We start from the raw sequence: 144,179 nt of genomic DNA, 5'->3' as shown, positions 1-144,179 counted from the left end.
AGATGTCATTTTCTGCTATCGTTATGTTCATTACAAGTTTTTTTTCTTAAATGTGATACGAGATTCACTAAATGTTCTATGTTGCTAATTTTGAGAATGAGTCACTATACTTCCTCCTTTATATAATGTTTTCTGTCTGACTTTGTTGTTTCTGTATAACATTCAAGAAACCATTGCAGCCTGGGTTTCCTTGCTGCCTATAGTGTACTGTGCCTGTCCTCTGCTGGTAGACATGAATTTTGCAGTTTGCTGGCAGCCAGATAATGACTTCAATAAGTAGTGTTTACATCTTTCAGGCCGATAGAGTAAAGTGCGCTCAGTTGAGCATGTCCAAACCGCCCCCACCCCCCCTCTCCAAAACTAATAGTGCTCATCACTCAAGGGCAGGCATTCATTTCTGAGCAACCTGAAAAAGTGTACAGAAAAGCGATATTAAGTCGAAGGAACCAAAAGGTTAAGAAAAAAATTTTTTTTTTAAATGTGCCAGCGGGTCAGGTTAGGAAAACAGATGTTCAGTTTTATGAGCGTCCACTTTCCTAACCTGTGGCTGTGCACAGGTTAGGAAAACGGACACTCGTAAAATTGAGCGTCCGTTTTCCAAACCCGCTGACAGCCACCTCTTCTGGGCTTCTGCTGCTAAGGAGGCATTAGGGGCGCGCTATTGCCCCTATCACCTCCTTTTCAGCTTGACCCCTCCTTTAAATATGGTATCTCACGCCCAAGAGAGGTGGTTGGGTGCATGTTAGGAAAACGGGTGCTCAGCGCTGGGTGCCTGTTTTCCCACGCACTTTACAGTATCGGCCTGTTTGGGTTTTTTTATGCTTCTAATTCTGCAAGATTTTACTACTGAAACATAACGTTTTATGTGTTCTGCAAGAAAATCTTGCAACATCATTTTCTTTTTCAAAACAGAAGACCAAATAACACTAAATGAGCAAGTTTACTATTATTTATTGTGTCCCTCATAGCAGAAAATATCTTCCTATAAATATGATAGAAATGTTCTGCATCCCTAATCAACACACACTCCCCTAAATTCAATTCTCACATCACAACACGCAAGGAATCTAGGAGTCATCATAGATGATCAACTCAACCACAAAAAATTCAATAACAACACCCTAAAGGAATGCTACTTCAAGCTGCAAACCTTAACAAAAACTCAAACCACTCTTACATTTTAATGATTTTCGGACAATATTACAATCTACAATATTCCCAAAATGGACTACTGCAACTCTCTACTCCTTGGCCTTCCAAAAAACACCATCTCCCCCCTCCAAATGCTACAGAACGCAGTTGCACGCATACTCACCAACACGAGCAAGAACGAACACATTACCCCAATCCTCAAAGAACTACACTGGCTACCTATTCAACAGCGCATACATTATAAAACCCTCACAATAATACACAAATCCCTACACAACCCAGATATGAAATGGCTGCATAAAGCCTTCACCTTTCGCAACAAAAACAGACCCACCCGATCATGCTACCTAGCAACCCTAAACATGCCCACATCCAAACTTACTCACTACAATGCCATCAAAGACTGCGCCCTATCCATAGCTGGCCCCGCACTCTGGAACTCTATGCCCACTGATATATGCCGAGAACACTGCCTACATAAATTTAAACAAAAACCAAAACGTGGCTCTTCACACAAGCATACTCATGAACTCAAGGACATTACACTGCATCCTATTCCACCCCAACCCCTCGCCCACACTATACCTTCCCCCTCACTAATCTTAACACCTCACCACGCAGTAACCCCACTTTACAGAGAGTACTAAACCTCCTGCAATTATGACCTTCTCTCCATACCAGTTTTCAACATACTGATAACGGCACAGTCCACACACCCATTTATATTATTATGACTTTAATTATATTAGTTAAATATATATACATGTACCTTGTTGCATATAAATCTGTTACATCTGCTCTGAACATCCATAACCGGCCCAATTGATCTGTTAAACTGTAATTATAGTTACTCTATATAAGCTGTTATATTGGTTCTGCTGGTAAAATGTTAAATTGTGATTATAATTACTCTGTTAAAGCTGTTATATTGGTTACACTGTAAAGCTTTGTTGCTGATTCCTTGTTGCCTGTAAACTAATATGATGTCCATCAACGAATGTCGATATAGAAAAACCTTAAATAAATAAATAAATAAATAAATAAACAAATAAATAAATACAATTTGCTTTTTAAATTCTAAATGATTATTTGTTTGGAACTTAATTGAAAGTAATAACTCTATAATCCATATCAAATCTTGAAAAGTCCCAGTCATTACGAGGAGAAATTTCAAAGGAATTTATGCAGATCAATTGTCTGATAGTTGCCCTCCCTCAGTGTGGCTAAAATACGTGAATTGTGGCACAGTACACATACTTTACATGCATGTAGAGAAAGTATTCCTGGGAGTATGCTTAAGTCAGTGGAAGAAAAGAACATGCAAGGATTGCATTTTCAACTCTGTGCTTGATATTTTCCATGAAAAAGTACCCATGCAAAAAAGAAGTGGAAATGTCTACTGCGGCAAATGTAAAGTAAATATATGTGCATATTTTGTCTCTGAAAACTGGTGCAAAGCCCACTTGCAAAAAAATACCCACGGTCTTTGTCCCAGTACAGACAGTTTGAAAATTGCCTGAGATTGAAAAGCTCTTGAATATGTGGTGGAAACTCCTTGTCACCCAATCACAGTGGGGACACAATGATGTAACAGCCATTGCCAAAGCTGGATTAAATCCCCTTCTTTAAAAAAAAGCTGTCCTTGATGTGTTTCATCTGTCCAAAGACTATGGGCCTCATTTTCTAATCAGATCGCACGCGATACCAAAATGGGGGCGGAGTCGGCCCCAGAAGAGGAGGAGTCGGGGCATCACTGGGGCTGACTCCGCGAAGGCGCTGCGGACGACGAAAAGGTAAGGCCCTTTTCACGTCCGAGTTTGCGCCCAATAGCTACACCTTCTATGGGGTGCGAAACCGGCAGATCCCAGTTACCTGTATCCCTTGTTCGATGTAATGCATTCGTTTTATGCTGTTTCTCGTTTCGCTGTAAACCGATCTGATATGTTCTTTTGCACATGAATGTCGGTATAAAAAAGTTCCAAATAAATAAATAAATAAAGGGGGAGCATCTATTGGATCAAGGGATTCTGATTGAATGGGGAGGGGTTTGAGCAGGGAGCGAGGCATTGTGCAGCAGATTGGATTTACTTATTTCGGAAATTTAGACTCCGTTGATCCTCCAGTCTCAGTAGATTACATCAAAAGATACCTATTCAACAAATAACACATCCAACTAAAAGCAAAAGACGACTATGTTTTCTTTATTTACTTCACACTTTATACAAGGACAGGCACCTGATGGGAAGGGATCCCAGCCCCAAAAGCCGAAGGGAAAAAAAATGGGATTTAAGGACCTTTCTGAAATAGAGCATGTCCATCTCACTTCTCAACAAGGATGTTAGTCCATAAAGCAGGGCCTGCTGTATGGAAAATACTTTTTCTAGATTCGGTCTATTTTTATACTTTTGGGGGGGCACATCAAATGGCAGCCTCAGGGTGGGTAGGTCGGGGGTCTAGTTAGACCCCTGGTGGTTTTTGGTCTTCTTTGGGTGGGGGGTCATGTTGGGCCCCATGGCTCTTTAAAGCGATGGTGGTTCCATGCGTTATGGGCCGCCATCGTGCTTTTTCAAGGCCCCTGCTGCATTTTTTTCTCTCGTGGAAGACTTCAGTTATTCAAAGTATCTTTGCTGATCCGTAATAATCATAATCCCAATATGGACCTTGTTTTGGCACTCTACTAGCGCCTGCCTCAGGAGGATCATTCCTCCAGAGAAGCATTATGTTTCTTTTTTTTTTTTCAGACTGCATTGTGTGAATTGTTTTGGACAAAACATGGCCTGTGTCGGGATTATAATTTCTATGGATCAGCAAAGATTCTTTGAATAACCAAATTCTTCCTGAGACTGTCTCAGATAAGTGTTGTACATTAAGGACAATATAACAACATTTGTGATTTAAATAAGAATGCTGACTATATCATTTGAAAACAATATTCACATTGGGATACACAGAGATCTTAAGCACTCTAGCAATATCCCAGAACTTTGTATTGGTTCTATAATAGTCTTGCTTTAAGCTCTAAATGTCACGAATAATTTGGGGCAGTGAAATGCAATTCATAAGCTCTCCGATAGTAAACCAGACTAAAGAAGTCATTGAAGTTGGTCAGGAGCACTGTAATGTATTCCTTCCAGTGTGCTAAAATGCTTTTCATTCCAAGTTCGATCTTAACTGGGAATAAAATATATAAGAATGATTATGAAGCTCATTTGATAATGTTCTTATTAACCAAAGGCTGTTAAGAAAAATTATTTTCAAAGGAAGAAACATGAAAGTCTTTTAAAAGATATGTTTGTAACAGGTGTTCTCAGAAGCGGAATACATTATACCCAGCCTATCCTAGATGGCTCAGATATTTATTTGGCTTTCTTGAAATCCGTGCTTCGCAATTCGCAACCTCATGACCATGGCGCTGTTGTCTGTCTTCATATTCTTAACAAATGCCTCAACACCTTCATTCTTCTAGTTGTTATGGCCTTATTTATATTCCTCTCAGGATTCAGATGATTTGTTCATTTGGAGCGTGCAGGAAGTGTTTCTTTTTCACCTGCAGTGCTCCTCATTCATTTGGTCCACCACAGAGAAGTCATATTTCAGGGCTCATTTAATTTGTTTCCCTCAAGCTGACACTTCTTCAGGAATCTTGGGTCTAACTGCTGCCTCCCACTTTAATATGAGCTAACATCAAAGCAGAGGGAAAAACATTAAGTACATGTTATTTCAATTCTTGGAGCCCCATTTTCACAAAGAGTTTTGCCATAGATTTGAAATGAAATATCCTTTTGAAATCTGTCACTAGAGCTCTGTGCTATGTTCAATGAGATATTAGGTATGAGCAACCGAGCCCTACCACTGAGGCCTCCTCCAATGACATCCTTCTGGCTGAGCCGCAAGTGCCTCCATAAATTAAACAGTGTTAGCTTCTGCTCTTTGTCCAAGGGAGAGACTGAGCCCATAAACAAAGAACCGCTCTCCTCCTTCCCCCACCCCAAGCTGGTAGCGCAGAAAGTAAGAAACAGTAGGGCAGAAAAAACCTCAAGCGTCCTTATGTTTTCAGACTTAGAATTTATTTTATTCGTAATTTTCAGATGTATCATCAGATATTGCCAAACTTCGTGAAAGAGATACATGATCCCCCATTTGGAAATATCTGATGATCTGAAAATTTCAACTAAAAGAAATTCTAAATCTGAAAACATATGGACGCTTGAGGTTTTCCTGCCCTACTGTCTCTTGTTTATAGATATTTTGTGATGAGGGCAATCAACTTTCTTCGATTCTGCAGTGCAGAAAGTAAACCATGGGCCAAGTGTTTCGATTCACAGAATTTCAGTGCCAGGTGCATTCTCTGCCTTCGGATTTAATTAATTATTTTTTTTAACTTAGCAGTTCCTTCCTGTCCCATGGACTTCCAGCTCAATCCGAACCAGGGCTGGGATCCAGTGCCAGAAACCTTCATTTGCAACTAGACACAAGCCTATATAACAAGAGTTTTCATGGGTTTGTGTCTTCTTTTAACTCAATCTACAGGAACACTATGATCATCCTCGGGTTTGCTTTTAGAGCTTCCCTTTTTTAAACATATTATACTTGATGAATCACGGGAACAGCTATTTATGGTACAGAGCCCCTTGCTTTGGAATATTCTATACATTGAGGCCAAAAAAGAGACTTCCTTGATGAAGTTTAGGAAGCTAGTTAAAACCTTTCTATTTAAAAAAAACGTACTGTTAGGTTCACTGCCCGCGGGAAGGTCCCAGAAGTGGCTTCACTCACCTCGATGCCACTACTACAGTCCTCGCAGCAAGAAATGCCACCAATGATCGGTTTTGCTGTTCCTGCCGGTGACTCTCTATGCAAGCACATCTGGGCTGCAATTAAAGGGCCAACAGCGGGAAAGCCTGCGGTGCCCTCAGCTGACATCCCCAGCTGCCCTATAGAAGGCTCTTCAGACCTCCCAAAAAGGTCTTCACAAAGTCGCCTGTTTCCTGTGGTCTTCATCTCGTTTCAGCGTTCTGGTCTTCAGCCTGTTCCAGTATCGTGGTCATTGCCTTGTTCCAGTGCCTGGTGTCTTCAGTCAGGTCCTGTGCTCTGGTGTCTTCAGCTTGTGCTAGTGCCCTGCCAGCATCCTGTGTCTTCAGTCCATCTCAGCACTTCAGTGTCTTCAGCCTTCAGCCAATGTCCTGTTCCATAGTCTTCTGAGTTCTTGAGTTCTGGTTCTGAGTTCCAAGTTCCTGTGCCTTCACTTCTGGAGCCTTGGTCCTGCCTTGGTCTGGTTGGTCCTTGTTCTTAGTGTTCACCTGGTTCCTTGTCTTGCTTGGACTCTATGGGGTAGATTTTCAAAGGGGTACGCGCGTACGATACGCGCGTACCCCCCGAAAACCTACCCCAAACCCCCCCTGCGCGCGCCGAGCCTATTTTGCATAGGCTCGGCGGCGCGTGCAAGCCCCGGGACGCGCGTAAGTCCCGGGGCTTGCATGGAGGGGCGTGTCGGGGGGCATGCCGTGAGTGACGTGGTGTTTCGGGGGCGTGCCGCGAGTGACGCGGCGTTTCGGGGGCGGGCCCAGGGGCGTGGCGCCGGCCCGGAGGCGTGGTCGAGGCCTCCGGACCAGCCCCCAGGTCGGGTGATGGCGTGCGGAAAGCAGGCGTAAATCTGCCAACAAAGGTAGGGGGGGGTTAGATAGGGCCGGGGGGGTGGTTTAGGTAGGGGAAGGGAGGGGAAGGTGAGGGGAGGCGGAAGGAAAGTTCCCTCCGAGGCCGCTCCGATTTCGGAGCGGCCTCGGAGGGAACAGGCAGCGCGTGCTGGGCTTGGCGTGCGCAGGTTGCACAAATGTGCACCCCCTTGTGCGCGCCGATCCCGGATTTTATAAGATACGCGTGGCTACGCGCGTATCTTATAAAATCCAGCGTACTTTTGTTTGCGCCTGGTGCACGAACAAAAGTACGCCCACGCGTACATTTATAAAATCTACCCCCATGTCTTCAGCTTCAACCTAACCTGTGCCTGGATGCGCTCACCTGCCAGCTGCATGGACCATTGCCAGCCCTGGGTGTTGTGTCGGTCGTGTCATGGCACAGGGGCTCTCAGAGTCTAGGTGTTATCGCTGAAAATACGTTGAAATTTTCTGCTCAATGTACAGTAGCAGCCAAGAAAGCAAATAGAATACATGGGATTATTAGAAAAGGAATGGAGAATAAAACAGAGAATTTCATATTGTCTCATTATTGCTCCATGGTACGACCTCTTCATGAGTATTGTGTGCAATTCTGGACATCACATTTCAAGAAAGAAATAGCAGAATCAGAAAAGGTACAAAGAAAGGCGACAAAGATGATAAAGGGGATGGAACAATTCCCCTATGAAGAAAGGCTAAAGAGGTTAGGACTGTTCAGCTTGGAGAAGAGACGGCTGAGGGGGGGGGATATGATAGAGATGTTTAAAATCATGAAAGGTCTAGAACGGGTAAATGTGAATCGGTTATTTATTCTTTCGGATAATAGAAGGACTAAGGGGCACTTCATGAAGTTAGCATGTGGCACATTTAAAACAAATCGGAGAGAAATTTGTATCGTTCAATTATACCAGAATATCACTTCTAATTTTCCTTATGCTTATAAATTCATGAAAGGAAGGTGAGATAATGTATTACCATATGAAATTGTTTTTTGAAGTTATTAGTAAAACTCAATCCTGATATTCTAATTAAAAAAAAAAAAAAACCTAATCGGAGAAAGTTCTTTTTCACTCAACGCACAATTAAACTCTGGAATTTCTTGTCAGGGGATATGATTAGTGCAGATAGTGTAGCTGGGTTTAAAAAAGGATTGGTCAAGTTCTTGGAGGAGAAGTCCATTAGCTGCTATTAATTAAGTTGTCTTAGAAAATAGCCACTGCTATTACTACATCAGTAGCATGGGATAGACTTAGTTTTTGTGTACTTGCCAGGTTCTTATGGCCTGGATTGGCCACTGTTGGAAACAGGATGCTGGGCTTGATGGACCCTTGGTCTGACCCAGTATGGCATGTTCTTAGTTTGGACTCTTCAGCTTGGAGAAGAGACGGCTGAGGGGAGATATGATAGAGGTCTATAAAATAATGAGTGGAATGGAATGAGTAAACCTTAAATCAGTTGTTTATTCTTTTGAAAAGTACAAAGACCAGGGGACCCACAATGAAGTTACTAGGTAATCCTGAGTGCTTCCGCTCCTGTGTTCCTTCCTCCCTCCTACCCTTCCCAAATGCCTTCCCTCCTCCGTCCTGAGTGTCTTGCCTCCTGTCCTATTCCCATAGCCACATCCCTGGTGTTCTTTTATTGATTGATTTGGATTTCTTACCCACCTTTTTGAATCAGAGGTTTACCCAAGGCAGGGTACAACATATTCAAAAGCTAACATACAGTCTAAAGGAGACTTATCAGTTCTAGTCTGAAGGAGATTTTAATAAGGACTAAACTTGATATCCATCAGTGACAGAACTAAACTAAGTAAAATGTAGAACAGGACTAAACTTGAAATAAACTGACAACAGGATTAAGAATACAAAACATCTCAGTAAAATCAACACAGGACTAATTAGATAAGAATACAAACATCTCAGCACAACAATTACAGCAGCACCCCATAAGGTGCCAAGCACAACAATTACAGCAGCACCCCATAAGGTGCCAAGCAGTTTAAAGCACACTCTCTTGCCACCCTCCCTTAAGGCCCTTTCCAAATACTTTCACTCCTGTGCTCTCCTTCTTGCCCGCAGGGCCGGTGGGAGCACTAGGCGAATTAGGCGATCGCCTAGGTCGCCGAGCATTAGGGGGCACCGAGCCGCCGATGGCCGCCGGTGGACCTCACCCCACTGGCGGCTGAGCGGTGAACTACTGCTGTGCTGTGTGCTGGATACACAGAGCAAGATCAGCAGGGCCATGGTGGAGCTCACGTCACCATGGCCCGAAGAAAAAGGTCGCGTCTAAACGTGCAGGTGCTCCTCCTCCTTCCTGCCTGCGCAACCCTGGAAGAAAAATGTTGCGGAGCTGCACGAGCAGGAAGGAGGAGGAGCACCAGCCACTGCAGGTGCTCCTCCTCCTTCCTGCCCACATGGCCCCAGAAGGAGGAGGAGCATCAGCCACTGCAGGTGGCTGATGCTCCTCCTCCCGCGCAGGCAGGAAGGAGGAGCATCAGCTGCATGCAGAAGATGAGCAGCGCGGCCCGAGAAGACCAGGGCCGCTGCAGAGCCCATCCTGTGGCGACCGGGAAAGAGGAGGCCCAGAGGTGAGAGAGAGGCTGAGGGCCTGTAAAGTGTGTCAGTGTGCGTGTATGAGATGAGTTGAGAGATTGTGTGTGAGAGTGAGTTGAGAGCCTGTGTGTGGGAGGAAAGACCTGAATGTTTGCAGAGACAGCATGTGAGAGCCTCTGTGTGTGTGAGAGAGACAGCATGTGACAGTGAGGGCCTATGCTTGAGCAAGACAGCATGTGGGAGTGAGAGAGAGCCTGTGTGTGTGAGAGTCAGACAGCATGTGCCGGTGAGAGACTGTGTGTATGAATGATTGTATGAGAGAGAGCCTGTGTGTGTGAGAGTCAGACAGTATGTGCCAGTGAGAGACTATGTGTATGAATGATTGTATGAGAGAGAGCATGTGAGAGTGAGAGCCTGTGTGTGTGTGTGTGTGTGTGAGAGAGAGAGAGAGAAAGAAAGCATGTGAGAATGAGAACCTGACTGTGTGTTTGAGGGAAGAAGACGGAGAGAAAAGATATAGAAAAAAAGACAATATAAAAGGAATTGGCAAAAAAATAAGAAAGGGAAGGTGGAAAAAAAAAAGCCTGTGACCAATTGATTAGAAAACTAAGATCAGACAGCAAATGTAAAAAAATAATAAATTACTTTTTACTGATTGGCACGCGGATCTCACAATGTACGAGATCAGCATGGAGGAACTGGAAGCCCACGGGGCCTGCACAGAGGAGGCAGCAGAATGGGCTTCAGTGCCAGTAGCAGCAATCAGCACCTCCCCATTAGCCATGCGGCAGCAGTGACAGTGGCAGCAGAGGAATGAGAGAGGCTCTGAGGTTGCTGGCAAAAGAAAGAGAGGGGGTCTCTGCCTTTAGTGTGTGCATGTGTATGAATGGGAATCTGCCTGGGGGTGTATGTGTGTGTGAATGCATGGGTGTCTGCCTGAGGGTGTGTCTGTGTATGAGAATGAATGGGTGTCTTCCTGGGGTTTGTATGTGTGAGAATAGGTGCCTGCCTGTGTGTGGTGTATGTGTGTGTGTGAGAATAAATTGGTGCCTGCCTAGGGGTCTGTGTGTGTGAGAATGAATGTGTGCATGCCTGGGGGATAGGAAGGGAATGGTGTGAAAATGAATGGGAGCCTGCCTGGGGTTCAGTGTGAGAATGACTGGGAGCTTGCCTGTGTGTGTGTGTGTGAGAATGATTGGGAGCTTGCCTGGGTTTGTGTGTTTGTGTGTATGTGAGGGAACCAGTGAGAGTGAGAGCATGAGTGTGTATGAGAAAATCCAGGGGAGTAAGAGTGTGTGTGTGTGTGGGGGGGGGGATGGGGTGGAGGGGGAGAGAGTGTCTTACAGCCTGAGAGTGTGTCAGTGTCTGTTAGAGCGAGAGGTTATGGTGGGTATAAGAGCATGAATGTGTATGTATGTGACAGTGTATGTGTGAGAGAGAATGGACATGTGAGTATGTGTGAGAGAGAGAGGTGTATGAATAGCCAGCACAAAACTACACCTAGTGGATTGATAGCCAGCACACGTGACAACAGCACTGTGAAGAACTATGAAAATGAAACTTACTTGGACCCATTTCCTGGAAATGAGTGCAGAGGCTTCTGTCCATAGTAACCAGGCACGTACATACATACCCAAATTTAATGATTGGTCATAAGGTAAGAGGCGAGTAAATGCAGACATCTGTTGATTGGCTAAAGGTAACCCTTTATAATCCTGTGCACCAGCAGTGTAATTCTGAGCAGGTTTGAGCTATGCACCACTTGCTTTGTATTGCTAGCTGCTCCAAAGAAAAGACGCATTTCTTTTAATAAACTTCGCACTATTTAGACTCTTAATGCTGGTCTTTACTGGTCTCATTAATCTGAGGTTTTAAACAGAGGATAACCTCCTAATCCTCGACAATATCAGGGTGACTGGAAATCACGAGCTCCCATGTATGGACAGCAGGGGCTTTTTAAAATCCTTATTAGTTTAGTTATTGTGGTTTTTTTTGATATATGTGCTGTTTTGAAATATTTTATTGGTGTTTGGGAAATTGTAAAAAATGTTTATGATTTTAATTAATAGAAATTCTATTTATCAGTAGTTTTAAAATATTCTTTTATTAGTATGGTTTTACTATTATAACTGATGCTTTATGTTTCTTGATTTTATTGTTTTATGAGGAATGGTGATTCTGTTTTTCCATTGTTAATACATAGAGTCTGGCTTCTTGGGGTTTCCATTTCAGTTTTTGTCTAATTTGTGCTCCTTTATTTTGTATTCTGTATTTGGTGAGAGTCTGTCTCTGCTCTGTGTGTGTGACCATGATGAGAGATTCTGCTAGCATGTAGCAATCGGGTTTGTTTTGTTTCCTCAGTAGGTGGTGTATTGTTATCCTAGGACCCAGTGTAATATTTACCCTTGCTTATTCACAGGTAGGGTTATGGTTGTTTGAGTCCTTGGTGTTATTAGTGTTATGTTATGATGGGATTGTAGTACAGATTTTGAGTGTCTTTTTTGTGGGGTTTTGTGTTAGTTCACAATGTTTCTGGCAGTGGAAGATGTTTGTGCTGCTGTTACTGTGAGGTGACACCAGAATTTGAAAATATCTTTTAGTATGATGTGCTGTAAGGAAAACATCCAAGCTCCATTGTTTGGGGGAATTTCAGTGGATGCACAGAGTTAGAGAACTGGAGGTGCAGGATTTATATTGACATTCTGTCCCTTCCTATATATTCAAGACTGCACTCTCATAGCCATATAGAATTAGTTGAATGAGGCTATCAAATAATTTTATAGTGTGAAACTGGCCAGCTTTTTAAAATTACACAGAAGACACTTTGGACTTTTTTATTAATACTTTTTTTTTATAACCAATTTTAAAGCAGGATCCATGCTCTAGAGGTGGGTGTGGTGAAGAAATGTCATTTTAGATTTTAGCTCTCCCCCCCAAAAAAAATTCTTCTGTCTAGAGACACCACTGATTTTCTGTGACCTTAAGCATTAGTACAAGAAGGATTAAGGGGGGATGCTGAAGAGGCACACAAATGCATTGGCCCCTGGGTGCTGGAGACCCTTGGTGCGCCACTGGGTGCGAGTCATATGGGGCTGCAAGTGGTGCAAGTGGTGGCAAAGAGGAGTGGAGATTTGGCAGGCCGCAAGCAGTGCCCAACCTGCTCGCGACCCAGAAAACCACACAGTCAGTGGGTGTGATAGAGAATGAGGTAGGAGTCGGGGCTGAGACCAGGGAGTGGCGGTGCAACCGGGGGGGGGGGGGGGGGGGGGGGGGGTGCAAGGGAGAAGGCTCACCTAGGGCTCCAAATCCCCTTGCACCGGCCCTGCTTCCCTGTGACTTCTTTTTAACCCCTTTCTGAGAGCTGATCCCAATATGGTCCCTTCCCTCTTGTTCTTCTTCCCTCCAATGCCCACCATGGCCGTACTGCACTCTCAAGATGTTTTTTTTCCCGTCACTTCCAGGCCAGCAAAGCAGCCAGAAATGCTTGCTGCTGCCTCTGGTTGTGTGGAGCAGCGGCTCTTGAAGGCGCTGGTGGCAGCACCCTTCCCCTTCTCCTCTTTGTGCAGCTTCGTACTCCTTGTGGTAGCAATTAGCTGCACTCTTCCCTGCCTCTTCTACTTGCCAGTTTGGGTCTCTTGAGGCTGCGATCTTCCTCTCCTTGGCATGGGATCAGGCAGGGAGATTAGACATTAGAAGCCTTAGAGAAGAGATCCTCAGAGGTGGTTAGCCTGCTATATTTCTCAGAAGTTGCACTTTGCTTCCCTTCTGGTGGATCCCCTGTGATGGTCTCATGGACTCCAGCTTGGGAACCACTGTTGTAAAGCATTGTAAATAAAAGTGCACAAAGCAGTGCATTGGTTGCTACTAGATGCCAATGTACTAAGTTGTGTTGTGAAATGTGTCAACAGGTAAAAAAAAATGCAAAATGAAATTTTGCATATGATATGTGCTGTTTTCATGTGTATTTTATCTTTTGTGAGACACAAGTTCTGTGCAAATTAAGTAATGAGCTGCATAGTTATGCAAAGCAGCTCATTACCAAAGTTCACATAGCTAAATTTTACAAGTAAATTTTTGCAAAACTGAATTTTTTTTTAAACTAAACTACTCCTTGAAGAGGTGTAATTAAGACATTTTACAGTTAATTCTTTGATTTTGTGTTAACTTTATTGCTAAAAATTCACTGCGAACAAGATATTCACATTATTTAAATGGGCCAGTAATGAGCCAGGCATTATCAGTGCATTCCTGCTGAAACCTCTGCAGCTTAGTATATTGCCCCCTACTTTTTAATTTATGGAAAAATCTTTGTATTATCATTATTATTATCATTGGTGGAGGTACTAATATTGCACACAAAACTGCTCAACATAAGAGCTAAAGAATTACAAATAGTATCAAACTAGAACAATTGAAATATATGCTAATACAATCTCCATCCTATAGTCCAGAAACTCCTCCTATTCCACTAGCTCCCCACCCAAATCCCCCCAACTATCCAAAAATACTACCAGTTACACAGACATTGATTTTAGAATATCACTTTTAAGTCATGGTGACAGGGTGTCCAAGAATATTTCCCATGTCTGAAGACACATTTTCCTTTGGGCCATAGACGACCACTGTGCTGATATTTTCTCCATAATCAGGAGGGCATGCATCAGGTTTTTCCACATTGTCAGGCAGGGTGATTCAGATTTCTACCATTGAACAAGAATACATTTCTTAACAACAATATAGAATTTCTGTAAAAACAATAAAAAATACCCATTGGACACAAACATTTTTTCAGTGCTTCAAAGTGGATTACATTGAGGTACTTTAGGTATTTCTCTATCCCCAGAGGGCTTACAATCTAAGGCCTGGATTTATCAAAATATGATAAGTATCGCATGCGATAGCAAAAGGGGCATCTTTTATGCTAATAGACAGTTTATTGCAATAATAGTGCAAATTGCCATGAGAGAGAGAGAGAAAGAGAGAGAGAGAGAGAACCTAGTCATAATGCCCTCTCCCTAGATAGGTATTTATATCCCTATGGGAGGCCCACCTAGTAACTCGAGGTGACGTTTAGGTATTAGTGTAGGGGGTTAGGGGCCACTTTGACATTCAAAGTGAGATGTACGAACAGAACAGTGGTCTCTTGTGAAGATTTGATGACCTTTAGAGTGGGGAAACTGACTCAAAGATGAGATTTGTGCAATGTTCTCTCCACCAAGCTTGATGTTACCCAGGTAGAGAGTCCATCAAGCTAGGTGGAGAGAACATTGCACAAATCTCATCTTTGAGTGAGTTTCCTCACTCCGAAGGTCATCAAATCTTCACAAGAGACCACTGTTCTGTTCGGATGTCTCACTTTGAATGCCAAAGTGGCCTCTAACCCCCTACACTAATACCTAAACCTCACCTCAAGTTACTAGGTGGGCCTCCCATAGGGATATAAATACCTATCTAGGGAGCGGGCATTACGGCTAGTCTCTCTCTCTCTTATATGGCTAGGCTGGTGCTCTAGGAGCTTCAACCCTACTAAACCACCCCGTAAGGTGTTTTTGCATGCGTTAAGGGCTTATCGCATGTGTTAACAGGGCTTTTCACATGCGATAAGCTCTTAACACATGCAAAAACACCTTAGCACATTTTGATAAATGAGGGGGTAAGTTTGTATCTGAGGCAAAGGAGGGTAAAGTGACTTGCCCAAGGTCATTAGGAACAACAGCAGGACTCAAACCCTGGTCCCCTGGTTTGTAGCCCACTGTTCTAACCACTAGGCTACTCCTCTCTGCCCAATACAAGTAGAGATGCATGCAAAAACAGATTCCCAAAATGCAGTAATCAGAGAACAGTTCCAAAAGCAATGTACAATCACATTTAGAACATTTCCCAGATAGTAATATACATGCTTTCTGCCAGATGTTGATTGGGACATCCCAAATGCAGTGTCTTCTAGAAGAAGGGAGAACTGTTCCGACAACTAGTAACAGACCTAAACAGGAGAGGGAAATACTAGACCTGGTGCTTACCAATGGGGTCAATGTTTCTGATTGTAGTGGGAGATCATCAGAGGTGCAAACAAGACAACAGCAGAAACTCTGAGCAAATATGTAACAAAAATTAAAAGTGAAAAACTGTTGTGTATATTAGTAAAAGTATACTGTGTAGCAGCAGGCAAAAATAGACTACTCCTACTGTGAACATTTTTTTTAACTTTCAGTAGGAATAATTGTAGGGAAAAAAAGCATGGGCTGTCATGTATGTGGATGTCCATGATTTAATGGTTTCACACTATATGTTAATAAAATCCTACTATGATATGCAGAAAATTATTTTTTCTTACTTGTGCATGCTTCCAGAAAAAAAGAATTTACAACAGCAGTTCGTATTTCCCCACGTTCTTTACATTTAATCCCTGTTTCTTGTCTGTTACAAACATATTATCCAATTCCTTCTTAGGTCCCACAGGTATCATTGCTTGTAAGAACACTGTCCAATATGTTTCTGTTTTGCAATAGGTTATGAACATGGTCTCCCATTGTAGGATGTCTTGGGATCAATGCATATAAATCTTAAACTATGAAATCCCCTGAGTGGGCTGTTTTGTAATTGCCTGCTACGTAATATTGCAAATTCTCTCATGCAGTTGAATGGATATATCTGCTCATCCTTTTCTTGCAAAATAATCAAAATGTTTTTCTTTTCCCGTTGATAGCAGGGCTGAATTAGCCATGCTGTCATGGGAACTGTCATTCAGGTCCGGGAGGCGGAGCTTTACCAAGCAGAGGCCAGAGAGCTGCCGCAGAGAGCTGCCGCAGAGAGCTGCCACACACACAGCTCTCTGCGGCTGCGTGTGTGTTCCCGCGCAGGAAAGTAACAGATTCTCCTCAGTCTGTTCTTTCCGGCGCGGGATCGCACGCAGAGCTGGTTTTCTCCTCAGCATTTTTGTTTTTTCTCTTCAAAATGTCTAAGAAATCCGGTTTCAAACCCTGCAGATGCGGGAAGGTAATGTCAGTCACGGATGGCCATGACCGATGTTACCGATGCCTCGGGCCAAATCACAGTCAAAGAGACTGTGAATTTTGTGTCCAAATGTCACCTAGGGCCCCAAAACAGCGGGCCTACAGGATGAGAGAGCTCTTAAATTTGTCGGAGCCTTCCAAGGCTCACTCTTCACCAGGGCCCTCGACAAAACTGGCCCCATCACTAAAAAGAGCAGTGTCGAGGGACCCTAGACCCTTCAGGCCTGGAGGTAAGGACTTGTCACGACGCCCTAGGCTATCGGATCAGGGACCTGATCCGAGGGACCAGGACAGGGATTCGGCCTCGCTATTAAAGATGGCGCCATCCTCAAAACACCGTGCGCACAAGACGCTGGGAGCGGCACAAGTGGCGCAGGCGGCACCGACAATGGCACAGGGGGCGCCAACAGCGGCACCAATGACATCGGCACACATGGCGCTGAAGACATCTGCGCATATGGCGCCGAAGCATGCCATGAAGCAACCGATGCACACTGCGTCGAGGAGCCCGGCGCCACAGGAACACACTATGGCGCCGACGGCGCAGAAAGATATGGCGCCACAAGATACGGTGCATGCGGCGCAAGGAACGGCGCCAACAACACAAAAGTTGGCGCACACGGCGCAAAAGGCAACAAATAAGCAAAACAATCATCTCATCATGTACAACATAATTTAAAAAGACGGCATGAGTCTCCAGGGGTATCCTATTCAACATCTAAAGATTCAACACCAAACCGCTCTTTTAGTTCATGGTCCTCAAAATCCACTTCTAAAGGATACAGACCAAAACATAGAAGACAGTCACTGTCAGGAAGGAGAACCCGCACAGAAACCTCGTCGGGCCATCACCATAGGCATTCACATCACTCACACCATAAAAAGGCTTCACCAACAATTAGAGGTTGGGAAGTAAGCCCTTCTACTTCTATTTCTTCTCATACACAAGGTTCGAAACCTTTACACAGATCAAACAAGGACGTAATACAAGTTCCTTCCTCCAATGCCTCTACTGGAGGATAGCAAATGTAACCCCAATATTTAAAAAGGGCTCCAGGGGCGATCCGGGAAACTACAGACCGGTTAGCCTGACTTCAGTGCCAGGAAAATAGTGGAAAGTGTTCTAAACATCAAAATCACAGAACATATAGAAAGACATGGTTTAATGGAACAAAGTCAGCATGGCTTTACCCAGGGCAAGTCTTGCCTCACAAATCTGCTTCACTTTTTTGAAGGAGTTAATAAACATGTGGATAAAGGTGAACCGGTAGATATAGTATACTTGGATTTTCAGAAGGCGTTTGACAAAGTTCCTCATGAGAGGCTTTTAGGAAAAGTAAAAAGTCATGGGATAGGTGGCGATGTCCTTTCGTGGATTGCAAACTGGCTAAAAGACAGGAAACAGAGAGTAGGATTGAATGGGCAATTTTCTCAGTGGAAGGGACTGGACAGTGGAGTGCCTCAGGGATCTGTATTGGGACCCTTACTGTTCAATATATTTATAAATGATCTGGAAAGAAATACGACGAGTGAGATAATCAAATTTGCAGATGACACAAAATTGTTCAGAGTAGTTAAATCACAAGCAGATTGTGATAAATTGCAGGAAGACCTTGTGAGAGTGGAAAATTGGGCATCCAAATGGCAGATGAAATTTAATGTGGATAAGTGCAAGGTGATGCATATAGGGAAAAATAACCCATGCTATAATTACACAATGTTGGGTTCCATATTAGGTGCTACAACCCAAGAAAGAGATCTAGGTGTCATAGTGGATAACACATTGAAATCGTCGGTGCAGTGTGCTGCGGCAGTCAAAAAAGCAAACAGAATGTTGGGAATTATTAGAAAAGGAATGATGAATAAAACGGAAAATGTCATAATGCCTCTGTATCGCTCCATGGTGAGACCGCACCTTGAATACTGTGTACAATTCTGGTCGCCGCATCAAAAAGATATAATTGCGATGGAGAAGGTACAGAGAAGGGCTACCAAAATGATAAGGGGAATGGAACAACTCCCCTATGAGGAAAGACTAAAGAGGTTAGGACTTTTCAGCTTGGAGAAGAGACGACTGAGGGGGGATATGATAGAGGTGTTTAAAATCATGAGAGGTCTAGAACGGGTAGATGTGAATCGGTTATTTACTCTTTCGGATAGTAGAAAGACTAGGGGGCACTCCATGAAGTTAGCATGGGGCACATTTAAAACTAATCGGAGAAAGTTCTTTTTTACTCAACGCACAATTAAACTCTGGAATTTGTTGCCAGAGAATGTGGTTCGTGCAGTTAGTATAGCTGTGTTTAAAAAAGGATTGGATAAGTTCTTGGAGGAGAAGTCCATTACCTGCTATTAAGTTCACTTAGAGAATAGCCACTGCCATTAGCAATGGTTACATGGAATAGACTTAGTTTTTGGGTACTTGCCAGGTTCTTATGGCCTGGATTGGCCACTGTTGGAAACAGGATGCTGGACTTGATGGACCCTTGGTCTGACCCAGTATGGCATTTTCTTATGTTCTTATGTTCTTATGTTCTCACATAATAGTCCTCACCTTGGTCTGACCATTATCTGATCACATCTGAACTCTATATCCCGGCCAACTCAACCCCCCCACCACCCAAAACTACTATCCATTTCAGAAAATCCTGCTCATCGGAAGACCTCAGTTCCTCTCTCAGCACTGAACTTGTGAACATAGACCTGACCGACGCAAACTCAGCCATCACCACCTGGTTTAGCATTACCAACAAGGTGGCAGATCAGCTATGCCCGCAGAAGGAAAAAGAGTTAAATTTCTCCCTCAAGAACAAAAAACCCTGGTTCACCCCAGAACTAAGGAACCTTAAACTAGAACTACGACATAAAGAACATCAATGGCGCAAGAATCCTAACACAGCCACCTTATCAGCCTAGAAATCAGCTATGCACAACTACAGAAATACAATCCTTCATACAAAGAAAGACTTCTATGCTCGCAAAATCCACCATTTCTTCTTCGACACCAAGGCCCTGTTCTCTTATGTCAAAGATCTTACTCAGCCAGCCTCCCTCACCATCCCAGATGACCAAGCCCAATCCAAATCCTCAGAACTGGCTATCTTCTTTCAGAATAAAATCTTAAACCTCCTAGCCCCACTCGCCGCCTCAAAGACACAACTACCCCCTCCTCATTCCTCCACCTTCACCCAGAAAGCAAATTTCAATTCATTCGAATACACTTCCTCCCTCGAAATAGAAAATATTCTAAAAAAGATGAAACCTGCCTACCATCCAACTGACTCCATCCCTTCTAAATTACTGCTCAACATTCCTAATACAATTGCTAAGCCTCTCGCCGAAATTATCAACTGCTCTCTATCTCATGGCTCAGTTCCAGATTCTCTCAAACTTGCCTCCATTAAACCCCTGCTAAAGATACCTAACCTAAATCCAACCGACCCGGCAAACTTTCGACCAATTGCCAACCTCCCATTCATCGCCAAACTCTTGGAGAAAATTGTCAATAAACAGCTTTCTGAATACCTGGAGGAACACAAAATCCTCACCCCTGCTCAGTTTGGTTTCCGCAAAGCAAGGAACACGGAATCCCTTCTAATCTCCCTTACTGATAACATACTCCTAGGCCTCGATAAAAAAACAACATACCTCTTGGCCCTACTCGATATCTCAGCGGCATTCGACACCGTGAATCACTCCATCTTAATAAAAAGTCTCTCCAACATCGGCATAGCAGGAACTGTCCTCAGCTGGTTTAAATCCTTCCTCTACAACAGGAAATTCAAGGTCAGAATAAATAACAAGGAATCTCAACCTATGAATTCAACACTTGGAGTTCCACAAGGGTCATCGCTTTCCCCTACACTGTTCAATATCTATCTTCTCCCCCTCTGCCAGCTTCTCTCAAATCTAAAACTTACTCACTTTATCTAAGCGGATGATGTCCAGATTCTTATTCCAGTCACCGAATCTCTGACAAAAACCCTCGACTTCTGGAACAGTTGCCTACACTCCATCAACCTCCTATTATCCAGCCTAAACTTAGTTCTTAATACTTCTAAAACTGAACTCTTACTCATCTCGCAGAATGATAACAATTTGGCCCTCAGCAACCTACTGGCTCCTAACTTGACTTCCACCACACATGTAAGGGACCTCGGAGTCAAACTCGACAACAGGCTGAACCTCAAAACATTTATCAATAATACAACTAAGGAAGGTTTCTACAAACTGCAAATTCTAAAAAAGCTTAAACCCCTCCTGCACACCCACGACTTCCGCTCGGTACTTCAAGCTATCATATTCTCTAAAATTGACTACTGCAACTCTCTCCTATTCGGCCTTCCTGCTTCCACTACAAAACCCTTACAGATGCTACAGAACTCTACTGCAAGGATTCTGACGAATACCAAAAGAAATGAACATATTTTTCCGGTTCTAAAGAGCTTACACTGGCTCCCCGTCAAATTCAGAATCATTCACAAAGTTCTAATGCTGATCCACAAATCTATCCACATGCAGACCCCACTGGATCTAATCTTCCCGCTTCGACTACACACGTCAGCCAGACCTATAAGAGCAGCACACAAAGGCATACTCCATGCTCATCCCTCCAAGACCGCTCTCAGAAAACGGGCCCTCTCCACAGCAGGGCCCACACAATGGAATTCTCTACCACCTGACCTGCGCCTAGAAACCTGCCAAAGACATTAAAAAAAAAGCTTAAGACCTGGCTCTTCAGCCAAGCGTTTCCCTGAAGAACTGAAGCATGCCATAAGACTCTTTATACCTCACCGCATTACTTAACACAGATATCATTATTGTTACTTTAATCTTAATGTTATTAACGCTATTACTCATCCTCCACCTCTATTCTTGTTTGTGACTCTCCCCAGAGTTGTTTCTCCAGGTTTAACTCCCCTGTTTATTGTAATTCCAACTAAAGTTATATGTAAACCGACGCGATATGATTTTCATGAGCATCGGTATATAAAACATCTTAAATAAATAAATAAACAAATAAATAAATAAATAAATAATTCCATTAAGACAACAGAAGACAATAGAGGGAAGAAGCATGATGTCCCACATACTCTACCTCAACCATATCCGGAGCCTAATGCATGTAAAGTACTTAAACAAACCAGTCGTTCAGCAATGGCTCCTCAAACAAAAGAGGCATTTTTTCAGTTATCCCAGTCATTAGCAGGATTTTTTGATACCCTTGAATCATCCTTTAAGATGTCTAATGACCCCTCTGAAAGTTCCCCGGAACCGAGTATACATATTTCCGCCATCTCCAATAAGATGTCGCACAACTTCACCCAGACACGCCAATGGACTCCATGTCTCCACAAATGTCACCATCCTCGTCTATCGGGTACCCATCTGACACACCAGAACAACCGCAGGAACCGTATTCCCCTCCAGAGGACCTCACTTACTCGAAAGTTTTAGAAAAACTGGGTATGATATTACACCTAGAGGTCCAAAAGGAGACGGATCCTAGAATGGAAACCATGGGTCTCCTGAAGATTTTTGATGCCCCAGGAGAACCCACGTCTTTTCCACCGCAAGACGTCTTACATAGCGTCTTACAGAAATCCTGGGAAACACCATACTCTCTGTCAGCGGTTTCAAGGAAGACAGATATAAAATTCCACATGCGAAAAACATCACCCTACACTATGCCACAATTACCGCACGCATCAATTGTGGTCAAGTCTGTGATGCAAAGATTTAAGAAAGCAAAGACACATACCTCCTATCCACCAGGCAAAGACAACCGATGTCTAGATGAGTTTGGAAGAAAGATGTACCAGAATGCAATGTTAAACGCCCGCATTATGCACCATCAGTTCTATATAGTACAATATCTATATGAGTGCATACAAGCCACAAAAAGTATGCTTACCTTGACTGGAGACCAGGTACCACCACCTCTCCATGATATGGAAGAGTGTTCTAGACACCTTTTGAGGGTGATATATGAAGGATTTGAGACATCTTCCAGGGCGTCTGCAACAGCCATTGCAGCCCGCAGAATGGCATGGCTGCGTTCCAGTACCATACGGGAAGATCTGCATGAAAAACTAGCTAACCTTCCATGTACAGGAGAGAATTTATTTGGAGAACACTTTCAGGAAACAGTAGGCAAATTAAAAGATGAAGCTCTAGTGGTTCAGTCCTTGACATCGCAGCCTCAATACTTATCTACACGTTGATACTACGGCTCTAATTGTCGACAGTCGTATGCCCGTAGACCCTACAGGTCTTACCAGTCATTTCGTACACCGTCTTACCCATCTTACCAGCGTCCTCAAATGCAACAACAGACCCCAAATCAATGGAGGGGTAAGTCACGAAACCAGAGGCAACTGACCCAACAACCAGCAATCCCCGGTAAAATCGACACCATCTTTTTAATACCTCAGCCACCACCACAGCATCAAGCTCCACCCGGCAGAATCCATTCTCACCTAGCAGCCTGGGAGAGGATAACATCCAATCAATGGGTTTTAGAGATCGTACAACACGGTTACCAACTTCAATTTACCACAAAACCCACATTACCTCACCTTTCAATTCAAAGGCCTCAAAGGTCCCAAACACAACTCGGGGAGGAGATTGCTTTACTTCATAAACAACAAGCCATACAACTGATTTCTCCGAAAGCCCGAAACTTAGGGTTTTATTCCCCATATTTCCTTATTCCCAAGAAGTCAGGTGGCCTTCGTCCCATACTGGATCTTCGAGAGTTGAACAAGTTCATGACCAAAGAAAAATTCAAGATGGTATCGTTGAAATCGATGCTACCTCTGATTCAACCCAACAATTGGATGTGTTCCATTGATTTGAAGGATGCTTACACACACATTCCAATCCATCCATCCTCTTGGCATTACCTATGCTTTCGCTACAGGCATTAACATTACCAGTACAAGGTTCTCCCCTTTGGACTATTGGCTGCACCCAGGGTTTTCACCAAATGCATGGTAGTGGTTGTGGCTCATCTCAGACAACAGGGTATGACCATCTTTCCATATCTGGACGATTGGTTGATTATAGCCTCGACTCCAAACGTTTTGATCGATCATCTCCGACGGGTAATAGAGTGCTTACAGGAATTGGGGCTGGTGATCAATTTTCAGAAATCACATCTACAGCCAACACAAAAGCTACAATTCATAGGAGCATGTTTGGACACCACTCGCAACCAGGCATACTTGCCAAAAGACAGGGCAACACAAATACGTCAACTCCTCCATTTGTTGAACCAAACTCAAAGACCTTTGGCGAGACAAGTTTTAATAGCCCTAGATCACATTGCAGCAGCTATTTTCACGGTCCCAAACACCAGGCTACACATGCGACGCCTGCAATGGGGCTTAAAACGTCAATGGAAACAACACTCACAACCATTGACACACAGACTATCACTAACATCCGAGATGAGAAAGGACATAGCATGGTGGCTCCTGGACTCCACCCTTTCCAAGGGAGCATTATTCAGCCCCCCTCCTCACAATGCAGTCTTAACCACAGATGCGTCTCGCAAGGGATGGGGAGCACATCTCGAGATTTACGAAACACAAGGTTTATGGACAATGCCCGAGAAGACCTTTCAAATAAATTTATTGGAACTCAGAGTGATTCGAAATGCACTACAAGTGTTTCAAGACCACCTGAAGGGCCGCAGGGTCATGAACTACATGGACAATCAAGTGGCGATGTTTTACATCAACAAACAAGGAGGGTCCGGTTCATGGTCCCTATGCAAGGAGACCCTGATAATCTTCGAACATGCTCACTGACATTGCATACATCTGCAAGCAACTTACCTACCAGGAGTAGCAAATACGAGAGCGGACAGCCTAAGTCGCATCTTTCATCCTCACAAATGAGCACTCAATTCAGAGATAGCCCATGACATCTTCAAACAATGGGGGACACCCTCGATAGATCTCTTTGCAATGGAAAAAAAACGCTCAAGTTATCAACTTCTGCTCAATAAGACTGTTACAGTTTTGGCTGCAGTGCAACCGCCTCACCACCAGGGGTCCCTCTAGTGCTGGCTCTCCTGACAGGCCCAGGCCATCTCCCCTGTCCACTCTATGTTCTGGGTTGGCCCTTATATCCCTGCTGACAGTTCCCTCGGGGCTTCGGCATCGAGCTCACCTGGGCTCCCTGCTCTAGCCTTGCGCGGCCTTCGGGCCTTTCCTTGCCTTGCCCGGCCTTCGGGCCTTTCCTTGCCTTGCCCTGCGCGGCCTTCGGGCCTTTCCTTGACTTGCCTTGCGCGGCCTTCGGGCCTTCTTCCTCGCTTTTCTTACCTGGCCTACGGGCCTTCTGACCTGCCTGCTCTGCTTACGGTGTGTGGCCTACGGGCCTTCTGTGTATGTGTGGCCTACGGGCCTTCTGACCTGCCTGCTCTGCTTACGGTGTGTGGCCTACGGGCCTTCCGTGTGTGTGTGTGTGGCCTACGGGCCTTCTGACCTGCCTTGCCCTGACTACGGTGTGTGGCCTATGGGCCTTCCGTGTGTATGTGTGGCCTACGGGCCTTCTGACCTGCCTGCTCTGCTTTCGGTGTGTGGCCTACGGGCCCTCTGTGTGTGTGTGTGGCCTACAGGCCTTCTGTGTATGTGTGGCCTACGGGCCTTCTGACCTGCCTGCTCTGCTTACGGTGTGTGGCCTACGGGCCTTCCGTGTGTGTGTGTGTGGCCTACGGGCCTTCTGACCTGCCTTGCCCTGACTACGGTGTGTGGCCTACGGGCCTTCCGTGTGTATGTGTGGCCTACGGGCCTTCTGACCTGCCTGCTCTGCTTTCGGTGTGTGGCCTACGGGCCCTCTGTGTGTGTGTGTGTGGCCTACGGGCCTTCTGACCTGCCTTGCCCTGCTTACAGTGTGTGGCCTACGGGCCTTCTGTGTGTGTGTGGCCTACGGGCCTTCTCTGCCTTGCCTTGCTTACTGTGTGTGGCCTACGGGCCTTCTGTGTGTGTGTGGCCTACGGGCCTTCTGACCTGCCTTGCCCTGACCCAGCCTGAACCCAGACTCTGCTGCTTGCCGCCTGCCCTGACCCAGCCTAGACCCAGACACTGCTACTTGCCGCCTGCCCTGACCCAGCCTAGACCCAGACACTGCTACTTGCCGCCTGCCCTGACCCAGCCTGAACCGAGACACTGCTACTTGCTGCCTGCCCTGACCCAGCCTGGAACCAGACACTGTTTCTAGCCATTTCTGTCTCTCTCCACCTGGAGCCACCCTGCTGGGTGGTGTTCACGACTCCTGACCGGAGCCCAAGCGTAACAGTATGCCGAAGCCACCAAATTTCCAGGTGAAGAGATAGGTCTCGGTACTACTGGTGAGCCAATTTTTTCTTTTTCCTTCTACTCACATTATGCCTCAGCCTCCAAGTTTTTATGTCTGTGCTTGTTGCCAGACTTTGAATTATCCCAGTTACAAGAACTGTCTTGCCTGTCAACTCTCAGACCAAGAACACTGGGTATGCAGTGGTTGTCATAAGAGGAACGTCTCAGTCTATCAGGAATGTTTAAATTGTTTAAATCCTAAACCAGGGTGGTGGAAATGCTCCTGTCTTCCGTGTCTGTTACCACCAGGCAAACCCTGCCCCCGTTGTTCTGCTTTAGGATCAGCTGTTCCATTAGAAAAAAACAATCAGCTCTCCTAACCGGTATTCTGCTTCTGGCTCCACTAAAACAGACATTTTAGCTGGCAGTTTGTGGATAGAAAAACCCAGGACTTACCTGGCCAAGAAGGCTTCTGTGACACCAGTGCTAGAGCCTCAGGAACAGGTTTCTCTCAAACGGAGAGAGTTGATTAACTCTAGCAGGGCTCTGCTTCCCACAGCTGCTGTTGAGACACTAACGAGCACATTCCCTAGACGTCCTAGAACTGCCTGTGCCTTCTCTAAACTGCTCCTCCAGAAACAAAATAAGGAGCCTCAGAGTTTGGCTCGAGGTATCAAGCCCACAGCAGTGCAACCTGTGTCTTCTATGTGCACTGCTTCTAACCTTGCTGCTCTGCCATCTGAGCCTGTTTCATCACCCCAAGAGGGGGCCGAGCCTGCTACATCACCCCAAGAGGGGGCCAAGCCTGCTGCATCACCCCAAGAGGGGGCCAAGCCTGCTGCATCGCCCCGAGGAGGATCCAAGCCTGCTGCATCGCCCCAAGAGGGGGCCGAGCCTGCTGCATCGCCCCAAGAGGGATCCAAGCTTGCTGCATCGCCCCAAGAGGGGGCCAAGCCTGCTGCATCACCCCAAGAGGGGGCCGAGCCTGCTGCATCACCCCAAGAGGGGGCCAAGCCTGCTGCATCGCCCCGAGGAGGATCCAAGCCTGCTGCATCACCCCAAGAGGGGGCCAAGCCTGCTGCATCGCCCCAAGAGGGGGCCGAGCCTGCTGCATTGCCCCAAGAGGGATCCAAGCCTGCTGCATCGCCCCAAGAGGGGGCCAAGCCTGCTGCATCGCCCCAAGAGGGATCCAAGCCTGCTGCATCACCCCAAGAGGGGGCCAAGCCTGTTTCATCGCCCCGAGAGGGGTCCGAACCTGCTACAACGCCCGGAGAGGTGTTCGAGCCTGCTTCATCGCCCCGAGAGGGGTCCGAGCCTGCTTCATCGCCCCGAGAAGGGTCCGAGCCTGCTTCATCGCCCCGAGAGGGGTCCGAACCTGCTACAACGCCCGGAGAGGTGTTCGAACCTGCTACAACGCCCGGAGAGGTGTTCGAGCCTGCTTCATCGCCCCGAGAGGGGTCCGAACCTGCTACAACGCCTGGAGAGGTGTTCGAGCCTGCTTCATCGCCCCGAGAGGGGTCCGAACCCGCTACAACGCCCGGAGAGGTGTTCGAGCCTGCTTCATCGCCCCGAGAGGGGTCCGAACCTGCTACAACGCCCGGAGAGGGGTCCGAGCCTGCTTCATCGCCCCGAGAGGGGTCCGAGCCTGCTTCATCGCCCCGAGAGGGGTCCGAACCTGCTACAACGCCCGGAGAGGTGTTCCAGCCTGCTGTTTCATCCCGAGAGGGGCCCGAGCCTGCTGCACTACCCCGAGACGAGCCTGCTAAACCGGTCCTGCTGCCACCCCCGGAGGGGCTCAAACCGGTACCACTAACAGACTTTCTGACTCAGCCATCTGAGCCTGTTGAATTGCTCCAGCTGTTGCTGCCCTCGGAGGGGTCTGATTTCATTTTTGAGTACCCCCTGCTAAGATGGGACCCAGGAGGAGGGGGAGGCCTTGCGGAGGGGGTACTGTTACAGTTTTGGCTGCAGTGCAACCGCCTCACCACCAGGGGTCCCTCTAGTGCTGGCTCTCCTGAAGGCCCAGGCCATCTCCCCTGTCCACTCTATGTTCTGGGTTGGCCCTTATAACCCTGCTGACAGTTCCCTCGGGGCTTCGGCATCGAGCTCACCTGGGCTCCCTGCTCTAGCCTTGCGCGGCCTTCAGGCCTTTCCTTGCCTTGCCCTGCGCGGCCTTCGGGCCTTTCCTTGACTTGCCTTGCGCGGCCTTCGGGCCTTCTTCCTCGCTTTTCTTACCTGGCCTACGGGCCTTCTGACCTGCCTGCTCTGCTTACGGTGTGTGGCCTACGGGCCTTCTGTGTATGTGTGGCCTATGGGCCTTCTGACCTGCCTGCTCTGCTTACGGTGTGTGGCCTACGGGCCTTCCGTGTGTGTGTGTGTGGCCTACGGGCCTTCTGACCTGCCTTGCCCTGACTACGGTGTGTGGCCTACGGGCCTTCCGTGTGTATGTGTGGCCTACGGGCCTTCTGACCTGCCTGCTCTGCTTTCGGTGTGTGGCCTACGGGCCCTCTTTGTGTGTGTGTGTGTGGCCTACAGGCCTTCTGTGTATGTGTGGCCTACGGGCCTTCTGACCTGCCTGCTCTGCTTACGGTGTGTGGCCTACGGGCCTTCCGTGTGTGTGTGTGTGGCCTACGGGCCTTCTGACCTGCCTTGCCCTGACTACGGTGTGTGGCCTACGGGCCTTCCGTGTATGTGTGGCCTACGGGCCTTCTGACCTGCCTGCTCTGCTTTCGGTGTGTGGCCTACGGGCCCTCTGTGTGTGTGTGTGTGTGTGGCCTATGGGCCTTCTGACCTGCCTTGCCCTGCTTACGGTGTGTGGCCTACGGGCCTTCTGTGTGTGTGTGGCCTACGGGCCTTCTCTGCCTTGCCTTGCTTACTGTGTGTGGCCTACGGGCCTTCTGTGTGTGTGTGGCCTACGGGCCTTCTGACCTGCCTTGCCCTGACCCAGCCTGAACCCAGACTCTGCTACTTGCCGCCTGCCCTGACCAAGCCTAGACCCAGACACTGCTACTTGCCGCCTGCCCTGACCCAGCCTAGACCCAGACACTGCTACTTGCCGCCTGCCCTGACCCAGCCTGAACCGAGACACTGCTACTTGCTGCCTGCCCTGACCCAGCCTGGAACCAGACACTGTTTCTAGCCATTTCTGTCTCTCTCCACCTGGAGCCACCCTGCTGGGTGGTGTTCACGACTCCTGACCGGAGCCCAAGCGTAACAAAGACCCAGTCCGCTCAGAATTGCTCAGGATGCCTTCCTCATCCCGTGGACAAAGGACTTCCTGTATGCCTTTCCTCCCATACCACTCATTACCAGAACAATTCAAAAGTGCATAGCCGACAAGGCTCAACTGATACTCGTAGCCCCAGCCTGGCCCAGACAGCCGTGGTACAGTTTCCTTCTATGATTATCCATCAAAGACCCAATTCGACTACTGAATCGCCCAGATCTACTGTTCCAAGAACAGGGGACACTCCTGCACCCGCTACACTTATCTCTCCATTTGACAGCATGGAGATTGAATGGCTCCTTCTAACAGAACAGGGAGTTTCCACTTCAATGCAGTTCATCTTGTTAGAATCCAGGAAACTCTCAACTAGGAAAAATTATAGCTATAAATGGAAGCGCTACTCTACCTGGTGCACTTCCAAGGGCATAACACCATTGGACTGCTCACCCAAGCTACTCATGGATTATCTTCATACACTATACACAGCTGGTCTAGCAACATCATCCATTAGGGTTCATCTTAGTGCCATAGGAGCATATCATAGACCAGTTAACAATATTCCTATCTCCAATCACCCCTTACTCTTTCGTTTCATTAAAGGGTTAACTCACCTTCATCCTTCGATCTCTAAGCCTCCAGTTCCATGGAACCTCAACATAGTTCTTGAACAGCTCATGCTTTCCCCGTTTGAATCCATGGACTCGGCACACATGAAATACCTTACATGGAAGGTAGTATTCCTGGTGACGGTAACATCAGCACGCCGAGTCAGTGAATTACAAGCCTTAGTCCACTATGCTCCATATTTACAGTTTTATCACCAAAAGGTAGTTCTCTGGACTCACCTATCCTTCCTGCCAAAAGTGGTTTCTCAATTCCATCTCAATCAAACCATAGAACTACCCATCTTTTTCCCTAAACCTCACTCTAATGATAGGGAAAAGCTACTGCACTACTGCATACACTGGACTGCAAAAGAGCATTAGCATACTACAAAGAAAGAACACACTCGGACTCCCATGTTTCTCAACTATTTGTCTCTTTCGACCCGAAAGCACCTGGACTACCAGTGGCTAAACGCACCATCTCTAGCTGGATAACACAGTGCATCAAATTCTGCTACGACAAACAGCAATTACATCTACATTCTGTTCCCAAAGTTCACCAAGTCAGAGCAGTGGTGGCCTCCTTAGCACACCTTAAAAATGTACAGCTTATAGACATTTGTAAGGAGGCTACATGGTCATTACTCCATACCTTCACATCCCACTACTGCCTTGACCAACAAGCAGCCACTGATGTAAAGATAGGGCAAGCAATCCTGTAATCTCTATCCTCCTGTCCACGGTGACTGCCACACTAATATGGATCACGTACACCTCTACACATCACAAACAACGTGATCGGGAGCTTGGGACTCCCATGACAGTATGGCTAATTCAGCCCTGCTATCAACGGGAAAAAGCAAATTTGCTTCCGTAAACGGTGTTTCCTTAGATAGCAGGATGAATTAGCCATGCTGACCCTCCCTCCTCCCTGGCAGTCGCCGTCTCTTCGACTCCATTACAGCTTAATCACAGACTGAGGAGAATCTGTTACTTTCCTGCGCCGGAACACACCCGCAGCCGCAGAGAGCAAAACTCTGGCCTCTGCTTGGTAAAGCTCCGCCTCCCGGACCTGAATGACAGTTCCCATGACAGTATGGCTAATTCATCCTGCTATCTACGGAAACACCGTTTAGGGTAAGCAAACTTGCTTTTCTTGGCTGGAGGGTCAATGCGGTATTTAGAGTTGCTCCTCCTTTCCTGTATCTGTTGATACAACAGTTGTATATGCATTAACTTGAGTTTCACAAACCAACAGGCCGATACAGTAAAGTGCGGCCACAGTTACCCTGCTTCTAACCCGCTTTCTACTCACAATTTGGCCGCGTTAGCCCAACCCGCGATTCACTATCCCTTTTAACCCATCCTTACCGCTTCTTTAAATCAACGGGTACCCCTTTCGGCCCGCGGCATGTATATGAGATGTATAAGATCGGATTAGCTATTCCCCCCCATTCAGTAACGCGCGCCCCGACTATCGCCTTTTTAACCTGCAGTTTAGCCACGCGTTTAACCTGCTAATTTACCGCCTACCCCTACCCCTGCATTAGAGGCAAGGGTAAGGGTAGACGGCAAACTTTCCCCCAAAAGAAAACCTAAAAACCTAAAATCCCCTCCTCCCAAAGCGACTGGACATGTAAAATATGTAAAACCTAAAATCCCCTCCTCCCAAAGCGACTGGACATGTAAAATATGTAAAACCTAAAAACCTAAAATCCCCTCCTCCCGAAGCGACTCGACATGTAAATATGTAAAACCTAAAATCCCCTCCTCCTGAAGCGACTCGACATGTAAAATATGTGAATAAGTGTAACCAACTTACTTTTTGTTTCTTTTTCAGCCCTTTCAGCCTTCTTTGCCGTCCTCCGGAGGGGGCAGCCGGCGGCGAAAGCGGCGAAAGCGGCCCCTGCCAGCGAAGACGGACGAACGCACGCCCGTAGTGCACGGGCGCTCAAGCCAGCGAAAGCACATGGACGGGCGTGCGTAACGTCATGTGCTTCGCTGGCTTGAGCGCTCTAGCCAGCGAAGCGTACTCCGTGACGTCATGTGCTTCGCTGGCTAGAGCGCCCAAATTGACGAGCGCTCAAGCCAATGAAAGCACATGAACGTGCGTGCGTGACGTCACAGCGTACGTCACGCACGCCCGTCCATGTGCTTTCGCTGGCTTGAGCGCCCGTGCACTACAGGCGTGCGTTCGTCCGTCTTCGCCGGCAGGGGTCGCTGGAAGCCACTTTCTCCGCCGGCTGCCCCGCCGGCTGCCCCCTCCGGAGGACGGCAGAGAAGGCTGAAAGGGCTGAAAAAGAAACAAAAAGTAAGTTGGTTGCACTTATTCACATATTTTACATGTCGAGTCGCTTCGGGAGGAGGGGATTTTAGGTTTTTAGGTTTTACATATTTTACATGTCGAGTTGCTTTGGGAGGAGGGGATTTTAGGTTTTTAGGTTTTACATATTTTACATGTCGAGTCGCTTCGGGAGGAGGGGATTTTAGGTTTTTAGGTTTTCTTTGGTTAAAGTTGGGATCCACTTCCTGGTGCCTGTCATTTCAAATGTCATTTGAAATGACAGGTACCAGCGCACCCAGGATACTGTATAGGCGCTGTATAAAGCGCCTATACAGTATCCTGGGCTTATTCCAGTAACAAACTTATTACAATATCACTACTTTGTATTTCAGTATTAATAATATAGTACAGGGGTGGCCAAGTTTTCAGGATATCTACAATGAAAATGCTTGAGATAGATTTGCATACAATGGAGGGAGTGCATGCAAACCTATCATATTCATTGTGGAGATCCTGAAAACCAGGCTTGTTTGTGACTCTAGAGGACCAGAGTTAGCCATCCCTGATATAGTAGCTGATCTAGTTTTGTGCTGTGTTTGGGTGATGGTGGTGATGCCAGGGTATGCAGTTTTTAATAAATGCATGGTTCTACTTTCATAAAAAGTAAAAACCATGTTGTATCATCGTGCGTTAGGGAAACTAAATGAGAGATGCGCTTTAAATGGTAGTGTTTTTGCAAAACTAGTTTTCTTCTGGGAGCACAGAACACGTTTAGTCACAATCTTCCCTTAGGTGTACTGTTTGTGTGTTTGATCGCCCCTAACTCTCCTGATTCTTTTGTTATCCATGTATGATATCTTATTACGAGACTTCACCTTGGAAAAATGTATTGTTGTTTAAAGACTCTCCAAATTTTATTTTCACAACACCAGGGGTGGTTCTATAATGAGGCAAGGTGAGGTGTCTGCTTCAAGTGGCAAGATTTTGAGGTGGCAAAATTACCCCTGAAACCTTTCTGCCACAGCTGCCTCATCCTGACTTTATTATGCTTTTTTTTTTTTTTTTACTTCCAGCTGAAAAGAAGAAGAGGGACTGCTGGCACTGTGGCCCAAATAGAAACCTGCAGGGCCGCAGCAGAGCCATCCTGTCACAGCCATAAGAAAGCTGTGCTGGGCCGCAGCAGAGACCAACCTGGCCAGCAGTGGCTGAAGAATGAAAGAGGGGCTGCTTGGGCTCTGGTGGTGGCTGAAGAAATGGCAGATGGGGCTGTGAGGCACCGTCAGAGCCCAATTTGGTGGCAAGTGAAGAAATGGAAGAGGCCACTGTTGGAGCCTTAGCCAGTGGGCGGCTCAAGAAATGGAAGAAGGGCCGCCGCCAGAGCCCAAGCTGGCAGCAACTGAAGACAGAGCCGTAGCATGCCTATGGCCACCATGGCCACAGCCATAGGTGCCGCTACGAAAAGGTGCCAATGAGAGCAGTATGGCCGGCCGCTGGCAGGTCTTCTGCAAAAGAAAAGTAGCGCTGCTCCGTCGAAAGTAATGGCATGGGCAGCGTGGCCTTAGTAAGTGGAAAAGCAACGCAGCCATGCTGGCAACTCTGCTGATTCTGGTGGGGCCCTGCTGCTTTTCCATTTACTAAGGCCGCGCTGACCATGCCGACAATTTCGGCAGGTTGCACTGCTTCAGAGAAGGAGAGTGCCCCTGCCAGAAGTAGTCCAATGCTGGAGCGGCCCCGTGGCCGATAATGAGGTGACCAGGGTGCACCCACTGTGGCTGCAGATTCCCTTTCCCCATACGGCGTGGTGCTGCTGTATCACTCCCCGGGTTGGGGGGTGGAGGGCATCACATATCTGCAGCCTGATGGTGGAGGACTCCAAGGCCTTGCTTGAGATGTGGGTAGCGGCGGTGGGAGGGGAAGTCGGGGTGATGGCACCACATGACATTGTGGATCCCCCTTCTCAGCCTGGAATCATGGGACCTCGCAGCAGCATGCGCTACCACATGATATCGGCACTGAATGAGGAAGCCGGGGATTGTTCGGTGGTCAGTGCCAGGGGACAGATCTACAAGGGTTTTTAAATTCTGGCAGTGCTGGGGACGATGACAGTCCTGGTTGCCTTTGTTATTACATTTTTCTAAACTTCTGCTTTTGCAATTTCCTTAGTTCTACTTGTTTTTTGAGTTGCCGCAGAAACCCCTCAACACCACATTTCAGTGCTACCTAAAAAAAATACATATATCGAGATGTCTAGTTCCAAAAAGGCCCAATGGCTTTTCTTTTACACAGATCACAAATTAATACTTGATATTTGCACAAACTAAGATCAAAACTTCTTCTTCCCATCAAAAGACAATTTTCCATCAAAAGACAATTTCTCCAAAATAATCAACTGCTCTCTAACACAAGGAAGCGTCCCCCCCATTCTAAAACAGACAGTCATCAAACAGATTCTCAAGAAACCCAACCTTGATCTCACAGACCTCTCCAACTTTAGACCCATCTCTAATCTGCCCTTTCTAGCTAAAGTCACTGAAAAAATAGTCAACCTCCGTCTCTCTGAATACCTCGACCATCACAAGATTCTCTCCACATCCCAATTTGGCTTTTGTAAACACCTCAGTACAGAAACGCTCCTAATATCCTTATCTGATAACACATTCAAAGGAATGGATAGCGGTAACTCCTATCTCCTGGCTATGCTCGACATTTCAGTGGCATTCGATACTATCAGTAGGGATGTGAATCGTTTTAGGACGATTAAAATTATCGTCCGATAATTTTAATATCGTCTTAAACCGTTATGGAACACAATACAATACAGATTCTAACGATTTATCGTTATAAATCGTTAGAATCGTGAGCCGGCACACTAAAACCCCCTAAAACCCACCCCCGACCCTTTAAATTAAATCCCCCACCCTCCCGAACCCCCCCCAAATAACTTAAATAACCTGCGGGTCCAGCGGCGGTCCGGAACGGCAGCGGTCCGGAACGGGCTCCTGCTCCTGCATCTTGTCGTCTTCGGCCGGCGCCATTTTCCAAAATGGCGCCGAAAAATGGCGGCGGCCATAGACGAAAAAGATTGGACGGCAGGAGGTCCTTCCGGACCCCCGCTGGACTTTTGGCAAGTCTCGTGGGGGTCAGGAGGCCCCCCACAAGCTGGCCAAAAGTTCCTGGAGGTCCAGCGGGGGTCAGGGAGCGATTTTCCGCCGCGAATCGTTTTCGTACGGAAAATGGCGCCGGCAGGAGATCGACTGCAGGAGGTCGTTCAGCGAGGGTTCCGGCGCCTCGCTGAACGACCTCCTGCAGTCGATCTCCTGCCGGCGCCATTTTCCGTACGAAAACGATTCGCGGCGGGAAATCGCTCCCTGACCCCCGCTGGACCTCCAGGAACTTTTGGCCAGCTTGTGGGGGGCCTCCTGACCCCCACGAGACTTGCCAAAAGTCCAGCGGGGGTCCGGAAGGACCTCCTGCCGTCCAATCTTTTTCGTCTATGGCCGCCGCCATTTTTCGGCGCCATTTTGGAAAATGGCGCCGGCCGAAGACGACAAGATGCAGGAGCAGGAGCCCGTTCCGGACCCCTGCCGTTCCGGACCGCCGCTGGACCCGCAGGTTATTTAAGTTATTTGGGGGTGGGGGATTTAATTTAAAGGGTCGGGGGTGGGTTTTAGGGGGTTTTAATGTGCCGGTTTTTCGATTTTTCGATTTTTCGATTTTTTAACGATTTTTCACGATTTTTCACGATATTTTACCCCCCCAAACGGCAACAATACGATTCCCTCCCCCTCCCAGCCGAAATCGATCGTTAAGACGATCGAGGACACGATTCACATCCCTAACTATCAGCCACAACATTCTCCTAAGTCTTCTCTCGGATATTGGCATTACAGGAACAGCACTACTTTGGCTAAAATCTTACCTGAAAAACAGACACTATAAGGTCATTCTAGGTAACCATGAATCTGATTCCATTAACCTTAACCGTGGCGTTCCCCAAGGCTCCTCATTATCCTCTCACTCTTCAATATCTATATGTTCCCTCTTTCCAAACTCCTCTCAAATATAGGCATCACCCACTACATATACACAGACAATGTCCAAATCCTTATCCCATTCATGGACTCATTACATAAAGCCCTACAGACGTGGGACAACTGCCTCACCACCATCAACCAACTCCTCACAAAGATGAACTTAGCGCTTAACCCACACAAAACTGAACTATTTGTCATTTCCCCCAACCCCCACATTTACTCAAACCTCCCCGAGCTCCCCAAATCTATTTCCCTACACACACAAAACCTAGGTATCACTATCGACAACCAACTATCCTTAGAACCATTTATCAAAGCCACCCTAAAAGATTACTACTTCAAGCTACATGTTTTGAAGAAATTAAGACCCCTCTTATATTTCACTGATTTCCTCACTGTGCTCCAGACCATCATCTTCTCCAAAATTGATTATTGTAACTCCCTCCTCCTAGGCCTCCCTGCCTCCACCATCAAACCCCTACAACTGTTACAGAACTACACAGCCCGAGTCCTAACTAACACGCACAAGAATGACCACATGACTCCCATACTTAAAGATCTCCATTGGCTACCTATCACCTCAAGAATACTATACAAAAGTTTATCCCTTATACCTAAGTCCCTAGTTAACGAAAGCATGCAATGACTACACGAATCACTCCAATTTCATTCCTCCAGCAGACCTATGCGAACTGCATACCAAGGAACCCTCCACATACCCTCCCCTAAGCTCACTCAACTCGCCTCCACAAAGAAGAGAGCATTCTCAATAGCAGGTCCCACAATTTGGAATGCCATGTCCCCTGAACTCCGCATAGAATAATGCACAACGAAATAAAAAAACAAAACTAAAAACATGGCTGTTCCAACAGACCTTCTTCTAACCCACCCGCACCCTATCTCCACATGAATCATATCTAATTTCCCATAAACACTACCATCCAACCTGTACATAGTTTGTTAGCTTCTCCTTTTATCCCCCCTCTGCTAACATACTTAATACCAGTTCCAGTTATTTATTTGTTCCCCTCCTTTGTTGCCATTCGTTCCATGTAATTGTTATGCCATGTTTATAGGCACTTTGTTTTTTGTTTCCTGTAAACCGATACGGTGTGAAAACGGCTATCGGTATATAAAAGCCATTAAATAAATAAATAAATAAATAAATAAATACATTGTAAGGGTATGATTCAGTAATTTGAAAGCAACAGAGTGTGTGGATTTGTAAAATTCAGCTAATTATGTATCGAGATCCATTGGTTCACTCCAGCTAATATACTAAGGAAATGGTTGTTGAAGGCTATGAGAGGTCAAATTTCAAAGCCATGTAGACGTGTAAATAACAATTTAAGACCTAGATTCATCATTTTGCTGGAATAGTGCTCGCAATAAAAAAAAAAAGGGGTGTGGTTAGGGTAATTTTCCAGATACCATATTGCATAGGTATTTTAGCGCAACTGCAATATTTTCACATCATGAGCTGAGAAGTGTGCAAATCCCATTTCGGGCATAATGCACAGCATAATGCCAGGAAAAAAGGTGTAGTTATTTCCAGCGTTTAATTGTGTGATAGCGAGCATTACGCTATTGTACTCAACGTTAAGCATACCTCATTTTCATAAACTCTGCCCAAACTCCTCCCTTTTGACTACATTTTGAAAATTTGTATACATATCTCGCGATGCAATATGCTTTATAGCATTATCATGGGTATTAGGATCCTAACGCCTGCAATAAAGCCCTAACCCGATTTGATGAATGACCTTGTATATTGGCTATCTGAAAACCATCCTCCCTCAATGCGACTAAAAGCATTCATTGTGTCTCTCAATGCATGTATATTTAGCCACATGTAGATGAGGTGTTCTCAGGGGCATGGTTAGATATAGGGAGGGGTGGGGAGAGGAGAAAAATTGCATGTGTTGCATTTTCAAATATAACATGTTATTTTCCATTAAAATATACCCACAGAAAAAACCAGGTTAGTTTCAAAGCAAAAGTGCATGTCTACTTTTGCTCTGAGAATTTCTGCAAAGTCTGGGGGTTAAAAATACCAGTGGCTGTTGTCTTAATGTGGACAGTTTGAAAATTGCTCCCAGGCAAATAAATCTTGCTGTTTTCTTAGTGATGAAACCAAATACTGAAGAATCAAAAAGGCAGTGCTTGAAGATCCTTTTTGTAAGTATTACAACAGTTTAGTCTAAAAATGGCGTGAGGCTACAAAGATCTAGTCAATATTTAAAACATTTAAAAGCAAGAAAGAAAACATTTTCAGAGGAGTGTAATTCTGGACAAGTAACAGATGAAAGCATAGATTCGGCTCATGATGGGTACTAAGAGCTGATTAAGAAAGAGAATCAATATTGAAAACATCTTTGTTTTCCAAGAACCGATAGTGTCTATTCATGGCATGAATTAAGTCATTAACAGAATGGCAAGCATTAATAGTGGAAAGTAGTAATGAGTGAATTGATTATTTCCCAGATTCTAATTCAGGTCCTAAATTTGGATCCCCTGAGTAAGGTCACACAAGTCTTATAATTTGGAAAATAAATCTGTTTTAAGGTTGTTTTGTTCAGGTTATAGCTTCTTAAACTTTGTGTCGGGTGAACAAGGAATAAATGTGAGCATTTAACTCAGAATAATGATTGATGTTTGCAACTACAAAGCAATAGACAATAATTGTGTTGGGGCAGGGGTGTTGGTGAGATTAAATCTGTATCTGATCCACAAAGAGCTTAGATTTTCTCTATTGAATGAATCATTCTGATTAGGGAAAGAGACCAAAAAAAGGAGAGAGTCCTCTAAGCAGAAAATGCTCTTAAGTATTGGCTACTTCTGAAAATTAGGCAGGAAAGCATGCTTTTTGAAACAAGAGTGTGCTTGTCCATACACATAGGGCTGGATTTTCAAAAGGTTTCATGTGTAAATCCGAGGGATTTACACGCGTAACTGGCCTTACGCGCACCAGGCCTATTTTAAAAGGCCTGGCGGCATTATGATATTTGCCGCTGTGCTGGGGATCGCGTGCCGGCAGTCGGCCGGCTCGCACAACTTGCACCTGCCCAGAGGCAGGCGCAAAAGGTAAAACAAAAGTTTTGGGGGCGGTTAGAGTAGGGCTGGGGGGGGGGGAAAGGATAGGGGGAATGGGGGAAGGCTGCGTGGCTCAGCGCACGCAAGGTGCACAATTGTGCACCCCCTTGCGAGCACCGACTCCTGATTTTAGAACTTGTGCGCACCTGCGCATGCAAGTTATAAAATTGGGTGCACATGTGCGCGCACCGGGTAGCGTGCACACATATATGCTTGCATGAAACCTTTTAAAATCTACCCCATATAGAGAGGTCCATAGTGAAAGGCATTTAGCGGGATAACTCAGAAGTTAGCCGATTAAATGAATATTTGGTCATTTATCCAGCTAAATTATAGCTGGATAACTTTTTTTATCCAGTTAAAATTTGGCCAGGTAAGATACGGGTATTCTGGGGGTGTAACTGGAAGGAGATGAGTTAGGTGGATAAGTTATTTGGCCAACTCTGATATTCAGAGTTAGCCGGATAACTCCGATATTCAGTTAGCCAGATAATTGCTTCACAAGAGTGGATAACTTATCCGGCTAACTCTGGTTGTATTAAATAGACCTGTCAAAGTTAACTGGATAAACTTAAGCGGTTAACTTTAGGATAGCTGGATATATTCAGTTGGTGCAGCCGCACTGCTGAATATATAGATGAAGTTAACCATATAAGTTTATCCAGCTAATTTGCTAAGCCACACAGTGGCTGAATATGGACCTCATAGGTGATGTAGTATTAATGAAATGCAGCTATGTAGAGAAGGAACAGAACTAGCAGCAGTTATCTGCATACGACATTTATGCACACCAGTCTTTCTCTCTACAAGATTATACATACCTGGGAACTTTCAATTTATAGATCACTGTAAGATTTTCCTTCATTAGTGTGTGTGTGTGTGTGGGGGGGGGGGGCACCATGAGGGGGCAAGTCAGCATTATTTGCACAAGCTTTCTCCTCTTTCGTCTACACACACTTACATTTTCACTCTTGTGCCCCTACATGCTTATATTTACACACATGCTTGCTCACATTACTCTCAGGAAGGGGCTCACCTGAGCACCAGTGATCATCAGATGGTGTGGTTCAATTTTGCAACTAGCACTCAAAGAAGTCACATGAAGACCCGAGTTTTGAATTTCAAAAATATGGACTTTGTCAAAAAGGAGGCGTACCTGGAGGAAGAATTGGAAGTCTGGGAGAAAATAGGTGAAGTGGAACAATAGTGGGCCAAGTTAAAAGGAACGATTACAAAGGCAACAAATCTTAGAAAAGTAAACAAGAGAAAGTGGAAAATGAAACCAATCTGGTTCTCTAAGAAGGTGTCTGAAAAATTAAAGGCAAAAAGAATAGCGTTCAAGAAGTATAAAGGATCCCCAAAGAAAAGGAACATAGGGAAGAGTATCTTTTAAAACTGAGGGAAATGAAGAAAGAAATCAGGAAAGCAAAAGGCAGGGGGAAGACAGGATGGCCAAAGAAGTAAAGTGAGGAGACAAACATTTTTCAGATATATCAGTGAAAGAAGGGAGGTCAGAAGTGGTAGAGTGAAATTGAAAGATGATAAGGAGCAATGTGTAGAGAGTGACAAAGAAATGGCAGAAATATTAAACAAAACTTCAGTTCGCTATTCACTAAAGAAGACCCTGGAGAAGGTCGTTGCCGGTTAATAAGACCATAAATGGGCATGGGGTAGACAAAACTCTATTTAAAGAAGAGAATGTATGAGAGGAGCTAGACAAACTGAAAGTGAACAAGGCTGTGGGGCTGGATGACAGACACCCCAGGATACTGAGAGTGATATGCCGGTGGATCCACTGAAAGACCTATTCAAAAGATCCCTGGAAACAGGAGTGGTGTGTGGGATTGGAGAAGAGCGGTGGTGATCCTACTTCACAAAAATGGTAGCAGATAGGAGGCCAGAAACTACAGACCATTTAGCCTCATCTCGGTGGTGGGAAAATTAAGGAAAGGATAGTGAACAATCTAATATCTGGTGGATTGCTGGACCTGAGGTAGCATGGATTCACCAGGGGAAGATCTTGTCAGACAAATCTGATTGATTTTTTGATTGGGTGACTAGAGAATTGGATCAAGGAAGAGCGCTTGATGTGTTCTTCTTGGTTTTCAGCAAAGCTTTTGTTACAGTTCCACCCACAAAGGAAGCTTGTGAATAAAATGAGAAGCTTGAGAATGAGTGCAAAGGTGGTGGCATGGATTACAAACTGATTGACTAATAGGAGACAATGTGTAATGGTAAAAGGAATCTACTCTGAAGATAAAACTGTATTAACTGGAGTGCCACAGGGTTCGGTTTTGGGACTGGTTCTATTCAATATCTTTGTGAGCGACATTGCAGAAGGGTTAGAAGGTAAAATTTGTCTATTTGCAGATGATACTAAGATCTTCAATAGAGTGGGCATGCCTGAAGGAGTAGAGAGAATGAAAAGAGATTTAAGAAAGCTGGAAGAGTCATCGAAGATTTGGCAGCTGGGATTCAATGGCAAAAAATGCAAAGTCGGGGAGAGGCAAGATGGCGGCATAGTAAGTGGCATGAAACACCCGAGCTGAATCCTTCGCAACTATTACCTGGAAATACTGCGATATGCCTGCTAAGAGGAAAGGTAAAGTAAGGATTTACCCCTCCGAGTCCTTACCACCATTGACTCAGCTCGATATTGATCATTTTCTGTCCGCTCCAGAAGTTCGGGGAACTGATGAGCCTGCTGGGAATCCCTGTGAAAGAGAGCGGGGAGTTCCCTTGGAGGAAGCTTCCCTGAGCCCCGACCAGCGCCAGCCCCCAGCTCAGTGTGAGCCCGGAGGTGAACCAACTCAGACGCCCACCGATGACGTGGTGGAGGTGACAGAGCAGGAGCGGGGAGTCACCACGGAGGTATTGAACATGGAGAACTCTCTGAACACCGTGGAAGAAGTTGGTCCCGGCGATAGAGGAGAGGAGATGGGGCTGCTGGAGAGCCCCGGAGGAAATGTGAGAGAAGGGGTGTCTACAGAAGAATATCGTGCCCAGATGACATCGAATGCTGGGGGTGAGTTAACGGTCATACCACCTAGACCAGAGACTATAACTCTGGAGACTATTTGGGAGTTAATGGTGGGACTCGGAGCATCACTGAATAGATTGGAAAGGAAAATGGACTCAGTTGCCCACAATTCTCAACAGAGAACAGATGAAATTCAGGAACAAGTACAACAAATTTCGAATAAGGTCGGCGTGGCAGAGAACAAGATAAAAGCAATACAGGACTTAAATGGGACAATTCTCAGAGATTAGATATCCTGTTTAAGATGTCTGGAAGCTATTGAAAATAGTTCAAACTATCTCAATATAAGGATTTTAAATTTTCCTAAAATTGCTGGTGAAATTCCTTTTAGTACTTTAAAAAGATTTCTCATGGAAGCTCTCTCTTTTTTGCCTGAGAATATTCCCTCTATTAACAGTTGTTACTTTATGAATAAGAGAGCTTCGTCAAGAGAAACAAATTATGTAAATGTACCAGCAAACTTGACTAGTTTTTTGGAAAACTCTAATATGGATGTTATAGAGAGGAGTACTCTCTTGGCATCATTTATTTACAAGCAGGATGTGAATTACATTATGAAATCTTATTTTAGGAAGTTTCCTTTGATGTTCCTTGGCCAGCCGGTGAAGTTATTTCCTGATTTGGCTCAGGCCACTCAAATCAGGAGAAAATAATTCCTTACTTTTCGTCAGAAAGTCATTGATTTAGGATTTTCTTTTGTGTTACGTTATCCATGTAAATGCATCCTAAAAAGAGGCACTGAAGAACTTATATTTTTTCAGTTTGATCAGTTAAAAAAATTTGTGGAAGCCAGACAACCTACCATTTCTTCCCCAATAACTCCTAATGAGTAGAGGGTTTAATTTAGGAATGCTGGAGTACAATCTATGTTAATGCCCTATTTGAATGCTAAGTTTTTTTTTTCTTTAAGAATTCTCTTCTTAGATTTTCATTGGCCTCCTACCCTTTGGGGCGGATTTTCATACTCCGCGAATAGGCCTACTTTTGTTTGCGCTCCAGGCGCAAACAAAAGTACGCTGGATTTTAGTAGATACGCGCGGAGCCGCGCATATCTGCTATAAACCTGGATCGGCGCGCGCAAGGCTATCGATTTTGTATAGCCGGCGCGCGCCGAGCCACGCAGCCTACCCCCGTTCCCTCCGAGGCCGCTCCGAAATCGGAGCGGCCTCGGAGGGAACTTCCTTTTGCCCTCCCCTCACCTTCCCCTCCCTTCCCCTACCTAACCCACCCACCCGGCCCTGTCTAAGCCCCCACCTTACCTTTGTCGGGGGATTTACGCCTCCCAGAGGGAGGCGTAAATCCCCGCGCGCCAGCGGGCCTCTTGCGCGCCGGGCCGCGACCTGGGGGCGGGTAGGGAGGGCGCGGCCACGCCCCCGGACCGCCCCGGGCCGTAGCCACGCCCTCGTAGCCGCCCCCAAAACGCTGCCGACACGCCCCGAAAACGCCGCGACGACCGGGACCGCCCCCGACACGCCCCCCTCGGAGAACCCCGGGACTTACGCAAGTCCCGGGGCTCTGCGCGCGCCGGTAGGCCTATGTAAAATAGGCGCACCGGCGCACAGGGCCCTGCTCGCGTAAATCCGCCCGGATTTACGCGAGCAGGGCTCTTAAAATCCGCCCCTTTGTTTCTTTATAAAATGCTTTTGTTAAAAGATTAATCAAATAATCTATAACATGATGGTGATGACTAGGTTGGATGTATATAGTTAAATTATCATGGTATATTTGTGTAATTGCACCAAATGTTAACAATATAAGTTCTTCTTGATTTGTAAATGAAAAATCTAATAAATAAAGAATTAAAAAAAAATGCAATGTCATGCATTTGGGATGTGGTAAAAAAACTGGGATGGGGTGAAAAATTGATGTGCATGGACCAAGAGAGAGATCGTGGGGTAATAGTGTCTGGAGATCTGATGTTGGCGAAGCAATGTGACAAGGCGATAGCTAAAGCCAGAAGAATGCTGGGCTGCATAGAAAAAGGAATAACCAGTAAGAAAAAGGAGGTGATAATGCCCTTGTACAGGTCCATTGGTGAGGCCTCACTTGGAATACTGTGTTCAGTTCTGGAATCCATATCTCAAGAGGGACAAAGACATGATGGAGGTGATCCACAGATGTCCAAAATGGTGTGGGGTCTGCATGAGAAGAGCTATGAGGAGAGGCTAAAGGATCTGAATACGTATACCGTGGAAGAGAGGAGATGCAGGGGAGATATGATGCATACTTTCAGATACCTGAAAAGTTTTAGTGATGCACATTCGACAAACCTTTTCCGTTGGAAAGAAATCAGTAGAACTGGGAATCACGAAATGAAACTCCAGGGATGACGACTCAGAAGCAATGTCAGGAAATATTTCTTCACAGAGAGGGTGGTTGATGCCTGGAATGCCCTTCCAGAATAGGAGGTGAAGATGAAAACTGTGAAAGAATTCAAAGGGGATTTGTGAAAGAATTCAAAGGGGATTTGTGAAAATCTACTCTTCTTTCACCTTTCATCACTCCAAATCACATTAAATCTACACTGATGGTAACTGTGCTGTTCGTATGTATGACTGTGCATGTTAAACTGCCCCCTAAACCCCAACTCACCCCACAAACCTCACCCCGAGTTCATAATGCCCCCTCTTACAGTGGTATAAAGAGTTCAAAAATCAGGGACCTCTTTGCTCCCAGGGCCTATGCCAGCCATAGTGCATGTCTGATTCCTCAAAGCCACATTTTCTTCTTTTTTTATTGTTCTCGTTGCTATGCTGTGCTTTCATTGCAATGTTTATAGTCTCAGAAGTTATGTTGCGAGTGGACTGCCTGGACATACCCCAATGGGAGGAGGAGGAGGCTGGGGTCTCTGGTCTCTTGGAGTGAAGGTGGGAGAATGTATGAGTCTGAGAGTAGTATGCTTGTATATGTTTATGGGTATGTGTGAACTCGGGGGAATTTAAGTGACCGTTGCAGCTATCTTGAGTTGGTATTTCATGCATTTTATAAGAACAACTGGTGGATTGATTCTAACTATGGGGGCCTAGAGGTCGTGGTTGGGAAGTGTTCAGGCAACCCTATTAGGGTATACAAGTTTGACATTTCTCTTCTTTTAACTGATGCTGAATAGTCATCGTGAGCATTAATTTGACCATCTTAAATTTTGATGGGATCCATTTGCCACTAAAACATAAAAAAAATTGCTGAATATGTTTAAAAGAAACAAATCTCATAGGGGTAGATTTTAAAAGGTGCATGCACCGATTTTATAACATGCGCCAGTAATCGTTTTGCCTTCCTTCCACCTTTCTTAATGCATGTAATACATCTAGTCAGTGCTTCTAGGATGGTATTTTGTAACAATGTCCACACCCGTTGCACAATTCTTACCTTTGTAGCTGCACCTTTCAGTTTTTTTCTATTTTTCTCATTTTATCAAAGTTTCCCTTTTGAAAGTTTAGCACTTGAGCCATGGATTTACTTACCGTTCCTCTCCAGGTCATTAATTCAAATTTGATCATATTATGATCACTATTGCCAAGCGGCCCCACCACCGTTACTCCTCTCACCAAATCCTGCACTCCACTGAGAATTAGATCTAAAATTGCTCCCTCTCTCGTTGGGTCCTGAACCAATTGCTCCATAAAACTGTCTTTTATTCCATCTCTAGCATGCCCTGATGTTTCATTTACCCAGTCAATATTGGGGTAATTGAAATCTCCCATTATTACTGCACTACCAGTTTGGTTAGCTTCCCTAATTTCACACCAATTAGGCATGTTACCAGGCGATTCTCATGCCCACCAGCCATCCAGCTGACTACATTCCTAATAATCAAATCACCAACTATGACGGCCAACCTAAACCTTCTCTCCTTGGCAATAGCCCTGGGAAGCACTTCCTCGGTGTGAGAGGACAATGCACCACCTGGAGAGCAGATCCTTGCTACAGGATCATTTCCTTCTGCACCAGGTTGATGCTCTCCCATCATGAGACCTTCCTCCTCCAAGGCAGCACCAGGGATGCCAGACTGGAGTTGGGACTTGGCTACTATGTCCCTGAAGGTCTCATCTATATACCTCTCTGTCTGCCTCAGCTCCTCCAGGTCTGCCACTCTAGCCTCCAGAGATCGGACTCGTTCTCTGAGAGTCAGGAGCTCTTTGTATCAGATGCACACGTACAATTTCTCACTGGCGGGTAAAAAATCATACATGTGGCACTTGATGCAAAAGACTGGGAGGCCCCCCCCCCCCCCCTTGCTACTGGACTGCTGTCTTTATCTTAAATTTGTTCAGTTCCTAGTTAAGTTTTAGTTAAGTTTTAGGTTGCTATGGGTGTAGAATTGCATACAATTAGGGTTCTTTAAATGTATTAGTGTATTCACTATATATATCTGGTAGTGACTTACAAGGGAACGATTAAACTCTTGATAAGGTGTGGGAAATTTCTGAGTTTAAGTTTTTTAAGCGTGAAAGTGAGACCTGCCTGTAAATTAAAAGATGAGCTAGGGGTAGGTGGGAGGGGTGGGAAATACAAACACACAAACTTCTGTTTGTTTCCTGACTTTCTGACTACCTATTTAAAATAAAACACACAAACACACTAAATAATATACCCCAATAGTTTAATTCTCCCCAATACTTTTAAGTTTTAAAAATTTCTCCAAGCAGTACTTACTGATTCTTTCCAGCCACCAGCAAGGTGATCCTCTCCTCTCAGTGCTCCCACACTCTGGGGTACTGTCTCTGAAAGGGTTTGTTTTGTGTATACCATGACAGCAAAGAATCTAACTTGAAAGACAGGCTATATTGAATATGATCTCATTCTCTTAAAAATAAAGCTAGCACTCCTCTTAATTCTTGCATTGTGCTAGAGAACTTCCTTCTGGACTCATAAAGGTGAATTTTAAAACAGCCATTTTATAACATACGCGTACACATACACACATGTTATAAAATAGGCTGTTCATGCATACACGCCAAGTTTTAAGTGAGTGCATGCCTGTACACACAAATGCTGCTTCTACCATGTAAATGGGGGGATTTTAAAAGTGGCACGCAACGCCATTGCCACTAAAACTAGTTCATTCCCAGTTTGCCCAGTTAAGAGAGAGGTCTTCTAAACCCCCTATTTAATAGCCATCCTTCCCACCCTGTTAGCCCTGACCCTTAAAACCCTGCTGATCTGCCTAGTTTTCTTTATTTTATCACTTACATATTCAGCCATAGCAGAAGTAAAGTTAAGTAGCAGGGGACCTTGGTGCGCGCCAGTGCCCATAAGTATGCACACATCTCAGGTACATTCCTTGCCCGGACCATGCCTATGCCCCGGCCCTTTTTGAAAACTTCCCGAGATGTGTGCGCTCAGAGATATGCGCGTTTCCCCGTGGCTTGTAAAATCCGCTTGGCCCGCATGAGCCTGACATATTCACATATCCCTTAATTGATGTGTGTGCAGAGCTTTTAAAATTCACTTTATAAGGTGTAATATATAAAGGCAATATATCAGGGTGTTCTTAGAAATGCTTTCAAATCAGGCTGGTATAGCTCAATACAATTGGGATGACATGTTCTTGGTCTCTGCATCTCATGGTACTTCTTGGTCTTCTATTTCTCCATAGGTGGTAGAGAATAGTCACTTGGTGCTGATACTTCTCTTAACAATATTGTTCCTCGCTTTTTGACCTTCACCACTTTGACTGCTTTTCTAGCATCAAGCTTTTCATCAGCTGACAGAAGAAGGTCTGGTGTGATCATAGTTTCTTCATTCTGCAATTCTGTCAGGGTTGTAAGCCCAGTGTTTGGTTCTATGATGTTATAACATTTACTCTATTTCCAATGGATTAAACCATGCTACTATACACGTGAATTTTCAAAGGCGTTACAATGTAGTTATAACATTCTATCACAGCAAATTTCAAAAGCCATTTATCTGTGTTAAGTGCACTTATGCAGGTAAAACCTACCGACAATTCAAAGGCATATATTGTAGAAATTTTCAAAAACCTACATACTCAGGGAAAGTGCATTTACATGTGTAAAATCCAGTTTTAAGTGTTTAAATGCTTTTGAAAATCAGGGGCACTTATTGTGCCTTTCTGTATGTGGGCTTTCTGACATCAGCATGTTTAGCATATGCTGTGCTATTGGTTTAATTTTTATGCTTATAATGTTGTAAACCGCCTTGAACCATGTCTAGGTGGTCTCTACATTTTTTAAAGAAATAAATAAAGAAGATGGGAAACTGTCTCCAGTTCTGTGCTGGGGAATCTGAAGCTGTCTATTTTTCCATTGTAGTCTCTGCTTTCTGTGAATCATCCTGTGTGTAGCCAACGCTCCTGTGCTGCAATTATCAGTGTCATTTCTCAGTTCCTGTGTCAGGTTTTGGTTTACTTTTGGTTGTTGAAGCAATTCTTTATATTTCCCACTAAATTTGTGCATTGCTTTTCCTTGTTTGTTGGTCTAACTCTTTAAAGAGTTTTTCTTTTGTTTTGCTTTGTCCACTGTACCACTTCAAGGTTACCAAAATACCCAGTCCCCCTCTCAATTTCTTCTAACTCCTGCAATCCAGAATATTATCAAATTGTTTCTACTCCCTCTACTTACATCTTTCTTTTCTTTCCTCATCTACTTATTTATTTTACAAAAATTTGTATTTCGAATATTCCTTTGTCCATAGCAAAAAAAAAAAAAGCTTGGGTAAGTTCCTGTCACACAAGGTTATATCCCCTTTTAGTAGGGTGTAACTTGTGCAGGATAGCTTACAGACATACTCTTGAAAATAAAAATATATGAGGTAGATCTTAAAAACATACATGTGCGTGTACTTTTGTTCGCGCCATTGGCGCGAACAAAAGTTCACCAGATTTTATAAGATACGCGTGTAGCCGCGAGTATCTTATAAAATCCGGGGTCGGCGTGCACAAGGCTGCGCAAAATCGGCAGCCTGCGCACGCCGAGCCGCACAGCCTGCCTCTGTTCCCTCCGAGGCCGCTCCAAAATCGGAGTGGCCTCGAAGGGAACTTTCCTTCCGCGTCCCCCGACCTTCCCCGACCTTCCCCTCCCTTCCCCTCCCTTCCCTTCCCTTCCCCTAACTACCCCACCCCCCAGCCCTACCTAAATCCCCCCCCTACCTTTGTTGGGCAAGTTATGCCTGCTTGAAGCAGGCGTAACTTGCGCGCGCCGCCTCGGCATCCCCCGGCACAGGCCGCAGTGCCGGGGGACTCGGGACCGCCCTCCTGGCCCGCCCCTGAACCGTCGCCACGCCCCCGGACCCATCCTGGACCGCCCCCTGACCCCCGGACACGCCCCCTCCCACCCCTTTTATGAAGCCCCGGGACTTACGTGCGTCCCGGGGCTTTGCGTGCACCAGCGGCCTATGCAAAATAGGCGCGCCGGCGCATGAGTGCCCTGCGTGCGTAAATCCGGCAGGATTTACGCGTGCAGGGCTTTTAAAATCTAGCCCTATGTGCATAAATCCTGATTCCACCCCAGCTCCACCCCCAGAATGCGTGCGTAAATCCGGCAGGATTTACGCGTGCAGGGCTTTTAAAATCTAGCCCTATGTGCATAAATCCTGATTCCACCCCAGCTCCACCCCCAGAATGCGTGTTGCCTGTGTGCATAAAAGTATGTGCAAAATTGGGTAACATATATACTTTTAGGTATATAACATCATGTTTATGCGTGTAAATGGCTTTGAAAATTCTTACCCAAGTATCTATTTCTATCAGACCCATTCCTCCTTCTGCTTTTGGAATGTACATACTTGGCATATAGTTATTTTTATAGATTAACTGGTGGGCATGGAAGAGTTTTCTTGTTCTTACAGCCAACTGGTGGAGTACTTTCAAGGGTCTTATATGACTCCAAAACTGTATGAAAGTCCTGGAATGGCAATTTGATCGTATCTTATTTTGTGTTGTTAAAATGCTTTTCAATATTCGTTTCAGTCTTCGATAGTACTCTCTGCTGCTTCTTACTCTGTTATATGTTGGATTGTTGCACCTTCATGACTTGTGTGATGCGTCAGCGTTGTCATCAGGTTTGGAAAAGCTGGACCAGATCAACAGGGGTAGAGTTAGAAACAAACCCAGAGGTCTAAGGGCCTATTTCAAGACATTGGTTCCAATGTCTGTGGGGGAATGTAGAGACTTCTATTAGAGGTCTAAGGGCAGGGAGAGGCAGGACAGAAACTACATTTCCCAACCTCTTGGAGCTGACTAAGAGCCGATGGGAACTAGAGGAAGAGTTTGTTACACACACCTGAGGCTTCAGGCAGGGAGAGGGAACCACACTCAGAGCAGCCACACCCAGCAGGAGAGGAGGTTAAACTGCAAACATAGAAGCAGAGGAGGAGGACATGGAAGTAGATTGCACTGAGCCAGAAACCCTTATGGATATGAAACTGGACTAAGGCCTTTGATCCTAGCTCCATTAGTACTGACACTTCCCTAAGCCTAGATGGCTGCTTAGAGATAGAGGGAAGGGATCTGTCTGCAAGAGAGAGGATAGTGAAGACTGTTGCCAGAAAGCACAATAGTGAGGAGTTGTGCTATGGCCCAAAGATAATGAAACACAGAAGATTTGTTTTGCTAAAAGCCATGTGAAAGTGAACCTTTTTTTCCTTATTATTTCTTTGTGGGTTTTTTGGGGTTTTTTTTGCATATTGGAAAAGCAGGCCATGGTAATAGCCTCAAGACTTTATGTGGGACTGCCACCCTATGGCCAAGGGTGCTCCAGCCACTGGGTTATACTACCTGCATAGGGGAGAGGCCCCTTTTTCCTATTAGACAATTGACAAAAGGAGACAATACAATGATAAGGCTTTTTATTATTGTTGTTTGACTCACGGGAGCCTGGGAAGGCTGGCAGTACCCTCCAGATAGTTCAGTTCCTACCACTGAAGCAAAAGACACTTCATTTAGTTCTTCTACCTGCAAGCCATACAGAGTAGAACTGCCAGCGGAAGTCTAGTCTGCTATTGGATATGGCCGTGCTCTGCTGCTGGGTCACTCTCTTGACTGCATTTTAGTGCTCAATTTATGTTATACTTTGTGAAGCAAAGCATAAGAAAATGTTCAAATTACCCATGAAACCTGAAGCAGAAGGTAAAGATTTTTATTTTTATACGTTTTAGTTTGTAATATTTCCATATTAAAAATCAGCCTGACTTCTAAGAACCCAAAAACATGTTTTCCACAGAAAATCATGGTCCTATATGCTTCTTCCACCATTATGACTTGTTAAATGTTTTGCCTCAGTCCAAGGGTACTCTATAACTCACATCCCCTCAAGGAAACCTCTTGTTATGTGGTTTTTTTGTGCGGTTGCTGGCCTGAGGCAGCCTCTTGTTTTGGCTGCCCCTTCCGGTCAGCTGCCGTGTTTTATTCTTTAATTCTTTTTTAATCAATTTTCTATTATTGCTCTGTTCCTATTGTGTCAATGCTCTTTTTAAAAAAACTATTGCTCCGTACTCCCGTCGTGCGGTCCGACCCATTTTTTAAATTAATCAGCGTTATCAAAAGACTTCACTTATCTTTTCATGTTCTTTTAAATTTTCGTTGTTTTACGGGTCTGTCTCTGCCTGCCCGACATGGGCCATGTTTCGGCAGATCACTGCCTGCTTCAGGGGCCGCGGGAAAGAGCTTGTATGAGGATCCGAATCACGGATTTTCTGTCAAACAACGCTTAAACCCTGCTAAAACATATGAACAAATCAATAAATCTTATGTGTATTGCATCGATTTAATTCTATCCCACAACTCAAGTTTAAAGTACTCACTGTCGCTGCGTTTTTAGTCCATTATGGTGAGCGGCGCCTTCACATTGAAATCCTTTTTTAAACACAGCTATACTAACTGCACTAACCACATCCTCTGGCAACAAATTCGAGAGTTTAATTGTGCGTTGAGTAAAAAAGAACTTTCTCCGATTAGTTTTAAATGTGCCCCATGCTAACTTCATGGAGTGCCCCCTAGTCTTTCTATTATCCGAAAGAGTAAATAACCGATTCACATCTACCCGTTCTAGACCTCTCATGATTTTAAACACTTCTATCATATCCCCCCTCAGCCGTCTCTTCTCCAAGCTGAAAAGTCCTAGCCTCTTTAGTCTTTCCTCATAGGGGAGCTGTTCCATTCCCCTTATCATTTTGGTAGCCCTTCTCTGTACCTTCTCCATCGCAATTATATCTTTTTTGAGATGCGGCGACCAGAATTGTACACAGTATTCAAGGTGCGGTCTCACCATGGAGCGATACAGAGGCATTATAAGAACATAAGAACATAAGAAAATGCCATACTGGGTCAGACCAAGGGTCCATCAAGCCCAGCATCCTGTTTCCAACAGTGGCCAATCCAGGCCATAAGAACCTGGCAAGTACCCAAAAACTAAGTCTATTCCATGTAACCATTGCTAATGGCAGTGGCTATTCTCTAAGTGAACTTAATAGCAGGTAATGGACTTCTCCTCCAAGAACTTATCCAATCCTTTTTTATGATATTTTCCGTTTTATTCACCATTCCCTTTCTAATAATTCCCAACATTCTGTTTGCTTTTTTGACTGCTGCAGCACACTGAACCGACGATTTCAATGTATTATCCACTATGACGCCTAGATCTCTTTCTTGGGTGGTAGCACCTAATATGGAACCCAACATTGTGTAATTATAGCATGGGTTATTTTTCCCTATATGCATCACCTTGCACTTATCCACATTAAATTTCATCTGCCATTTGGATGCCCAATTTTCCAGTCTCACAAGGTCTTCCTGCAATTTATCACAATCTGCTTGTGATTTAACTACTCTGAACAATTTTGTGTCATCTGCAGATTTGATTATCTCACTCGTCGTATTTCTTTCCAGATCATTTATAAATATATTGAAAGTAAGGGTCCCAATACAGATCCCTGAAGCACTCCACTGTCTACTGCATATAGAAAGACATGGTTTAATGTAACACAGTCAACATGGATTTACCCAAGGGAAGTCTTTCCTCACAAATCTGCTTCATTTTTTGAAGGGATTAATAAACATAGATGTAGTCTATTTGGATTTTCAGGAGGTGTTTGACAAAGTCCCTCATGAGAGGTTTCTAAAAAAACTAAAAAGTCTTGGGATAGGAGGCGATGTCCTTTCATTTATTGCAAACTGGTTAAAATACAGGAAACAGAGAGCAGGATTAAATGGTCAATTTTCTCAGTAGAAAAGGGTAAACAGTGGAGTGCCTCAGGGATCTGTACTTGGACCTGTGTTTTTCAATATATTTATAAATAATCTGGAAAAGAATCTGTGAGGTAATCATATTTGCAGATGATACAAAATTATTCAACGTATTTAAATCACAAGCGGATTGTGATAAATTGCAGGAGGACCTTGCGAGATTGGAAGATTGGGCATCCAAATAGCAGATAAAATTTAATGTGGACAAGTGCAAGGTGTTGCATATAGAGAAAAATAACCCATGCTGTAGTTAAACAATGTTAGGTTCCATACCTAGGTTACCACCCAGGAAAAAGATCTAGGCATCATAGTGGATAATACTTTAAAATCGTCAGCTCAGTGTGCTGCAGCAGTCAAAAAAGCAAATAGAATGTTAGGAATTATTAGGAAGGGAATGGTGAATAAAACGGAAAATGTCATAATGCCTCTCTATCGCTCCATGGTTAGACCGCATCTTGAGTACTGTGTACAATTCTGGTCACCGCATCTCAAAAAAGATATAGTTGTACTGGAGAAGGTACAGATAAGGGCGACCAAAATGATAAAGGGGATGGAACAGCTCCCCTATGAGGAAAGGCTAAAGAAGTTAGGGCTGTTCAGCTTGGAGAAGAGACAGCGAGGGGGGATATATTAGAGGTGTTTAAAATCATGAGAGGTCTAGAATGTGTAAATAGGAATTGGTTATTTACTCTTTCAGATAATAGAACGACTAGAGGGCACTCCATGAAGTTATCAAGTAGCACATTTAAAACAAATCCGAGAAAATTCTTTTTCACTCAACACACAATTAAGCTCTGGAATTTGTTGCCAGGGGATGTGGTTAGTGCAGTTAGTGTAGCTGGGTTTAAAAAAGGTTTGGATAAGTTCTTGAAGGAGACGCCCATTCACTGCTATTAATCAAGTTCACTTAGGGAATAGCCACTGCTATTAATTGCATCAGTGGCATTGGATCTTCTTAGTGTTTGGGTAATTGCCAGGTTCTTGTGGCCTGGTTTGGCCTCTGTTGGAAACGGGATGCTGGGCTTGATGGACCCTGTATGGCAATTTCTTATGTTCTCATGTTCTTATGTTCTTACCATTGCTTTCATTTTACACATACTCCACTGATATTATACAAACTTTGTATTCTGTTATTGGCAGTAATTATATTGAGCTCTGTATAAAACCATTTTCTGGGAAGAATTAGGCTAGAAGGGTGCCATGTTTAATTTTCCTGCCAGCAGAGCACTACAACTTTGCACTTGGGTAAATGATTCCAAGAGGCCTTGGGGGGGCTCTTTTTATGTTTTGCAAGTCAGGTGGTGAGGTGGAAGGTCCTTTAATCTGGAGGAAATTTTGGAGGTCATAGTTGGGGGGGGGGGGGGGGTAGGGACTTGGGGCTAGCAGTCTCTTTAAAGATTGTGGTCCAAAGGGGCCGGAACACATGGACATTACCAATATGAGTAACATCTGCCTGACTCTAGCTACACGGGAATGCAGGATTTTCTAAGCTATGGTACACACCACAGTTTAATAAATCCTGTGGAAAATAAGTGCTGTTAAAATGGCACGTTAATGCAATGCAATGTTTTAATGCAGTTTGGTAAATAGGCTCCTTGTGGCCTTTCTCAAAAATGACTTTTACCCATTCTATGCCTATGACAAAAATCTTTATTAAAAAGGCCTGTAGGCCAGATATACTAAAGGGTTTTTCCCATTTTGTGTCAGTGGCAAAAAAGCTTTGCAAATCTGGCCCTGAGAAACACCCACATTTGACAGAAATAGATCACTCATCTGTAGTATTCCGAAGTAAAATTATCCCGTAAGTTGTAGATCAATAAGTTGTAGAGCTATTTGAAATGTTCTTATCATCTTTTGCATTGTTATGGAACAGTTTTAATAGGACCCGGTATCCTTGCAATTCACACTTACCATATTCATTCCATCATTTTAGAGCTCCTTTATTGGCAATAGTAAGCATAGTGGCCTGTGTGTATTTGGATTTCTTGCTTTGTGCCCATTAGATACTTACTTTGCTAGAAATGCAACAGTGCTGAAAAATCTCCAAAGAATGCTGTGGAATAAATTGTTAGCAGTAATAAAACAGATGAGAATAAATAATTCCTGTAGAGGAGAACTATTCAGAGCAAAACAATTATCTGCAGTTATAGAATATTCTGTCGTCCGGAACAAAGAGTGTCTTTTCTTAAACTAATATTTTCAGAAGCATCCATCTTTGAGTCGTCTCAGAAGGAAGCAATATGCTGACAGATTAGGGATTTGCATGTGATTGTACTAAAATGACATCAGTTATTCAAGTGATATTTGTTTAGCCAGTGAGCAATAAAATAAGAAAGAAACTGTAGAAAATATTTCTGAATGAAGTATATAGTGGTCAAATCTGTTTACAGTATGTAAATTTCAACTTGTCCCCAAAAATGCTTTTCGTACCTTGTTGGTTAAAGAAGTCAAACTCTACTATATACTGCCTTAATAGCAAAAGAATTGATTGGCTCCCAGCCTAGTTATTAGAGAGGGATCACTTGTTCCTCATTTGATGTGGTCTTTTTGAAGAATTGTTGACAAAGAAGATGAATGCAAGTTTCTTGATGTTCTCAAAAATCCTTTAATACTTTATTTTTAACATCCCCTTATAAGAATTCATTAGGAAAGTTAATGCTTACTACTACCTTGTACTTGGAACTGGAGAAACAAAAGAAGGCAAGAAATATCTAAATTTAAAGTGCTGGAAAATCCAACATTTTATTTACTACATTTCTGTGACTACATAAACGCTGAAACATTTTAACACCAAAAAGCATGATGACATCATCACTTGCTCTTTTTTTTTTCTTTTTTTTTTTTTTTTCTTTTTTTGCTTAGCAAACACAGCAGATGATATTGCACGGCATAAAGTGAGAACAGTAGCAAAGCTTAAAAGGAAAGAGAAATAAATAAATCTTAACGCAGTACAGGAGATACCCATAAACAAACCAAAATAATGCCTATTGCATTACACTTTTAGGTACGCACAAAAGTACATAAGAAGCGCTTGACTAAGAGAGAGATTGCGAGAGAAAGAGAGATCGACAAAATATTAGCAATAAACTGTAATTAGGTACAATAATCATTTAGATTGAAATGCAGATGCAATGCATAAATTACTACTACTGCTGTCTAATTTGCGAAAAATATCAGCAAAGTTGTAATTTTTTTTTTTTAAAGCAAAATCTTCTAAGTCCCTCTTTCTTTTCACTGCTGCGAAAAAACTCCCTCTCGCCCTTGGAAGATTTTCCTTTGTCTAGGGATCTTTTCACCTGATGATTGTCTTAGGCGCGCTTTTCCATTCGAAATAACTAAGCTAACTTGAACATTGGAAACTGGCTTTCTTTGTAAACAATAGGCAAAGTCAAAAGGTGGACATCCAGATTTTAAAAGGATAAGAGAAAAAGGTTAGGCAAGCAAATGCAGTCATTTCCTGGTCCAGATCAGGTCCTGGAATAGTGAATACATGAGATGGGGAGGTCATGAGGACAACTATTGAAGCAAGCAAAAGACAGTGCTTTAAAATGAATTCTTTTAATACTGGTTTTTGGTTCATACTGCAAAACTAAAATGATCCCACAATGATTATGCAATAAATGCAGAACATACCAGCACAAATAAAAATTCTAAAACAGAAACAACGAACAGTTACCTAAACACATTTCTGTTAGTAGTTGATTTATCAAACAGACTAGAAATGTTTCTGTTTTATTTTTCACTTTAAACATGTCATGGGTTTATTTTATGCATTAAAAGCAGACAATTAGCCGATGCCGAATGATCCTGCATTTCAAAGCACGTTTATTGTTCCATATCAATACTTGACGTATAAAAATGTATCAAAGAATGTTTTACCCTTTGACCAAAAGCGCAAACCCTCCCTTTCTGTCCCCTCTAGTCTTCCAAAGTATTCCCCCCCAAAACAAAATGTGTACACCTTGACCTTAACTACTGTGCATAAAGAAACTATATTTACATCTACTGTACCACCAGAGGGCATTGATTTATGGCGGAAAAAAATTCTGTTTGCATAATACTAGATTTCTAAAACTATATCTGTGATCACCAATATCTTTTTTTTAATGTATTGGAACTCTACAGCACAGCTAATGTGCAAATTTATAGAAAGAAAAAGTGATGTAGATATACAGCAAATAAAATAATAGAAACCGAAATAGTACAGACAATACTATTTCTGTTAAGAATAGACTTGGTTAAAAGAAAGCCAACAAAATAATTGGGTAGAATTGATACTTTTATAATGCTAGCAAAAGTTAAAAGTTGCAAGCTTTTATGACTACTGTTGACCCTTCCTTACGCAATATAAAAATACATGTGACATGCATGCGCAATTCCAGTAAAAAATTTCAGATTAGAAAAATGCATACTTTTTTTTAACTCCATAAGCCAGTGTCCTTGCATATCACAAGTCCTACTGGTACATGGGATATAGCTGAAACTGAGGCAATGACTTGGATGAGATCAAGATAAAACAAAACAGGGCATAATCCTCCCTGTCCCCAGTGTCCCCAGATGCACTGTGCACTTTGGCAAAGTCATCCCTAGCTATGGTTTGCCACAGCTGGATAAAGTGGTTCCAATTGATATAACATAATATACTATGTTTCTAGTTCTGCAAAATAAAAAAAAAAAAAAAAAGAATAAGCAAGAAGACTAATGACTTGATTTTGCTGTCCTACCTTTGTTTTCAGAGATGGTAGCCAGAATTTTCACTGCCAGCATACATGGCACAAAAACAAAAGAGGCACTCATAAAAGTCTGAAGAAATCTAAGAGCTGTTTGATGAAACTGAAACATGCGCTGGTTCAGTCTACTCAGTAAGCATTCATTACGGGTTCATGATCTGGCAGCCCAGCTGCATCTAACAGTGGCCTCTTACTATGTGCATGAGGCAACTAAAGTATTGGTCCATTAAAAAAAAAATCCAATCACCTCCCCCTCCCCCCTCCCACTCAGCTTCCTCCTCTTAATTTTGGAATTAAAAAGGACTGATGAAAAGTAGAATGTGTGGTACACAGAAATTCCAAATTCAAGTTAGCTTGGCTCTCTAAGTACTACGCCCTACACTTTCTATACCCGTTCGTATGGCAAATTATATATATATATATTTATTTAAATCAACAAATTCTCTCACAAATGCCAGTGCTTTAACATTAAACAATGTTTAGATTCTTTGGATGTGTAGGTTTCACCCACAAAGTAACCCTTCCAAAAATGGCCAATAAATTAAAGAGAGTGAGAAAAACAGATACACCTAACAATAATGCCTTTCTGTTCCAGGAATCTAAAACCTTGAGCCCTCCTTTTGGTATGTTCAAGGTTTGGGGGATCTGGCAGTGTTTAAAACACACATTAAAGAAGTGCCTGCTAAGATAATGGAGGTACATCCTGTAGTCAGACAAGAGAAGCAATCTCCTTAAATCTCAGCAGATGAACAAAAGATTGTAACATAAAGCTTTGGCTGTTTTCAAAATCTACTATTTACAAAGTTGGTTTTCTATACTACATAGTTATAAATTAAATCAATGATTAAATAAGCTTACAAAATACAATTAAATAAAAAGAAATCACAGCACATTAGAAAAAACATAAATGTATGAACACACTTATTACAGCAGAGAGAGTTTTCTTTTTTACCCTGTGAAAAGAACATCCAACACACAGCTTCAGCATTAAAGAAAAGCAAACAAAATGAAAATAAAGCCATATTTTTTACTTTCGTGCATTAAATCTTTGCAGCCCAACTTTTAATACAACCCCTAATCATCTTTAAAAAACACCCTCTTCTTCCTTGAGCATGACAGAGTAGTTCTGCCCAAACCAAAAGTACAAAATAAATAAGAATTATAAAGCTTTTGAAGTAACGTTTAACAATTATCAAACTAATAAGTTCTGCCTTATCACATAGACTCTCTATACAACGTAACCCTAAAGATTTCTTATACTATGAGGTATTTGGAACAATTGGTAAAAGCACTGCACGGCCTGCATCTGGGCGCCAGGGACTCGGGCCAACTGCACACACGGGGACGTGGAGAAGAGCTTTGGTTTGTCAGCAAGAAAAAAGTGGAAAGAAAATTCCTTTGGTATCAAAGAAAGGTTCATTGCATGGTTGCACGGCAAAAGCACCACGGTGAAGAATTATTCCTTTTTAAAAATTTTTTTTATTTTATTTCCTTTTTAGCATTTGTGGCCTTTCTAAGAGGCTGAGGTATTCAAAGAGTATAAGGTGAGAGAGAAGAGGTCAACGGCGGTTTAACACTTTGGTTCAAGCAAGGCACTCGTCCTATGAGTTTACAAAGTTTTGCAACATGTTTGCCTAAAGCTTCATTATCAATATTATTAATATTATTATTAGTAATAGTAATAAAATGAAGAAAACGTGTACGCTGAGTGGAGGTGGCGGATAGGAGGAAGGATGCCGAGTGCCCTCTGCAGACGAAGGCCGTGCAAGAAAAAATCTTTGGTATTCTTTGGTATCATCAATGTGATTAAAATCACGAATGGAAATCGAGTGAGGTAGCGTCTTTGGTTCACACTATAAATAGTAGATCTTTACACATTTTTTTTTTACATGTGGAAGCAGCTTTTTCTTACCTTTGCTTCTTTGTCTTAGCATTAGGAAATAGTTACCAAATGTATTGTAAAGCTAACCACACCACAATAAACCAGAAGGCAGCCCAAAAATCAAACCGACCTTCTAGGATTTGAATGCACCATAAACACCTATTACAAAAGGAGTAAGTGCTTTCTCTTTGTTTGCTAAATGCATAGTTTCTTCATCAGTATGGAGAAAGAAGGAGCTTTCTAGGAAACTGCCTTTCCAACTAATGTGAGGAGTAATGTCCTAAGACTCTTTGGTATAGCTAGGTCTGCAGTATTCTTTACCTGTAAGGTCTGGTGGTCTTCCTTGAACAAAAGGTAATATCCCACCTTCCTATGGAGAACATTGGGGCAGCTCTAAGAAAGCAGAGTGCTTTTATGAATACCATATAAATGCACTAATGGACCCTGTGCTGTGGAAAAATGAAAACGCTGAACTTCTCCCACCCCACCCCTGGTCTTTGGTAGCTTATGATGGAGAATGGTCATTTGTGGGATAGGCATACTGACTCCAGGAATCAATGAAGTGCAAATTCCATGGCGCCTCAGTTTCTTTGGAATGTGAACTGCAACCCAATTGCTTGATGTTTTCAAACTTGTCTCCACTTTTCTCCCTTTCAAAACACTTTTGATTCCTTTCTAGTCTCCTGTAGGTCCTACATTGACAGCTCAGAGTGAGTTGTGAGCCCATATTATCTAGGCTTGTAATCTTGGTGTAACTGCACATAAAAGAAATGAAAGAAAATGTAGGATTCATTATTAAGTGGATAGTAGAAATAAATGCTAGAATTTAAACTTCGTGCTGGAAGCATCATTCAGTCAATGTAGTAGCATTTACTGGTATCATATAGATGTAATGCTGTGAACATGGTTTCCTATGTCTTTATGTATATCGTGTAAGTGTGGTTTGCATATTGCTTATGAGTTTGTTGAGTTCATTAAGGGCTTCTAACATAAAACACAGTATTACACATATTAAACAGTCTTGTAAAGTTCAGCTAGGCAAATTAACTATTATGCATTGATCCATGCTGGAAAATATTGTACATGTCTTAAGATTGCATGGCCAATGCATGTTCAGTGCTGATTGAAAAGTTCTCTTTGGTTTCAGCAAATATTTCATGTTCTAGAATTTCAAAAGGTGTAAAAACAAAAATGCCAAAAATGTGGTCATGTACATAGACATTCTCTACATTTGTAAATTACAAATTTAAAGTAAAACAAAGCTTTCTGTCTACCTATATAAAAAAGTTTTAATACCGTATTTTTCTCTTGAAGAATGCAAACATTTTTGCCCAAAAGCATCAGATTTGCCTTTGTTAATGTTATAACACTGAGGTGGTAATTATTGCAATCTTACATTGTACATATCTTTTATTATGAACTGTTATCTAGTTTTAAATATATGTACTTGTAAATAGTTATTTTTAGGTATAATTTCAGATAAAGTGTACATTATCATTTAAAGGTCAAAGTTAAAAAGGTAATTCCATTTTAAATTAATACAATGGAATGTCACTCTATCATTTCATATTTGGTTCCAGTATGCTAATATTTTCAGGAAGGACAAATCTCAGTTATATTTCTTCAAATCAATTAAATGTATTTATATTAGGATTGAAAGAAATATGTTGGCCACAGAATCAAAGAAAATCTTTTCTGCATAGAGTAGGTCCATAAAGTGGCAGCTTTACACTTATAAAAGTTGTAGCGCTTTAAAATTCCTTCATTTTTGGGTTCGTGCTCATTAGGAAGTCAATTGGATGGTCAAACAGAGTGGACCAACTGGTCCTTATCTTCTGAGGTTTTCTGTGTTTGAATTTACCTGACTATACATCTTTATTTTATTTGTAAGAAAAGGGCCGAGGTGTCCTATTTGGGAATTTTACTTGCCCTCATTGTTGTAAAGTCAGTTACCTGCAGAGGTCACACCAATTTTCAAAGTGAACCTACACAAAATTACCGCAGGAAACCTACTAATTTGGATCAGTTGTGTGTGTTGCTTTTTTTTTTAATAAGCACAATAGTTTTGAAAATTCAACCCCTTCCCCAACCCTGCCCTTGGCAATTCAGTTGCTCACGACAGGTAAACATATGCACTGACAGGCCTTACATGTGCATGTTTATCTGCACAAAGGCCATTTCTGCTGGTAGAGCACTGTTTTACCCACGGGGATGCAGCTGAGAAAACCATGTGACTCAGCCCCCAGAAAGATTTCTCCCATTAATATGCTTATCCTGTAATGGGAAAGGAAAAAAGCCCAGCATCTCCAAAAATAATTTCAAACAGCTCAATTAAACACCCCTTACATGCAAAACCAAAATTTCACATCCCTGTTGTGGTTATCATTAAGCTAAGCAAAACAATTTAAATGAAAGTGTGGACTGCCTGGCATTATTTTATATTTAGAGTCAGATTTCAGTTTTGGGCAGTATTAGAGCCAAAAAAAAGTGCCAAAAGCCAGCATTTCAAAAATGCATGCACAATTTTGAAATGGTGTATCTTTTGCCAAAGGATTTCAACTCCTGCAGTGTCAGAAAGGGAAACTTTTTCACAGTCCACAAAGACTTCTGCAGACAGCAGGGTGAGACATTTTAGGGATCCATGGCGCTTTTTGCATGTATGGGATATTTTGTTTTCTTTTCACTTTTGGCTTTATAATACTCATGAAACAAAGCTCTTTGGCTTCAGTTCTGCAAAATTTCTGAGCTATGTAAATAATTGAATATTTGCAGATATTCTGCCGTCGGCAGTTTTTGCTTATACTGCCAAAAACATATTTGGGATAGACTGGATGATATCCAGCTTTGTCTCATATATGTTAAATAATATGTTTACTCTTGTACATAATTGTTTGCACCTTTCTGAGTTCGGATAATAGATTTTATATTAGTTTGCTGTATTTCAATACATTATTGGTTGCTTATCCGGAATTTACTTTATTGCTATATTACCTTAAACTGAAGGTAGCAACATATTTTTATATTAAAGAGCAATTCAAATGATTTCTTCCTGAATATGCTAAATATGTGTTCATGAGAGAATTTGCTGGAGTAATTTCCAATAAAGTCAGAGAGCAAGCTAATACACCTGTGCTATTTTTCCTTTGTTTGATATAGCATAATGTGTAAATGTTGTATTCCTTTCTTTTTTAGATTTCAGTTACAACAGGCAGGAATAATTTAATTTGCTCTTGAAGTTTTGCCAGTATTAATAGTACATTTCAAAGCTCTGAGCCTCATTCAAAACTAAGGATTTTTCTCATAGGTCCTTTGTGAAATAGACCCTTCGCTATAGGGTGCATTTCAAATTAGTGGGATCTATTTTATGCACCATTTTTGTTAATAGGACATGCAAGAAAGAATATATTGAAACAAAAATGCTATTAAGGAAAAAATGTTTAACTCTACAAAATGCAAAAGGAACATTGATTCCTGTCCCAGTTGCATTATTCCTAAGCATTTTATTTATCTGCCTTTATGTTTACAAAATGTATAGAAAAAATACTTAGGATTACTGAATATAGGTTATAGAGTTGGAGATTTACAAAGTGACATTTTGCATCCTTCAAATAAGATGAACTTTAAAGACACACTGACCAGGAAGTTTATTAAAAGAATGTATATAGAATATGTATGAAATTATGGTCATATTAAAGAATGCCTAGCTATGGTGGATATCACATAATTTCATATTAATAGACTTCTTTGCTAAAATATTGTGATTTAGATTTATTCTTCTGATTCTACATTCTTTCTTGCCAGTCAGAGAAATAAGAAATAGTTTAAAATGCTGCAAATAACAGTCCTACTTACATGTTCTGATTGTTGTACGTTAGAGTAGTTTATAGCTTTCACCCTGTGTAGAACGTTAAGTAAAAATATCTTTGGATTATTAAAGTCATTGCAATAAAATACCTGCAGTATAACATGTTATCTGGTAACTACTTGATTTTTTTATGGGCGGAACTGTTTTTTTCTGAATTTCCCTTAACAAACAAAGAGAATGCACTGGTGTAGGTGACACTCAAAATTTCTTTGCCTACAGTTTGAACTTTGTGTCCAGGTCTTGGAACTACTAAGTTCAAACAACACAAGAGCAATCACACCACCGTTCACATGAACTCAGACGACGCCACACGGCTTTGGTCATGCTACATAACAACCCTTCCTTGAGATCATCCCTGACCAAGTCTGTCACCACTGGTATGTACACAGTACTGATACACCCTACACCTTCATGGAATTTTGTGAAAATGAAGAAGTCCCATTCATGAGAAGAAATCACTGGGCTCCAAACATGAACACCGAGGAAGGTGTAGGACCAGTGGGGGATTATTTTTTTCATTCATTTTTTTGTCTTTTTTGCAAGTCCTCCTCCTAAAGTGTGTGTCTCAGAACAAAGTCAAAATGCAGGTGAAATAAGTCTTTGGTTTCTTTGGACTTATAAATAACATTTTTTTTCAAATAGTTTTAAGTATAAACCTGCTATCTTGAGGTCCTGGTCTTTGTTTTTAAAGCTTTTCCACCGAGGTTTAGTTTGTGGTTATTCCTTCATGCTTTGGTACAAGTGCTTGATGAAGATGATGAGTTGCCTGAATTGGAGCTGCCCTCGTCCTGCCACTTATCCAGACTTCTCCTCCGTGCATTCATGAAGAAGTTGCTGACTGTACTCAGCTCCAGCCCTAGCTGCTGGGAAATGGTGATTTGCAATTCTTTGGATGGGCGCTTATTTTCCTTGAATATTGCATGTAGAGTTCGACGCTGGACATCTGTGAAGACCAACCTAGGCTTTTTGGGTGTATTCCCTCTATCCTTCCCATGTTCTTGTTCTTTCCTTTTGCATGCTGCAAAAAACAAAACAAAACAAAATAAACCATTTTATATTAGTGCATTATTATCAGAGAAGGTACCTTGTTACATTAATGATGCAAACAAGAAGCTGAGAAGTGAAACATTTGTTTCCTAGCAAGTCTTTTCTTTGTTAAAGCAGCTGCACTGTCTTTGGACCTTAAAATTATCAATTTGTCTATTTCTTGATTATTTTTCCTTTGTTGGTTATATTCCTAGGTCTCTTCCTCTTATTCTCCAGCAATACAATATGTTACATGTTTTTAATTTTTGTTTGGAATAAAAGGTAGATAAGCACAAAGGATCCCTAGCTGTGACGGAGTGAGGGGCAAAGCCTGGGATAAGCACAGAGGATCCTTAACAGTGAGGGGCAAAGCCTGGCATAATGTCTGAAATAAGCACAGAGGATCCTTGCCTATAGGAGCTTGAGGAGTAAAGCCTGGGATAAACAGAGCTGGAATTAAGATTTTTGCACCCACAGGTAGAGTGCCATAGTGGCACCACTTTGAAGTTGTACCAGCACATGGCTCTAAAGCAAGCAGAAACAGGCTCCTCCTTGCCCTGGGAATTCAGTGCCTTTAGAAGTTGGCACCCTAGGCCATTGCCTATGCCTAAATACACCTGTGCTTATGTCACTGATTTGTAACTATATTGGAAGAGGCTGTTTATAATGTGATAATAAATAAATAAATCTGGCCCTGGTATGTATATTTTCTTTTAACATGCTTCTATTTTTAAAAAGTCTTCACTAAGGTTATTCTTCAGCATCTTTTTTATGTTTACATTTTATATACTGTGTGCTAAGTTAGTGCTCACTTAAGCTTTTTGAGACACAGCAAAAGGCCTGATCCATAATGAACAGAGTGTTTAATAAGTTGGAAGATCTTTCAAAAACTTAAAACTGACAGCTGAATTATTAATAAATGGTTTTATAGATGCATTCTTTCTTTTATTTTATTGCAACTCTCATGAATAGTCATCCTTAATTAAGGGCATAACTATAAATGGCTCACCATGATTAGTTGACCAGGGTGCCACTTTCAGTTTATTAGACCAATATGCACTTTTGGTATTCTCTCTCTATTGGAAAAATTGTATTAATTTGAGTGCAGCTGTTGGTGCAAGAAGCTAACATAAAGGCAACAGCTGTGGCCTTTGTACTGAAAAATGCATGGTTTGCTATTGCTAATACCTAGAGTCAATGTAATGTTGTCTGAATTGGTAATTTATGATTTTGCAGTAACAGAATAATTGTTTATTATGTTCTCTTAGTTCCCACTTCAAGATCTCCCTTGATCATGTTCATGTTTTTGATATTTTTAGCTAGGAGTTCATGGTTTGACTTGAAAATCATCTCGAGCTAGAAGGTTCTGTTCAGTTTTTGCTTCCACTTAACAGATTGCTTGCTAGTTGTATCCACAGTGAATCTCAACAATGGATATTGAGAAATCTGCAGCAGGTCATTAGGATGACCTTTAACCGTTGACCTGACATATGTACAATGCTAGGTCAATGGCTACTGAAAAGACTATAATGCCTTCAATTGCAAAGTTTGTGACACAGCAATAGTCTTGTCTTTGCCATGTGTTTTCTTGAACAAAGAAGAAGTTGAATAAAAGAACAATTAAATCTCTTTTGTGCAGAGGATGATGTAAAGGTTCCTGGAATCACAATATTTAATTCATGATAAAACCATAAAACATTTTTGCAGTACATGGTCATATAATAGGCATGCTGCAAGAATTGTATCTTGTGAGGTTTCACAGCGGATGGGTAGTCCTTTTTTAAAGTGTGATTCATGGGGCTTTATTCCTTATTGAAGTAGAAAACGTCCCTTGCCTTGTGTCCCTCTGTAGTAAATTATATGTAAATGTTTTGCTACTTGGCATATTACAAAACAGAAACTTTGGTATAATATTGACTCTTCTGTTGATGTTAAAGCTGAATCTGTGTCTAAAATTGACAATCATGAAAATTGTCTACTTGTGCACTTAAACATTTTGTTTGAATGGGTACATATATAATAATTAATAATACGTTAGTTAAATATAAACAATCTCCTAAAGGAGACCATTTTTATTTGAAGAATAAGTTCTAAGAAGCTTCCTCTGCATTCTGTAGAAGCCAGAGTAACTAACTAAGGGGGTTATTTTCTAAACCCTAACGCACGCGATATGATGCAAATTAGGGGGAGGGGAGGAGTCGGGGGAGGGGAGGGGCAGAGTTAGCAGTGTTTTCACTGCCGGTGATAATGTTACTAACATTATCATTGGCAGTAGCATGCCGAATAACTACACCTTTTATGGTATCGCTATTCGGTGCAAAAGCCGGCAGCCGGTGCACTGCAGTGGTGCGAAGGCTGCGGACTTTTGCAGGCCCGCCCCCCTTCTCCCCCCGTCCCCTGTTTTCGCAGGATTCACCATTCTGCAAAAGAATGGTGAATCCAGGCCTAAAGCTTTCTGGTTTATTAACATAATAACATGAGATATGCCAAGTTGAGCTAGACCAAAGGTCCATTGAGCCTAGCATCTTATCTCCAACAGTGGCTAATCTGCATGACTAGATAGTACCCATTTGCATGTGTAAATAGGATAGCTGTAGTTTGATAGCTATTTCTACAAAAAAGTCCTATTTGATGTAGTCTTCATTTATTTATTCACTTTTTATATACCGATATTCGTGAGAGCTTCATATCGGTTTACATCACATGTCAATGTATAAATCCAGCAATGCATAACATTAAAATAATCAATAAATAAACTAAGCTAAAACAATCTTAAAAAACATTTAAAACATTTTAAAACATAATTGCTATAAATCCTTAAAAATAAATTTAGATTCCAACATCAGTAGTTCTATTTGAAGAATTAAATTTGAATTTCTATTATTAATACAATTCAAATTAAGAACAATATTATGGAGAAGCCTTTAAGCTTCTGTAAAAAAGACTCCAGGGGGCGATCCGGGTAACTGTAGACCAGTGAGCCTGACTTCAGTGCCGGGAAAAATAGTGGAAATTATTCTCAAGATCAAAATCGTAGAGCACATAGAAAGACATGATTTAATGGGACACAGTCAACATGGATTTACCTAAGGGAAGTTTTGCCTAACAAATCTGCTTAATTTTTTTGAAGGGGTTAATAAACATGTGGATAAAGGTGAACCGGTAGATGTAGTGTATTTGGATTTTCAGAAGGCATTTGACAAAGTCCCTCATGAGAGGCTTCTACGAAAACTAAAAAGTCATGGGATAGGAGGCGATGTCCTTTCGTGAATTACAAAGTGGTTAAAAGACAGGAAACAGAGAGTAGGATTAAATGGTCACATTTCTCAGTGGAAAAGGGTAAACAGTGGAGTGCCTCAGGGATCTGTACTTGGACCGGTGCTTTTCAATATATATATAAATTATCTGGAAAGGAATACGACGAGTGAGGTTATCAAATTTGCGGATGATACAAAATTATTCAGAGTAGTTAAATCACAAGCAGACTGTGATACATTACAGGAGGACCTTGCAAGACTGGAAGATTGGGCATCCAAATGGCAGATGAAATTTAATGTGGACAAGTGCAAGGTGTTGCATATAAGGAAAAATAACCCTTGCTGTAGTTACACGATGTTAGGTTCCATATTAGGAGCTACCACCCAGGAAAAAGATCTAGGCATCATAGTGGATAATACTTTAAAATCGTCGGCTCAGTGTGCTGCAGCAGTCAAAAAAGCAAATAGAATGTTAGGAATTATTAGGAAGGGAATGGTTAATAGAATGGAAAATGTCATAATGCCTCTATATCGCTCCATGGTGAGACCGCACCTTGAATACTGTGTACAATTCTGGTCGCCGCATCTCAAAAAAGATATAGTTGCGATGGAGACGGTACAGAGAAGGGCAACCAAAATGATAAAGGGGATGGAACAGCTCTCCTATGAGGAAAGGCTGAAGAGGTTAGGGCTGTTCAGCTTGGAGAAGAGATGGCTGAGGGGGGATATGATAGAGGTCTTTAAGCTCATGAGAGGTCTTGAATGAGTAGATGTGACTCGGTTATTTACACTTTCGAATAATAGAAGGACTAGGGGGCATTCCATGAAGTTAGCAAGTAACACATTTAAGACTAATCGGAGAAAATTCTTTTTCACTCAATGCACAATAAAGCTCTGGAATTTGTTGCCAGAGGAGGTGGTTAGTGCAGTTAGTGTAGCTGGGTTCAAAAAAGGTTTGGATAAGTTCTTGGAGGAGAAGTCCATTAATGGCTATTAATCAATTATACTTAGGGAATAGCCACTGCTATTAATTGCATCAGTAGCATGGGTTCTTCTTAGTGTTTGGGTAATTGCCAGGTTCTTGTGGCCTGGTTTTGGCCTCTGTTGGAAACAGGGTGCTGGGCTTGATGGACCCTTGGTCTGACCCAGCATGGCAATTTCTTATGTTCTTATGTTCTTAAAAGTCATTAGATTGACTGTTTTGTTTGTATTCAATGAGAATTAAATATACTGATGTTTGAAGCAAATTTTGTAAATATATATTGTTGCGCATTAACAGGTGGATTTTAAAAGTCTGATGCGTGCTGAAATTAGGGGATGCACGAATATGTCAAGCCCATAGACGCTGAGCAGATTTTAAAAGCCGCCTGTTTATGCACATAAATGCCATTGTGCACGTATGGAAAATTCTCAAAAAGGGGTGAGGCGTGAGTGTGATCTGGGTGGCACATGGGCATTCCAGGATTTTAACCACAAACATATGTGTAAATATTTATGCGATCTAGCACTAACTGGTGTCCCCTGCTGCATAACATTACTTCTACTATGGGTGGTGTATAAGTTAGAAAACAAAAAAATCTAGGCAGATCAGCAGAGTTTTAAGTATCAGAGCTAACAGGTTATTTTATAACATGCTCGTGCACACACGATTATGTTATAAAATAGCTGTGTCCCTGGGCGCAGGCTGATGAACGCATGCACATGTGCACCCTTGCACCACTATGAAAGTTACCATTCCTGTGAGCAATTTTCAAAGGATCTAGCTGGCTAAAAGGGTTTGAAAGTTGCCCAACATAGAGTGGCTAAATATAGTCATCTAGGGGCCTAGATATTAAGCATTTTTCCCATAAATATAAAAAGACTGCACATTGTCTATCACGAACCCTGCATTATAAATCCAGTGAACTAATGGCTATTAAACCCCCAGGGTTTTGTGCAAGTAATGCTCACATTGCTACTGTTGGTCATACATGGGCATTATCAGTGGCGGCAACATCTGGCACAATGTGGTTTCTAGTCCGCCTCCCAGCAACAATCAATAGCCCTTTCCAGCCTCTCCACTCTTTATCAAGAATTAGAGACATCTTCCAGTCCTCCCGCTAAAGCAAGGATCAGGGTTCCCATGCTTGGCCTTCCCATCTGAAGTCATACTATGGTGGAATGAAGGCAGAGGGAGTTGTGAACCTTCTTGTCCCTCCAGTGCCTAAATCCAAAAGTCTTCATAAAGTTAGCCAGTACAATTTTGGATGTTCATACCGGAAGGGCAAGAGGATGGATGATTCCGTTCCTCTGGATGTTAGACTGGAAGTGAATTACCTGTCATTCAGAAAAATTGAAAACATGGCTATGTCCTCCTGGTTAGTATATTTAGAAGGGTGTGTGGAAATTTCCTAGGGGGAAGCTGGAGGGTAAAAATATATTATGCCCAGATTAGTAACTGAGTCAGGCTATCAGCTAGGGAGTTATTGAAGAGGGAGATGGTAGAGGAAGGGGAACTAGGCTTTTTTTATGTCTTTGATTTTGTTATGTGAATTTTATTTGATTATTTAAAGTTTTGTGCACCACCTTGGGCAGGCTTGTCGTGGGATAAAAATAATAAACAAAATAGATGACTCCTTCCTACTCCCATACATTGTGGTGTGACATCAAATGGGGTAGGCTGGGAAGTGATCTGACAGGAGATGGAAGGCCTCTTATTCTTATTGGGAATGGGGCAGGAAGGGTACTCTGATTCTTTCTAGGAGAGGGAGGTAAGGGGGAATATAATAGCCCATGCTGGGTTTTGTGCTGGGGAGGTTAATGCAAAAATTTATCAGCGGGGAGATGTAGTTGCTTTTGCATGATGGGTGGCTTAACACAAATTATGTTGGCTAATGCAATTTGCATGAACCCATTTTAAATGTTAATGAGCTGCATTGCATGTATTATCATGTGACATAATGTATTGATATTTTTATCAGGTTAGCCATAAGAACATAAGAAGTACCATGCTGGACTAAGGTCCATCGAGCCCAACATTCTATCTCCCACATATCTGCTGCACACAAGATTTTATTTTTTAAATTCAAAATTAATGAGCTGTTGTGATGCAATATCATGCAAAGCAGCTCATTAATTTTGAGTTTGTAGGAAATTGGCACATAAAAAAGACTTTGTGGGCCAGTTTTTGCCAAAAAGATAACTACACCTTATTGAAGTATAGTGTCTTGTTTTGGCTGGGATGGTAGCAAAATCTTGCATGAAAGTTTGTTATGGAACTCATTTGCATCCATAGCAAACTTTCACATGACCAGGCCAGTAACCCATGGGTCATATTAAATATGTATTATGCTGTTGCTTCTCCATATTGAAAAGGAAATGAAGAGCTGGCAAGAGGATATATTTTGTTTCAGTGTTGTAAGTTGGATAATTATGACTCTTGAACAAAATATGTTACCCTTTAAAATCTGAGAAAGGAGAACTGATCCACTGGTTCAGAGGCAGTACTGGGTTCAATTCCTGGGTCTGGCTTCACCTGAGGCTGAGGATATCTGGAGGGGCAGCATTGACCGCCCTGATAGGGAAAGTTCAAGTCGTCACTCATTGGTGACACCTAGTGGCTGGAGCCAAGGCTCATGATTACATGACTCCAGAAAGTGCTCTGGTATATGGCCCCTGGCTGAGGACTGACACTACAATGACTAGGTGGTGGTGGTGGTGGTGGGAGGGGGGGGGGGGGGGTGTGTCTGAATTTTCAAAACGTTACACACATAAAAATATTATATATGTTTGTAAGTAACCTCTACTTGTGTATTCTGTATTTTATAAAAGTTGAAAATCCATGCATATTTTCACTTCTGTGCACACAAAAAGGTCCATAAAAAAGGGGTGGTTTAGGGTCATTCTGGAGTGAAGCCAACACTTATGTGCATAGGTTGCTATTTTAAAAGATGCATGTAGATTTGCCAAATTACTTGCATAATTTTACACCTCCTAATTTATTTATTTTAAAATACTTCTATGCCACGTGCCATAGAGAAATTGCAGTGGTTTACAAAATAATATACATAATAAAAGTAAGTTTCAAAGAAACTCTTATCTAGCATAAATGATATTAAATAGGTTTATTGTATTGTACTGAATGAGTGGGAGATCTGGGGGGAATTCAGTGGAAAAACCAGAAGGGTCTTGATGTCCTAAAAAAAGAAAGGGCAAACTGGTGGACTAATTAGTAAAATTGGTTATGTCCTTGACATGCACCTGTTTTAAAATAAACTGAATTTTTATGCATATAAATTCTGATTTACATTAGTTGGTCCTATTTTATTTTAATGTGTAAAATATATACATGTATATTTATAAAATAGGTGGGGAAAGTACATGCGTTCAATGCATTATATATTCTTGAAACACATTGCATGTATTCGTGCATAAGCCTACTTATGCACATATGTTGTAGTGTAGAGAGAGATGTATTTTATATAACATGCATATATCTTATGCATAGATCTGCTTGTGCCTATATATGTGAGTATATGCTGCTGCATTCATTTGTTTGAAAGTTATCCTCACAGTGAATTAGAAGGAGGAGGTAGGGTTGCCAACTGGTTCCAGATTTTCAGGACAGGTTGATCCAGTCCTGGTTTACCCCATGGCATGCTGGGACTTATTCTGATTTCCCTATTGCATTCCCTAAGAAAATCAAGACTATAAGCACCTGCATGCAGGGGAGTAAAAGCAGGGCTAGATCAATCTGTCCAAAAATCTGGAGCCAGTTGGCAACCCTAGGAGGAGGTGAAATAGGGGAAATCTCATGCTGCTGTAGCCCAATGGAAGTGGTTCAGAGTAAGCAGGAAGCTCAAAGGAGCAGGAGGGAACTGCTAAGCCCAAAAAACTGGAACGGTGATTATATGACAACAACTTAAATGTCCTCTCTGTGAAATGTTCCCGATTTTCCTTCTGCATCCCCCATTCTGCCAGTTATCACCATTCTTGCTGCTGCTGCTCCTGCTGCCAGTATGAAGGCCCTGCATTGCGGGCTTCTCCCTGAGCATGAGGACTTGCACATTTTTCAAGTAGTCACATCTCTGACTGCTGCGCGACCCATTGCTGTAATGTACTGAAACTTAGAAGTCACTGTGGTCACAGTTTTTCTCAACTCTCTCTAAGCTGGTAAAATCTGTAGTAAGTCTGTTTTTTGCCATTTCTCTGGTTGCCAGACCAATTTGGAATCCTTTGTAAAGTTGCTTGCTGAAGGCTTAACTATTAAAATATCCCACCTGGTACTGATTTCTGTCTCATTTTACTTTGGTTATACCCTGCACATACCATGCTTCTTGTTACCATGCCTTTTTTTTTTAATTGACTCCATACCCCTGAAATCTCCTTCCTCTCAGACTTACAGTCAATTTCCACCCTCTGATGTCTCCAACCCCAACTAAAATCTGTGGTTCAGTGAGGCATTCTCTGACTTTATTTCTTATAGTTTTCCTTCAGCTTCTTTCAGTTATCTCCACTTTGCAATCTAAATTACTTTTAATTTGTATTGTTACCCTTGTAACTTGATGTATAGACCCTAGATTGAAGCACCAGATAGTGCTAATGCCAGTAATAATCACTTCCAATAATAAAGGAGAATTTTCTACTTAAGCTGTAATCATATATAGTAATTAAAGATGATGGTTAAATGGTTACTGCATGATCAATGCACTGCTTTAGGAGTAGGGCTGACAGATTCCCACTAGCAAATGGGATCACAGGATATTAATACTGGATTGTTAATAACAGACCCTGGAAGCTGTAAACCTCCTTCCATCTATAACTGTTTGTTGTCTGTTGTAATCTGAGTGAAGCTGTGCATGCTAAATCACAATTCCTGTCCAGTGTTGAATCGCAAAAATGTATTTTATCTATGCCCTTATCCTGACTGCCAGCTCCCAGTGCTGTGCTTTCCACCTTGCTGTACCATGTGCCTGGAATAGACTTCCATACTCTGCTTCCCAATCCAACCCCTTCTGTCAGTCCTCCCCCACCCAAGGTGCTGTCTGGGTCAGATGTTGGTTAACAGAGCATTCCAGATGGTAACAAACCAGATAATGGAGTGTTTATATATTGTCTAGCAATGACATTATCTTAAGCTCACTGAAACAGCAGCATTTTACTATTTTCTTGTCTGTTGTTTGGAGCTGCAAATATACACAAATACTTTAAGTGAACACAATTTTGCTATTTCATTGAACTTAAATTATGTCATCCATGTTGACAAAATGACTCCATATCGTTTGGGTTGTATAGGGAAACTTAACATTTTAACATCTGGAAAATATTTTGGATTTGATTGCTGGTTCCTCTTACAATGCATATGGTCACTGACTGAACAGAAGGCAGTTTTGATTTTAGAACTATGAGGAAATATCAGAGTGCACATTACTCATTTACTATGGCTATATTTTGGTACTGCATTTTTATGCTGTATAACTTTTAGGAGCTTGCACAAAAAATTACTTTTGTTGTTTCACTTTGGATTTTTATTCAGATTTCGGTTCATTTAATGTTTGTTTTGTTTGCTTAACTAAAATAAACATTAAATAAAATAATAAAAAAAAATGTTCCCCCCAAAACATGCTTAATCCTTCAGGGGTCTCCAATGCTAAAAGGAGCAGGAGCAATACTTAATCGCTCCTGCTATGCTGGCATCCGGTTACAAAATGGCACCTGCTGGCCCTAAAGCTAGCACCATTGTCAGCAAACAGCTGTTCAAGAAAATGATCGCTGAGGCCAATGTCATTTTCTTTTAAGGCCTTATACATATGACTGTAAAGCAAAATGGTGTCGGCCTCAGTCCAGGTGTCATTTTCCAACTGGGAGCCAGTAGAGCAGGAATGATTAGGGACCACTCCTCCTTTTTGTATTAGATTCCCTGCAAAAGGGGTAAGCATGGTCTGGAGGGGGAGTAGGGTATTTCATTCTACTAGGTTTTTCTCTCATTGATTTTATCAAACAAAAGTAAGCACTTTTTTTATTTGTTTTGAAATAAAAAAGACATTTGAGTGTTTCATTGTGTGGTTTTATTGAAAAATGAAAGCACTCCCCCAATCATTTTATGATAGCACTTTGAAAGAGATTATATCTGCAATACTGGGTATAATTTGGAATTTCTTAGATTTTGTAGTAATTGACTCATTACTATAAATTTTAGTTCTAAATTTTTAAAAAATGTTTGGCTGTCCAGTGTGAATTTTAAGACCTTTTCATAATTGTTTTACTAAATTTACAGGTCTGTGTATACAAAACATTTTTCTCTATATAAAATATATGTTGTTGATGAAGATTAATACAAATACCTTATTCTCAACTGGGTCAGAACCACAGAGAGATAAATGCCTAACAACAACATGAAAATCAGTGATTGAGGTGAGTCTTGAACTCATGACCTCTCCTATTGTATAGTCCAATGCCCTAATGATGAGACCAGAGATGCTCAAACCGGGCCTATGGGACCCCCCCAGTCAGTTGGGTTTTCAGGATATCCCTAAGGAATATGCATGAGATTTATTTGCATGCACTACCTCCTGTGTATACAAATACATCTCATGCATATTCATTAGGGATATCCTGAAAATCCGACTGTCTGGGGGGCCCATAGGACCAGTTTGAGCAGCTCTGGATTAGACTACTCTTCCTCCCTAAAAACAGTTTGCTTGAGGAAAGAACCCCCTTAACTATCTGAAAAGCTTGTATCTTAAAACAGTTGTCATTTTATTAAAGGTATTATCGCTATTCAACTATTGTGTTGAATTTCTTTTAATAAATTTTATTTTTGATGGTGTAACACACCCTTCATAAGGTGAAGATTGAATCAGTTCACTTTACGCAGTGTAAATGCTACTACTGCTGTTCTGCTAAGAAGTCTTTTCAGCAAGATCTAGGATCTGTGACTCCATTCACAAAAGGGTGGCTGTAAATCTTGGGCTTTAATGTCCATCAACATATGACACTAATTAAGATCGGGAGTGGACCAGTCACATTAGGCATAATTGTATGAACCATCATCACAAAGGAATGCTGTGTGGTCACTCAACAGGATCTACAGGCTTAGAGGTGAATTTTAAAAGCCCGACGCACACATTAATTAAGGGATGCACAAAGACAGGCTTCTGCGCGCCAAGTGGATTTTAAAAGCTTCTGAGATACATGCCTATCTCCTGCAACACACACATCTTGAATGTTTTCAAAAAGGAGCAGGGCATGGGCATTCATGGCGTGAACCTAAAATAGTCATGTAAATACTGACGTGACCTGGCACATGCCGAGGCCCCCCGCTGCATAACTTTACTTCTGCTATGGATGCTGTGTAAGTTAAAATTTAAAGAAAACTAGACAGAGCTGCAGGGTTTTAAAGATCAGGGCTAAATGGGGGGACTGAAAGCTATCAAATGGGGAGGAGAGTTGGAGGACCTATCTCTTAAACTGGGTGAACTGGGGACAAACTGGTAAAACTGGGAATGGTGTCGGCATGCGCCCTTTTAAAATCTCCCAATTTACACAGTAGAAGCAGAATTTGCGTGCACATGTGTGTGCCCACTTAAAATTTGGTGTACATGTGTGAGAGGCCAAGCTATTTTATAACACGCATGCATATGTTATAAAATTACTGCATACTTGGGCGTCGGCTGACATATGTGTGCAAATGTGTTCCGTCCCGGTATTCTTCCAGAGTTGAGCAGACTATGTTGAAAATGTTCTCATCTTATCTACACTTATTTTATCTATTAGCCCTGTATGTAGTAAGCTGTTTTCATCTAAATTAACCTTTCATGCAATTTCAAGGTGGGTGGAATTGTTTTTAAACTTTGAAAAAGCTTCATGAACCTCTACATAATGACTAGATATTAATGCATAGCTAAGATAACTATTAATCATCTGATTCATTTTTTAAAAGTTCTGAGTCAGTGAGATGTGTGTCGACTTCTGTCCTATGATTCTGCACACAAGTGGTAGAATTCAGATTGTAATATAGTCTGTGCTCTTCAGAAGATTTCTACTAGTCTCTGGATCAGAGCAATTCATGAGGAGATGTTTTTGGGACCAGTAAACTAAGCTGCTATCTAGTTTTAACTTACATAAAAGTTCAATGAGGTTACTTCCTGGAAAAGAAAAGGACAAACTTCCATGAAGACTGGAAGTGATTAATTGATCAGGTCATTATTCAGGTGAAAGCTCGTATGGACTCTCTTAAGCTTAATTACTGTAAATATCTAATAGTGAAAGTAGGTGGCTATATATATATATATATATATATATATATCACAACTTGAGTCAACAAGGTGGGTAGCATTGACCTTTCTAGTCTTGGTTGATGACATTTGCATTGAATAGAAGAGTCCAGGCAAACAGATTCTTGAGGAAATCTTTAATAAAGCTTCCTTGACCAACTAACTTGGTTCACAGCATGCAAGATGAATCTCCAATTCATTATTATTTTTATAATGAAATTCTGTGATTTGCAGAATAGAGTCTATAGAAACTTGGCAATCAACCCCACTTGAAGGATATCCTCCTATGGAGCTGAAAGTTCCACTAGAACAGCACTAATTTTATTATGCTTCACAGTGGCATCCTTCATTGCTTGAATTTCATTGTTTAAATCCAGTCTGACCAAAAGCTATTAGTGATTCAGCTAGTTCACCAATGCACAATAAAATCCACCTTTCCATAAGATTTTATGGGATGCAAAAAAACCCAAAACAAAACGAGAATGAATCACAGTTCTTGGGATCTTCCAGTGGCTTCCCTGACTTGTAAATTGCTAGGACCCAGATATCTTGTGCTACCACCATTATCCTGAAGCTAGCACATAAAGAATTAAAACTTTAAAAAAAAAATAGGCCTTCATTTAGAATAATTCTGAGAAGATGCTGTGCAAACTTAGAGACCTTTCCTGTTTTCATAAGCTTCAAGGACAGGTTCAGCAACATGCCTGATAAAGGAGTTGTCATGTCTAAGTCCATGCTAGAAACTGTTCAACTCCCTGCCATGTTATCCTTGACAGAATATCTTAAAGATGTATTGAAATTCAGTGTGTAATTACTAGTCACGAACTGCTATCTGGAATGTGAAGGGAAATGCAGTGACCAGATACTAGGGATGTGCACAGACAGTTTTAGTTTTATTTTTGTTTCATTTGTTGTATTTTTTTGTTTGAAGGAAAAAACCATTGAGCGCCGTCAAAGAAAAAACTACACTTCACTCACTGAACCCTCTTAATATATTTTTCTTTTTCTTCATGGGGTGGGAGCGATCCCCACTCGCTCCTGCCCACTGCTGCTGTGCTCAGAAATGGCTTGGGCAGGCCAAAGCTGACACCAAGGTTAATTTCTTCTGTACAGAATGGCGCTGGCTAGCACTGTTTTACTATATATGTGTGTGTGTGTGTGCATCTAATTGTATAAGTTACCCAGCAGTAATTCCTTTATTGCACAATCAAAACATCAGACCCTCCTTATAGGCCAAAGACATATTTTACGTTTTATGTTAATTTCAGTTGAAGACTTCTGGGATATCATTATCAATTAAAGTATGTGTACCCATTTCAAAACATACACTGTTAAGTAAAATAAATCTAGAAGAGGTCTCTGCAAAAACTATTTCACTTAAGGTGACTCTTAGACCTCCTGTAGATTACCCATTCATGAGTTTATGGCAAAGTTGAATAAAAGAGTTTTAGAAAGATGTCCAGAAACAGTTTCCAAATAAAGTAGTATCTAGAATTGCACATAAGAAGTGATAAACATAGGAAGAAATTCAATGTGTCAAATAGAAACAAACCAAATGTTTTGAAATTTAAGAGAAGCATCAAATGTGGAGCTTCATCCAGATTATTTTGAAAGTGAAATATTCCCCCCATGCCATCATTTGCCAAAAAAACAAAAAGGGGTCGATTTTAAAAGGAATGTGTGACCATCCAGGTGTGTGCGGTTCCTAGCACGCACACATGGATGCGCCGATTTTAGCGCACGCATGTTATAAAATTGGATGGCTACATGCATGTGTGGGTGGCACGTGCGGGGAGGGGGCAAATTTTCGGTAAATATGCATAGCGACGCAATTCGGCCTCCCCCAGTTCCCTCCCAGTCTGCTCCAATTAAGGAGTGGACTGGGAAGGAGCTTCCCTACCCGCTTGCCTAACCTTCCTCCCTCTTCCTCTCCTCTCTGACACCTGACCCCTTCCTATCTACTTACTTTTTTTTTGTTTCATTACTTACTGATCCTCTGGAGCAGAAGTAATCTACACGTGCCAGCTGGCTGCCGGCGTGCGCTTCCCCAGGACAGCACAGAATGGCTCTGTCCCAGCCCACCCCCCAGCCTGCCCCTTTGGAGAGGCCCGGCACTTGTGTGTGCACGGGGTTTACACGTGTGGCCGGGCATGTTTTAGAATGCGCACAGTAGGGTAGATTTTACAAATTTGCGCACACGAGTACTTTTGTTCGCGCATCAGGCGCAAACAAGAGTATGCAGGATTTTAATAGATACGCGCATAGCCACGCGTATCTGTTAAAATCCGGGATCGGTGCACGCAAGGCTGTGCAAAATCGGCAGCCTGCGCGCTCCGAGCCGCACAGCCTGCCTCCGTTCCCTCCGAGGCCGCTCTGAAATCGGAGCAGCCTCAGAGGGAACTTTCCTTCCAACCCCCTGCATCGTCCCCTCCCTTCCCCTACCTAACCCACCCCCCCAGCCCTACCTAAACCTCCCCTTCCTTTGTTGCACAAGTTACGCCTGCCCGGCAGGCGTAACTTGCGCGCACCGGGCCTGCCGCCGGTGCATGATTCCCAGTCCCAGGAGCCGTTTCGGAGGCCTCGGCCATGCCCTCGAAACACCCCCGGGCCGGAACCACACCCACAGCCCCGCCCCCAAATGACATGCCGTCGTGACACGCCCCCTGACATGCCCCCCAGGAAAGCCCCAGGACTTACACGCATCCCGGGGCTTGCGCGCGCCCCTGAGCCTACTCAACATAGGCTCAGCGCGCACAGGGGGAACTTTGGGCAGGTTTTTTGGGGGTACGGGCATATCTTACGCGCATACCACTTTGAAAATCTGGCCCAGTGCGTGCAAGGCCCGGCCATGCGTATAAGCCCAGTTTTTACGTGTGCAGGCCTATGAAAATCCATCTAAAGTGTCCAAAATGGTGCTCTGTGTATTGCTAAACTTTTAAGAAATTAAATAATGATGCTTCACTTTTGATGCCTCTCTTAAATTTCCAAAAATTTGGTTTGTTTCTATTTGACACATTGGATTTTTTCCTGCGTTTTTCACATCTTATGTGTTATTAATACATGGGTAGAATGCTCCTTATTGTACTCTCATATCTAGAATTGCATTATTTATTTTTAATTGCCATTTTTAGCTTATTGGTAAAATAAATAAATAAACAAGAAATAAACTTAGAAACTATAATATTTCTGAAACAGGTTACCATGAGAAAAAAATGCCCAAAGCTTCAGACAGCATGATCTTGTGTACTTTTCAATCTAAACAACAGAAGTGTATTTGAAAATGGTTGTATATCCTCGTTCTCCTTATAGGTATTTTCCCATAAAATATATTTTTGTGCCCATTGCTTTTCTCTTCTTGCCCTAATTTCTTTGTCTGCCTTTTCCACTTCTCTGTATTTCATGGTAAATTTGTTTTCCAGTCATAGTTTCTTTTCCAGTCCCTTCTGCACTATCACCTCCATATTTTGGATGTAATAAAGTGATCCTGGCACAGATTTTTTACTTCCACTGCCTACATGAAAAAATGAGCAATGGGCAGATCCATCTCAAACTACCATCAAATGAACAGAGGCAAAAGAAGCAAATGTTGAGATTACAGAAAGAAGGAACATGGTGTAGTGGGTCTAGAACAGTGCTTCTCAACCCAGTCCTCTGGGCACATCTAGCCAGTCAGATATGCATGAGATAGATTTGCATACAACTGAAGCAGTGCATACAAATTAATCTTATGCATATTCATTGTGGAGATCCTGAAAACCTGACTGGTTAAGTGTGCCTCAAGGACTGGGTTGAGAAGCACTGGTGTAAGGATTGTGGACCCTTGTGCTGCAGCATGGTTGACGCAGCCTAGCAGGCCCACACCGGCAGCTAGTGAACTAGATGAGCTTCATCTATACCAGCCCCGTTCCCAGTGGGTTGAGCCTTTGGGTTCCAGGGGCCAAGAGGACTTAGGCAAGAGTCCCACAGGGAAGAGAGAGTCTGAGGCAAGGCCAAGGTCAGGATAGGCAGTGGTCCGACAATCACTGAGAGCAAGCCAGAGGTCAAGGCGGGCAGCAAGCAGGACATAGAGTTCATAGCTGAGATCAGTGGCAGGTGGCAGGCAAGAGGGTAATCTGTGTCTGAAGCAGAGGTCAGTACTGAATAGACTGGAGAAGAATCAAGATGAAGAAAAGTCGAGAGCAGAACGGGCTGGACTGTACAAAGCAGGCTGGACAAGGCAGGATCAGGAACCAAGGTAGAAGCAACATGCACTGCATCCGAGCAGGAAGACCTGTTGCTGAGGCAATCCTATGGAGTGTGGCTGAGCCTTTTATGCTGCACTATGTATGTGAGTTTGGGAGAGCCCAGGGAACAGAATTGCTAACAGCATTATAGCAACGTTCCTGCCTCTTTGGAGGACATCGGCATCCTGTGATGTGTGCTGCTGGTCGCAGGACGACCCCACATCTGGCAAACATTATAACTGGTCTAGAGCAGCATTATTCCCTTCAAGTCTTCAAGGGCTGCAAGTGGGTCAAGTTTTCACGATATCCCTAATACTTGAGATAGCTTTGTATGCAATTGAGGTAGTGGGCATACAAATCTCTCATGCGTATTCAGTCGGGATAGCCTGAAAACTCAACCTATTTGCATCTCTCAAAGACTGGAATTGAATACCATCATTCTAGGGTAACAGATGAGCAAGCAGGGCCAGTGCAAGGGTCTGTAGTGTCCTAGGCAGGCCAACATAACACCCCCCCCCCCCCAAACCCACCCTGAGTTGAATGTTCACTCTGACAGTGGTAGATATATAGAGTTAGGGTCACCTTCTTACAGTCTCTCTCGTGCTCTCGCTTGCTCCATGACTGCTGTTCCTTTTTTCACATTTTGAAAATGGTGCTCTCTCGTACCCCAGTGGTGCCCCATCCACTGACGCCACCCTAAGCATGGGCTAGCACAAGATATATAAAAAGATTGTGAAAATGAGAAGGCAGAAAGGGAATGCTTGAATGGGTGGGTCCAAACAATACCACATTGCGGGGTACTGGAGGAAGTGAAAGAAAACCACCCTTCCTTGTTGTGTGCATTTAGTACAGTACATTAGGTATGTGCAATAAAGGGCATCTGGCCTGATTTTAAAAGGGCCACACGTGCACCATGCACATTTTAGAACGGGCCCGGCCACGCGCGTAACCCCCGTTATGCGCCGAAGGGCCAGGTCCTGCAAAAGGGGCAGGCTAGGGGGTGTGGTCTGGCCGGGGCAGGGAGGTGGGCCAGGACAGAGCCATTAGCCAGTGGCCACCAGATTTTATAACATGCGCGCACCGAGAACCGCGCGCACATGGACACGCGCATGCAGGACTTAAAATCGACTCCTATGTGTAATAGTAAAAATACCACCTGTCAATAAAGAGCAAAAGTACATATTCATATGCTTGATGTAGCTGAGAAGACTTATTGTATATGTCATATATAATTTTATAAGAATTAGAAATATTTAATTACATTGAATTGAAAACAGCATGGACCTTAACAGTTTTTGTCCTTCTTCTGAGTTCTTTCAAAGTGCTAGTGTTATAAATGATCAGAATGTACTTATTTAAACTATTCTAAAACAATTAACATTTTCTCCCTACAGTAAAAAAATCTATATTGTGTTATGTGAGAATGCTGTTTAGTTAGAGTCTTTTTGTGCAATAGTACATAAACAGTGTGGTAATATTAATTTTACCTGAAATATCTTTAATTTTTTTAAATAAAATCTACTATTATAACTTCCTCAAAAGGAATAATATAATTAAACTCAAACTTTAAGCAGTTTATAGTTTTTCAAACCCTCTTTCTATTTGTATTAATGAAATTAGTATAGGGAATAAACATTGCTGTAATCTCATTAAACTAGTCATTATAGCTGAATAAAAATGCAGTAGACCTTTCTCTTTTTCCAGCCGCAGTACACAGTAACTTCTTTCCTTAGGTGTGCCCTCATTTAACAGCATTAGTGTGACAAATGCATCTTTGCCCAGCATTAGTAATTAGAATTTAATCACTTTAACTGCATCTTAAATACCCCAAATGAATTGAAAGGACATTTTATAGCAAAGACTAAATAGCCTTAATGAACGATTTTTGTAACTACATCAATATTTTAATCACGTTAGCGGTTCCTCTTGCACACAATTAGCCCGGCAGATTATAGGGCGTGCTCTAGGTGGCGCTCTTTCATAATTTCTTTCAATGGTTTAGTACAAATACCGTAGGTACTGCAAAGTTAAGCATAGCCGATAACAGTCACTCTTTGGCTGAATAACCAAAGTTTTTTTTTCCCCGACAGTTTTGGATCACAGACTGTTTACATTTTATTTTATTATTTTAATAACAGGGAATTCTTACAGTTTTTAAAATGATACCACATTCCACAAAAATGATTTGATACTATCAATTTGTACTGAACCTAGAATTGTATAATTTTTTATATTGCATATCCAAATAAGAGTATTTTTTTGAGTTGATAAGTTGTGGATCTTGCTCCTTGTGACTTTTTTTTTTTTTAAATCACATATTTTATTTCTGATTTTGTCATAAATATAAATATTAACATTAACAAGCTGTGGTAATGACACGAAGGACCATGGATATTCTCAATTCGTCTTCTGCACATCAGAAAAATTGATTTTCCATATGGATGCATACATATTATGTGTTTGTCTCTTGGCAGAAATACTTTTACATACATTCCCTTTTTACTGTATCGTACTGTACTGAATTATTATGAAAGGAATGCAAAAATTTGAAAATAGTTCATAAAACATATTGCCTGGATTTTAAAAGGGCTATGTCTGTAAATTGGGGGGATTACGTGCGTGGCTGGGTCTTGCGTGCACCTCGTGCATTTTATAACAGGCCCGGCCACATGTGTATCCCCCAATACTCACCAAAGTGCCGGCCTGTCTGAAAGGGGCAGGTGGGGAATGTGGTCTGGGCGGGGAGGCACGGGGAGCAGACCGGGAGACTACTGTTGCTCTAAAGAAGCAGCAAGGTAAATAACCAAAAAAATTAGCTAGGAAGGGGTTAGGGGTTGGGGAGAGAGAAGAGAGGAGAGGAGAGGGTAAAGGTTAGGTAGGGGTGTAGTGAACTGCGGAAGCCCTTCTCGTGTCGCCGCATGTAGCTTTTTTAATTCCCCCTCCTCCCCCCCCGCCCATGCACACGTGAGTCCCTACCCACCTGCACATGCGCACATGGATTTTAAAATCTGGCAAGCATGTGCGCACGGGAACCATATTTTATAAATGCATGTGCCAACACACGCATGTTATAAAATACCCACGTCCATGTGCACGTACCAGGAACTGCACATGTGCACCTTTTAAAATCTTATATATATATATATATATATATATATATATATATATATATATATATATGTCATATATATATCTATATCTATGTCATGGTAGATTGCTATTCAGTCAGTATGTGTAATTACAAATTGTACCCATCAGTGGCAGAAATCATGCTAGTAATAATAGTAATAACCAGCAGTAGTACTACTGGCATTATTACTCATCTATACCTGATCTCTAACTGATGGCATAATTGGTGGTGGAAGATGCATGCCAAAGAAATGTGTGAACATTTCATGATGCCTGGTTTCCCTGGTACAAAAATGTGCACATCGTTATGACAATGTTCATTATCTAGCAGATTTTAAAAGTGCAATCTCCAAATCCTGGACTTACGCGCCTGACTTGACCCAGTGCATGCCGCGTGTAGCTCCTAGTACGCGCACAAATTAAAAAGTTCAAAAAAGGGGCAAGGTGAGGGCAGGAAATGAGCAGGGCATGGGCGGGCTGAGTCTGTTACATGAAGTGTTCGCCTAAGTATTTACACACACAAGCGTATGCCAGGGTCCCCTACCACATAACTTTATTTCTGCTATGGATGGCAAGTAAGTAATAAAATAAAAATGAGCCTAGACAGTGGGGTTTTAATGGTCGGGGCTAATAGGGTAAAAGGAAGACAAGTTATCTAGGGGGTGAATTGGGAACGAACTGGGGAAACAAGTAATTGCGTTGGCGCACTTATCTTCTAAAATCCCCCCACTTAAGTGAGCGAGACAGCTTTTGTGCACACATGCACGTGTCAATATAAAATCATGTGCCCGTGTACACACATATAGACGATTTTATAACACCTATGGTAAGGCAACTTGGAAAAAGCATGATGTCAACCAATAGTGGGGCAGCTTTTTAAAAAATGCTTGATGGTATCACGATGTATTCTGACCCTCTTGAAATTTCAAATGAACTGAGCTGACTTGGCCTGTTTCCCTATAGGAAATTAAAAGAAAAGGTTATTTTTAGTATGAAGGGTTTTGAGAGCACAAGAAACGTGTGAGCTGGAGGTGGGTGGGAGTCACTGGGTGCTCTACTTCCTGTGGCAGAAATTTGAATGATATTGGATGAACAGTTCAAAGGTTATGGAGACGGCAAGTCTACAGATAGACATAGTGATCTTAAAGAACATATAGGGTGTGTAAGCTAACAGCTATTATAGAAGGGGCAGATTTTCAAAAAGTATGTGCGCAGGTACTTTTGTTCACGCAACCGGTGCAAACAAAAGTACACCGGATTTTAAAAAATATGCACGTAGCCACGCGTATCTTTTAAAATCCGGGGTCGGCGAGCGCAAGGCTGTGCAAAATCGGCAGCCTGTGCACACCGAGCCGCACAGCCTGCCTCCGATCCCGCTGAGGCCGCTCTGAAATCGAAGCGGCCTCGGAGGGAACTTTCTTTCCGGCGCCCCCCATCTTCCGTTTCCTTCCCCTAACTAACCCACCCCTCAGCCCTAACTAATTCCCCCCCTACCTTTATTTCAAAAGTTACGCCTGCCAGAGGCAGATGTAACTTGCACGTGCTGGCGCACCATGTTCCGGTCCTGGGGCTTATCCGGAGGCCGCGTCCATGCCCCCGGAACACCACTGGGCCGGAACTACGCCCACAGCTCCGCCCTCGGAATGCCCCCGATGACGCGCTGGCCGCGACACGCCCCCGACACGCCCCCCAGGAAAACCCTGGGACTTACGTGTGTCCCGAGGCTTGCGTGCACCGCCGAGCCTATGCAACATAGACTCGGCGCGCGCAGGGGGTGAAAGGGGCAGCTTTTCCGTGGTTACGTGCGTATCTTGCGCGTGAACCCCTTTGAAAATCTGCCCCATAGGAAACTAGCTAATAAAGTAAAAACATACCATAAATGTTAATAAGTTATCAGTGCTCAGAAAGTACTGATAACTGCATTATTATGTAGGTGTGAAGTTTTGGTGATGGGTGGTTGATGACTGTGTTAGAGGTCAGAATTATTTCCTTGTGTTTATTAATTAATTGTGCTTTGCATATTTGCTATTTATGTATATTTTTATATTTGTTGTACACCACCTTGGGCAATCTTTCAAGTTCAGGAAGGCAGTTTAGAAGAAGTTTAAATTAAAAAATTAATATTGTCTACCACCAAAAATTGCTTTTGATTACATTTATTTATGCATGTCTATATGTGTGTATAAATATATTTTTGTTTTAATACAGTGTCCAGGGCACCTAAAAATGAAAAACACGACAAAATAAAAGAAAGTACAAAGTAAGGTGGCATGAGAACAGAACTGGATTATGAACTGAGAAATTGGATTTCAGGTTATGTAAGTTTAAAGAGATATGTTTTTAAGAGGAATGGAAGAGAGATAGTGAGGAAGCATTTTGAATCTCAGTGGGAAATTTGTTCCAAAGAAGAAGGTACTAGAGAGATAAAATGCATGGAAATGGGAGATTGCCTGCTTGGTGCATAGGAGATTGAGGAAAATTCATGACTGGAAGGAAAGAAAATGAGGAACAGAATAGTAATGAATCAGAGACAGAGTGGAGTCAGACAATGTATGCTTTTAAAAGTGAAAAAAAGAAGTTGGAACACAGAGTGGAATTTTAGAGAACCAGTAAACAGAAACCATAAGAGGGGAGACAGAATAACTTGGCTTTTGATGTTGAGCAGCAGAGTGTTACAATAATTTGGAGGGGGTGGTGAGGCATCAGGAAGATATGTGAAATGTTATAACAGTGATTAAAGTGAGGTGGAAAGAGAGCAGAAAGAAGGCAGTGACAGGTGCGGCAAAGGTTAAAGAAGGACACATTTTGATGAATATTATAAATCTGATATCTGAGGGAGGAGCAGGTAGAGCAGACGTGGGCAAGTATTTTGGCCTGAACTCCATATTGGAGAGCATGGTCTGGGTGGAAGTGGGGTTCAGTGAAGTTTTGTGTGTTTTGGGGAAGGGGGGGAAGTCTGATAGGCTGTTGGTGACATCACTTCTGTCCCAGTGATATCACTTCCAGTGAGATGTTTGCCCACCACTGAGGTAGGGGAAATATGAGAGTAAAGGGACAGGGAATGGTCAAGAGTAACACCACTGTTCTTTGCAGAATCAGAGAAGGTAAGAGGGACAGAGTCTAAAGAAAGAAAGCCAAGGAATGGGTGCAGAATATTTGGTAGAACCAGAGAAGTAAAATATTTCAGTTTAGGAAATAAGAGCTCATCCATTAAGATACTGATATTATTTTCTCCAACATTAAGGGTGATGGATAAGAGAACGAAATGAATATTATTTGTGTAAGAATGGTGTAACCAATTAAGAAAGAAGTAAGTGCTCTTAGACTGTGGGAATACATAGAACAGTAAAGGGCCAAGCATAGAAAGCCTTGAAGGACACCCACAGAGAATGAGGGATAATCAGAGCAAGAATGATTGACAAAAACCTTAAAACAATAGAGAGAGAGGTTGAAAACCAGTCATAGGCTGAATGCCAAAATGCAAGGAGGAAAGTTCAGACAGAGGGAGGAGTTGATCAATATTGATGAAAGCAGCAGAGAGGTCCAGGAGAACAAGCACTGTAAAAGAGCTGGAAAGAGAAGCCATATGGATCTGATTATTATTTCAGCATTTATATAGTGGCCTAAATCAGGCAGCTTTACAACTAAATGAGTCCCTTCTCTAACAAACTTTCAGTCTAAAGGGCAACTGAATACGTGAGGACCAAATTACATGAAATGAGCTGGCTTGAAGTCAAATTGGAAAGGGTGAAAAGTGCTAGTACAGAGAGGGAAAGGCCCCTTCACTCCAGAATCTTAGAGTGAAAATGGAGCAAGGAAACAGAGCAATGAAAGGAGAGTGGGGACTCAGGGGGGACACTGGACTTCAAGAGATGAGGAACTATGCTGAGGATACAGAAGAGCTGAGAAAAGATGAAAAAAAAAATTCAGTGTTTTTGAGAAGAACTGAAGTTGGAATCAGGCATAGCAGAGAGGTAGTTTGCTTGGAGGCAAAGATGGTTTGAAGAGAAGGTAGAGCGAATGAGGTGAATAGGGGTAACAAGGAGAAGGGTGTTGAGAATAGCTGGCATGCCTAATTCTATTTTGAGTACATTTTCAATCAGTAGCCTCTGATACACCCACTCAACATTTGCAGAAAGGTTCCATAATACTGGATATACTGGAATGTTTTAAGTGTATATAAATATATATAATTTCTATCCCTATTTTTCACACATACCTTGGAAAGGAGAGCATCTGAGGGTAAACCTTCTAGTGCCACCTGTCAGTCACCAGGGTTCATCCATAAAGCATGGAATCATCACCATTCCCCAAAGTCCAAAATCCATGAGGCTACTTATGCACATATACTGTATGCTACTTTTTATGCATGTAGCATTTTGTGAATTTTCAAAATGCTATGGGGTAGATTTTCAAAGGGATACACGCGTAACCCCCGAAAACCTACCCCAACCCCCCTGCACGCGCTGAGCCTATCTTGCATAGGCTGCTGGCGTGCGCAACACCCCGGGATGTGCGTAAGTCCCGGGGCTTTCCTGGGGGGGCGTGTTGGGGGGGGGGTCGTGTCACGGTTGGCGCGTCATCGGGGGCGTGCCGGGGGCATGTCGGGGGGGCGTGTCATGGCCGGTGTGTCATTGGGGGCGTTCCGGGGGTGTGGCTGAAGCCTCCGGACCAGCCCCCAGACTGGACCATGGCGCGCTGGCAGCCGGCCCGGCACGCGCAAGTTACGCCTGCCTCGGGCAGACGTAACTTGTGCAACAAAGGTAGGGGGGTTTAGATAGGGCCGGGGGGGGGGTGGGTTAGGTAGGGGAAGGGAGGGGAAGGTGCGGGGGGGGGGTGGTGGTGGAGGGAATGGAGGCAGGCTGCGCGGCTTAGCGCATGCAGGCTGCCGGTTTTGGGCAGCCTTGCGCACGCTGATCCCGGATTTTAACAGATACGCGCGGCTATGCGCGTATCTATTGAAATCCGGCGTACTTTTGTGCGCGCCTGGTGCGCGAACAAAAGTACGCATGCACGTAGTTTTATAAAATCTGCCCCATGTGAATAAAAAGTAGCATATATGGGCATAAGTAGCCTCTACTCATGTATTGTGTATTTTACAAAAGTCAAAAATACGTGCATTTTTTCACTTTCAAGTGCACACATAGGCGTGTATAAAAAGGGGTTGTCTAGGGGCATTCCCGGGCAGAGCCAACACTTACATGTATAAGTTTCTATTTTAAAAGACACACATGAACATTTGCCAACTTTCATGTATACTTTTACACCTGCTAATTATCTGGTGTAAGTAATATTAAACTTGTTTATTGTGTAGTACTGACTGGCTGGGAAGTTTGGGTGAACTGGGGTTTGTGCAGGCTGAAGAATCAAGAAAGTCTCGATGACCTGGAGAAGGACTGGACAAAATGGTGATAAACTAGTTAATTTCATTTATGCACGCATGTTTTAAAATTGGCTGATTTATGCGTGTAAATTGAGACTTACTTGCATATAGGTAGGACTTACTTGTATGCAAGTAAGTTCTATTTTACTTTTGCATGTAAAATACACACACATATCTTTTTAAAATAGATAGGAAAGTATGTGCGTTCAGGGCTTTGATATACATGGTTTCAATGCTTTGCATGTATTCTCTTGTAAGCCTATATACATGTGGATATTGCAGGTTAGAGATACACATATTTTATAAAACATGTATATATCATATGCACATGTTATAAAATACTTGTGTAGATCTGCTTGCAGCCAAATACATGCATATATGCTGTCATGTGCATTGGTTTGAAAGTTATCCTCCCCTTATGTACCATATGTCAAAACACCACTGGCTTCCACAAAGTGGATGATCCTAACCACTAGCCTGACTCTGTGCATTTTTAAATGATTAATGTTCTTATACTTTTGTTTTGTAACTTCAGAATACAACATTCCAATGCAAACATTAAGTACAGAGTTTAAAAAGATTCTTCTTTTTTTTTTTGTCAGATCTTTGAAAATAACAGTCCCAATGGGTCTAATAAATCTATATTCTATAGACTGGAAACATATTAAACTCTTTTTCTGTATTCACATCTTAGGGATCCAAAAGTATGTTTACAAGAAATACTGTATTCCTCAGTAGACTTTTAAAGACTGAACACTAGAGCTGTAATCATAGATGTTATGGTAAATAATGGGGTCTTATTTCTCACCAACTGCTCACTCATGATGGGAGAAGCTTGGAATTAGTGCCTGCCTCCTGCTAATCAATTTATCCTTACCCAATACCAATCACATTTCATTACTGCAATCTTGTTTCACTTCACACTTCCATGTTTATACAGAAGTATGTAATATATATCTGATCAAGTCATCCAATTGTTTTTTTTTCTCCCACCAGTACTAAACTAGCAACAGGCAGCCCAAATTATCACATTTTTTTCTCATAATCATTGAATGGGAGAAAAATCTTTGCCATCTAGTCCAAGTGTTTATAGAATGGAAAATATGCAGTGATGTAAGCATATTTAAAAAAAACCAAAACACTTTACACTATTTGTACACATGCAGTACATAGAAATATTTCTCATAAGTGAAAAATCTTTTTAATCAAGCAAGGTGATGAAGAAAGTGTAGGTTTAGAAAAAGAAACTGCTTTCCTGAAAGAAATAAAACAATAGATTTAAAATATAAAATAGAATTGCATACATCACATATGGAACATCCTGAGAATACATTGTTTTTCTTCAGCTTACGAATGATGACCTTCTATAACAGGGGTGGCCAACTCCGGTCCTTGAGAGCCACAAACAGGTCTGGTTTTCAGGATATCCACAATGAATGTGCATGCAATAGATTTGCATGCACTGCCTCCACTGTATGGAAATCTATCTCATGTGTATGCATTTTGAATATCCTGAAAACCAGACCTGTTTGTGGCTCTCGAGGACTGGAGTTGGCCACCCCTGTTCTATAACAATCCGACACAGCCTATAATTCAAAAAGAAATAACTATGGACAATCTTCAGACTTTGCCAGCTGGCATGCTTATCTTCCATACAGAAGAGATCAGTGGCCAGAGAAGGCTAAATCAATTTGTTTTCTGGTATGTAAATCCCCTCTGTTCAGGAGATATCCACAGATTGAATCAGACCTTAAGTATGTTCAAAGCTATCACGAGGGATACTGGTATCTATGATTACATATGCTAATTCAGCACAGAGGTAAATCTAATGAGATGAGGGGGTCTTATTATTTTTTTGTAACTGTATGGTTTATGTCCATAAATCATATAAGGTTTAATTTGTACTGTACAATTTAACTAGTCATTACTGATTTGTAAATGAAATGTATTTTCAGCTGTAAATGCATTAGATATCCTATATATTTACAGGTACAGTGCAGACCAATGAAAAGTTTCATAGAATCTGCAGTCAGTCTATATGTAGCTGGCAATTTGTAGCCAGCTACATTTAAATAATAGAATGGGCCACAACCACATGCAGTTTGCTTATAGGAATTTGCAGCTTTTCCCCAGACTGCATTGTACTATTGTTTAACATATGCAATTTAATTGCAATATACATATCAAACTCTCAAAATTGCAGCAAGTTATATTAAACATGATGATAGCTATGATGAAATTAGTATATTATGTATTCAACCATTCAATGATTATGAGAAAAAAAATTATGTATATATCTGGAAAGATTTTATATAGTTCTTATTTTAAATGTAATGAAATATTGATTGGGAATGCTGCTTTCTGGTTGGCTGAGCTATAAAATAGCAGCCTTGAGAAACCTGCTGGTGTAAACAAACAGGAGTCTCCCATGGCAACCGGCCCTTTCAATCCTTTATTAAGCTGGCAAAAATATTTACTTTTAAATGTATTTTTCAATTCATTTTTTAGAATTCTGGTATTATTCTGCAGAGCCGGCTTAATTCAGGAGTTAGTGACCTTGGGAAAGAGTAATATCTCAGATTTGCCTTGTGTCCTTTGGCCCCTTTCCATTAACTGACCTGGAGATGCCCTCTCTGTCCAGCAATATTGCTTAAGTAATGAGGGATGGGAGAGCTGTGTTACTAGGAGATAACAACCAGTGAGAAGCTTTGGACACCGCCTTTAACCCCGCTGGTCATTATCCCTTTTTATTTGATCACGAATACGGAAATGAAGGAAACTACGTTTGTATTATTTCCTAATAGCATGCAAAAAAAAATAAATGAATTTTTTTAGCTGTATATTTCCACTTCAGACAAGATCCTGTTAAGATGATCTCATCATCTACTACTGCATAAATTAATATCTGCTGACTATCCTTCTGAATCTGGCAATATTTATTTCTGCCTATGTGTGTTTCCCTTTTCTGTATGACCGAGCTTCTTTTTAAAATGATGATAATCAATAGTTAATAAATATCTACCAGCAAAAAGATTAAACTCGTTTATCCCACATGTGTTTCGAAACAGACTGCCCGGATTTTTTCTTTAACTCTATAGTGGGGCGTTGGGTATTCGTGTAAGATATTGCATCTGACATCAGCACAGTGACAGAATGTAAGTACTCTCTGAACATGTAGTGTTTGCATATTAATTATTTTTATTAATAACAAAGGTAGCTAATTTACATGTGGGATTATAAAAATAAATTATTTTTTAAAGCTTTGTTTACTAACAACATTTTTAATGCAAAATACTGGCAAGTGGCAACACCCCTTATCGAATGGGCGCTTCTACTCAATGCCTGAATTCCCCACAGACTTAGCTATGACTTATTTACTAACCTGGCCTACCAGCTGATATAAAGTTTTTGACCATGTCTCCACCTACAGTATTTGAAAATTTGTATTTTTTAGTCGTTGCCTCTTTGATTATAGAATTACAAACATTTCCTCTGGAATATTGCCTCAATAAATACGGTATACTCACACAAGTGATTAGACTGGGAGCTTTGGGATGGATAGCCGATTTTAACCAGGGAGTCAGCAGGCAACTGTCCAGAGTGCTGAAATACCGGATCTGCTGGTACCAAGGCTATTTTAGCAAAAACATCAAATATACTTCATTTTGAGTAAGAACACTCCATCTCATATCAACAAAGAATCGCCATTAGCTTTGTAAATTATAGTAAACAGTACTGTACATATCTATTTCTAATCAAAATGAAACATAAATAAAACATGCAATTTTTCAGTGTTAAAGTAACAACTTTGGACCTTAGCGCATTTAACTACTCCTTCCCATTGTAATTAAGACTCATATATTTGTGACGAAAATTATGAAAAAAAAAATGTACTCTTTGTTATTCAACGCAATTTATACTTGTGCTTAGAAGGATTTAATATTTTCAGTGATTTGGTTTAGGAATTAACGATCAGCCCAGTTCCTTGGGACAAGAAATGCTTTGCTCCAGCAGTTGAAACTGTGTATTCAAGTATTTGACGGTAGATGGTGCACAGCTTCTAAATAACAAGGGATCACCCAGGACAGAAATATAGGGCAGCATTCAATACCGTATATTCAAAGTTACTTTGAAACATTTTCATGTACATTGGTGAGAAATATCTGTGTAGACTGAAAACAATGTAACATTTTAATAGTACTCTCACACTGTAATAATTAGGTATTTACACTTGGTAATTTCAAATGAATTGATTTAGAATTGTACAGCCCTGTAATAATAACAAATACATTAAAATAATAGTTAAAAGGTGAGGTAATTAAAATAACAAAAATCACCTTTAGAGAATAATGACATCCTGCTTCCTAATTACCCACAGTTTTGTAGCTATAAGTAGAGAAACTTGGACGCAACCTCATCTCTCATAATTCTTCAAATGAAAAAAACATCCAACCCCTCTTACCATTCTACTACATATAATTTTAATATCTAAACAAAACTTCTGAGTTCCAAAATGTGTATCAAAAGCATGTTCAGGTGATATTTAATGTTTAAAAAATGCAAACTCTAATTTTAGGAGAAGTATATCAAGAAAACACCATACCATGCTTCAGTTTAGACAGAGAACTCCAGTGCTGTCATAAAAAAAAGATCTATTTCATTTCTTAAAGTAATTGCAAGCTTGCAGATACAATTTTAGTTTGGAATTAACTGTCAGAATTGTGTTTGTATGAAATGACACCCACAAGCAATCCTGGAAAAGCATTGCTGTAGGAAGTGCTATAGGCACATGGGCTTTAATCCACATGGAGCCACATTTCTTATACCTTTTGCCTTGTTTATATTTTTTCTTTATACATATTTGGTACATCACCGTGTATATGTTTTGTTTTGTTTTTTTTGCTGAATTTTAATTTTACATTATGTGCATGGCGGTTGTGTTCACCAGTGTAGGAAATAGTGGTGCTCACTTGCAAGTGCTTTGTGCCTGCTAATGCTAAGGCAATAGCAAATTTGGTCAGAAAGGGTTAAAAGATGTCTTCTACTTTAAAATATTTTTTCCCCCAAAATGTGAGGTATATCCACTTTGGGAAAGTTTTGTAGTCTTTCTAGCTGTTTAGAAATCGGTGGGATAATCATGTGGCGCAACCCAGCTCTAATCTACAGGGTAGAGGCCTTTGCTGCACTATTTATAGCGACAGCATCAGACCAAGTTTCTTGCCTAGTAGCACTGTATATTATTAATTACTGTCTCTGCAGCAAAGTGGTCTGATGCAAAATTAAGCACTTTGGCAGACACTAACAGTAAATTGCTTCATGTACTAAAGGGTTTTTCCCGTGTTGTCTGTGGGGAAAAATATAGTGCTATGCTCAGCCACCTTGGCTGCAAAGTTTGTGAATGAGCCCCAGTGGGATCATTTACAAACTCTGCAGTCAATGAAAATAAATACCTGAGAAGAAAAAATTACCCTCCACCCCTGCCTTCTCTTAAGCCTCCTCAATCCCTCCCTCCTCCACCTCTGCTGAACTACACCTACACCTTCTTTGGGGTCACAGATGTAGAAAGGGGCAGGATTGATTCCTTGTCACTCTTGACCTGCCGGTTCCCAGCTCAAAGGCCTGCACCATTTTGTTGCATGGTCATACAGCATATAACTGTAAAACAAATGGTGCCAGACCTGAGGCCGGCACTGTTTTCAAACCAGGACCTGGTGCGGTAGGAGCAACTGGAGATTCCTTCTGCCCTTTTCTTCATCGGAGATCACAGAGTGTGGTCTGGGAATACTATTTCTTTTGTTTTTATCTTTTTTTATGCAATGTTTATTTTGATTCAGTAAATGAAACCAACTGAAATAAACATTAAATGAACTGAAATGTGAAAGAAACCTCCCTCCCCTTGGAAATATATAAAAAGAAACAAAACATTTCCCCCTACATATCCCTAATATTTAGAGGAGATGCACTAAATAAGTATTGGTCTGATCTACTAAGCCTTATTCCCATATACACAGAATGGGAGGACGGTAGGTAATTCACATATGCAGTGCTATTGAGGCACTAACTACAAGAGTTTGGATCTGATACTGACACTATAAATAGTGCTGGTATCAGCCTCAGCCCTGCAGATTAGAGGTTACTGTGGAAAATACTTTCTTTTTCCACTGATTTCCAGAAAGAGAGGAAGCTACAAAACCATCCCAAGTGGAGAATTTCCTAAAACAAATCTCAAACTTTGAAAAACAAAATGTCAAAGTGAAGGAATTTTTAAATGTTCCCTCTTTGTGCAGTGATAAATTTGGAGCACAAAGAAGGCTAGGCCCATGCATGTTCTTTTTGTAAATTGCTTTATATAGTCTGCCCACTTGGTCCAATTAAATCAAGTTGCCCCAGTAAGACAGGCTATTAGGTAGAAAATTGGGACCTCCTATAGTTCATTAAACCTAATGCTAATATTTGGGGCCGGTGCAATATCATGCGTTCAGGCTAGTGCACAGGTTAGCCCAAGATTGGACGTGTGTTTTGCACATGCTAGGCTAATGCCCAATGCAAAAAGGGGATTAGCATGACCAAAATGCACGTCCAAACACGCTCATAGCTAATAGCGTTTATCACATGTAAATGCCATGTAGTTGAGGCTATTAGCTATTGCCCCTGATGCAAAATCACCATGTGATCAATGCGCATGTTTTTAAATGCAAGAATTAATGCCAATCCCGGAGCTGGCATTATGTCTTGATGTGCGTCGATGGGCTAATAACTCCCCCCCCCCCCCCCCAAAAAAAAAATGACTGCTTTTCTGTGGTTCCTCCTACTTAGTATGGTCCGGATACTAAGTAGGAGGAACCACAGGAAGCAGCATGAAAAACAAAATCTCGATGGTGGTCAGGTTAGGAAAACAGAATCTTAATTTACCAGTGTCCACTTTTCTAACCCACGCACAGCCACATCTCCTGGGTGCCCAATGCCATGGACACGCAAGGGACACACAATGTATCCCCCTAGTGCATCCTATTTAGTGCAGCAGCTCATTTACCTACTGCATTGGGCGCCTAAGAGAAGGGGATGTGAAAAAACGTGCACCCAGTTTGGACACACGTTTCTGCGCTTGATATTGCATTGGCCCCAATGTAAGCAGAGTTGTAAATGCCATTTTAACTCTTTGAATTGTCATTCTCTCTTTAATACTGGTACAAAACCTGTTGCAAATGAACCCTTTTATGTCATTTACCCCCTTTTTATTCCCCCTTCAGCAATGCTCAGCAGAATGCTGCCTGCTACAGACCAACCATTGCTGGAGCGCCATGATCTGCTGGCAGGCAGGAAGCACCTGAGGAGCAGAACAGGAGCTGCATTGTATGATCTCATGTCCTCCACTCTAGGGAGCCAGAAGACAAGATGCATCCGAATATAAATTTTATGTAGGGTCTAGAAAGCTGACCATATCTCCCCCATAGTTAACAGACATTAATTATCCTATTATGTACATGAGGAACTGGATTCAATGAATCAGAAAGGCAAGTAGTTTAAGGAAATATGAACTAAATCCAGTGAAAGCGGCTGTTTCCTTCCACAACATTCAATTAGTTCATTGAAAGTGAGGACTGGAAGGTGACACCTTCAGTTTGACAAATTTGTCATCTATTTTACCCCATCTCCCATCTTGCCAAAGTATCAAACCCATAAGTAAAACTATTGATTACTTGGCAATAATTCAATAGGTTGATATGGTAAAAAAAAAAAAGAAGCTCAGGACAACAAAACAAGAACGTGTTTGTAGTTTGGAGAAGAGATGACTGAGGGGGTATGATAGAGGTCTATAAAATCATGAAAGGATTTGAACAAGTTAATGTTTTAACTTTTGGAAACGCTGTTAAACATCGAAACTTTGTAAACCGTTGTGATGGCGAAACTGAACGACGGTATATAAAACTTGATAAATAAATAAATAATGTAGATAATTCAGTTGCATTTTCTGCATGTTTGGTAAATATATTCTTTGTAGGGCAGCACCTACTTGCATTTGCTCAAGAAGTGAATCCGTGGACAATATGTGCTTTATTCCCTTCTATCTGATTTTCTGTCAAGTCACTCAGTTCCATAGGAACGTAGTTAGCTGTTGAAATGCTAGTCGAAAATAACTTGTACTTCAGTCTCTAATTTAGATAAATATTAACGAAAAGCAAATGAGCTTGTGTATTAGCTGGTTATAAATCAATCAGCCCACAAGGACACTGACAACAAACAATCCCGGTCTGGCAGGTGGAGGACTTTCTCAGAGAGCCAGGCTCCTTGTATCTGCGACCTTATCGCTGGGGCACAAAATTGCTGAGCAGCTAGAATGAAACCAGTCCACTTTATCTTAGGTAAAACAATAAAGTCAACCCAAACCAGCTCAAAACTGGTTGCTAACAAACAAAAATATGATCTTTAGTTAAATGGGCAGTAATCAATTAATTAATTAATCTTTGCGGCCGAAACAGAAGGAGGCAGAATTCTGTGTTGCACTCCACAAAACATTTGTGGGCTACTGCTTTCTTCGGGGGAGGGCTGGGTAAATTGTTACAGCACAAATACAGTCCGCCAATAGTCTCAGATTAGTAAACTGTTGCTCATACTAAAAGGCAAACTTCAGTTGGAAATATCAAGTGCCCTTTTTGATACACAGAGTAAATAAATCCGCTAAAAGGCGCATTGATATTCTTGCATAGCTAAATATACACCCACACAGAAGACTGTCAAAGGAATAAAGAACATTTCCTTTACCCGATTAATTATGTTATTAAACTATATATAGCCTGGCAGCTTCTACAAACTCCTCTGGTTTTATTTTATTTTAGTATTATGGATTACCAGCATTGACGGGTCTAGTTTATTTTCTGATTAATTTATCTAAGCTTAGACTGTAACTTTGCATGAATAATAATCGATGTAGTAGTAATATTAACCTAATATATTAATATGTGCCAGTCGGCTAATGACAGAAATATATTCTTGCTCCATAATGCTATTTAATTTTCATAGCATGTTTTCTAACCAAAGAACTGAAGAGAGAAATGCAATATGCTTCCTATTTTATAGGAAAATGGAAATGAATACATTTGGAAAGTTTAGGGTTTTCAGTTAAATTGATGTGGCTATTTCCTCTCTTACAAGTCTTTCGTTTTGCATAAGGCTGATTTTCTAATAAAGGGTCACAAGGGGAATTTAAAATACCCATTTATTAGCAGATAAACACATTCTTTAAGTATTGGACGGAAAAACGTAAAGGAATTGAGTTATAAAATAAAAATTTATTGTTTAATTTTATTAAAGTAATATCCTTGTTAAAATGTTTCTAAATAAAGTATGCTAATTTAAAAATATCTATATCTATCTATCTATCTATAGTCATAACATGTATAATTACTATTGTATGTTCATTGCTTCTGCCTTACATTCCCCCTTGCATTTGCTGGGGTACAATGACCATGTAAATCTGTCTAATAAAAATAAGAACAATCCTTTCTTGTATTTCATATTGCAACTTTTCATTTTGAGGTCAATATTGAAAGGCATTTATCCAGATAACTTGTGATTATCATATAAATGATGATGTTTGAATATTGCTGCCACTTATTCAGTTAATTTTGGATGCATTCTGTGCTGGGGATGAGTTAACCAGGTAAAACTTATCTGGCTTACTCTGATATTTGGTGCTAGCTGAATAAGTGATTCTACAAACACTAAACATGGTCATGAGCAGGGGCCCAGGATCCAAGATAACTTTAATCTTATGCTGCTATATTAAAAGAATATAGAATATAGCCAGATAAGCCCTGACAGATTTAAAACAAAAGTCAGACCCAGTGGCCAGGGCTCTCATCTCGCACTCCTCCCCCCAGTGGTGTACAATTTGGGGCAGGCGGACCCATGCCCCCATCTCTGGAAGTTCCCTAAAATCTTTAAAACTAGGGGCTGCCTGGGAGGCAGGCCAGCCCCCTCACCCCATGATGATTGCACCTCACATCAAATGTAAGAGTGACTCTCCTCCACCCCTTTCCAGCCACTTCTCAAACCCTCACCTTCCTTCCACCCTCCTCAAGCCAACCTCAATCCTTTCACCCTGCCTGGTATCAACTTGCTAAAAATGTTAGGATAACTGTAGAATAAAGAATAAATTATAATGTGACAGTAATGACAGGCCTTCAGAGCAGACATTACAATAAAAAACAGTTGTGTGTAAACAAAAAGGACTATTAAAAAAATATGGAAAACAAGTAACTTATCTGGCTGAAGTTAGCCAGATAATTTATTTGGGATATTCAGCAGAATAAATAGCCTGATGAATATCATTGAGTAAAGTTATCTGGCTATCTTTACCCTGATAACTTTAAACTTAACTAGCTATATTCCAACATAGATGGTTAGGTTTAAAGTCATCTGACTAAGGGTAACCAAACAACTTTATTCAACAATATTTAGCAGGACATTTATTCCACTGAATATCCTGGTTAACTTATCTGCCTAACTTCAGCTGGATACATTACTCCTTTTCTGCATTTTTGAATATTGGCCACTTTGTTTACAGACAACTAAACTTTTAAGTATATTATCTGCTTAGAAAGTATGTCAATGATGTCATATTATACAGTATCCCTTGTTGTACAGTTAACCTAATATTTTTAGCAAGTTGATTATCAATTAATTATACTAGCCTCACAAAATATAAAGGTAAGTGCCTAACCAACCATTTTAAAGTGGTTGTGGCACCACACCAAATATACAAGTTACAGATGTTTGATTACAAGATTTGATTTTGAATTCTTACAATGTAATTGAAATATGTTCTGTTAATACACTTTTCATTATTTAATAATTATTTCTAGGGACTAAGGATAAATACTGAACAGTCTTTTGTAAAAGTGCTCTAGTAGTCTCTTGATGCTGGAAAATATAAAAGAATGACTTTTCCAACACACACACACACACACACACACACACACACACACACAAAAGTCAGGAACAGATGAAGAAGAAAGAGATCATGGTAGAGACTGGACAAGGTCAGATTTGCAATTAGCAGTTCTGCTTACATTTCAAGAGACAGCCCTGGAAATGTCAAGACCCCAATATTCTTTCTGTGTTCCTACCAATTTTTCTTCTATTTGTCCAAGCTTCAGTGTAATCTGGGAGTAGGATACCCCCAAGGGATGGCTGGAAGGTGCAAAGACTCAACACAAGACTAGGAGACCTAATAGAATAACCACTGTTATCTTCAACTCTTCCCTGCAGAGAAGTTCTAAAAACAAAGTTTAGATTGACTTCCTTTGCTCCCTAAGTAATAATAAAAATGTTGATTTCCTTATACTAAACATAATAATGTTAAGGCCATAACCTGTAGTTTGAAAGGATATTGTTCACATTATTATCAGCTGGAGTGTATTTTCGCTAATTAGTAAGCTGATCACATTTAAAAATGGTACAAATCAATCAATAGTTTATAATAGGTCAGTTTTCTCTCCCTGCCTGATTTAGAATATGTGTCATACACAAATGGAGGGGAAGGGTAAATAAAGTTTTTGTTTTAATGTGATCTCTTAAAAAGGAACCTGGTGAATTCAGTGGATGCTCTCCTCTATCATAGAGGAGCTACAGGACAAGCAGCAGTAGAGTATAGTCCTCTTTTACTGTTCTATTAATATAAATCAACATGTTCTGGAACGAGGGAGGGGAGGGGGGTGTTGGTGTTGCCTTTGAGTATGAAATATTTTGTTTTTCATTTTTCATCAGCTAGGAGGGTGCTCAGCTAGGATGCAAATTAATGCCAGTTCTGGAGGCAGGGTTAATGTGCTTGAAACCTGTTCCATGAGATACAGATTTAGACCACAAAAATATATTTTCTGTCTTGTTTACTTTTTGTTTGGTCTGGTTGTAAGCAAGATGTTACTATGTTATTAAAACTTGCAGCCCATCTGAGCCCCTTGATTTACCAGTTGCCCTGTGGTACCACAGATCTGTAAGGAACCAAATAATCTGTAAGTGACAAAATTTGGATAGGCCATCCAGGGCTTAATAGTCCTGAATTAGGGTGACCACTTACTTGGATCAGATCTAAATTAGGACCCAGAGATGATATTTCCTAGGCTTCTTCCATTCTAAGCATTCTTCAGCTGGGACAGAAAGACCTGTTCAAATCCTTTCTACAAAATCATGAAAGGACTTGAACAAGTTAATGTAAATTGGATATTTACTCTCTCAGATAATAGAAGGACAAGGAGGCACGCCATGAAGTTAGCAAGAAAATTCTTTTTCACTCAGAGCATAGTTAAGCTATGGAATTCATTGCCAGAGGATGTGGTTATGACAGTGCAACTGGGTTTAAAAAAGGTTTGGATAAGTTTCTAGAGAAAAATCCATACACTGCTATTAATTAATAAGCAATAGTTGCTTGAGATCTATTTAATGTTTGGGTACTTGCCAGGTACTTATGACTTGGATTGGGCCACTGTTGGAGACAGGATGCTGAGCTTGATAGACACCTAGTCTGACCCAGTAGGACTTATCTTATGTTCTCTTCCAGCTAGCTCTACCTCAGTCATACAGGATCATTATTCCAGATAAATGAAAGTAACAACTTACTTCTGTCTTCATCCTATTATCCATTATATATACTACTTTTTTATTTTATCAAAGCAAAAATGAATTTATGATTCCTGCACACTGAAATCACAAGTAAGATTCCAGTAATAATGGAAATTCTAAGCTGGTCTAGACAGGCTGACGCCCACATATGCAGAATAAAAAGAAATTACATAACACCTGCCCTCAAACCGATAAAAGGAATGGATTATAAACACAGTACAACCGTCTAAAATGTGATTTGCCATACTCCAGTAGTGGCTCAGCCCGTTTCGGAGTTTAGCAACACACTTGCAGATTGTACTCCTTCTGGTTAAATGCCTATAATGTCACAACTTTGGAATAAAACCGCCTTTGGTTGAAAAGAAACTGACCAATTAATTAGCCAACCTTGCATGTTTCCCTAAGCACAGGCATTTCCGTTTCAAAACGCAGGTAGCGTCCTTCATTTCTCAACAATTCACAGAATAGAGACGTTGAAAAGCCGGGACTACTATTAGTATGGTAACCCCCTTCGCCCTCTCCCCCCCCCCCCCCAAATTATGTAAAAGGTCTGTTACATACCAAACTATAACTCATACCATCACACTTTAAGCCTTACCCTTGAACATTAACACTAGTACTATACAAGCAGGCTTGTGCAAAAAGTAACAGGCAAAGAGAGATAAACTTCCTTTCTTATTTGCTGTGATAGATCCCAACAGTCTTGAAAAACTTTCCACCTTCAGAGCTGAGCCAAAGGATTCATCTAACTTGTACTAGAGCAGAACCTACGCTTCCCGGCAGGAGCTACCAATGGCGGGAACATCATCAGGTTAGTTTACTGAGAAAACAGTCTTGAAAACATGAATCGCTTCAGTAGCATCGAACTATATAACGTACTCTCATATACGGGAACCTCTTTTGGGGGTCATGAGAAACTTCTTTGGTCAGTGTCAATAGACTTGCGTCCATATACACTCAGTTAATATATTTCTACTGTGTTCATAACCATCTGTATGCATCTCTCTCTCAATATCTATCTAGATACTTGCTTATGTATGTATGTGAGCATGTACTACTAGCACATTGCAAAATCGGAATAATAATGGAGCACACACGTGACCAATAAGGGAGTCTTCAGGCAGCATTTACTGCTGGAAATCAATATTATTGGGGGAAGGGAGAGCCCATACGTTTCCAATGGCAGGGCGGGGAAAGGGGAACTGACTGGTGTTCACAGAGTTTATTTTCTTTTTTGCAGATTTTGTTGTTAGGGTTTTATTTTAAGGTTTTCTTATATTTTTGCTGGTTTAGCTGGCATTTATTCTGTTTAGTTTTTATTTAACCCTTCGCCATTTTAGTTATTGACGATCTTTATTTACAAAATTTTATTTTAATTGTGTGTTCTATATTGAAATGTTGTTTTTGTAGTGCAATGGGTTATTTTGGGCTCTTGTGCTAATGGTACATGATATTGGTTTGTTCGACCCTTTGGTATAATGTAGAAAATCTGAATATGCAAAAAAAAAAAAAAGTACATATCCACTTCTTTGATGAAAAAGAATGTACATAATGATTCTATAGTAATCAGAGAACTGTATTGGACTAAATGTCCTCATACAATGAACTTTTTATTTATTTTTTCTAAACGTATTTAGAATATTTCTTTTCTGGTGAAATATTTCATGGGTATCACAAGCTACTTTGAAAGAGGATTTACCACTTTAAATATTTCCATCTTTCAGTATTAAGCACAAAGAATAGTATGAGCATAGTTACAGTGTGTTCTTTATATGTTGTGATACTCAATGAAATTGAATGAAAGGTAATTCCAAGACGTTGCAATAGGTGAAATTTCGAGACTAGGTAGGTCCTCTGATTATAGTATATATATATATATATATTCTGAACCGTGCGTACTTACAGAGCTGCCAATTACCTCCAAGTCATGACTGACAACTTGGAGCTCATTTATAAACTTGGCTGCAGAAACCATCGAATAAAGTACAATTTTGTCCTAGAATTGTATCTCTAAATGTAGTGCCTGCCATATTCGCCAGGGTGGGATTGAATGCTATTGAGGCACTACTGAAAAGAGCTGGGTTTCATACCGATGTTGTTTATAACGCTGGTATATTCCTCTGTCCTGCAGATGAAAAATCGATAGGAATAAAATACTCCCCCCCCCCCTTTTCAAAGAAGATGGGAAGCCTACAAAACTGTTCTCAGGAAACAGTTTTGTAAGGCAAATCTCCAACTTTGAAAGTGGAGGAAGTTTTTAAAATGCTCTGAAAGTGGATGAAGTTTTTAAAATGCTCTGAAAGCGGTGGAAGTTTTTAAAATGCTCATCACCAAATCTGCCCCTGGGTTTCAAGAGCAGTAACTTTGAAACTCAAAAAAAGCCATGAAGATGCAATTTTTGTTTCTAGATGCTATTATGCAACCTGCCCACTTGGTCCATCTGGATTTTAATATTAAAATCAAGGCACACAAGTAAGACAGGTTATTAATATTAATTAATATTAATTAATATTATCATATTATTAATATTATCATAAATTAACAATACTAATACTGGGCTTTAAATTGTAACCTTGATTTAGCACTAGCTCCAAGCATTTATAAATAAGCCTGGTAAAATGAAACGTTTTAAATAAAAGAAAGAAATTCAATGTAAGAGCATTCCACTGAAATAATAACATTAGGCACTAGGCAGTAATATGCCAGGAGAGGCTCTCCAAAGTCCTTTGCTGCATTATTTTAGAACAATAAGGGGTTTATCTGAGTGGAGCAGAATTGGCTTGATAAGCACACCGGTGGTATTAGTACAGATTTACTCCATAAATTAGTTTATAGAACAGGACTGCTGATCCTTCAGTCCTATCTGCAGCAGCTTTCCTTGCCCCACTCAGCACCCACTTCTTACTCACCTTTTACCCTTTGTCAAGCCCTGCATCCTCCTCTCTTTGGCCCCTGTCCATAGTGCCCAGCATACCTTTTCTCTAGCCCCCTGTCCAGCATCTCTCCTCTCATCTTCCTCCCAAGCATCCTCCTATTTCTCCCTATCACTCCCTGCTCTGCATACTAGCATCATCCCAATCTCTTTGCCCCATGTTTGCAGTAACCAGCATCCCCTTTGTCTCTCTACCCCCTGCTTTTCAAGGATCCCCCCCTCTCTGTCTCCACCCCACCCTCTCCTTCTAACACACCCCTCTCTCTCCATCTACCCATCAATCTCTCTCCACAACTTCTACACCCACCCAGATTCCTCTCTTTCTCTCCACCCCTGACATCTATCAGCATCCATTCCCTTCTCTCTTGTGTTGCTGTACCTTAAACGTGGGTAGGTAGCACCTGGAGGTTTCTGGGGTTTCTGCTATCTCCAACATTTTGTCACGCTTGGCAATTGCCTAGTTTGCATAATGGAAAACTGTCCCTGTTATAGGGACAGGCTTCTGCTATAGTGTAGGTGCAAGTGTAAAAAACAGGAGAGCAACTACAGATGATTTTGTAATTCATCTCATTACTAGCCACCTGAAACGTGATTGTCATACTATGAGCTAATTATGGACTTCATGATATCGTTGGTGGTTTTATCATAAAGGTGCTAGAGAGTCCACGACAAAAGAATTAAAAATCTCTCATATTTCAACTAGTTTCACACAGTATCTAATTTACTCTGCACTATTAAACCCGATGCTTGTCTTTTGTGTTTAGCTATAGCTTAACTGAAAAATATCTTGTGTGAGATTATTGGCATGCTCTCGGTTACAAAGCAGAATTTTGGAACTGAGCAATTAGATTGGCTGATGGGTAATTTAAGTCATAGAGCTGTAGCACCAAATTTACACAAGTGCAATAGTTCCTAGGAAATTGGTTAAATGTACAATTGTTTTGATGATGCACACATAACAAATGGAATATATGAGGTACAAAATGTTTGAGCATCCTGATTGGTCAAGTAGCTTATGAGACTGTACATGAAGCACCTTCAGATCATGAACAGCCAGATGACACCAACCAATGATTAAGCAGTTTTAACTATTCTTGATGACATCACAATGTGTTATAGTTTTACTGAAAATTTCAACAGAGACAGTTGAACATAAAAAGATAATGAAAAGATGATAGATTATTTTATTTTAAACAATAAAGGATATTTTGTTACAGGATATTTTATCAGTGTAGCGAGGCATTCTAAATTGTACATTTGATAATTTTGACGTGTCCCAGGTACTGAAGGCTCGACCATTAACCTTGTGCCTCAGAGTACATCAGGGCATGGCAGTGAAAACCTTTAAAGGGGAAGCACCGTCTGCAAAGGCTATGTGCCTTACTGTAGAAAGTGAAAATGGCAGTGTTTTTTTCTGTTGCTTTTTTTCCCCCTAAAAGGTACTTTAGGCTGATGTAGGTCTATGCCAGTTCTACTCTAGAGCAAAAACAGTGATAGTTTTGCGCCAGTGTTTTTTCCATTGAAAGCAATGGGATTTTTTATTTTTTTTTGCTTTTAGTAAATCTGGTGCAAGTTTTGAACCAAAGTAAATCAGCCCCTTTGTTTTTAAACTTTGGGATAACCATGTTGACAGCCATCTTGCCTGCTGCTGTATCCCAAGATGCACCTCTTTCAGTGATATTAGGTAGTGATTTTTTTTTTTTTTTTGCTGTGCTCATTGGGATAGCAAATGCCGCCAACTACTATCCTTCCGGTAACCCCTGCAGCACCAGTTCTTCACCTTGGGTTTTTCCACCATTGCCTCTGTATAAAACAAACATAACCCTCATAGCCCGCCTTAGCCTTTTTGCTGCTGACTCTTTCCCTTCAAACAGCACCTGCAACCTGCCTCATGGGTACTTCCTTCACTGACCGAGGCCCCGGCAGGGCCCTGTAGTGCACTCTCCCTGCAGACAGCCCTTGAGACAAAAAAACACCAAGAATCTAAGATGGGGTTTCGCAGGGAAAATAGGAAATGGGTACAAAAGTATTTTTGCTGGCCAGATACTAACAAAAATACAAAAAAAAAAGAAAAGAACCTAAGTCCACCAATACTCCAATAGGTACTTAAACTGTGGAAAGAGAACTTTTTGATACTACGTCCCCTTTAATGCACACCTATTGATTGTTATTTATCCATATTTATTCTCATCCAAGTTTCATAAATAAAATAGACATAAATTGGCCATTAACATGGTGTATCTCTTTCCTATTCTCTAAATACAGTTTACAGAATAGCTACCAAATAAAGCCTAATCTCACTGGCCAATATTTTATCCCTGCTTTATATTTCTGATAGAGTACATAGTTTCGGCTCACTAGAATAATCTATAAAAAAAAAAGTTTGCAAATGTTCAGTGGTTTGAAAAACAGCAGACATAGGTGCACGCTCTCCACATCTACTATTAATGCAGGCAGCATATTTTGTAGATCACTTAGAGTCAGGCTTCTGACATCAGCCCTTAATATGCTTGATCATATTATAAAACTTGTATTTATCTATAGCACCCATACTCTTTCTTGATTCTCAGTATAGGAATACTTAACAAAAAATTGCATTATATGCAGGCTTAAAATATCAGATGTATTCTCCTGGCTACTAATGGCCTTCATGACAGTTTGTTTCTTTTCCCAAAGTCGTGTTTCCGAAGCAATGCTTTGTTAGTGAAGCTGAGCAATCTTTTCACAGAAAATGTCATCAAGCATTAGCATTTTGCTAAATCTCTGTGTATTTGGTATTTTGACTATTTTTTAAGATAGAACTTTAAAAAAGAAGGGAGGGAATAATATTGTAGTTATTGTAGTTAGGATTAATTGTATAACTGTTTTTAATTTTCTTTTTCTAATTGTTAGTGGCGTAAATATTGATACCGTGTCTTATATTTATCACCTGCTCATTGCAATTTGTAACAGTTGATTTTATATTTAAATACTAATAAATATGATTGAACATAAATTAATCAAAACCATATACGTGCATGGCTTTTTTTTTTTTTTAAGCATCTTATAACTGTTCATTGATCAGGTTCTGGTGAATTTCAACTGGGCAAATTCCAGGATAATGGTCAACCTTCACACAAAGTTTGAACTTGATCGTTTCACTTTGAGGTATGTCCTCTTGACTTCTGACAGACCGATAAATTAAACCACCGCATAAGCACTTTTCAGATATGTTAAAAAGTGATGAAAATAAACACTTTTGCTTCAAGTATTAAATGTTAAGGTGACCTTATTTTGCTATGTGAGTGAGTGTGAATATTAGACTAGAAAAAGACATGCAGCCATTACTCCTAGGCAAATTCTATGCAACTGTGCAGCACTGAATCTGTGCAGAATTCCCCTCTGGTGAAGAATTTTAAATGTGTGCGCCAAATGCAACCATGTGGGCCCTGAAGAAGGTAGCATAGGAACAACCAGTGCTGACCCGAAACAGGAAGAAGCTGCTGCACCTGTCAGCCTGTGGGGCTCCAAAAGATGGCAGTATTCTGGGCTGTGCAGGCTAAGAAGAATGATGGGTTTAAGCTTGTAAGGAGTGTTGGGTGAAACCTGGGAAATGGGGGATTGGGGGGAGGAAGGGAGAACGGTGAGCCAATGGTGGGATCAAGCCTGTAGGAGAAGAAATCTGGGATGGGGTCGATCTGGAAAGCGAGAGAGAGAGAGAGGGTAGGAGATGGAATTAGAGAACTGAGGGGTGGGGATTTGAGGGTGGGGAGAGAGAACTAGGGGAGGGTCGAGCCTGGGGGTTGAGTCTAGGGGAGGGAGAGTGGGCATGAGTAGTGACAGGGGAAAGGGCAATAGGATTTAGTTTGAGGGGACGAGCTGGGCCAGAGAGAACTGGGGAATCAACATTTAGGGTAGGGATGAAAGGGCTGGGGAAAGAGAGAACTGTGGGGCGGGGGATGGAGAAAGAGAGGGAGTTGGGGTCTGGCCTAGGTGGGGAGAGAGAGCGCTGAGGAGGTCGATGTTGTGCGGTGGGGAGACCTGGGGTGGCTGAGCCTTGTGCATGGGAGAGAGAAAGCAAGTTGGGAAGGAAAGAGAAATAGAAGTGTGTGTGTTGGGTATCAAGCTTGGGTGGAGAGGCCAGGCTGTATCATACACTCTTACATAGTACTCCTAAAGGAATTCTGCACATTGTTTTTTTTTTCATTTTTTAATAATGTTTTCTGGATTGCTTTTTGAATTAAGACTCACTCAAATATAGCAATTCCTTTGAGTTATTTTGATAAAAGTGCACACAAATTTGCAGAACATTTTGTTTATGTAGAATTTTTTTCTAGGCAGAGCTCCTCCAGGAGTATGCTGCCATCTTTCAGGGGTCCAAGACATCTATAGTTTAAATATGGATTTAAGATAATGAGGTCCATAGGCAGAGGACTGGGAACAGTGGGTTCTTCCCCCAGAAATTAGAGATTAACAAGGAGAGTCCTGGTTTTTGGGTGCCTTCAGAATTTATCACCCTAGGCACCAGTGAGGTTGCCTATAACTAAATCTGGCCCTGGCAACTAACTAACTAACTAAATAAATAAACAAATAAATGATTATACTTACCAAAAGCTGTTAAAGTTTTATATGTTAAGCATATATTATCAATTAAAATAACTTACAGATGGGCAAAATATTTGTTTTTCTTCTTCTTTTTTTTTTTAATATTAGTTTAAAGTAGTACTGTTTTCCAAAGCAGTAGTATATAACTGACTTGGTGCTAAATTACAAATATTTCTGACTATTCTCTGTGTATCTTGTTGTTTATAATCCAGGGCCGGTGGTATTCCTTTTTAACTGTACTAATTGACTTTTATATTTATTCTATGCTTTGTAAAGAAAGCTCACCTATTGTATTTCATGGGAAAAATGAATAATTTTCAAATCCTATATTAATTTTTTTAAATAATTTTAACTTAAGGAAAAGTGTACCTTCGGTATAAACCAAATTTAGAAAAATACACAGAAGCAGTAATGATCACTCTCTAGTAATTAAACTTGTATTTATAAGTCATTAATTTGGATATTACTGCAAACCCTTGGAAGCAGCCAGGTTCAGAATAGTGTTACAAATAGCTTTACATGGAATGTGAACTGATTGGTTCATACAGTGTGTGATGTCATCATGGCATCAGAGATAAAATGGCCAATTCGATCTACTATGAGACAATTTGTGTTTCACTTACAAATATGGCTGCTTCCAAAAATTTGGGGGAATGGCATGTGCACGTTTTAAAAAATGTCCCAAATAATAATATTTTGATTGATATGGGGTATCATTATTTGCCATGGTGACGTTTGAAATACTGCACAACACAGAAGGTACAGTTTTTAATACTACACAGTACACAGAGAATTTAGTTTTCCCTTATATACAATGGAAATGCTGCACTTTTAACTTTGCAGAGGATATCATTTTATTTCACTGAACAGCAAAATGAAGCCAGGAGGCTTTCAAGCCTTCTGCTACAGTTTGGGACCTTGGGAGGTTATAGGAAGCTGTAACGTTGGAAGAACACCTCCTTTCTTGACTAAATAGAACCGGTTATGGTATATCCAAATTCTGAAAGAATGCTCAGCAGCTGAAACTGAATACTGGGGGGGGGGGGGGGGGGGGGGGGGGAGAGAGAGAGAGAGAGAGAGAGAGAGAGAGAAAGAAAGCCCAGTAACGTGTTTTATAATTTTCTTCCTCATAGAAAGGCCTTTTTCACGAATGCATTTTTATCATGTTGAATCTATAGGAAAATTTTTAAAGATCACTATCTAAAATTTAGAGATTATTTTATAGTATCCTCTATAAGGGATTAATCAGCACAGTTAATGTTTTCTAAATAAAAAAATGGTCATTGTAAAATTAACATCGTGTTGGTTGTATTTGTTTTCCAAATTGATCTATTGGATACAAGTTAGTGTTGCAAATTGATATCTTTGAAGTATTGATTTTTAAATCTTCTCTATGTAAGTGAACACGTGCTACCAGCCTGCCCAATAATACCAGTGATTTGCATTTAGTAAAAGGGAGAGAAGGCACCGGGCTCCATCCCCATGCACGCATTGCTCGGATTTTTAGAGGGAAGGGGGCTTTGTAATCTCACCAACGGCTGCCAAGGCTATGGGACTACGGGGCTCCGGGACACGGCAAAGAAAGCATTGGAATGGGATCCTCCTCTCTTGCCAGTCTCTTTTCTTCTTTTTCCGAGACTGCATCAGATAGTTGCATGGACGTACCGAGCACCAATTCAGACTGTTGCGGCTGAAGGTCTCTCAAGCTGGAGGTTTGCTGGGACTGGAGGTCCAAACAGCTCTCTTTCTCCCTTTAAGTTCTTGGAAAGGTGGCTTGACTGTACCACAGAGTGAAGGCTCACTAACGCCCAGGGCACGGGCAGAAAAGACAATAAAATGGATGGGATGGATTTAGTGAATAAGCTCCTGCAACTGCCAGCGGCATTTGCGTCGGGTGCCCAAGCTGAAAGCCAAAGCGTGGCATCGCCTGGAGGCAAAGGTCACTGCCAGGGCAGCCCGCGGAGCTGAGCCCCACCACTGCCGTCTGTGGATACAAAGAGCAGGGCGCAGAGTGCCACCTTAAGCCGGGGGAAATGTGACGAATACTTGTCTGAAATCAGCAGAATTAGTCATTCAGAAAGCAGGTCGCTCTCCCGAGCTTTCCGAAATAGGTTTGCGAGAAAGCAAGCACATCAAAAGAGTATTTAGGAAGAAAAAAAATCAACAATTCGTTTGATCTGAAACGTATTCTTTTTATCTTAAGATATCGTTAAGTGTCATTTACTTGAATTCTACCGTCAGGTCCAAGATCTGTCACAAGAAAGGTAAGCAAAAAAAAATGAAATTGTTGAAAGAATCCACTTGAAATGCATTAGGTCCCTTAACATTTTGAAAATAAATATACAATATTTAAGGTTTCAAAAGAGCACATTTGTTTAAACTAATGTTCATATGTCGAATTGCATATACTGACAAATGAAACAGGTATTTTAGGTGTTTGCTCTTGAAATTGAAGGATGCGGCAATTTGTTGAAAGGACAGTAAAGTGCAAACATATATTTTGTTCACCGCATCACATAAGTATGATCAGCATCTACAAATATATCGCCATCATATCCATCTCTACCTGTGCAACATCTCTCTGGCTGCCTACCTATGTCTGATGAAGAGGTATTTCTTCATCAGTTCAGTCACTTTGGCTTGGCAGCGTTTGCTTTCAGATAACGCCAAGAAAAGGGTCCAATGTATTCTAATTCAAGCGGTTGCTTCCCGTATTGATCCATGTAAATAAATGGAGATTCAGGTCGACCGAATTGTCGTAAAAATACACTCCACACACACCTAAGAAAGCTGGCCGAATCAATCCTTAACTGGAGATTCGAAATGCATGCGGAACCCCACACCTTCTAACGGATTTAATGTCTAGGAGGTAAATAAGTCCCGTGGAAATCTGTCCCCCAGTGACAGTTTATTTGTAAAATCCATTTAATATACATTTGTGAAAAAGAGAATCGGAGAGGCCACACCGCTCTGCTAGCTAAGAAATGAAATCCTATTACCTTAAAATAGGCTTATATTAAAAAAAAAAAAAAAAAAGGTGCGTGCTTGCAACCTAAGGGCCTCATTTACTGAGCATCTTTCCCATAGGCTCAGAATAGGAGAAAAACCTTACTAAATTAGGCCATAATCTAGAAATTAAAAAAAAAAAAAAATCTGGCAACTTTCGATTCTTTGAAGAAGAGGCATAGATAGATTCATTCATTTATTTATTCCGTCATACACATATAGGCCAAAAACGTGGCTCTTTCCTTAGTTTTGCCTTTGAAGTGGATCGGTGACCCTGACACCAACTCGCATTGACTGTCTCGCGTTCTCTAGGGACAAATTAATGGAGACCTATCAGTTAATTAACAAACCTTCACTCCAGGCATCACCATCATAATAAAGCTAGACTCAATACGAATAGCAATTCTGGGGGAAAGAAAAATTAAACAGAAATCAAACACACCAAAATCTTAACGCCTTGAAATCTTTTTTCTTGTACAACAATCATGAATCAATTTCCTGAAACACTGAACACTGTTGAGATATTGTATTCCCGTTACATTAAATATTCTGCGAAACTGTCTGACATTCACAATATGTGTGCCTAGATGTGAGTACATTGGTTTATATGTGTGCATTTGTCTAGGTGTGTGTGCGTATATATACCTTTATATACACACGCACACATATATACTATATATACTATATACACATTCACTGTGTGTGTGTGCGTGTGCGTGCCTGTGTGTGTAGACATAGACACACACACAAATAAAACATACAATGCCGACACACGCGCGCGCACACAAATACATACACCCGAATCTATTACATGTACTCTAATATACTGAAATAAATCACTTTGACTACAAGCCTTTTATTGCTGCACACAATTTAAAAATAATTATAATTATCAGTGGCATGCTCTGTCTTTTACATATCGTTGCAACTCCAAATTATAGAAATGTAGGCGAAAGAAGAACGTTCCATAGTCAATTAGAAATGAACAGAAAAATGAAATAAACAAAACATGTTTTCCTTTTCCTGAATAAGCACTAAGAATATGTCACTTAAGCAGTCAGCAGTTCCAACAGTAATTAAACAAGGCCTTACCACCTTTCTATGCATAGCTTTAATTTCTACATGTAAGATAAATGGTCCAGATTACACTAATTGCTGGTTAGGTTAGTATCAATTAGTACAAATCCACATACATAGCAATACCCTGATATCCATCTCCAAAAACAATGCATGATAATAACATAAAAACCTCCGCACCAAGAGGAACATGAACAGCCACTGACAACAATCCTGTAGAGGGACTTAGTACACCAGCGCAATGTACAGAAAATGTGTGTGTGTGTGTGTGTGTGTGTGTGTGTGTGTATTTAAGAAAGAGCTCCTTGAAAGATTGGTAAAACTGCTTGCAGTCTTCAAATACAGTGCTTCCGCAAGGTTTCTGTCATGAAGATAGTAATGTGTGCATATAAGGATTATCTATCTATTCTTGGGAGGGGGGGGGGGGTGTTGGGGGGTGGGGGCTGAAACAGAATGTTGAGTTTATAGCAAAGCAATTCAGACACAAAAGCTTGGACAAATTACGTACGCCTCTTTTTTTTCTCCAGGCAGGATTTATTAGGGACCAACATGCAAGTACAATCTTGAGAAAGAGAGAGAGAGGGAGAAGGAACGGTTTTGTATTATTCTGTGTGCAAAATCTAAAATGTTGGTTTACACTTGAATACTCGAGGTATACAAATATAGACATGTGCCTTTTGTTCATTGTGTCGCACATACAAATAATTCATTAATATTTGAATCCAAGAAAAGGGTGGCTGGGTGGGGAACTTTTGCAATATATCTTGCCGCCTCTAAGCTCACGTGTAATCCATTTCCAAGACGTGTACACACCGAAGGATTGTTCTTAGGCTAACATTAATGCGTGCAAATAGGGACAGGAAGGCAAAGGGCGAGAAATCAAAGACATTGTTACAATTAACACGGGAAATGTAAGTCTGCGATAATACTTCGAGAAGGCAACTGCACCGAAAGCACTGACGATGTTAGACGTCGATACTTTGAAAGAAAGCTAAAGAGAGAGAGAGCGAGAGCGAGAGAGAGAGACAGGAAACTAGCGAGATGCATTCTTAGGGCTCACCTGCTAGTCTGAGAGCAGACATTCTCTGGAATTCCGGCTCTTGAAGCCACTTCCACATTCTCCGGAAGGTCTCCCGGCCGGATTTGAGCTTGCTCCAAGGTTTGGGGTTCCTCAGCAGATCTGAGAGGGTCCCTTGAGATCGGCACAACACCCTCTGGGCGAAGATTGCCTGGGGAATGCTGTACCGTTTCAGCTCGGTGGTGATCCTCTGAGCTACTTCTTTGGTATTGATTTCCTCCATTTGCCCTGAATTACTTCCATTGTTAACCTGCGATCCAGTCATAGAAGAAGGGTTTTGCTCCCTGGTGGAACCCAGAATCTGTCCATGAGTCTGGGCATTCAGATGGGCATGGGGGTGATGTGAAATCCCATTGATAGGCACCATGCCAGCAGATGGCGGGGTTAGATGTTGGTCACCATGCCTGGACAACATGGCCGGGTGATGGGCTTCAAATCCGTTAGGGGTAAGCATTTTCTCGGTGGGCATGGTGGCGCTGGGGTGAGCGTAGTGGGGCAGCCCTTGCTGGGAGTTGTGAATGCCTCCTAGCCCCGATCCAGATAAAGGGGAAAGGCTCTGCCCCATGCCGGTCACATCCTTATGGTAAGGAGTGTAGAGATTGTTCATAGAAGCCAGACCCCTTTCGTCCCTCATCAGGGTGAAGCTGCCACTCACGTTGCCCGGTATCCGCTGGTGGGGATGGTGATGATGATGGTGGTGATGGTGGTGATGAGGAAACTTATCCGAGACCGTCGAGATGGGAGGTAGAGGCTGCAAAGGGGTTAATGTGGTATAGGTGCTGCTCATGCTCATCCCAGGGGGTGTCTCACAAGCCATAGTCATGGTGGGGTGCAGGGGTGCCGATAAAGTATGATCGGGGGGTCGGTGATGATGGTGGTAGTCACCACTGTCCAGGATGGAAGCCATGCCCATAGAGCGAGGATGAGCAGGCAAGTGATTGCTGCGGTGGGCCACCGAGCTCCTGTGATGAGGGCTGCTGTTCATCAAATCAACCGTTGTTGGCACCGGCTCATGGCTCACCCCGTGCAGATCGCCTATATTCTCCATCGTCAGCTGAGCATTCATTATCATTTGTGCGAGTCTGTAGACAAAACATCTATCTGATCTCTTAGAGAAAGGTCCAAGGAAGTCTTCAGGTTTGACGGATGCAGGATTTCTTGTTGTAAATGTTTATGAATTTTTTTTCAGTTTCTTTTTTCCCCTCCCCCTAATCTAATTTTAAGGCCCCCCGCTCTTTTAAAACAGCGTCCGCAGCCGTGATTGGAGCCTGATCGTGTCCCTCGCCATCTCTAGCCATGTCTCTTTACTGTTTCACTGTCTTTTGGCCACGGCTCTGTTGCTGCAGCTGCCGAAAGGAGAGGACGCGTGCGCACTCGGGGCCATGCAAGCCCCACACCGCTTTGTGACGTCACTCTCCATATTAAGGAAGGGGGCAAATTTATTTACTATTCCAGCCCGAGCTCAGTGCCCGCGCCGAGGAAGCAGGAAAGGAGCGGTTTCTTCCAGGATCAAACTTAAAAAAAAACCCAAACAACAAAAAACACAACCATAAAAACCCCGCACCTCGCCTAGCTTTCCCACGCCAGCCTACGCCATGTTAAATACGTCTCAGCAGCCCTCCAAAGCAAACAAAGGAATGTGTAGAACCCTCTTTCTATTTAACCTCCATGTCACCGAGCCTTAGGTTTTCTTTTTAAAGTCTTTTAACGCACGCCTTCCTAGAAGCATTATTTGCCCACAATGCTCCGAGTGGCATCCTTTCGGCTGCTTCAGCTGTAAAAGGCAAACAGAGCTCCCGACCAAGGCACAATAGAATTTATTAGCAAACATATTGAATTCTGCAGAAATGTCCTGACATGCTGACCTGCGCATTACACTAGCTCGGTGCAGTTATGAATCAGATATCTAAATGTAGAATCACATAATGTATGCTGTGTCACTAACAAGGGCAAAAAGCAGAAGGTGTGAGCTGCCAGCGTACCCTGCTCAGGAGGCGTCCGCTCTCCTCCCAGCGCACCTCCTTCTAGGGATCTGAGAGCTGAGAAATCTTACTGTTGTAATTAAGCCTCCTAGTCCCTCCCCTTTGATGACTTAGCATTTTGAGTGTGTGAGCCTCCTTAAATTGAATTTTAATATTAACTTCCGGGTTTCCTCGCTTCGACACTTCTAGGTACAAAATCGCAGCGCCCTATTTAACCAGCCAACAAAAGCCAAGCAGATGTGATCCAGATTAGCAAAGCTCGGTGGACAGCAGCCCAGCCTCGCTGCCCTTTAATGCAGCTCGCTCCTTAACGCGGCAGGTTTTATGCTCTCGCCCTCTTTCTTTCTTTTTTTTAAGATTAGTAAATGCAAGAAGTACTGCTCATCCGATATCGGCATTTTTAACAATTCTCAAAAATGCAAATAAGCCTGAATCGTGGTGTCTACAGTTTTGTTTTGTTTTTCTTGTTATCGGTTCCAGGGAGGGAAACAACATTTGGTTGTATGTAGGCGGACCTGTTCAGTTTTTAGAGCTGGAGTAGGGGGTTAATTTTGAAATTAGATGAGCGTGCAAATGTAAGGTTAGAAGTGAAGTAGGGACAAATAGGATGTTCAGAAGATCCTGGCAACCTGCTGCTAGGAGGTAAGGAAGAAACCACATAAAGCCTTCTCCACTCACCCCAGAATAGGCTCTCTCTAACTCCGAGAAGACCTGGCTTAATGAACATAGAAATTATTAGCTCCTTTAAATTAAATACGTTCTACACATCTCAAGCTGTTGAGTAGGAAAAAAGTGGGTAGAGGAGATGGTTTGGTTTTTTTTTTTCCGTCTGAAGAAAGGACAGATGTGCCTATTGTTCGTCCATTAACAGCAGCAAAGCAAGCCACCCAAAGTAGGGTTTCTTTCTGCTCAAGGCAAACTGCAGGAGGGCCAGACTCGTGCGCACACAACGTTATGTGTGAACGAACCAGGACTAAAATAGCACGACTGATTAAAAAGAAATAGACTGGGCTCCATAACAAAATCAAACAGAATTGTTCACAACACCACAGTAGGACAGAAAATGAAGTAGATTTTTTTTTGTATGATTGATGTGATCTAGTGTCATCCCTCCCCTCTCCCACATGCTATAGAATATAAAAGATTTCTTTCAAAGATCTGTTTATACTGTAGGCAGACCTAATATAGTTTTAGAAAACTATTTACTATGGTACATGTAAGTGAAGTAAAGTCAAACAATTATATACACAAAATATATGCTAAATGCAATCAATCGGCACTTTTTGTTTTTTTAGGCTATTAAAATCATGTTGATGCTTAGATAAATTTGCCGCATTTTTTAAACACTGATAGCGAACACGGCTTGACAACTAATGGATTTGTAGCTTGCGCAATTAATTAATTTGCGGCCTAATTATTGATTAAAAATGCTTTTAGGAGTATTTAAGACTCAAACAGACAAATACTTTTCATTCACCTTTTAGAGTAGGATCCAGGTCCCACAATTAGATGCATTTACCTACAAAAGTGATTTTGAAGTAGCTAGAATTATTGGAACAGATCTGAAACAGGAATACACTCACAACAGAGTCAAATGCAAGGGAGAAGAAAAATGTTTAGACTAATAATCATGTTGTTGGTGTTCAACTGCAATTCAGTTTGTGTAGTTCAGCACCATACATTTAACAAGATAATCGTTATGTCCCTTAAGTTTTTATTTGGTCTGTATATGTCTGCAAAAGAGGCCCAAGAAATAAGGCTTTTTAAAATGTTCCCGATGAACTATGAATACATTATATATAAGGCTTCACAGCCTTATATAAAACTCCCATTTGACGTCTACAAACAATACAGTTGGTATGCCAAAAGCTATAATTCTAAAAAACATTTTAAATAAACAGCATGGAATTTTTACGTCTTCATTTCAGTACCAACAATCCTAATAAAATGTCTATCATACACAACAATATTGCATGTGAAATATTTGTACCATACACACCGGATAAAGAAATTCGAGGCCCTTGGATTTGTATTTAAATTCACTAGAATGGTGATTTAAAAAATAAAATCAATCGTTTACATTGTCAAGCTTTTAATCCATCCCCCAGAGGCCTGTGTTTTTGTAGGGTTGTAAATTACTGCTACTTGCTAGCATTTTTGCTTTTTTGGTTTTGTTTTTGGCTTGTGAAAGGTTTTATTTTATGCTGTGATAAGATGAGGAACAGGCCCCTCTGCTGCCCTTGTGCTGGTGACAGCTTGCAGTGGTCAGTGGATGGAGGGCTTCCCTTTCCAAAGGGGAGCATGTCAAAGGTGACGCGTGAAGACTCCAAAAGCCAACAGCTGCCAGTTGAGCAGATTAACTTTTCCAGACTTTCCCCTGTTGAGCTTCTTGGAAACTTGCCTGGTGACAAAACAGATACATCTGTCATGGGAAACGTAGATAAAAAAAAAAAAAGTTTAAAAGCCTGTAACAGAAGTGAAAATGCACACGAAAGTCTCTAACCGCCCCCCCATCTCCTCCCCACCCCCGAAAATCAATGGGTTTAAATAGATCGCCCCTTCCTCTGCTCCCACTGTGGAGGATATACCGGTTCTGCTCGAATTATAAAAATGTATTGGGAATAACATTACTGATGAAAATTAAAACGTTCAGATTTTTGCCATTTAAAAGATTTCTAAATATATAATATGAACATTCTAAAATGTTCGCTTTCTGTTTTCGCCATGATGCTTGTAGAGATTTCAGATCTGTATTTCATGAGGCCTATGGGAACTTCCTGTGAAAAATAAAAACTTCTTGACGATTCTTATATTTAACTGTTATTTTTAGGAATAAAAATATTGGGTGGCAATATGACACATCTACATGCACCTTGCCCGGTCTAAGCATTCCACAAACCATAGCTTTAAATATTGGAAACTCCAATTAATCCCCTAGATATTTAACATAGTGCAGTAAGAAGTCCGATTAATGAACCTCTTTGAAAAAGACATCTTTGGACAGGATGGGGTGAGACCAAAAGTATAACTGGGTAGGTTTTCAGTAAAAGGTACATCTGTTCATGCTCTCATAGTGGTCGATATTTTTCATTCACAAGCTTGTCTCTCTCTTTTGCAAAAGGGGAAATTACGCTTTTTGTTGGGATTCACTCAAGCGGCCGTCAGGCAGGTTAGAAACCCCAGTTTGCCTTGTATTTTGTGATTCCATTCCGTAAGCAAAGAAACATCATCCTATGCGCTTAGTACGAAAGTGGTACGATAAAATCAGCACGCGAAAGAAAAGATGTGTGGCAAAGGTTTTTTTTTTTTTTCCTTTGAAGAGTTAATTGGCATGTATAAAGTATTCCGAATAAGTGACCCGAGATGTTTATTAATATGTAGGACCCGTCTTCAAAGTCATTCGCTATAGATCGCAACTGTATCTCTTTGAAACGGGCATTATTTACAGATTAAGAGGAAGCATAGGACTCAAAACAGTTTTAGTCATTATTAACACTCAGGATCACACTCTTAGTCCCTATACAAAGCGTTTCAAGGGTTCATTAGACACTTCTGTCACTTCATCCAGTTCAAGTTGTCAGGCATTTATTTGATTACGGAAAACGCTGGAATCAAGATGTTTGAGATCGTTTTCATAAATGAAGTTGTTTGCTTCAGTTTTGCTTTAATTACTCAGGAAGTTTGTTGTCTCCGGTTCACATTTAAAATCGTCTTTCGGGAACAGGCAACAGAATGCAAAACATAGCCAGTCATAGTAACAGAAATTTAAATTTACATTCCAGGGAATCGAAAGAGAAGACTCATTTATTTTGAAATTCCCAAAAACATTGTAGAAAGGGATTGATCTGGATTTTTTTTTCTGCCTATACAGCTACTTCCAAATTTAAATATTCCTGCACTTCTTTTCTGGTTTTGTCAGTCTATTGGTACCTTCCAGACACCAGACCACAATGTTTTATAGTGAAGGAACTTATGAAAGCATACAAAACACTTTAAATAATTTAACATTGTATTTCAGGAAAAAATAGCTTTCTTAAATCATCCTCCACAATATAATTTGCAGACTTACAGTATTGCCCTGGTAACTCTAAATTTTTAAAGTAGCAATATTCAAAGAGACATAGATGTCTGTATTAATTATTTATCCACTGATGCCTTCCTTCGTTTCTAACTTATTATTAATTAGGCGCCTCAAGTCTTTCGCAGAGAGCTCCACAAAGCCAGTTGCAGCTTTAAATATGAATTAAAAGCAAATCCAAGCTACTGTAATGCGAAAATTATTCCATGTCTTGCATGGCAGAGATGAATAGCTGTATGGATCAATACTGTGAAGCTATGCTCCAAACGACAGGGTTATTGATAGCCTATATTAATGATGTTAATGATGGAAAAAGGAAAACAAAAACCAAATCAGCTTATAAACTTTTTAGCTGATAAATACCCTGCAATAAAACCGAGGGACATGGTTTCAAGAGAGGCAGAGTAAAAGGAAAATAAATATTACAGTAGCTAATTTACCTCTGAGCTAATTTCACTTATATGAACTTTGCAGCCCCATCTTCAACCCTTCACTATCATCAGATCACATTATTATAAAACATTTTAGTCCTAGGGAGAATGTGAACATACTTACGCCAAACTTTTTAAAGTTTAATTTGACATAATTGCTCCTCAAATACTTTTTAGAACTGGAACAGCTGTCTACTAGAACTAAAAGATGAGCATTAGGATAACAATCCCGACCACCAAATGCAAATTTAATTCTGCTGTAGGCAAAAGATAAATAAACTTTAACCGTGATATGCCAAGTATCTATCTAAGTAAAAATAATATTCTATTATTTTGGGGGGAATAAAAAGTTTATAAGCATGAATTTGACAATTAAATACTTGCTTTATATTCTGCTCGTAGGTCTTTACAATTTCCTTTAAAATGAGTCTGGTACAGGATATTATTAATATGGTAAATAAATTCATTTTAGTACACTTGGAACCGAAATTACTGTTTCATATTGATACAGAACTGTCTAAACTACATTATAAAAAGCTTTCCTCACTGGCAGATTATTCACTCAACAGAAATCGACCTACATGTAAATAGTGTTTATTCCATCTAAATACTGTCTCTTTGACTGGTTTTCATCAATACACTGCTTTTTTTTTTTTGCTTTCAGTTTCTATGCCTAGAATCAATTTAACTTTCTTGCCAAAACACACATGTCTTTTCCAAACCTCAGTTAAACATTTTCAGTCAGTTCAGTAGCCGGTTGCCTTTCAGTCTGTCTCTTCTGTAACATTATTTTCAAAGATTCAGAGGGCAATTTATTTAACTTGGGTCACTTCATAAGGGTTTCAGCGAACTACTAATAGTAGTAGGTATACTGGTTACATTGCCAAGTATGTAGACATGAAATTTAAACCATTAATTTGGCACATTGGGAATAACTAATGACCATTGCCTAAAGCATTGAAAGAATGCTGATACCGACTTGCTGATTTCAGCATTGCTGCCTGGAAACTCAAATAAACTTTACCTTTCCAGCAGGGAATTACAACATTGTTAAGAGAAAGAGCGAAAGCAACGATAAGAAGGGCTTACATCTTAAGCAAAACAGTTCTTACATGGTGCTCCGTTATCAGAAATGTAGGTGTTTTCCTTCCACCGTATATTAAGTATTTATATATTAAGCACAGTAAAAAAAGCATACATTCCATATTTTCGAATTATATGACTCTTTCCGAATACAGGTAGTCTCTCGAAAGAATAAGGTTGAGTTAATTATTACTATTATTATTTTACAAACGTGTTAATTTTGTGAGGTTCACTCTGCCTTTCCTTCTCTGCCGGATAGGCTCGTTCTGCGGAGTTAACTGTGACTCAATGTCAACTTTTAGTGGGTCAACTTTATTTTGTGAAAGTCCGTGTAAAAAAGTTGAGAAGCAAGTTTTTATCATATTCAGTTAACCAGCAATAAAAAAAAATAAGTAAACATGAATATTTAAAACTAGTAAAGAATCTTGATAAACTACAGCTCTGGATGAACATTTCATGAAAAGAAAATGTATCCAATTTGCATTTGTACAAAAGATATTCATTTACTTCAACCTTCTAGAAAGAGAAAACTCAAGGATAAATATATCAATCACTTTATAAAAAGTAGTGTGGCGAAACAGCTGCGAATAGTTATGATGTACATTTTCTTTTAAAATACATTACATTTAAAACCGAGGAAAATGCTATCAACTGAAGTGCGTTTTCTACAGTGAAAGTCAAAACTTGCTATGCTAGAAAGAGTTATGTTTAAATCATATTTGCTTTCCATATTGCAGTTGAAGACATCCTTTGATTGTCCAGTACTTACCTTCTAGTTTTATGGCAGTGGAAGAAAAAAAATAACTATATGGATAAATTGAATAATTTGTTTAATAATGTACTTTGTCTTGGAATTTTTCACTTATGCCACGGATTCAAAAAGGCCTCAAAACTTTCAATCATTTAAAAACCTAATATCTCTGTTGTCCTGCTTCTGTGTGTGTTTAAATTTCTATTTACTTTATATTTATTAAAGTAGAATTAATATACGTCATTATACGATCTTTATAACAAGTTAAATTTTGTATTTCTCTATAATTAAGAAAGACATTTTAGAACGATGCCACTTTGTGAAAGTTCAGCAAAATTACATATCATGACTTTTGAAAGTTAAATGTTAAAACGGATTATTTATCTGTGGCCCGTTTCAGTTTTACCCTTTTCTCAAAATATTCTGATATCTTGCAATCTAGTGTTTGTTAATTCACATATGCATGTCTTTTTTTACCATCTAAAGCCTCATCGGAAAAAAACCTCTCGTTCAGTCTGTTTAAAAGGTTATAAAGCCCTGAGTTTACCAAGCACAAGTCTGTACTGTATGTATTTAGTACAGTACAGAACTTCCACTCTCTGTTGTGGTATCTAGTGGAAATGATTAATTTTATTTTAGCAAACTTTACTAATATTATCTTATTTATAAGAAACTACTTGAAGGTTAAATTAGGCTATTTCTCGTTTTTAAAAGGCCACTGTACATTTTCAGCGGTAACAGAAACCGCTATAAGTACAGAAAGAGAGAAGGACGGTAAACAGGAAACAGAGAAACAAAAAAAAAAGGGAGAAAAATAAGGAACACAATATTTAAAAAGAAGAGTAATTGTAGTTAGTTAATTTGAATCTCTTTTTGAATAATCATCAGTATAATAAATCTACATAAAAATTACATTTCGACTCCTCTTACATAAACTCCTAAGAAGCCTCATTCCTTGTAGCTTCACACAGTTATAACTACCCCTTCATCAATTAATCTCACATTAGCTCACTTCCCAGTCATGGCTTCACTGTTTTGAATTCAAAGCTTCTTGTGTCCTCCCTCTGTTTAGAGTAGATTGTAAACTCTAAGGAGCAGGAACTCTTTCTTATGTGTCTCTGTGAAGAGCTGGGTACATCTTGTAGCATTATACAAATAACAATAAAAATCTCAAATCCATATGACAAAATGAGCGTTAAAACCGAGGAACCCTCAGAACAGACTTTATATGTGAAGCAGTAAGCACGAAATGTTTTAAACGCTTTACAATGTTTTAACGTTCCTGTATTTTCTATTTTCGAATTTCAACAGTTGTTTTAATATAAGATAAATGTAATTAATAACTTCCAGTAAGTTCAAAAATATGCTTTTCAGTCAAAGTTCATAATTCTAAATAACCTTCGCAACTAATGTTTTAAGGAGTAAAGAATCAAAGATAAAATAGGATTAAAGCACAAACAGAAGAGTAGATATTTCCGATATCACAATTTCCCACAGTCAATGCTAAAACTGTTATATCTATTACCTACTTACGTCATTGAACAATGACTGACCTCTTGGCTTTCGTTTTCATAATACAAAGGAAAGAATGGATTTATTAAATCCAATTTTCGTTATATATGAAAATGCACAATATGGACTCACTTGCATATTCTTACGACTAATTTAAATTTAAATTTGGTTAACCGAGACATGATACTACAATTTAAAAAATGCATTAACAATCAAACTTCAGGTGCACAATTGTTCCCAACGTTGTGTACTACCTATACTCGGCTGTACAAATAATGATTGAAAACATTGGATTATATTACTCAATAAAATTTTAAATGCACTTCGACTTCAATTTACTTCCTTATTTAAAAAATTCCCTTCCTTTTACTTAACTACTACTCTAATTTATCTGTTATCAAAGCTCCACTAAGCAGCCGAGAGTTTAGGGATTTCTGAGACGGCCGCCTTTGAATTACAGGTAAAAAGTACTGACAAATTGTTACTTATAGTTTGTATATAATCTGGAAATACTGTTTCCTTTCAAGGCTGGATTCACAGAAGCTGCAACCCAGATGGTGTAGTAAGGCCTTTCTAAGGCGATCAATCCATTGATTAGATAATGACACAAATCTTACGTCCAATAACCTTTGAACGTTAGTGTATCTCAATAAAATTATTTGTGTATAGTATGTAAGTCTGGCCTGAGCATTTTGCACTAATAGTCGTTCAAGGCATGCATTCTCAATCAAATACAGACTAACGTACATATATTCGCAAAGATCCATAGGCGTGTATAAGTTATTCCTCTGCTTACTTCTTTGCTTCATTATTTACACATATAACTCCCCCCAGACAATGCAAACATATTTACCATAATTTATTTTGTTTACACATAAGTAGTAAAACTATTTTAAATTGCTCCAGTTTTAACCTTTGCTACTTTATTTTCTGAAATGTCTTTTGGGTGTAAGATATTTTACAAATCTATGCTCGGAATATGCTCATTTTCTCCCCACTGATTATGACTTTCTTTCGCAAGTGGTCTATCATTACAACCAAATAATAAAGGAATGAAGGCCTTGGGCATTGTTAATTTAATGTGCAAAATTGAGAACCACAGTCTTTTTTTTTTTTTTAAACTGAAATGATATCTCTAGAAACTTAAAATGTGACTTCATTTGGTAGCCTTCTGTAGGACACTACAGCATATTTAAAGAACCACTTTTGCACTAGACCAAAGCAGAAGCTGATATTCTGACATCTTGTCTGCTTTCTCCATAGCCTGAGCTTGCTTTAAGTCCACTGAGCAAGGCACACGTTCAGCTCTGCAGCTACACTATCGATTACTTTGTCAAACCTCATCATAAATTCTCACACTGTTTTTACTGTGAAGTCACGGTATTTTTTATTTTTAAAGCTCGGGGCACGTAACCTATTTCAGCATGTATATAAAAATTAATTTGGAAAGTCAAGGGATATTTATCTAGCTGTACCTGTGTTGAAAGGTTACATTATATGCATATAAGAAAGGTGTTGATCTTAATGAATATTAGCGGTTTAAGTGGTGCTGAAGAACAGCTGCCGCTTACTACTTAGGAACATAAATATTTTCGATTTTTCTTCTTATTGGTTCATTTTGATCCTTTGCGATTTTTTAAATAAGCTACAGACATGGTTACGTCACTTCCGCTTTCTGTAATCCATTTCAAAATTTGACAAGGAAGATGAAACCAAGGTGCAATAAACATATTCGTAAATACATGTATATTTGCTAAATTATCGGCAAAGTACTTTTACATTGAGGGAGAATTAGGATTCTTGAACTATGTTGTTTCCAAAATTTGCCCAGATGCGCTTTTACCAAAACAGATGGGAATAAACAGAAATCTAACTCGTCATAAAGCCTTGCTTTTTTTTTAAATAGGCATCAACTAGATTAAAAGTATAATTCTCTGACAAAGACGAAAAGTTGCCAGAACTCTATGTTGTGGCTACAGGTTGGGCTAGGAAAGACTGCAAAAGAGCCAATAACAACAAGAACGATTTCACTTGTATTCTGAATTGGTTATTTGGCAAAGAGACAAATAGAAAGCTTTGAATATTTATTCAAACATAATCAAGTCAAAAGTCTCATATTTATGCGCCTATTTATAATTTCCAAAAATGTGTCCAGAGGATGCGAGATGAACATTTGATTAGTAAGACTGCTCAGGAATGCAGTGCCTAAGGTAGCCAGCTTAGCTGAAGTCAGTTAAATAATATAAGCAAATAAAGACATAAGCACTTAATTACAGAAATAATTTCAGCAGTTTGTGGTGATGGTCGTTGAGAAAAAATGTGAAAAGAAAAACATTTCGATCCTACTGGTGGAAAGGAAAGTGCCAAATAGGCGGTTTTAAATCAAAGAAGGAGCATTTTGGACCTAAGCCTAATAATCCATTTCACATGAAAGCGTCTTTAGAAAATTGTTATGTTACAGTAATATATTTTTGGATAATTATCACGTTCATGCAAACAATTATGTTGTTATTTCTGAACTATTTAAACTGTTCAGCATTTAATGCATATATTTATCTTGTTTACTGAAACATACTGTTCCATAATAGATTAAAGGACCTAAGGATTTTTCCAAACATTGATATTGTAGATCAGCCTTAAGGTCAAGCGAGCTACAGCAAACACACAATTTGTTTGCTTTAAATGCCCAGGAAAAAAATCCCAGTACCCCCCCCACACACACACACTCTCCCACAGCCTTTTGAAATGCGAGTTTATTAATAATCTTTTACCAGGAAACGAATTGTCGTGATCCCAGATTATTTTTTTATTTTTATTAAATGACGGTTCCAAATGCCTGTGAGCACAGAATAGCGTACGATAATAACCAGAGGTGGGAGATGATAATCGTACTTTTTAAAAATAGTAGGATCAAGTGCAAGAAACGATGACATGAAACACACTCCCACGCACACACAAACTCACACACAAGCATTGAACTTAAGTGTGTCCGTGTGGTTAGTCGCTCATCGTTTCTCTGGCAGACTTATGCGCTGGCTGCTGCTGCTGCATGCACAAAAGATCACAGTCCTCACACACACACACACACACACACACACACACACACACACACACACACACACACACACACACACACACACACACACACAACAATAGGTCCACACTGCTGCACGGTACACCCTGATTATTCACATCAGCAAGGTGGGGAGGTCCAGCGCAGGGACTGGACTCTCTCTGCACTGTTTCAGAGAGCAGCGGAGCTCATGACGCTGCTGTTGACCTCTGCAGAGCTTTAAACCTGGTTTGCATGTCCACGAAACTCAGCTGGGTGCCAAATGTCACCGCTGTCCTTTCACTAGCCTTTCTGATCCCCGCAGCCTTCAGCTTTTTGGAGTCTTTTTTTCTCCCACCCCCCTCCTCCCTTCCATGCTGCAGTTAGATATGCTTACCCCCGTGATCCGCGGCACATTAGCAGATTTCATGGCAAGTTGCCTCTTTGACATCCGATGCAGGTTCGCATCCTAGATTTGCCCCCCTAGGATAAAGCTATCTGCATAATTTCAAGTGGGGAAAAAGAAGTCGAAACGTGGAGGTCACCTTGGTCCCGTTAAAAACACAAAATAAGACAAGATGCAGATGATACCTTTTATTGGACTGATTAAAAAAAATACTACAGGCACGTTTTGCAGATTTATGGCTTCTTCATCGGGTCAGCATGTTCTGCACGGAGAGAGAAAGAGAAGGGCAGAAACCCGGTTCGCGTCGTTCCTAGCCCCGCCGTGGCGGCTGTGCCTTTTGCCGGCTGCAAGAGTCGGGCAGTTATCCATTTGCAAGCAGCCTCAGCTTTGCGGTTTAGGTCAAAAGATCTCGGCGCCCTTTCGCTCCCTCCTCAAGTCCCGGGCAGGATCAATTCTTTTCCCCTTACATTTCCAGCTGAGTCTTGAAACCCCCCAAAATCAGGGGCTTTCCTCGTCCCTCTGGTCGTGGGCAGCTCTCTTTTTTTTGGCCGGTTGCATTTGGGGATGCTCCTTGCATTTGAATAGCTGGCTGGCTTGTTATAGATCTGCAAGGCTATGAAAGGAAATCAGTATGCAGATTGTTTCGGTTACAATCGAAAGGTTCGATCTGAAGTAGCTGCCTAACGGAAGTTGATGTCAGCTATCTCTGCATTAGGCTGCATTTGCCTCCTTCGTCTGGGCCCCTCTTGCTCATGTGGGTTCTCGGTGTGTAATTAAAGAAAAAAAAATATATCAAGGTTGCTGCTGCATATCATTGTGTTTTGTGTGGCTGTGGCACACTCTGTGCTAATTATTATGCAGAAGGTGTTAGCCGTGTACTGAAAGAAAACATTTATAAATGGCTTAGTGGAATAAGTTGGTTGGGGCTGCTGCCTCTATTCCTGAACATACAATGCAAGCTACAGATCAATGCTCTTTTACTGTAATCTCAGTAATTGTTAGGCTCACAGCTTTTATTTTAGAGTCATGGATGCCTATGTGATTTCTACTGGTAACATCTGTGTGCACACTCTGGTGTCCATACACACAATACACAATGTGTGTGTGTGTGTTTGTGTGAGTACACATGCACATCATTTTTGGTAGTGTACAAGGATGAGCTTCATACTTCCCTAGAAATAAATTATATCTAGAAGGATCATTCTAGAAAGTAGATGTTAGATAATGTATGTGATACTCTGTGGATGTATCCTTATTGGGCACTACTGGAAATTCTGAAGAAGTAAATATATTTTTGAAATTCATTTAATGATTTTTATAACAGATCTTTATATTCATTACACACACTTTCTGCCCTAATAGCTAAATAACATAAATAAATTAAGAAGCACCCCATGAAATATTTATCCATTTAATAAAATGCCTCTGCCAGCCTAAAGTAGGCTGGATACAGCTTTCCAGTGTCCTGCTGCAATAGAGATGGTCATATATACCCATGCATTCACTGTGGAAAGCTGCCTCAGGTACCTCACTCATCTGGGAGCATTCCTCAATCACCTGCCTATTGTTGCCATGCAGGGTTTAATTCTTCATCCAAATGGCAACACAATGTCACAAAAATAGAATCTGTAATGTAACCTTTAGTCTCTTGCACTTGCTCTCAGCTATATGACCCCCAGTGACCTTTCCCCCACCAAAACTAACATGCAGGTCTCTACCGTAGAAGGCATCAGTAAAATGACCAGATGTGTAGGGTTTTCAGAACAAAGCTTAGGATGAGGGACAGCCGTAGTGAAAGCATAATTCTCATATAGCGCAATAACCCAATAATCTATTGCATCTCAGATTTACATACGAAAACAGAGAGAAGACAAATCTATGGCAATAAACTATTTGCGGTCCAGGTCATCCTGGATGAATTCTTTTATAGTGAATTTTTTTTTGTTTTCATTCAGGATGCCGTCTTCTAAAGACATTCTACCATTTTGTGCTTAGGGGCACAATTTCTGCATATAGGGTCTACGATGAATTTTTCCTGCTGTCCCATTTTCTGCTGGTGTATTTCAGTGGAGCCTTACCCTGAGGAAGGGAGCACTCACGAGACATCACTAAGGGGCTCATTTACAATGCTTAGCACTGACGCTAAACCAAAGCACCAGGTTTAAAACTCAGTGCTAATACTTAGTACTGGGATTAAAGATCTAATTGCAGGAGGTCACAATCTGTGACCTCGTACCGGTGTGTCTTGATTGTAATATTAAAATCAAGGTACACCAGGCTGGCAGCCCAAGCACATTTACCAAAGAACAATTTGCGCCTGCCTATCTCCCCTCTTTGAGCTTCAGGATTACCACTGCTGAAAAGCCGGGGCAAATTTGGCCGCAGGGGGGCCAATCAGCTTTAGTGGCCTGTGTTTGATTTTGCTGGCCGCCCCTGCTTGACCAAGCCTCCCAGGATGCCTAGGGTTTGAGTGGCTAAGTCTTAACCACTCAGCAAAACTAGGCAGCTAGACTGAGCTACTCCATGGGGGAAACATTATTTCCACCCCAAGGGGCCTAGCTTCATAGTTAGAAGGCGAGATTTACCCCATAGATTTAGTTTAATTTTCTTTCCTTGCTTGACCACTATTCTACATTACATCACAGCGGTTTAAAAAACAAAAAAAAGTCCACCACTTTGACATTTTTTTTTTTTTCCAAAGTTTGAACTCTAGCCTAGAAAACTATCCTCTTGGGAAAGCTTTGTATCTTTTACAAAATCGTTGGGAAAAGCCCCATTTTCCCGCTGATTTGCAGGGCTGAGGCTACTGTGGCATGTAATTAGCACCTCAGTAGTGCTGCATGTTACTGGTTGTCACCTCTGCTATAAGTATAGGGCTGAGGCACACAGATGAGCGAGGCCAGGTATGTAAATGAGACGCCATCTGTTTTAATGAACACTTTACTTTTAATGAAGGGCCCCTCACACGCTCAAGACAAAAGTGAAAACAGCATTACCCACAAGAAAAAAAAAAAGTACAGGTAAGACAGAAACATGCCTACGACTTCTTTACTCCTACCATTCTAGTCTGTGTTTTAGATGCAGACTAATATGGAAACTATTGTCCTTTGAGATACTAAAATTCCTGATATATTTAATTTTTCATGACAAAAAATGCAACTATCAATCTGTCTATGCTGCATAGCCCATATAAGAGGATCTATGTCATTCTCAGGACTAAAATAAGACTAAGGAACTGCTGTAATAGTAAAGTGAGCAGAGCTTTATTATACTATCCCAGCCTCCTTCTCTTTAGGAAGGAATGAGCTGGTGTTCAGTCAACACTGTCAAACCAGTCACTAGACACCTAGGAAATAGGTGGCTCCAAAATGATGTAACACGTGGCAGAGATTCTCCTCTCATCTTTTTCCTATGTTTATTATCAATACATTTGATGACATAGCATAGCACCAGGACTGTTTGAATATGTAATAAGGATTAATTGCTCTTGCCATCCAACAACTTTATTCCTGAATAATGGATTGTTGGAAGGAAGGAATAAGGATGCACTTGCTGAAAATATGGCCTGTAACTCCTTGTGAGAAAACATGTCTAGTCTAGCTTATCTCTGGACAAAGCCAAAGGTACTGCAAGGACTAGGGCCTCCAACTGTTACTTTTAAGGATTTCATTCCCAGGACAACTGAAGACTTTCATTCATCACTTGAGGTAACCAGCCTACCATCAATTTTATCTTGTCTTACTGTACTAATCTGAGAGCAGGGACAGAGTTAGGGACAGATCATCAAATAGACATACAGTGGTCAAGCAGTAAGATATTTTTACATTTTGTCTATAATAAATAATTGAGCTTTAAGATGAGACATGTCTAGATTGGGATCTGCTGGGTGCTTGTGACCCAGACTGACCACTGTTGGAAGAGATAGGTTGCTGGGCTCGATGGACCTTGGTCTGGCCCAGCATGGTGTGTTCTTATGTTAGGTTTACCAGACATGCCTAGGCTTTTCTGGTTGAAGCGTTACCTCTTTGTTAAACTTGTGGCGAGGGAGGGCTGATCATTTTTCTGATCTCAAAACTAGTATACAAGGCATGCGTGTGCACACACCCACACCCACAGATAGGCGGGGCAAAGCAGCAGTAAGTGACAGGCCTGACCAGTGACCACAGGGGATATGCTCCATGCCAGCTGCAAGTGACTTCGAGGTTTCAGAGGACCATTTCCTCAACTATTGATACATTCTGATTTTGCTCTTGGAGTAACAAACACTGATTTTTCCCTTTCTTACTGCAGGCAAGTGCCACTTTAGAGCTTCTGGCTCTTTAAGCTGACCATCTGTCATTCAATTAAGGTTTCAAGGCAGCTGATGGGAGAGCAGGGGGTCAGCGACCTCAGGACAAAACGTCCTGCTGCCTCCAAAAGGAGAAAATGTACAAATGTTAAATGCAGCACACTTTCCAGAATCTGGGCTCATCCAGGGGATTTGCCTATGGATAAAACAGCTCTGAGGGCAGCTGAGGGGTGAAGGGCATCAGTCACTAGCACTTAGATTTCAACTTAAGAGCCATGTCACCCTTCTGTTAGGAGAATTCATCCTGAAAACCATTAACCCTTTAGTAACTGCATCCACTGTGCACATGAACTCAAATGGTAAATTAGCAGGAAGTCCAGCAAAAATCAGCCTTGATTTTCCACACTTTGTGATTGTGACATAAAACCAGGAGGGAACATGAGATCAAACTTGGTGGAAAGAGCATTTAACAAGGAATGAAGGCTAGCTCCCTGGAAAAGCAAAGCAGCCAAGAACAGACGAAGACCAGAGAGACCTGGGAGCAGCTGTTGGCTGGAAGCAAAAAGCAACTGCTCATTGGACTGCAAGCAAAATCTATAATGACTGGGAGACAGAGGAAATGTCAGCAGAAAAAGTTTTTCTTGATACATTATGCACAAAGCTGTACTGTCCTATATTCAGGGGTAGATTTTGAAAGCCTGGTGTGCGCACAAGTCGGGCTTGCGTGTGCCAACCAAATTTTAAAAGCCGCCCAGATGCACGTATATCTCCAGTTGCATGCACATCTCACTCGATTTCAGAAAGGGGCATGTTGTGGGTGTTTCAGGGCATGGCCAAGAGATGTGCGCCATTAATGGTTTCACGCCCTGGCGAACGCTCAGTTCCTCTGCCGCATCACTTTACTTCTGCTAGGGAGGAGATGTAACTGTAAAATAAAACAAAACAAAAAGAAAAGCCACTTCGGAAGGATTTAAAGGGTCTGGGGTAACTGGGGGAGTGCAGGCTCTTAAACCAGGGGGGGTTTGGAGGATCCAGCTGTTAACTGGGCAAATCTGTGGACGAACTGGTGAAAGAGGTCATGGCGTGAATGCGTGCCAGTTTTAAAATTCCATGACTTATGTGGTAGGAACCCGATTTACGTGCCTGGGTGCTTGCACATTTAAAATTGTGTGCCCATGTGTGCGCCCAGGCTATGTGCGTGCAAGTTATATAAAATGGCCACGTATCTGGGCGTGTGCTGGCATACATGTGCCAAAGTGTGCCTGCGCGCCCATCTAAACATTACCGTCCCTATGTTCTTAGTTATCTCATATAGTTTAACATATTGTATATACAGTATATATTAATTATAATATTACTAAGCAAGCATTAGGACTAGTAAAATCAGGTTAGGGCTATCTATCTATCTATCTAGTGCAGTAGAAACAGAATTCAGTAGACTGTTGTGAAACAGAAGGAAGCATCTCCTTCTCTACCCCTTTCACTAAGTGGGCAACCATCACTGCATCCCATCTCTGACAGCTCAGTCCTTCCACCTCTCAAAGATGTGCCCTCTGCCACTTAATTCTCTGCACCCTTTAGTTACTGCCCCAATCTGTGTCATTTACTTTTTCTGATTAGCCAGTGCTTGGCATAACAATGAATCTATTTCTACATTTTAAAAGTAAATTGATATGTGCTGTTCTGTAATATTGTTGTCCCTCCCTTCAAACGTATATGTTTATTTTTTATATACTGTATATTATAAAAAAATATTGTTATGTCTATCTCACAGCCATCCCTAGTTACTTACTAATCAGCCCTGGAGCTGATGATGTGTTTGCATCTATATTTCTTCCTATATTTAAACATCAAGGAATGAAATAAAAAAAGTCTTATTTACTAGGAGCTTTCTTTCCAGTAGATCATAAATACCAATTACCAACTAGCATAGTGATTCTTGAGTAATAGGAAAATAGCCTAAGTACTTTCAGAATTCTTAGGAAATGTGACAGCACTCTGAATGCAAATGGTCAAAAAGCAGGTTAGTTTTGGAAAAAATGATTTACTTGCTAATTAGGGTTGTCTCTATTCTCTTTAGTGTACTTTTTAATATGCTACGTCATATAAAAATTGAGTTAATTTTAGTGAAAAGATGTTATCACCCTTTGAAATTCCCCATTCTTTCATGATGATAGTTAGCTCTATCAATTTAATATTATAGGATGTACTTTCACAAGATTTTTTCCCCACTTCCGGTCCATAAATTTATTGCTATATATTAACTTTGGTCAATAGCCTTAAGGTAAATTTGTGTAATAAGTGTCTTTAAATAAAATCAAAATATAAAGTTTACCACAGAATCCTAATAAATTGTACAGTCATCTCACTATTGACCCTGTAGTGCATTTGTTCAAAGCAGGGTTTTTTTTTTTCACTTACAAACAGACCAGAACAAATTGATGAATTGAGCTTTCACTATGCTAATTTAGACATTATAAATATTTAACTACCATCCCTAATAGCCAGCCATAGAGGGTCCCTTTTCTCCTTTACACTCTTCTCTAATCTAAAGTAAATGCTTTTCCCATTAATAGTCTAGTGCCATATTAGCAGCTACTCCGGAAAAGAATCCCTTTTAGTCCAAAAGGAGTAATCTCTGTAGTATTTAATTTGATAGGGAGCTTACTTCAATTTGTAAAAGATCAGATTCATACCCTTTCACCCAGGCTGATACAGTAGACATCCTAAATATGGGGTAAAACATGTATGGTACTTTAATGTCTTTGATAAGGTGCTTTCTTTGGACAGTAGAAACAGAAGGGCAGCATTTTAAATTACAGGGTTTATAATGTATCCCTTATAGCTCTGACATGCTTTTCTTATATCATTCATACAACCTCCATTTCCACCATCTGCTCTTACCTCCTATATCTGCCCTCACCTGGCCTTCATTGTCCATCATTGCCATCTCCTACAATTGTACTGTATTTTCACATTTCCCTTTCTGGTTGCCCATGGAATATCACCTTACTTTTCTTATTTTTTGCCCCCCACCCACAAATTTTCCTGGACATATTGGAACCCACAGAAACACCCTACTCCCCTAATATTCCCCCTATATATTTCTCTCACCTTGCACTTCACCTTTCTCTCCAAATCAAACCTTGTCATCTTAGTATCCAATAAGGCCACATACACTGAACTCATATGCTGTGGATATAAGACACATATGTCATGCATTTCAAAATCAGTACCCAAGATGACAAGGATAGTTTTTTTTAAATTTAAAGTATGTATTTTAATACTTGTTAAGGTTTTATTTGCAAGAGGAAACTGTAGATGGTATTGTTGCTGCTTATCATCCAGCTGTGTTTGTGTTACTACTGCTCCCTTCGGGCCTGGAGCTAATTATTATGGGAGGTGGTAGGTCCCTCAGACTTGCCCTGGAGGCTGAAGTCAGTGATGCAATGCTCTGTAATGGGTTTCTTGAGGGATATGAGATGTGTCCCAGCCATGACATGGGACTCTGGGAACTTTGTGGATTAGTCATATTTTCAAATCCCTCCACTCATGCTTCACATCCTCTATCTCAATGAAAGTCACCCCAGTGCTATGGACAGTAGGATGACTTTGAGCCATGATCTGCAACTCCAGAGTATTGGTTGGGGTCCCGGTATGCTCTTTAAAATGAAGATGAAAACTGTGAAAGAATTCAAAGGGGGTGACTTGCTGGTGCGATGGTTACTACCCTTAACCAATAAGCCTTCATACAGTTGATGCAACTCCATCATGGCTCTCTGCTTCAATGGCAGGGGGAAAAGGGGAATTGGATTTGAACAGCAACCAACAAGGGCTCCGACTTTTATGGTCTAGAGAAACAAATAAGTATGGGGGTAACTTGCTGATGTGGAGGTTACTACTGATAGTTTGATGCAACTCCAACATTGCTCTCTGCTTCAAGGCGGAAGGCGTAATGGGGAATTGGATTCAAACAGCAACCAACAAGGACCCTGACTTTTAAGGTCTGGGAAACTGATAAGCATGGGGGTAACCTGCTTGGTGCAGCAGATACTACCATAAGCTTGCTGGGCAGACTGGATGGACCATTTGATCCTTTTGTGCCATCATTTCTCTGTTTCTATGAAGGAGGGAATTTTATATCTCCTGAGGATGGAAGTTAGGCCTTCTGGGTTTCTTTTATGGTGGGCTAGCAGAGATCAGTACTGCTGCCAGGACATGTCAAGATGGATCAGGAGTGTTTCTAGGATCCTGGCTGTTTTACTTGGGATTCTCCTCCTCCTCACTCTATGACTGCAGGACCTTGGGATGCTGCTGCCATACTGAAGAAGGTGGCCTTGTAGGACAGATGTTCCAAAACCTGATTTGGTGATTCCACTATCTATCCTATTTTCAGGATGTCCACAATAATTATGCATGGGATAAATGTGCATAATTGGCTCTCTAGTGTATGTAAAAATGTATCCTATATATATTTATTATGGATATCTTGGGAACCTGGCTGGCTGTAAAGTCACCAGGACAAGTTTAGACACCCCTATTGTGTATAAGTCCACTTTGAAAATTTGTATACCTTATCCCTGCGAGGGCAATTTTCAAAGCCATTTTCATGAATAAAGAGTGTTTTAACCTCATAAATGGGATAGTTGGAAAATTGCTCACCTTAAATGTTGTGTTTTTTATTCTGCAAGACAGGTAATTTCACCTACATTGTCTGGAGGCAATTCTGAGACTGTATTTAGATTGGGGAGGGAAATAGCACATGCAGATGACATTTTCAAATCTATGCACATTATTTCCAAAGAATGTCTGCAGAAAAAGCATGTGTAGATCTCTGCAGATACCTTTGCTTGGGGCAATAATCGGAGCATAAGTATGTGCATACTTTTGTTTTGATTATTGGGAAAAGCCTGTGAGTACAAAGTATCTATGGCCTTTGCATTAATGCAGGCAGCTTGATTATTTTCCTCTGACGGACTCAGAAAAATGAAATAATTATCTCCTCTGGAGAATACATCTTCTTGGAGCTACCTTTCGCAGAATTGTAATGGGGCTCTGCATCTTGATAGGCAAGGTCTCTATATAAATTCAATAGATTGCTCAATCAAGTTCAAGGTAAAGGGAAGTAGTACTGGTTACAGTCACTGAACTATGTTCTGCCATAGCTTCACTGGCAAGCAAAACAGTGGCTGGAGGAAGGTCACTGCTCCACCTGAAGGCAGAGATAAAAGTATTTGCAACTCCAGAAAAACAGTATTGCTAGAATATATTAGAAAAATAGTATTGTGTCTGTCTGCCCGAAAAAGCATTAGTTAAAAGAAAAGGAACAAAGAAACTGGGTAGAGATTATACCATTTATAAATGTTTTTATTTATTTATTACAAGGGTTTATTTCTCACTCTCCTATCGTAGCGCTCAGAGCGAGCTATAGGGCTGTTTAGCAGCTTACATCTGTATGATAGAACAGAAAGAGTCATGGATCAGGGAGCAGGCAGGGGCAGGGCTTCAGGGTAAAAGAGTGGTGGAGCACACGTGGGAAAGATTGGGGCTAGGAACAGGGCAAAGGGGGTGAGATGGGGGAATGCTTGTAAGATGCTTGCAATATTTCAAACTCTCATCAGGGTTATTTAGGTTCCTTCTAGGGGCGAATGTGGCCTTGCCTTAAACATTCAAAGATAGGTTATAGACCTTTTAGGACACTTGCAATGCATAGATAGAGATCAAACAGTTCTTGCCCACTGTGGGACTTCTTCCCTAAATGGCATCACCAAAAATCAACAACATATAGACTCAGTGGATTCTCCTTCAAGGGTGGTAACAATACATTCAATCTATACAACTGGTTAATCTGAGATGGTATTAATAGATGCTGTACCTTTAATAGTGCTGTAGCAGTATTGCTTAGTGATGTCCATGTGCACATATCATCCTTATTTTATTTATTGTCACAAAATTTATTATTATTCTCTCGACATGGAAATACAAGTCCGTGAGCTTCTATAGACTGTGAAGCCGTTATCTCTTTTCCCAGTACAGAAGGTTTATTGATTCTGAGGACGTATAGATTACACTTTGGAGGAATTGGTAATCTAGAATTGCTTTGCTCCCTCTCAAATTGACTGCAGAGGGTGCGTGTAAAGATTTGAAGAGAGGAGTTCAACTGCAGGACTTTATTGTACTTTAAAGTGTTTTGGAGCAGGTGGCTTGGAAGGAGTTGGGGACAAGGGCACTTCTGAAAGGGCTTCAGGATAGAAGCCCTTTCAGAAAGCAGTTGCAGGAGTGTGCTAAAAAAGAACAAGTGGCAGGAAGGGTGGTGAGACCGGCACATGTATACGTGTATATTTGAATTAGTAGAGAGGATTCCTATTGTGTATATTTGAATTAGTAGAGAGGATTCCTATTGTGCTTTCTAGTTTGCAGGAATGTGGATTATGATCCACAACTCTGGCCGTCATTCAGCTATTTTTGGGGTGAAGTACCTTGTGGATTGTGACCCATGACCACATTACTAGGATCCTGCAAAATCTGGGAATAAATACTTAATTCCTGGACAAGATCAGTGCAGGGTTTTGGATTGCAATCTATGTGATCTTTGTTTTGACCCCATGTTATCCAATATAGTGATTATGCCATCTTAGCCTTTACTGAATGTCAGGATTCCTTCAGTTAAAATTGCTATGACATGTTCCTAGTACATAGTTTTTATTCCTTATTACCTCTTGACGTTTTGTTGATGATACCAAAATCTATAACAGGGTAGGCAGTAGAAAATGAAAATAACGTAAGAAGGGGGTCTAGAGAAGCTTGAGGAATGGGCTAGGGTCTGGCAGCTAGGATTTAATGCTTGAAAATGCAGTTATTAGGCTGCAAACCCCACGGGAGTATTGGAGGTGAAATATTCCAAGAATGAAAGAAGAGCAGGATCTGGGGGTGATCACATTGGATGATCTTAAAGTAGTCAACTAGGTGGAAAAGGCAACGGGAAAAGCCAGAAAGATGACTGGGTGCATAGGGAGAGGAATGGTCAGCAGAAAAAGGGAGGTGACATTGCCCCTGCATAAGTCCCTGAAGAGTCCTCATCTGGAATACTGTGTACAGTTCCGAGACCGCATCTCCCAAAAGGATATAAACTGGATATAGTCGGTCCAGAGGGTGGCTACTAAAATGGTCAGTGGTCTTCATTCTAAAGCACCTGGGGACAGACTTAAAGATCTAAACATGTATAACCTAGATGAAAGGCGGGATAGGGGAGATACCTCCAATGCAAAGGAAGTGGTCTTCTTTCAAAGGAGAGGAGGCGTTAGATCAAGGGGTAATGGGATGAGGGTGAAAAGGGGTAGAATCTGGAGTAATATAAGGAAATATTTATTTACAGAGAGGGTAAATGCATGGAATGCATGGAGACAAGGATACTGTGAGTTCAAGAAAGCAGGGATAACTATAGAAAGATCCATATTCAGTGCCACTTAGCCAAACAAGTTTGGACTTATCCGGCTAAGTGGTGCCATTTGAATATTTGGCTGTGTTCAGTGTTCTCCATTTAGGCAGATAACTATTTATTCAACTAAACAGTTAGCCAGCTAATTTGGGGGTGGGACAAGGTATTCCGGTGCGGAGCTACTTATCCAGCTAACTTAGGCCTAGATTCACCATTTTGAGAAAAATATAGCAAGAATAGCACCCGCGATAAAAAAAAAAAAAAGGGGGCATAGTTAGGGTCATTTTCCTGGTACTGCTTCACATAGCTGTTTTACCACAATGCATGTTAAAATCAGTGAAGATTTAATGTGATTTGTATACTTATGCTGCTACAATAAAACTGATTGATTATCCCACAAAAGTGTAAGCAACTGCTCCTTTAAAACTAATGAATTCATATCATCAGATTCAGCTAAACCTTTTAATCTACTGTAGCCACTATCTACCCTACAGGTCCCATTAGGACCTGTGGGCTCAGGATGGTAAGTTGGGGGCCGAGGGATGCAGGGACTAGAGGCTACCCTGGAAGGAGGTGTTTTTTGATTATATTAAGTTGGAATGGGGCTTCCTTGGCTTGGAGGTGGGTGTGGGTGGAGGCTGCATGCTGATGTGCCAGGGGAACTTGGAATTATAAGAGATGTGGGTATGTGCCTTCAAGTGTAGGAAGATAGGGGCTAACAGCCTGGGTGGGTTACCCCCGAGAGCACTGGCAGACACATTAGTGTGCAATAATGCAGATCATGAGGTTTATCATGATCCACCTTACTTTGTTTTAATATTTATGAGCTGTTTGCATGCATTTGCATGTGACACAGTTCATGAATATTTTTTATGCATTGGGTTTGTTTTTTAGTACTTTATTGGCAAAGCTTGCTATAATGTAGATTTAACACATGTTGCACCACTATCACAGCTTAGTAAATAGGTACTTTATAGGCTGATGTAATAAATTCCGCAATAAAATCAGTTAGGATTTTAGCGCGGGTTTTATTTAATGTGTGCATTCAAAAAAGCAGTTCTCGTGGGATACAGGAAGCGAATGACATACAAATAGACCAGGAGTAAAAAAAAAAAAAAAAAAAAGCACACTAAACTGAAAACACCCACTTTTTTGATTGATGGCACAGTTGCATGCCAGTCTGTGCTAAAATAACCCCCAAGCTCTTCAACCTTTCAATTGGTGCTCCCTCCCCCTTCCTGCTTGGCCTGATGTGGGTGGCCTGGGCTGGGCCGAAAGGGAAGAGCAACCTGGACCCTACCCTGCCTTGTCCCACTTCATTTTAAGGTGGAGGTGGGGGGGCTAGGAGGAGAATGAGGACTGACCCAGACCTGGACCCGCCCTGCCTCACCCACTGGGCCCGACTTCATTTTAAGATGGGAGGGAGAGGGTTCGGCATGGTGGGGAGGGCGAGAGGGGCTGACCCACTTGACAAGCCCGGACCGGCCCAGCCTGGCTTGCTCGAGTGGGGTTTGATGTCCTCCTCTCTATCTTGGGAAGTTTAACTCCTGCCTGACCAGGTGTGGTAAAGGGAGACTCGCTAGGCAGCCTCACCACCAGCACACCGTGCATTGCAGAGTAAGAGCTGGTAAGGCTTATTACCCAGCAGTTAGCGTGAAATGTGCTATCACTGCCGTGGGTTTTATAGCGAGGGCTGAAACCCCTCTTACCGAGATTAGGTTATTGCCAAAAACCCATTGCTAAAACAGGAGTTATAACCCACAGTAGGGACATATTCAGTTTTGTATTTAAAGGAAAGAAAGCTTATTAAACCGATCCCTTAGTGCCATATCAGAAACACTGTCTTCATTACGTCTTGCAAAGGAAAGTTTGGGCGATAAGAATGAAACAAGAGAGTAGTTGAGGGGATCATAATTTTTCTATTATGAACATGTCCCTTTTTTCTTGTTTCTAAGCAGTGCTGCTAGAGGCCTCTTTAAAATCTGTCAGTATTCTGTGCACTGTCTGCCTTTTTGCCAGGATCTTTGTTTTGGGTAATAAACCTATCCTATGTGCATTAGAAGGGACACAAGCTGTTTGTGGAAGACTTTCAGTCTTGATTAGTTGGGAGTTATTGATGGCATTTTCTGCATATTTTAGATGAAGGTTCAAGGAGTTTTATAATAGGTTGTGACCAGTGGCGTAGCCAGAATTGATTTTTTGGGTGGGCACAAGGTTAACATGGGTGGGCTGTAGGCATGCAGGTCTACTAGTTGTTTTTTTACTGATAAATAATGCCAAATTATGCAGCATAGCATTCACATCTACGCCTAAGTATGAGGTTTACTTAATGATACAAACATAATTCACGGTGATTTGTGGTACTTTAGCCTTCTTATTATTACGATTTTATACACGGCTCCTACCTGTCCATAAATTTTGAGAGAGTGGTTGTGTTGCTTATATTTAAATTGCTAACATCTCAAAATATAGATATATATTTTTACCTTTGTTGTCTGATCTTTGTATTTTTCTAATCAGTTGGTCCTGGTCTCTTTTTCCCATTTTTTCCCTTATAGCTCATTTCCTAATTCCTTTTCAGTGTCTTTCTTCTATTACTGTCTTCTTCCCTTCCACACACACACACACACACACACGCTTTCTCTCACAGACTCCCTCTCACACACTCAAGCTCTCACTCTCATATGCTCTCTCCCCCCCCCCCAAGCTCACATTCAAGTTCTCACTTTCTCACCCCTCCCCAGGCTTATATTCTTATGCACACACAGATGCACATCCAGGCACCCATTCTCACCCACACACATAAACCCAGACTCCCATTCTCACCCACAAACCCATGCTCCCAGTCTCACCCACACATATTCAAGCTCCCATTCTCATCCATACATATACACATTTAAGGTACTATTCTCACCCACACATACACACATTCAAGCACCCATTCTTATCCACATATTCAAGCTTCCATTCTCACCCACCCACACAAACCCAGGCTCTCATTCTCACCCATATATACACACATTCAAGCTCCCATTCTCACCCACCCACAAACCCAGGCTCCCATTCTCAACCACACATACGCACATTCGAGCTCCCATTCACCCACATATTCAAGCTTCCATTCTCACCCACATACACACCCAGGCTCCAGTTTTCACCCACACACACTCCCATTCTCATCCACACATACACATTCAAGCACGTGCACAGCTTCCGCTTTCTCCCCCAGAGCAGGAAGATCAGCTGCCTCTCCTGCTGCCACCGGACTCCTGCTATCTTCGGGCGTCGGGCCGTACAGCCCGCCGAACTTCCTGTCGGGGGGGGGGGGGGGGGCGGAAGCGCAGCGCACAACGTCCGCTTCCTCCCTCCCCCCCCCAAGCAGGAAGATCGGCCCGACGCCCGAAGATAGCAGGAGGCCGGTGGCAGCAGGAGAGGCAGCTGATCTTCCTGCTTTGGGGGAGAAAGCGGAAGCTGTGCGCGGCGCTTCCGCTCCCCCAAACAGGAAGTTCGGCAGGCCGTTTGGTCCGAAGATAGCAGAAAGGGTGGCAGCAGGAGAGGCAGCTGATCTTCCTGCTCTGGGGGAGGAAGCGGAAGTTGCGCGCGGCGCTTCCGCTCCCCCCCTCAACAGAAAGACCGGTTGGCCATACGCCGCAGCAGCGCTCCCCCTTGTGTGCCGTGATGGCGCACGAGGCGTGGGTTCTCTTGTTCGCTGTCGCGGGGATGGGATCCCGCGACAGCCTTGCAGTTCCGGTGCCAGTTGGGTGGGCCTGGGTCAAAGTTGGGTGGGCACCTGCCCACCCAGGCCCACCCGTGGCTACGCCACTGGTTGTGACTGTGACTTGAACTGGGGTAGAGGGTGGCTTTGTGGTGGATGGGTTTTTATTTGTTCATATTTGATTGTGCTCCTTTATAATGTTTAAATATGAACA

At 41.5% G+C, this 144,179-nt stretch overlaps 1 protein-coding gene across 1 annotated transcript; it reads right to left on the bottom strand.

Annotated features, from left to right (window-relative positions):
* Positions 1-61,912: 61,912 nt before the first annotated feature.
* On the bottom strand, positions 61,913-116,454 carry ONECUT1 (one cut homeobox 1). Its single transcript, XM_029575653.1, has 3 exons — positions 115,212-116,454; positions 93,459-93,563; positions 61,913-64,677 (listed from the first exon to the last, which is right to left on the bottom strand). The coding sequence occupies exons 1-3, from the start codon at positions 116,299-116,301 to the stop codon at positions 64,385-64,387; spliced, it is 1,488 nt and encodes a 495-aa protein (XP_029431513.1). The 5' UTR covers positions 116,302-116,454; the 3' UTR covers positions 61,913-64,384.
* Between the last annotated feature and the right edge of the window lie 27,725 nt (positions 116,455-144,179).

The sequence above is a fragment of the Rhinatrema bivittatum genome, chromosome 13, assembly GCF_901001135.1.
Source record: "Rhinatrema bivittatum chromosome 13, aRhiBiv1.1, whole genome shotgun sequence".
Lineage (NCBI taxonomy): Eukaryota > Metazoa > Chordata > Amphibia > Gymnophiona > Rhinatrematidae > Rhinatrema > Rhinatrema bivittatum.
Note: the sequence above shows the minus strand (reverse complement) of the source record. Positions and strands in the feature narration are given on the sequence as shown.

Coding starts and splice junctions, on each gene's coding strand:
- ONECUT1 (XM_029575653.1), bottom strand. CDS start 116,301: ATGATAATGAATGCTCAGCTGACGATGGAGAATATAGGCGATCTGCAC. Junction 93,564..115,211: donor GTCTGCTCTCAGACTAGCAG/GTGAGCCCTAAG, acceptor TTGCTAAAATAG/CCTTGGTACCAGCAGATCCG. Junction 64,678..93,458: donor CTCCCAGTCTAATCACTTGT/GTGAGTATACCG, acceptor TGTTTTTTGCAG/CATGCAAAAGGAAAGAACAA.